This window comes from Pristis pectinata, chromosome 6, assembly GCF_009764475.1.
Source record: "Pristis pectinata isolate sPriPec2 chromosome 6, sPriPec2.1.pri, whole genome shotgun sequence".
In the NCBI taxonomy this organism is placed as follows: Eukaryota; Metazoa; Chordata; class Chondrichthyes; order Rhinopristiformes; family Pristidae; genus Pristis; species Pristis pectinata.
Genome location: NC_067410.1, coordinates 77,442,146 through 77,563,855, shown reverse-complemented (window position 1 = coordinate 77,563,855; position 121,710 = coordinate 77,442,146). Strand labels below are relative to the sequence as shown.

Sequence of the window (121,710 nt, the reverse complement as noted above, 5' to 3'; positions counted from 1 at the left end):
GGAGATTTACAAAGGACAATTGTACCTATTAGGAAAGAATGGATAAATTAGGGTTGTCTTCCTTAGAGGCTGAGCAGATACTTAATCAAGGTGTATAAAATTTTGAGGGAGCAAGATACAGTAAATAGGAAGGATCTTTTTCCCATAGCAGAGGGCTCAAAAGAAGGAGCCATTGACTTAAAATAATTGTAGAAGGATTAGAAAATGGATGAAAATATTTTATCACCCAAGGGTGGTGCAGGTCTGAAACTCACTGCCTGAAGAGTGGTAGAGGCAGAAACCCTCATTAAACAGTCTTTGGATTTGTACTTGAAGCACAATGACCTGAAAGGCTACAGACCTGGTACTGAGTGGAATTAGGCTGGGTTGCTCTTTTTTGACCAGCACAAACATAATATGTTGAATGGCCACCTTCTGTGTCATATATTTTCTCTGATTCCTTTATTTCTATGAATCTAGCATCAGCTCAGTGTCTGAAGGTTACTGGAAGATTCTGGTCTACTGGAAGAAACCTCCCCAGTTTCTACAGCACTTCCCTCCGCAGTATAGCATGCATCCCATCTCGACCCCATGATTAAGTGTGGCCAGCTTCGTTTCTTACCTCCTCTTTCTACTTTAATTTGTTCCTGTACCCTGGCAACCTCTTTGTTTATCATAGCTTTGGCAAATTTCTCTCCCATTGTAAACACTCATGCAGAGTCCTCATTTAGTACCGCACACATGGCTTCTTCATTCACAATGAATCTCAATGTTGACCCTAATGCATATCACCATTTTTTTATTCAATATGCCCACATAAGATATTTAGGTCTTCTTTAAGTTAGCTGCCAATCTTAGTTCATCCTATCTCTCGACTCCTCATTTCTTTTTTTCACGTCTTCCATAGTTTTTTAACATGTAGCCTGTTTTTTTCATGTATTATGAAGCTGACATTGGTCATATATCAATTGGTTCTGCTTAATCCTACTCTTTAACTCCTTTATCATCCCGGGAACTCTACTTTTGTTTGCCCTTCCTTTTTCTTTTCAATGAAAGTACCCAGAATGTAGACAGATCATCTCTTTAAAAGGCTGCCCATTGATCTACTCCTTAGCTGGTGTTTGACTCTGATTTATCTGGATCAGATGTTTAGTCAATTTGCTGAAATTAGCTCTGCTCCAGTTAGCAATTTTTATTCTAGATCACACTTTATCCTTGCGGTTAATCAATCTATATCATATGATGCTGCAATCAGTATTTCTGAGATCCTCCCCACTCTGATATTCTCCACTTGGCCTACTTAATTTCTCAGGACTAGATCCAACAATGTCTTCTTCCTCATTTGGCAGAAAGCACATTGATATAGAAAGTTCTCCTGAACACACTTCTTTCTCTGCCCTTTAACTATAACTACTGCCCTTTTTAATATAAAGATAGTATAAAATATTGAGGTTACCTCCTATTATGATTATTCTGCAACCCACACACCGTCCAATAACCACTCTGTGAATCTCTTTCATATAGAATAAGGCATAATAGTTCCACTACTATTTCTTAATTCCATCCAAGTGGATTCCATTTTTGAACAGCTCAAGGGCATTGTGTTCTTCCAGCTGAGTATTTTTCACTACCACTCCTCCTACTTCCCTTTCCGTTTCTTTCCTGAATACTTTGTACCACAAATATTAACCATCCAAACTCTTTTTGAGCCAAATTTCCATTACCACCATTGCTAACATTTTCTGATGTAACTGTTTTCAGTTGTGGCTTACCAGCCTTATTAAACAAACAAATGCATCATTAATTAAACAAACTATGCATTTACACAGATACATTCCAAACTTGACTAAGAACTCTGTATTCTCTACGGTCACATGTAGCACTGCATTATTCTAAATTGAATTCTCTCTACTAAACCTCTATGCACCTTGTTGATGTCCAGTGCCCAACTCTCTGCCAGTCTGAACTTTTCCCCTCTGCACAATGCTCCCAGCTCACCAGTGCAATGTTTCCAACTTTCTTAAGGTACAACACACACAATTTGTACAGGCCTCTTCGACCAAAGAATCGGCCCCAATGTCACAGCATTCCGAATCCCCTCCTTCAGCACCATGTCTTTTATCACATATTAACCTGATGTTCTCCTTTTAAAGTTCTTGCTAGCTCACGACACTGGGACTCATCTGGAAATTATGATGGCCCCTTTAATCCTCCCTATCTCCTTGAACTCAGATTGCAGAAATACAACTTGATTCTCTTTGGCACTGGACCATGAATCTATCTTTTCTCCTCCAATGCCCTGAACCCTGCACCTTCCCCAGAAGGTTCTGCACTTTATCCTGGCACTTTGAAACGTTGTTACTTTCACCGCTTGTAACTGAATAAAGAGGGCTGTTTTTCCAGAGGAATCCTGTCCTGTCAACATCTTTCAACACCGTTGCTATTGTGAACTCTATCCGGATGTGGGAAACCCACCCTCTGGAATTCGTGATCTAGGTAGTCCTGTGTAAACCGTGCACTAAATCCAGCTTCCCTCAAGTTCAAAAACCTACAGCTTGAACTCAAGCAGTTGGTGGTGCTTCTCACATATTTGGGACACATAAGCATCCCGAGCTTTCGACAATGGTGCAAGAATTGCAGGCTAACATTTCACTGATGTCCCTCCGTTCTAATTAGAAATTTCCAAAAAGCTTCCTTAAATATACTTCCTATGAACTAGATCTACACTTTAAATCACTAAACAAAAGGAACTATATATTAGTTATCTACTCAAAAGGAACTATGTCTTAGTTATCTACTTATTTAGAAACATCGGGTTCAGACTGCTGCTTGTGAGTTGGACGTGAAACCGCGGGCACTTCTCCAGCGAATTGTCACTCTCGCCAAATTCTCAGCTTCCGATCCACTGGCGATCAATCCAGCTGCACCCGTGGTGACATAAAAAAATCCACACGACTCAAGTTAAATGAATAAATGCTTTTAATAATTATAATTACATACAAACAATTTAGTAATTCGATGTTCTTGGTAAACATTTTCCAATGGGACTAAAATGTTTTAATACATCCTCCGTTCGTGGTGGCAACTGAACACAGTTCAAGAACAGTTGTTTCCAAAAACAGTTATTGTTCTCCCCGCTGCTGGTTCTTCCTCCAGATAAAATGCAGAGGGAGCGTGGAAGTGCTTGGAAATAGGAAATGGATGTTGCCAATAAACAGCGCGTCGATGAGCCAGCATGAAGCGCACCTCCGGACACATGAGCGAAGACAGAGAGCGTTTCGGCAGCGGTCGAGTTTTGATCCTTCCGGCCTTTCGTTCGAATGCTCCAGCCGGCCGAGGGCGGAATCTACCAAACGCGAGAGGGGGGGGGGGAGAGACGCGAATGGAAACCAACTTCAATCACAACCCAGAGGGTTCGTCTCCTGCGCCGCTCTCCCTTTCCCCAACAGGGGAGGCAAGTGGAGGCAGGACGGCGAGGGGGGGCGGAAGGCGCGGGAAGGGCGGGAGTGGGCGGGGGAAGGGCGGGAGCCGCCCCGCGGCCGGCGGTGGGCCGGTCCCGCGGAGGGAATGCGGCAGATCGCTGTTGTCGGGGGGAGGGGGGGGGTGGCGGGGGGAGGGGAGGAGCGGAGGGACACGGTCGGCAGGCAGGCAGGCAGGCGGGCGGGCGGAGGGACCCGGGGGAAGCGGCGCTGCCGGCCTGGCTTGGCGGGCCCACCTTCCAACCTCGGCGCAGGGAGCCCCAGCCCACTGTCCCATCGCCGCCACCGCCGCTCGCAGGGGTTCGGCCGTCAGCATCTTGCAGGGGGCGGGGGGTCGGAGCGCCGGAGACGCTGCCTTTCCGTTTTTGCGCAGGTCCCTGTTGTAGAGGATGGTGAATTGATGGTGTGATTCTCCTCAAGTTTGTAGAATAAATGATAGAAGACACAATGACTCTGTTGTCTCTTTTAGGCCGCATCATGCGTTATTTTCTTCTGAGACCGGAAACTTTGTTTCTATTGTGCATCAGCTTGGCTCTTTGGAGTTATTTCTTCCACACGGATGAAGTGAAGACCATAGTGAAATCGAGCCAGAATGCGGTGAAGATGATGAAAGGGAAAGTGGTGGAAATAATTCAGAACGATCGGTTCGGGGGGCTGGACGTCCTGGAAGCAGAGTTTTCCAAAACCTGGGAATACAAGAGCAACAATGTGGCCGTTTATTCCATCCAAGGCAGACGAGATCACATGGAGGATCGATTCGAAGTCCTTACTGATCTGGTCAACAAAAGTCATCCTTCTATTTTCGGGATTTTTGATGGGCACGGGGGAGAGGTGAGTCCAAAAATATTCACAGAGACGTGTTATTTGTTTGGTTGGCTCATTTACCAATGTCAAAGACAAACTAGGATGAACTGAGCATTAGGGAGAACGGTGCACTGAAGTATTAGACCCCGATGAAAAAGTGACATGTTAAAGCAGCATCAACAGGATCATGGATATGAAGTTTATGCATTCGCGGGGTTGTGACATCCCATTTCAAGTAACATTTCTGTTGCCTTAAGAACCAAGATCGCCAGGTGATTGATCTTACAGGTACAGAGGAAATCGATAATGTTTGAAATGGGATTTGGGCTCGATCACAGTTTGGAAGAACATGAGATGAGCTTTGTTTAAATTAGTTGTCATTGTCATTGCATTATTGCTGTGGCGCAATTTACTTTCCTCACTTCCGATTAATAGATACGCATCATTGTGTCTTTTTTAATGCGATAAATGTGAACACACACACGCACAAAGTAAACAGCTTTTGGGCTGCCGGTGTAGTATCTATGATGCATCTCTTAGATAATCCTGTGTTGTGAGCGTGTGGTGATACATTATGGTCAAAATAAGTAAACGTGATTATTTGAATGGAAGAAGGTTGTATGGTGAGAAAGAGCAAGGGGATTTGGGCATTCGGTTTCACACGAGATTAAAATAGCTCCAATGCACAAGTGCACAAAAACTACCGGGATACTTCAGCATAAACAGACAAGAATGCCGGGTCTATTCCCGAGAGTTATAGAAACAAAAGGTCGTTGAGCAATTGGAATATGTCGGGATATGTTGGGATATCACCTGGCAAGGGGAAAACAAAAACGAAGAAAGCTGTAATTCTAAAAAGGCAAAGTGCTGAAAATCTGAAACAAAAACAGAAAATGTTGGAAACAATCGGCATGTCGTGCAGCGATTGTGGAGGAAGAAAGGATTTAACTTTTCAAGAGGATGACCTTTCACCTAATCTGGAGAAGATTGGAAATAAAACAAGTTTTAAATTCCAGAGAGAAGAACGGGGTAGGGTGCTGCTGCCGTGTGGATGGGATGGAGAGAACAAAAGGGAAGGTCTGTGATAGAATGGCGATCAAGAGAGATAAAATATTGCATTCACTGCTCACAGTGCAGTTTCCACTACAGAAATGCAGATTGGGTGGTCTAAATAAAAACGCGTTCAATCCACAAGGATGACGCACACCTTCCAGTTGCCTGCCCCTTAAATCATCAGCCCGCTGTCTCTGTTTTGGTCCTCCTAACCTGTCCTTCATAAATTCAAGTACAGCACCACATCTTCCTGGCTCAATATTGAATTCCCCAATCTCAGATAATCAACCTTTTCAACTTTAAGTCATTCATTCAGCATTCTATTCTTGTCCTTCTCTCCTGGTAATTTAGGGTTTCAATGTCCCCTACACCACCTCCACACACGCCTTATACTATTCACCAGCCTTTACCACCCTCTTTCAACTGGCACCATCACCACTTGTGTAATCTCTCCTGGTCTCACAGATTTGCCCTTTCGTACTCTCTGCCCTTCTCCCCTTTGTCCGCAATTAAAATTTATTTTATTTCTAATATTTCCTAGTTCTAGTGAAAGGTCACCGACTTAAATTATGTTTCTTTCTCCGCAGATGCTGCCTAAAATATTGAGTATTTACAACATTTTCTGTTTTTCATATACATGAAAATGTTGTTTTATTCGAAGATTACGGATGTGTTAATAGGTATTTAAAATTGTGGATTAAACAGCGTGAAAGGAAGCAATCCGCTTCAGGCGTTTACGTGGTGTTAAATAGGGCAAAGAGCAGGGAAGTCTTATTCCATAAAGGATTGTTAGTGATAATGGCTGAGACTTTGTCGACGTTTAAAAAGAGATTAGAAAGGCTGTTGAAGGAAAGATGATCTGTCTGGTTACATGGGATTAAGTACTCAATCGAAAAGGGGAATGAACCTGAAAATGCTGGAAATCTGAAATAGAAACGAAAAATGCTATCCAGCGGGTCAGGCAAAAATCAGTTAACGTTTCGGGTCGATTATCTTTCATCAGAATTTCTTCGTGTTGCCTGAAGTTGGCCACTTTTCTCCATTTTGACGTTTTTAGAGGTTGGCATTTGAAGCTACAGAAAAGGAAAATGCACTAGATTGAAATGTTTCATAGATAAGGTGAGCTGTTAATTTGCTTTTTGACGATAGAATTTGTATCACTAGAGCCTAATATTAATTTCGCGAAGACGCAATGGGTGGGTGACTCTTAAAAACGATTGCAACCCTCCTTCCCCCCCCCCCCCCATTGAAGTTGCTGTTTTTTAAAAAAATAAAAGTTCACTTTCTCTGAAGAAATATTTCCTTATTTTTCTTTGGGTTTGTTTAGTAACTTTTTTTCTTGAGCAGAAACGATTTGTGCCTAGTGATAATATCGTTTTAATTCAAGGTCTTCAAACACACGAACTACATTTGCTGTACTAAATTCCAAATGTAAGGACAAAGACAATCAGAAAATGTACCACCATAAAGTGAACTTTCAGTTGAAATAATGTTAGATGTTTGCCGTGGATCGAAACTTTAAAAGACCACACGTTGTCCCTGTGCGCCTTATGCCACTGTTTAATTACATCAGTTCGAAGACCCTGTGCAGGGTCAACATGCTCAGACCAGGTCATAGCAACCAACGATCATGCTCCTGACAAAAGAACATTGTGTTACCATGATTTTGAGGGCTGTTATCTATGCTGCAGAATGTTTCTATTTGTATATGGGCGAAGTAAATAAATATTACCCCCCTGCAATAGCCAAGGTGACTTTTTAGCTCAATCTGGAGTTGTGTTTATTGTAATTGTTTTATCGTTTTGTTTCCTGCAGCGTTGTTAGGTCATCAATTGCGATTGCCTTCTGCCGCAACTATTTTAATGGATGGTATTATTGTCCCATTTGATTTTCTGTCTTGAAGTTGGATTATTTTATTTTTAGAGATTGTGAAACAAATTCCGTAACTCTCGTCAACCTTGAAATGAGCTCGTGTGTTGCAAGGAGTGAAATTGGAAAACGTGCCAATCTTGATCTCGACCTTCAGTAGTGTTCCATTGTGAATGTTTAACCACATCAGTTGAGAGAGTACACATATGTAACCTTAATGGAGGGTTCGTCGTCATGATTTTGTGAAGATGACAGTGACGGGAGAACTGGTCACATTGGTCGGGGATTTGGGGGGTAGGATAGCAGCGTGCAGATCCAGCCGTGTGTGCGGTGGGCTGTTGTGGAAGTCTTTAGGGAAGATCGCCGTTTTGGATAGGTGGTGCACTTCTGTTCTGACTTCAGCGATTGAGCTCATCATATGCGACCTTGCATTTCACAGTTCTGCGAGCAGCTGTGCCCTACAACCAGACTAAAACGTGTTCGGATTACTAAATAACATTCCACATTATCAATCACCTATGCCCTGCTCCTGCCTTTGGCAGTGAGCTTTAATTTAACTTCCTTTTAGATAACCCAGTAAAATGCCCCTTAGGGTGCAAGTGCGCTTTCTGATAACTCCTTCACCATTAAGCGAATTCCTTTGTTAACCTTAATCTTCATGCACGCTACGTATTTCGTTTTACTAGCTCCATTAAAATGAAATAGCAGTTGATGCTTTTGCAACTAACATTGATAGCCTGTGATGTGACAAGGAGCAAGCATTTATTGAAAGATGATGCCTCGACTACAAGGATTACCACCCTCATGTAACATCTACAGACGGATACCTGAGATGATAGGATTTAATTATAATTACTATTAGAGCCCTTGGGTGTTTCAATTTTGCATTTACTAATATGTAGCCAAAGGGATATGGATAAAACAATTTCATCAACAGAACGGGACACCTTAAATATTAATCAAACAAGAAAAAAATTGTTACTGACAAAGGTAGAGCCTTTGTACTCATCCCAACATGGTAAAAATGTGACGGAATTCAGCTTGGAATCAAAGCTTCATGAAAGTATATCAATTTGTATTGCAACCAGTATGACATTTCTTTTAAAATAACATTAAAAACTGAGCATCTTAGTAAGATTAGAATCCTAACTTTTTATATACATTTCTAATCTATATTAATGACTTTGATGACAGAACCCAGTGCAAGGTGTCCAAGTTTGCTGACAGCACAAGCATAGGTAGGAAAGTATGTTGAGAGGACCCAAAGAGTCAGCAATGGATAGGTTAAGTGGCAGCAAAATAAATCTGATGAAGGGAAGTATGAGGTTATGCACTTTGGTAGGAAAATTAGAAAGGCAAAATATTATTTAAATAGTATGTAAATGGAGTGAAATATTAAATGCTGGTGTTTGCAGATACCTGACATATACAGCAGGTTAGCATGCAGGGTCAGCAAGTAACTAAGAAGGCAAATGTAATGTTGTCATATTGCATGTGGAATAAATTACACGTGAGAAAGTGCAGAATGATTGGACAGTGAGACCACACCTGCAGTGTGTGGTTTTGGTCTCCTTGTGTAACAAAGGATGTACATTCTAGGGGGTGGTGCAATGATGGTTGACTTGTTTGATTCCTGGGATGTGGAGGTTGATCTGTGAGGATACGAGAGACCAGAATAGATCTTTGCTCTGTGGAGTGTGGAAGAATGAGAGGTGATCTCATTGAAACATACAAGATTCTGAGAGAGTTTAACAGGGTAGATGCTATGAGGTTGTTTTCCCTGGGGCAGGGTCTCAGAGAGAGGGATTGGCAATTTAAGATTGAGAGGAGGAGGAATTTCTTTGTAGAATGTGTTGTGAATTTTTGGAATTCTGTACCTGGAGAGCTGTGAGTGATGGGTTATTATTACATATGTTCAAGGCTGAGATGGATAGACTTTCAGACCACAGGAGAATTGATGGTTATAGAGGTCTGACTGGAAAATGGAGTTACCTTATGAATAGTGAAGTAGGCTCAGTAGTGGAATAGATGGGAATTATTCCAGACTTCAGAGAGTCTTTGTTTTTAACTATTAGTGAATTTTGGAACATTCCCATGTTATTTGCACCTAAGACCCATGAGTCGGTTTGGGGGTGGGGGGGCGGCGGGTGGGCAGGGGAGGATGTAGCCAACTGAAATTTGTTGAGGCCAGGAACATGGAAATTCAGCAGGACCACAACGTAATTATTGCTGTGACTCCATGTCCAGCTGTCAGCTGCACTAACAGGCCGGCGGTTGTTAAGCAGGAGAACAGCAAAAAGAGGTCCCAGTAATTAGGAAGGGTGGAGGGGTGGGGTGCCATGGAAAGCCAGAAAATCAGGGCTGGGGGTAATGAGACAATAGTGAAAGTGCATTGCAGAAAGTTGAGCTTATTTTTGTTTGGGTAGGATAGGGCCTGGAAAAAAAGTTACATTACCACAGTTGTGAGAGAGAGAGAGAGAGAGAGATAGATGATCAGCAGAGTGGAGTTTATTGGGTTGGGGTTGCTCTTTTGTCCTCCTGGCCTACAAGCAATGCTTTATAGGCATTTATCCTTCAGCCAGTTATATCTGCTTCCTTTTATAGAGATTCCTGAGGTTTGGGAAGTGTACACAGCTACTGTTGAATTTTAAATCAGGTCCTCATAATTTAAGTAATTGAAATATCCCATCTTTCCAATGTTAAGATACTTGCTTGATTTAAAACTGTAATAATGGGTTGGGAATATGTTCCTTATTTTTACTTTTTTGACCTTCCCGATGCTTTCCCACCTATTATGATGGTTAATATTAAGGTTAAGTATTGTACCTAAAGGAAATGTTCTCCTGTTGAAAATTAATAAATGACATATCGGATTGTTCAGTACCTCTTTGCAAAGTTCTGTAAAAGTGAACCACATACCTTATAAGCATTCCTACGTATTGTTGGCAATGTGTTCAATTATTTGTTTTGCAGTACATCAGAAAGTGAAAATGCTGTTACTAAACAGGTGTTCTTTTTATTTTGCTGTAAGACAAGATGTACATACTAGGGAAAAATGCCAATTAGTCTGTCCTGTAATAATTTTATTTTCAATTAGCCCAACATAAAACATAAGACTGATTAAAGTTTCTTTGCATATCCTATGTAAGGCTCTGTTGCTATGACATTTAAAGCAATCAATTAAAAATGCATCGACCATAAAGGAACATTATTTATCTGCCATAAAACTATTGCATCCAGTGTTTAAATATTTTTTATATGCTCTGCCTGACTAAATTCATTGCTTGCATAAAGGCAGTGTATGATTAGGGAGCATTATATCTTACAGCTGTGACATTGATTTGTGCTCCAACATGGACCTACACATCACCAAGGAACCAAGTGATTTGAATTCACACGTTTTTTTTAATGACTTTTTTGCATTCTTATAATGTCCCCTGCATAAAAGAACAAAGTGAAATGTGAAATAACAAAATGAGGAAACGAGGTTTTCAATATGTTTTTGAAGAAAGCTGATGAATGGAGCACATTGTGAAAAGATCATTGGCTTTGGGCTAAAGAAAGGTAGATCACATTATTTGTTAAATGGCAAAAGTCAAGAAACTGGAAGAGCGACCTTCAGTCCCAACCCTAAATCAGCCTGCAAATATTAATAGCCCAATTCATTGTAACACCATCCCCATCATCAAAAAAGATACAAAAAAAGAAAACCAGAGATAAGTGTAAATCTGAAGAGTTGTGAAGAATGAAGTAGAACCTGTCAGAGAAAAGGAAATTTAAAAACATCAGACACACACAAGAGAGGGATATCCTTCCTTGTATGGAATGTCCATTGGGGAATGTATATATTATGTTATACCTTATTTCATTCTTGTCTAGAAATTCTAATGCACAGAAGTCCTCAGGCACTAGTGAAAGCATGTTGCTTTTTTCCTCGATGGAAAATACTGTAATCTGGGACTGAATCTGGATCTGGGGATTTTGGGGTGGTAGGGCAGAACAAGGGGACTCAGGCAGAAGAGCAAGCTGGTGGCCAAAGCCCAAGGTTAGGGTCTGGGATTGAGTTCCTCAGAAAGTAAGTGGCCAGTAGGGAATGGGGTAGAGTTGCCTTCAAGGATGGCAAGGATCGTGGGTGGGAGGGAGTCTACAAAGATGATCAGGGCTGGGAAAGGGGTCTTCAAATAAGGTTCTGGCCACCAGTGGCCTAGAACATTAGAATGTCAGAGGCTTTGAACATCACAGGGTTAGGGAATGGGAAGCTCTTGAACATCTGGAAGTTGGGGAGCTGTGTTGCAGGGAGTCAGGAGTGAAATTGGGAAAGGGGTTTCCTGGTGCCATATGGGAAGGTTTAGACTTACCTGACAGGGTCCCAATCCTGCATTGCGGTAGAATAAAATATGGTTGACCCAGCAGTAACAATGATGGTGGTTCACAGAAGAACTTGGGTTAAGTTCAGTAACCTTAAAAATTAGACCTGTGGCACTTCACTGCAAAAGGAACATTGCCCACTAAATAATGGCAACATGTGTGAATAACAGGGGTAAAGTCAAATTTCAATTGCATAAACGTTCAAAAGAATCTGATATTTGCATGAATTTCTGTGTCTCTACCTCTTTGTCCATGCCATCTACTGAGCAAAACAAATTCAGATACATTGTATGCAAGTATAATTAACAGTTAAGGTACTGTATGAAGGATTCAAAGTTGTTACTAAAAACATACTTTAGTAGGAAACATAAGCTCTTGGAATAAAATCAGAAAATGCTGGAAATACTTGGCAGCCCAGGCAATATCAGTGGAAAGAGAAGCAGAGTTAATAGTTCAGGTTGCCAATCTTTCATCAACATAGTCCCTTGGAATTCTGCCCTGCTACTTGCTCAGTTTATCTTTCAAAATACATTCCAAGTCTGCTTACATGATTTTTTCCAGTTTGGATACTCCAGAAAGAAAGCAATTTCCTAATTTGTACTTTCCAGCGCTTTTTGGTTGTTATCATCTATTTAAAACAGTAATGCTGTAGGATTGCTGGCTGCCAGCTTCTCGTGTCTGTAAATAAATATGATCTGCTTGCTAAGAGACTCAATAGAAGCATTCAGTTATTAACATTTAGGCTGGTAAACATAGCAGAATATAAGATCACGTAGTACACAGGGAAACTGCCTGAAAATAGTTTTGGTGTTTAGCATAGTGCTGCTTTCAGGAATTTAGTTAGTTATTCTCCAGTGCAGTAAACTAATTTTCTTTAGAATGCTGTTGATTTGCAAAGCTGTGCCCATTTTTTCTACAGCTCCATTTTTGAATTTATTTGATTCTATTTCTGCCCTTGCCAAAGCAATGGAATTACTCTAATAAAAGTGTCAAGTGACATCCCCTATCATTAATACTTAAGTGTATTATCCCTTCATACTTCTGGAAAACTGAAATGATCAAACACAACATTCACTTCCAGATCCTTTCTTGTCTGGCTGAGTGGGATTGACCTGATCACCATAGATATTCAATCAGAGGTAGACCATCAACAGCAATGCCTTCTATCTGGGCATACACTGGTACACTGCAGTCTATGTCTTCCTCTTGTCCCTTATCTACACATCACTATTAAGAAACAACACCCAAGAACATGCATTGTGTTCCACAGGTACTCTAATGCAGACACTCGCCCCAATCTCTCGTGCCCTTTCTGCTGCCTTTGTTAATGTGAAGGGGAACTATTTCATTGTTTTCTGAACTGCCTTTCATCTTCTACCCTCAATATTCAGCCCTTCCAATATTCTGCAGCCCCAGTGCCTCCATTTTAATCTTCAAATGTCTTCATGGCTTCACCAACCACCACCGCCCCCTTCATTTTCACTGTAACTTCCTCTGACTCTGCAATTTTCTGAGAATTCTGAAATTTCTGGTCTGTGATGCCCTGCATCAGCTCTCTCTGCCCTGTCATTTTTAAGTATTCGTTTAGCAGTATGGACCACTGGGTCCAGAATTATATTCTTAAATCTCTGAGTTTGTCCTTTAAATCTGTTTCTGATGGTGTCCTAATATCTCCTTCTTTGGCTTGATATTATTTGTTTCAGTATGCATCAATGGGATGTTTTTCTGTGTTAAAGATAAGGTAAGATATAAGATATCTTCATTAGTCACATGTACATCAAAACACACAGTGAAATACATCTTCTGCATAGAGTTTTCTGGAGGCAGCCTGCAAGTGCTTTTATAAAAGTGCTTTTTAAAGATGCTTTATAAAGGGAAAGTGTTGCTCTATTTGCCATTCGGATGAAACATTAAACCAATCTGGTCCCATGAGAAATTGTATGGCATTACTTTGAAGAACAGTGGAGTTATCCTCATTGTTTTAGCTAATTGACTCTGAATAGCTTTGGAATGTTCTAAAAAGGATGTAAAAAATACATGCAAGTTTTCCTTTCAACAGAAATCCTGTCGACCCTGTTTGATTCAAATTCAAGCCCAAGAAACAACAGAATAACATATTGGTGCGGAGCTCTCTGTGCCCCAGGATTGCTGGCTGCCAACTCATGGACCACAAAGTTTCTCCCAGTATGATCATGGGGTGTTGTTCCTAGCTCATCAGTGTAGACGAGTGCAGTACAAGGCCTCCCTCAGTATAAGTGGCAGGCTACATTGAAAGAATGATCTTGATAGCCAGTGAGTCTCTATCCCTGATTTCACCAGCTGTCAAACCTCCCACTATTATTGATTGTTTACAAGTGTCCTTGATGTTCACAGACATTCAAAATCACTCAGATTCTGTTAAAAATAATACTTAAGAATTTAAAATTACATTTTTTAAATTAACAGACTGAAAACCACAGGCTTGCACTCACACACAAACTTAAGAATAATTAAACACGCAATCAAATCAAATAAAAAAAACTGCAGTCACTTTTCTTCTGGCAACCAATTTCTTCCATTCATTGAAATGGATCCACTGTGTTTGTACCAGGTCTAACTTGGTGTAGGCTCCACAGGCATTTTTCCTACTTTGAGAAGTGAGAAGTCTGTGGAAGTTAGCACTGCTTCTTTGGAATCCATAAGGTATCCAATGGTGCAGCCCAGGTATCCAAGGGCCAGAACCCTGCTGATGAAAGGCTGCTCTTCATCCTGTGCTTGAGAATAGCATGGTTACTGGTTTATTTAGTGATAGATCTGGATAGCAGAAAATCTTCCCCAAAAATTCACTGTTCCATAAATAGAGTTTTTACATGGAAACACAAGAGACTGCAGATGCTGGAATTTGGAGCAACATCTGGAGCACAAGAGTTTTTACATGTTACTTTATTATCTGAGAGAATATGTGGAAAAATTAGGCAATTTCTGAAGAAAAACTAGTCATCTGTGAGCCATAAAATAAATGCCACCATTGATATGGTTAAAAATGAGAATAAATTCTGATAACACTTGACACAGGGCTTTGTGCTATTTTATAGGTAACGACTATAACGCATCTATAAAAGACCCAGCTGAAAATGCATTATAATAACTGAAGCATAAATTGCAGCACATTGTGTTGGAACATGGAAATACACTCAACAAAAATTTAGTTTTGAAATGCCTGGTAGTCTTCTGGTAAGAAGATATGAAAAATGTTTATTGTGAAAAATTTCTGCTCTTGTCCAGAAGAATCAAACAGAAAGCAGTGTGTCCTTTAACAAATAAAACTATTATGTAATTAGATAATTATCTACTTACACTTACTAAATATTCTGAATTTTTGTGTTAATTATCAGTAATCGATTATCATAAATACCTATCTGGCAACTTAAGTTGAAATCAATGCCGAGAAATAAGATTCTACCTTGTTTGTTTGCTGAAACATTGTTGCATGTAGCACTATTGCCAATTTAAATACCCCTCAAAAGTTGAGAAATTGGCCAAAAACATGTGCAAGAGCATTAGTATATTTTCCACCCAGAAATAATTGCTAAAATGTGACCTGATAATTTCCTAATGGACCACCCTAAATCTGCCAACTTAAAGGCACTGTCCTCATCACAATCAGACAACAGCAAAGCATACTACCATGGAAGAGAGAGAGAGACTGCACATAGGGGCAGAGAACTCCAACATTTACTGTAAGTGACATAAAGTTACTCATCAATGAGATCTTGTATACCGTTGGGGGAGTTGGGGAGGAGGAGTGAAGGATGTGGTAAGAGATCCTGCCAGCTTCACCACCAGCTTGGCAGAAGATGGCTCTAGTTGTTTCTTCCAGGGGTGAAAATACCCAGACATCAGAGTAATGTCAGAAGAAATGTAAGAGCTCACAAAATACTGCTCTCTCTCTCACACAGAAACCCTTATCCAGAGACACTCACACAAATTGTTACTCACCCAACACAACCTGCCAACATGTCAACAATGATATTTTAACCCCTCAACTCCCCTGTACGGAGGTATAGGTTCCAAATGTAGGATTATGAAAAGGTTATTTAGCTTCCTTCATTTGCTCCATTTAGCTAAACAACGAGGAGTAGGAGAGAGGCCACCTGGATAGGTGAGATGCTCTCTCAAGTGCACTGTCCCACCAGGCTGGAGGAGCTGATTCACCTCCTCATGTGAAGCCTCATGGAGAGGCAATATGAACTCTGTTGGGTATGTAAACTAACTCTGATTCATTGTGATCAGTACATCACCTTTGTAAACATCAATAGCATATATCTTTATTACCATGCGTACACTTCTGCATCAACGAAGTGTTTAGTGCGCTGTTTATGTATGCAACTCTGTTTTGTTTTGCCTGTGCAGGGTATGAGGAATTCCCCCCTGTTTCCCCCTGACCACAACATCAGGACTCCAAGTGGAAACACAAGGAGATGAAGGAGCAGGAAGGAAAAGAGAGGAGGAGCATGATGATGATGATGATGATGAGCACAGTGCGTCATTGCACCTGACCACACAGCACCACCTCAGAAACTGGCACTGCGGGGGATGAGAAAAGTAGGTTAGAGGGGTATTTCATTGGGAGAAACACTAGGCATAAGCAAGGCTACTGTCATTCAAAAGAGGCATAGGGAGTGTGATGTGGGTGCTCCCTTGGTTGAAGGGGAAGTGGGGGAGGGGGAGGTTTACACATCCATAATATCCCAGAAGACTCAGATGGAAACCCCAATTGGGATACTTTAATGACAAAGCTGACGCAGATGAACAGTGAGATAGTGGGGATGTTGTTAGGTTTGCCTATTCAGATTTAGGGTACAACAAGGAGCTTGTGCTCACAGGAGAGATTTAGGTACATTCTTTCCCATCATTTATCTTGGAGTACTCAATTGTTTCAGTGCTTTAAAGTGAACTTTTTGACTCCAGTTGAATGAGTCTGGACCTTACTATCAAGAAATGCATCTCCTTACTCATTGCATGGCAGTCTGCTCAATATATTGTGATGTACATTACTGTCAGTTGCATTGCCAACAGTATCTACCATTGGCACTGATCAGCTTGTCAAAGCATGAAATATTTTGTTCATTGTTAGCAGCTGCAGATTGGAGTTGCTCCAAGAAATTTTTGTTTCATCTGGAGGTTGGAGTGGTTTAAACAGTGTGCCATTCATCAAGATACACAGAGATGTTATGTCAAGACATTTAAGTAACAACAGCAGGGATTGTAAATTGTCGAGGTAGACTCACAAAGCAGCAAATATGCAAAATCGTGCATCTTCTGGATTCGCCCTCATGCTTTTTGGTGTTCTATGATTATGTTTATGAAAGGTACATGGAGAGGGTCACTTGTTTGGCAGGGAGAGACATTGATTACCATAAGAATCATCATTCAAAAGTGAACCAGTTATGGGATATTGCCTCCCTTCTTTGTTCAGCAGGATGCTGAAGCACATAATATTGAGCATACATTGAGTGGAAACATCGCCGAGAGCTTTATTAATCTTCCTTGGCCTCCTGCTCCTGTTGGTCTTCTGATTGTGGTTTTTGACCTCAGGATCTAGGGTTCCTGGCTGCTTTTCCCAGTGAATCAGTTACTGTTTCCTGTTGGTCAGGTTATGCAGCCTGCACCACACCACAGTGAAGTCTCTACATAAGTTGTGCATGTGCACCCCAGGACTGATGAAGACACTGGAGTCTCATTTTCAGGATACTGATCGCAGTCTCCACCACTAGACTTATTCTGTTGTATTGGCGCTCAACTGGAGTGGTGGGAGAGCAAACTGATGTCTAAAGCAATAGAAGACGACAACCTTTGTTCCCCTTCCAAGGCAGTGTTGTGCATTAAGGCGGCTGGCAAAATGACTTCCTTAAGATCAAATAAGTTGAGGGAGCTGCCATGAAAAATGGCAGTGACATGAGAAAATTCTTCCTATGATACATGGCAATTTGCACATTAGGAGGAAACCCTTTCTATTAATAGTAGAAAATTGGATTCTTCGTAGAACATGAGTGCAGTAGATGGCTACTTGCACCTTGGGAATGACAACAATGCTGGAAAATCCCAGTGCATGAGATGCTGCCGCTGTTCTTCAAAGAAGCCAAAGGGCAAAAAATTGTTCCTCCATATATACAGAGCCTGGATGACCTCTCTCCTGCTCTGATGAGTAATAAACTGAGAGATATACCAAAGCTCTAAAACAGCCACCAGGTGGCAGGAGGTTGAAAGCGACCAACCTCCACAGTTAAGGGTGTTCTGTACCCAAAGGTCACCCTGCTAAATGTCACAGATCTCAGTTTTTACATCGTGACAACCTGAGCTGATGAACATATTGCTCATGAGAGAGGTCCAGGCATGATCCCCTGTCTGTAAAGACCCTCTGGGAACAGTATCTTTGGACTTAGGCATTTCTGTGACCTTCCTGGCGCTCTGTGACCCTCCTTGAGTTGCCTGCAATGCTTAGCCCAAACCTTACAGTAATAAAAGTGCTGCCAGCACTGAGGTATCAATTGAAGAGCTGCTCAGCTGTTAAATATTGCATGAAGCACTCCCGACTAGTTTGAGTACACTCTGAGGGCTCTGGGAGATGTTTCAGCTGTCTGCAGTCAGTTCTGGTGTCATCTTGTGACGTGTTCCAATGACAGTAGAATAGTCCATTAAATTACAAATAAATGAAGAATGCTGCAGGTTTTACTCATTCTTCAATGTCACGTCCAGGAGCTTTGAACACCAATTTATGTCAGAACCAGTTGTAATGGGTTCTGTGCAATGATTGACATCTCAGAGTTTGCAAAAGATGCTGGGAAAATGTCAAGTGCATTAACATGGATCATGACGGAAGGTGCCCAGTACAATTTTACAATGAGTACAATTTCACTTAGAACTGATTGCTAATACAATTTACTCTCAGCAAAACTGATTTGGATCACATGCTGAAAGAAACATCACCAAATAATCTAATTCCTTGGTTCAAGTCTCTGGAACCTTAGCTTACACTATGTCCAAAGTTGATTGCAAGGAGCAATGGGAATGAGAACAGCAGTGCATCAATTTTGAAATTCACATTGTTTAAATTAAAGGCATTATAAAAATTATTTTAATATGTTTTTATTCTGATGATAGAGGGTTTAAATCTGTTGTCAGCTTTTATAGTTTCAGAGCTTATTTAAGATTTACAGTCATCATTTCTATAGCTTGTGACTTGATTATCAAAAGTGAGCACAATGAGACACTGTGGCTTACTTAAAAGACTTTATCACAAAAATATTGGTCAGCACTCTTGAGGCATTTACAACTTTGTGATTTGTGCTAAGGGAGCTTTGTTGTATCCTGTGAAGGATAAGAAATATTTGCTTCAGATCTCATCCAAAGGATGCTACTTCCAACAGTGCATTGCCATGTTAGCACTGCAAGGAAAATTACTGCTGATTACCACATGAGCTTAACTATTCTAGCATCATGAGCTTTTGATCAATTGACAAGGGTACATTCAATTGAATTAATCATATTTTCTCTTGGTGTTTTTCAAAGCAAGGGAAGAACAGGCATTTATATAATACTTTTCTTGATATCTGGAACCAAAGCACTTTATAACCAATTAAGCATTTTTTGAAGTGGAGTCATCGTTGTATGTCAGGAAATATGTCAGGCAGTTTTCTCTTTCCAGCACTTCTTCTCGGAACTCTGGTCTTCCCACCCAGAGCAATGATAGAGTTCTCTTTGTCATTCACCTTCTGGTTCACATATCCCTGTTCAACAGATCATCCTCCATAATTTCCACTTCCTTCATTCCACCTCCTTCACCAGATACATTTTCTCTTGGCTGAACTTTCAACATGTTAAAGGGATCATTTCCTCCATATTTCTCTGGTTCACTTTTCCATCTCCTCCAACATCTACTCTATCTCGCATATCACCTTACCATGCATTTGCAGGACATGCAAAGTGTGCCCTTTTGAGTCTTTCCTTTCCAAACATTCCTTCCCTCAGGTTAAGCAGCAATTCAGGTAGATACCTTTCAGTCAAGTATACTGTTTTTGGTTCTCACAGTGAGGTCTCCTCTACATTGCAGAAACCATCCAAATGTGGATGACCACTTTCCAGAACAGCTCTATTCAACCTGCAAGAATGAACCTGAGCTGCCAGCAGCCAGTCACTTAAATTTTCCATCCCAGTCCCACTCTGACTTCTGTGTCTTTGCTCTCTTATACTTTTCCAACATAACCCAATGTAAGCTAGAAGAACAACTTCTCATCTTCTAACTGAGCATGTTAGACCCCTCCGAAGAACACTGAATTCAAAAAATTGAAATAACCAGCTTTTCCAGTTTGTATCAGAACTGGCCAGACACAGGGTATTTACAGCATTCTCTTTTTATGTAAGATTTCCAGCAACTGTAGCCTTCTCTACTGCACAGTATTTTTCACCAGCACATTTGTATTATTCAGTCTTTATTGGTCTCCAGCTTGCAGTCTCACATACATTCCCTTTATTGTCTCCAGCCTTTCTCCTTTACAATTTAAAACATGTTTGCTTTTCAACGTTCCCTAATTCTGATGCAGGAGCACTGACAGATGCTGCCCAAGTGTCTCTCTGCACATTCTGCCTGATTGCTGAGTATATCCAGCACTTTCTGTTTTTGTTTCCGCTTTCCAGGTGTTTGATTTTTTTTATTGATGTTGTTTGGAAGATAAATATTTGTCAGTTCACTAAGGGGTCCTCTGTGTTCAAATTGTTATATGGAATCTATGATGTTTTACATGAGAAGGCTGATGATGGAAAAGTTGTTTTTATATCAACTGCCTCTAGGATTAGATAAAAGCAAGTTAATTTATTGTACTAACTTTTTTTCTTAGATATCTATTATAGATGGATTTTTATTGCTTTTACATTTATTTACAAATGTGTATCGCATAGATAAGCTATAGTAATAAAATCATATACAAGCCTGGGGGTAGATTATCTTACATCATGTGAAAACAACAAGTTTGATGTTTGTAAGACATGATGAGAAGTTTATAGATTAAAGAAAGCTTGTATCTATAAAGTGTCTTTCAATTCGCAGACAAATAAATTCTTTTGAAATATATTTTCACTGTTATCAAAATGCTTTTTCAGTTTAAGTCATATCTACTAATTGATTGCAGTCTCTGAAACTTCTTGAGAAAAACAATAGCCTGGATTTTTTTTGAGTTGGGTGCACTGCCTGAACTCACTACTTACATCATCCACTGCACTGAACTTGGCCAGTTGTGCTTACCAAGACCAGCCTACTGCTGAGCAGTGAAAATGTGTGAGTCTGATGGGCCTGGCACATCGTAAATGGGCAAGAGAAAGCCCTGCCCATGAACCTCCTCTAGAAATCTTTGACAGCAGTAAAGCTCCATCCATAGCTTTTCTGTGTGTCAAAACTGTCATGTCTTCAATGCTTCTGTATGTCTCTCATACTCAGACACATTTAAAAGCAATTAAAAATGAAATAAGCAGTTGCACTTTTCTTTAAATTATAAAAATAAATCTTTAAAAATAAATTAAGTCACCTGGAAGACACTTAGAATGCATTTAAAATTATTAAAGCAAAATCAAGTGATTTTTTTAAAAAAAGTAGTTTACCTTATTCTTAATTCTTTTCAAACTGTATGATTGCTATTCTACTGAATGGGCTCGCTGATGCAGCGTCAGGTCAGCACGGGGTCCTCAGCAGATTACCTGGCTTAAGTGTTTGAGTTTTCCGGCAAGTTCTCTCCATCATTGGACTGCATGTGGAGTCCAGTGGAGAAGCACAGATGGGAATTCACCAGGATGCCAAATTTGCACAAAAGTCCTGAAATTTTCAGGCACTTGTGGAACCGGCAGCAAAACCTTCAAAATCTGGGCCGTTCTTATAGAGAATGTTCTTCTGAGAATGTAATTACAATGGAAATTAAGTATAAACTTAAAAAATAGTAATATACTTAGGGAAGAAACAAGGATTCAGTGTGGTGCAGTGGGTTAAGAGGTTTCTAAGCAAATGCCAAATGAAAGATACAACTGTGTTTCCTCACACAGTTGGTAGAGATTTTTGGTAAAGCCATTGGATTAGCACTGAATGAAAGCAACATGCTTTGAAGGAGGAAAGGCAGTTGCAAATTTTCATTCAAATGCACATGGGAGTGTTTGGTTGTAAGGTGGAAATGTGGGTTGTGGAACATTGTATGCTCTTCTATCTTGGTATAGCCCATGGCATAGAGAGATCTTAAAAAGGAAGGGGAGTCAATAACTTACACAGGTCCTCCCCAATTTATGAACGCCCAACTTATGTATACCCTGTTCATACCAAGAGGCATGTTGGAGACCAGCGGCGTGGGTCTTCTGGCTGCTGCGGGGCTGCAGGCACATGCTGCTGCCTGGGAACTCAGTTCACAGCCATATTTACGACTTGCAAACTCTCCAAGTTAAGAACTGTTCAAGGGAACAGGACCCTGCCATAATCTGGGATGACCTGTAACAGACTGTACAAAAAAAGGAAGACGCAAGGTGTATTTACAGTTCAGGAAGAACTTAATATTAACTGAGACATTGCATGAATGACAGTGGGAGCTGCTGCATAAGAACATTTTTTTCATGGAAATCTTCCTAAAGCTACTAGATTTTTCCTTAAAATTAATACTCACTGTTTGAGATAGAGTTGATTTATAACCATCTACTTTCATAAACATAAGTATATAACTTTCTGCTCATTTATTTGGTTTTAATTAATATCCAGAATTCTTACTCATCATCATTATTGCATCTTATTGAAAAATAGTCATGAACAGTGTATCTGATGAACATGTAAAGAATATTGTCTCATGTTTAATACTTCAAATTATTTGTGTGCAAAACTATGTCAATTGCACATAATTTTTGGCATGATTTAATTCTGCAAAAATATCGAATGTACTAGGGTAGTGCAGACATAAAAATATAGATCAAGAGAATACTGGTCTGTTACCAATATCATTCTTTTCGTATTATTCATACATGATTGTGCAGAATAATACTGTAGTAAACCACCTGTTTCGGCAGCATCAAATCTAGAAGAGTTTGAAGTGTAAGATGATAATTGCCCAGATTTTGTTGTAGCAGGGGATCTGCATCAGTTAGAATAGCACATTTAGTTTTTAGTCTTTTTGCTTATCAAGTGCCTGAAGGTGTGAACTGATTAAGTGCAGCAAGAAAAAGCCAGTGTTTATCTCTTTAATCAGGCTTTGCAGCATGATATTTTCATTGGTAAGTGCCAATAAGTATTGATTTCACTTCACACTTGGAAATTGGTGCAAAATATTTTCATTGTTAATAATCAGAATTCGTTAATGTTGACCTTCAAGCAAAGATTTTAAAATGTAACAGACAGTCCTGGGAGATCAGGTTTCCCTGATCCAGCAAACTGCACTCCAGTGACTGTTACCAAAGACTTGAGACTTCCTTTATATTTTTCATTTTGTGCACAAGCACACCTGCCAAATGATGACAATGATTTAAGCGTGTAAAATTATATGTATTGATTTACCATGATTACTGCTCATGTTTTACAATGGGTGATTATATTAGCTTTCAATGTCACATGGTCGTTGATGAATTGTGCATCCCACACTGCTAATTTTGTGTAATCAGGAACATTACAATGAGCAAAAATCAAAATGACTGACTAAAAATAAACATCAATTTTATCTGTTAAAGTTATTAAAAGTGAAAATTGAATTTTGACAAGCTTTAACCAATCAGATTGATAGTTTATGAAATAACATGAGTACCATGAAGGAAATGTAAATGAAAGTGGGTAAATTTAATAATAAATTCAATTATGTAAGAGAAAATAAAAAGGATAAATCAATTAAGTGAGAGAATACAGGAAGCAGAAAGGAAAAGTAAAATCAAATTTAAATTTTGCATTTTTAAGTTCTCAAACATTAAATAATACCTGAAGGAATGAGACCTTTAGAGGGCTGGATAGAGTGGATGTGGAGAAGATGTTTCCATTAGTAAGAGAGTCTAGGATCCAAGGGCATAACCTCAGAATAAAGGGATGTCCCTGTAAAACTGAGATGAGGAGGAATTTCTTCAACCAGAGGGTGGTGAATCTGTGGAATTCATTGTCACGGATGGCTGTGAAGGCCAAATCATTGAGTGTATTTAAGGCAGAGATTGATAGGTTCTTGATTGGTAAGGAGTTAAGTGTTACAGGGAGAAGGTGGGAGAATGGGGTTGATTTAAAAAAAAATCAGCCATGATTGAATGGTGGAGCAAACTCAATGGGCTGAATGGCCTAATTCTGCTCCTATATCTTATGGTCTTGACACATACAAGACAGAATGTTTGGAAGTGATTAATATTTATCATTATTAAAAAGGTACTGAGAAATTGAAATGACCAAACATGGCTTTCTTGGAATTTAGTTTGTATCCACTGTTCAAATACAGCAACTTAAGTGCAGGTGAGGCCCTCACTAGTGAGAAGAATTGGGAGCAAAATATCAAGTAAAATACTTAAAAGAGGACGTGACTGCAAGATGATGAACACTGTAGATTTCAAGGCAGTGGAGCTTTGTCCCCTTTAACTAACACTCATACAGGCCACCCATCTCCACTTGCAGCTTGATTCGGTATGAGTTGACTACACTAAATAGGTTATGAAGTTCAGACCATATTGATGCTCCAGTGTGCTGAGTAATAATGCTGCATAGCCAGAAGTTTTTAGAAACGGTTAGAATCAAGTAGATAAAACTCAAATAAGTTAGCACTTAAATCTGCCATCTACCAATGTGTAATGTAAAAACAGACACCAGAATTTGAGGTAACAATTCTCATTTTCATTGTAAACTAAAGCAGGATTGTTATTGGGTATTGTTCACATGTTGTTCAAACGCGTTTGACGTGATAATTTTAATTTTGGTGTATGGATTCAATTAAATAGGTTTGTGTTCAATAGAGATACCATCACTCCATGGGACTATTACTATTTCATATAGTAGTGGAATTTCTAGAACCTGGTCAAGAAAAACAATATATTTTTACTACCCTTTCAAAATGAACAATATTAAGATAGGATTTGGAAAAATTACATCGATTGAATAAAACTGAGATGATCAATATCACTTTTAAAAGTATTGATTGTAATTGTTTGCAAACAAAATAATTTATTTTGGAAAGCAGAGGAGGCTTAATAAAGTTGTGCACTTTTATAATTGATCACAAATGCATACGATTGTTCTGGGATAGCTTTTCTCAGTAAAATGTCATTGCACCTGATCTGGAACCTGATTAGCCATCTGAGTCCTACAGGACCCCCACCATGTGTATCAGATTTGGGCCAGGTGTACATTCTAATCAAACATACCATCCAAACTTCATCCAGGTCAGGATGATTTGTCCAGCATTACTGCATGCATTCTCTGCTTTTGATCAACTGCAATGTCATTCTTCTTAGACAGACCATCAGGGTCCATGGTGACCTACTTTCACTCCAGTATTTTGAGCAGTGGAAGGTTAGCATGATTTTTCTTCTGTTATGGCTATTGCACACTCACTGCCTTATGGACTTGACCGAGCATGGATCATAGTCCAGTGGCAGCAAGTTTCAAGACAATTAGAAAAGGGATTCTGCTACATGAACTTACCACATATACAAATGCACACACTCACTTGCCTTGATACACTGACTCAGCCTCAGCCCCCATTCTTACACCTCTGTCCTAATCTCCCCTCTCAGTCTACCTTCCTCTCTCTCTCCCCCTTCCCTCAGTGCCTCCTCACTCTTATAGGTTCCTACAACAGTGCCATAGATTTTCTCTGAGGAGTTGACAGGGCCTTGTGAATGCTAGGACAAAAGCTTCCTCCTTGCTTACTTGTGTTTGCTAAAGAATTTTCTTTGGGACAAAGCGTGACAATATTTCTAAGGGCTCCTTCATGTAAACAGAATGAAAGTCACTACCTCGCACCTTACTGTCTACCTGCACTGCAGTTTCTCTGTAACTTTAACACCATATTCTGCATTCTGTTATTGCTTTTCCCTTGTACTACCTCAATGTTGTGAAATTATCCCTATGGATGGCATGCAAAACAAAGTTTTTCCCTGTATATCAGTACATGTGACAATAATAAACCAATTACCAATAATCCTTGACTCCTCTGCACACCAAAACCCTGACTATCTGGCTTTGAACATTCATTGGTTAAACCATCACAATTACCTGGGACAGAGAAATCCAAAGATTCACAGTCCCCTGATAGAGGAAATTTCTCCTCAATTCCATTTATTAAAGCAGGACAGTTAAGCATTCCAGCTAGATACCAAAAGCAAACAGTGTGTAACATAGCACATCTTTTCTGTTTTTCTGTAAATGCTTCAGGGTCAGGTCAGGTAAGGTATGTACTGGAAAATAAAATAAGACTTGGGTGGAATTTACCTTGATCCTGCTTGGGTTGGGTTCAGATTAGGTTTTAATTTTATACCCAACCAGTCCTATAATCTGAGAGTGTTCCAATGATTGCTATATTTCATTTTCCTTAACAAACTATCTAATGAAATAAGCACAAGGAGAATTTATACAATTACAAATGCTGTGAAAATGAACATTGGTTTGCAAATAGCAATAGGATCTATAAGCTGTGATTGGTGGGGATTGAAGGTGCCAAAATTGTATGTATTTTTAAACTAGCTATTGTTCTTTTTAAGAAACAGTTCTGGTATATTGACACAGGATACTTTATCTATATTGTAAGTGGAAGTTACAATAGGAATGTGAAAAAATGAGGTGAATGAGATGAAATCAAGCACATCTCTTCCAAAGTTTGTGAGCAATTTGTCGTTTGATCCCATGCAACATAATTATCTTCCAATATAAGGTTCTGTGAATATATTTCTCTTCTCTTTCCAAAGATAATTGAGAGAAAGCTAGGTTATTTCACCTTAAAAGTTGCACTATTGAACATTGACCACTTGTTTTACAATGGCATTTTTAAGATCCGAGCAATACAGGAAATGTTATTGGTCCAAAGAATTGTTGGTACTCATTTTTATGTTTTTCATTAAGTTCTTATTAGGGAGTTAACTTCACTGTCATTTCCTATAAGACTGTTAATATACAAAAAGAAAAACTTGATAAAAGCATTTGACTCCATAGCCAGATGCATATCAGGTGAGGAATTCATATGGCAACAGCAAAAGGAACCACTTACTGCTCACTTGCAAAATCCACTGGTGCAAAAATACAAAAGTTACAACACTCAGCAGATTATTTATTAGAATCAAATCTTGCTTACTCAGCTTTCTATTCCATCTTCAAAAGTAAATGTACAGAAAAGCAGAAGAGCATAGTCTGCACTTTGTTGATAAATTAAATATCAATACCTTTAATTCTATTTAAATCAACAGTTATTTGAAATCTTGTCTCTCCTGAAAGTCCTCTCAGGCTATTATCTGCTTCTGTTCAGCATTTCTACAAACTATTAATAATTGATAGTGCTGCAGCCAACAAAATGCTTTTGAAAATTCAGTTTAAACATTAAACTTAACACAACTGAAAAAGCATTTGGCAAAATACTTTTCACATCAAAAATGAGCCAGGAAAACCATGGGAAAATTCTGTGTTACGTGCAGACAATTGTAAATACTTTTTTTCTGAATAATTCCTATGGAAGAGTTATCTTGCATGTACTCCATTAGAGATCCTTTTACTGTTTTAGAGTGTCAAGAACAGTTTATAGGGCACTGATTTATTAACCCAACTAGAATATGGCACTTCAGGTGTTTTGCTCCCTCAGGATTGCACAAAAATTAGAATTTATATTGCAATGTTTTGATTTTGTTTCACTGGTCAATTTAGAAGGAATTTGCTGTCATCCCCACCCTATTCATAATAATACTTGGTACTGGCAGTTATAATCCCAGATCACCATCTCAATTAGATTTCCCCTTGCAAGAGCTGATCTAGAATGGTGGAAAACTGGAGGTACCAAAAATCAATGAATGGGCATTGATTAACATGTTCAGAATGGAGGAGGTGTAGCAGGCTGGATATCAGGGGCTCTTGGATGAGTGAGAGGGCACAAAAATGTAGATGAGTATGTTACTTGCCTTGAAGGCCTCCCATTTGAGCACTGTGATATGAAAACAACAAGTGCCCCCAGATTAACATGGTCCAAGTTCTCCTGCGATGGTCCATGAGCAGTGATGTATGAAGAACAATGTCACGCCATGTGTCCCTGACATGGAAATCATGTTGAATGATTGACAAGCAAAATTTACAACTTGGAAATGGTGGTTTTTGTGTATCACACTGGAAAAAAAAATTATGCAATTCAATTTTCAGGCAAAGTAATTTTATGCAGATTCATTTCAAATTAATGTTCATTGAGATTTGATGTATCATAAATGATGTGGAAAAAATGGAACTCATTCAAATTTATTTTTCCCTATCGAGATCTAACTTTACCTTAATTTTAACTTCATTATAAGAAATCTATAATTGCAGAGCTACAATCAAGACACCAGGGAGTCTTGGAAATACTTTATCCATGATTAATGGTATTTCCTAGTCTCTCAACTCTGCCATAAAGGATACAGAATCCTTTTGAAATACAACTCCTACCTCTCTGTGTTAGACAGTTCCAAAGAAATCTGCTGGCATTCAGCCAATTGAAATGAAGCAAGTTCCAGATTTCTGTGCACTTAATGTGAATATGGGAATTTCTGAGCGGCAGAATTTCCTTTGAAGAGAATAGAATTCCACAATTGATCATTTTATAGCTCACTTAAGAATTTACTATTCAAAGGATGCAAATTAATGCATTTTTTAAAAAAAGTCTTCACTGCAACACTTTCACATCATGTGTATAATATTTTTCGATGAGGGACCCTATGATTATCAATCTATTTGAAAAGGGCACTTTCACAGTGTCATAGAGTTATACAGCACAGAAACAGGCTCTTTGGCCCAACCAGTCCATGCCAACCAAGATGCCCATCCAAGCTAGTCCCATTTGCCCGCGTATGGCCCATAAACTTCTAAACCTTTCCTATCTGTGTACCTGTCCAACTGTCTTTTAAAAATTGTTATTATACCTGCCCTCAACCACTTCCTCTGGCAGCTCATTCAATACACTCTCTGTGTAAAAACAGTTGCCCCTCAGGTTCCTATTAAATCTTTCCCCCTCACCTTAAACCTAGTTCTTGATTCCCCAACCCTGGGAAAAAGACTGAGTGCATTCACCTTATTTGTGCCCATCATGACTTTATACACCTCTATAAGATCACCCCTCAGTCTCCTACGCTTTAAGGAAAAAACTCCTAGCCTGTCCAACCTTTCTCTATAACTCAGTCCCTCAAATCCTGGCAACATCCTTGCAAATCTTTTCTGCGCTCTTTCCAGTTTAATAACATCCTTTCCTATTCTTTCAACAAAAAGAGTTTGAATCCCCATTTTCTTCGAACAGTGCCCGATTGAGAAACCATGTTACAAATCAAGTACAATCCTGGTCCACAAAATTCCTCTCTGACGATGGCTGGAAAAAAATGAATGTGTCCTTCCACAGATTTGGAGATCCAGAACATAGTCCTAGGACGTTAGCAGAGAAAGAAATTCGCATATTCTGGAATCTGCAAATTTGCAATTCAAAAAGCAAAAAGAGCTGTAAGCACTCAGCAGGTCAGGCAGTTTCAGTCAAGAGGGAAACTTTATTAATGCTGTAGACGCTTAATCAGAACTAAAATAAAGAGAAAAACTGCAAAGAGAGGGAGGGGTGGAAAGAACAGAGGAAATATCCTTGATTGGGTGGAGCCCAAGGCTGTCAAGATTATAATTACCTTGAAAACCAGCAGTTAGAAAGGAAAAAGAAACAAATTGAAACAGAAAGGTACAGCCATATCTGTGGAGAGAAGAAAAAAGTTGGTTACTTGAAATTAAGTTCAATGTTAAGTCCAAAGGCCGTATTGTGCCCAGGTGGAAGATGAGGTGGTGTTCCTTGAGGCTACATTGCACATTGTTGGACCAATATAGAAAGCCAAAGATAGTGGGAGGAGCACCGAGAATTAAAGTGACAGGTGACTAGAAGCTTAAGATTGCCCTTGCAGACTGAACAGAGACGTTCTAAAAGCAGTAACTGAATATGTGTTTGGTTTCTTCCTATGTAGAGGATTTCAAGTCATGAGCACTGAATACAGGTTAGTAAATTGGAAGAGTTAAATTGAGTTTAATACTAGTCCATCATTCTTAGATAGCCTTTTTTCTCTGGAGATGTAGTTGTATCTTTCTGTCAAGTTATTTCATTTTTTGTTCTCTTTTGTCATTAACTGCTGATTTTTAAAGTAATTGTTACCTTGACAACCTTGGTCTGCACTACATCACAGACATTACCTCTATTCTCTCCACTTCTTTCCCTCTCTGCAACCTAAAGCATGCTTGTTTTCTCATTTATATCAATTTTGCTGAAGGGTCCTTGACCTAGAACATCAATTCTTTCTCCCTACAGATACTACTTGAGATGCTGCATTTTCTCTTTTAACTTATTAACAGAGCTATGCATGTACACCTAATAATAAAAACAGTAGATGCCATTACTGTTGAGTGGATCAGGTAGAAGTTATGAAGTTGTCAATGATCACTTTGACTAAAAATATTAACTCGGTTTCCCCCTCAATAGAAGCTGTCAGACCTGCTGTTTGTTTCCAACATTTTCTCTTTTTATTTCAACACAAAGTTGTTGCTGGCTGCAGGTAGAAATCACATAATGAGCAGGTGATATGACGTGGACACAATGACTACGAGCATCAAGCAACAGTTTCTGTTAATTCCCTATCAGTATTCCCAAACCCATATTCAAAGCTTATCCAGTTTATCTCCCTGTGTGTTATGACACATCAGATGCATTGGACTCAACAATTATTTGGGGACTCACAGAGAACAGTGGAAGACATGGGATCTCATAGCACACAAACAAATCTTTCATAGAACCAGTCAAGAAAGAACGTTTTGACAAATTTCTCTGTTAATTCTTGCTGGATGGATCCCAAAGCACATTGGTGGGTTTTAGCAAATGTAACAAGGGGACATACAGTTAAACACAAAAATCCATGTTTGAATAATTCTAATTGAGGCATTAATGTTTTGAAATCCACTGAGATGACTGTTGGCACAGAGTAATACGTTTAAGTTGAAAATGGAAAAGTTGCTGGATTGAGTCAGCCTGCCAACATGTTTCCAATACATTTAGCTTACACCTGCTTAAAATACAATTCAAAATATATTCTCAGCTATTACAAGCAACAAACAATCTTCTGGAGAAACTCAGCAGGTCGAGCACCATCTGTGGGAGGAAAGGAATTGTCAAAGTTTCGGGTTAAAACCCTGCATCAGGACGGAGAGTGGAGATGGGAGATGACCAATATAAAGAGGAGAGGGGAGTGGTGAGACAGGAGCACAAGATGATTGGTGATTTGAGGAGGGGTGAAGGATAACAGGCAGGTTGAGCCAGGTAGGGGAGGGGAGTCGGGGTGGAGTTGGGAGACAGTGGGAGGTGAATGATAGATGGAGGCAGGCAAAGAGAATAAAAAAGAGGCCGATGGAGCAAGGTGGAGGGAGGGGAGTGTGAAGGTTGCAGACAGCTGCTGGAGTGAGATAAGCAGGAACACAGAGGGCTACCGGAGCTGGAGTCTGACAAGTAAAGGAGGCGATAATGCAAACTATTATGGGAGAGGTGAATGGCAGATGGAACTAGAACCAGATAGAGGTCAAGAGGGAAGCTTATGTGTGTAGTGGATGGATGGAACCAGGAGGGGGAGGGGGATGAAGATGGGTGAGGTGGGTATGGGGGTGTCAAGGGAAAGGGGACTAAAATGGGAGGACCGGAAGAGGATTGGAAGGAGAGAAAGAGTGGGGGAAGGGTGGAAAGCAGGAAAGAACCTACCAGAGGGGAGGGTCACCTGAAACTGGAAAACTCAATTGTAACAAGCAATCTGCTGTAGGAACTCAGTGGGTCAAGCAGCATCTATGGACAAAGGAAAAGATTCAAGGATGTGCTCAAAACTTTCTTGAAGAAATACAGAAAGTAAACCAACTTTCTCTGGCAAACTGATGCTGATTCAATCAATACAATATACAGATGAAAGGTGTTTCCAAAATCCAGAAAGGCATGTTTTAAAATACCACCCTGCCACCCCCTTACCCCCATGCCCCCATGCATTCCAACTATGACAAAGATAGAAGCATCTAATTTGTGTTAGACAGCAAACTATTTTGAAATAGCTGGAATTCAGATGGAAGCTTTTTCTCTCACTGAGTCCAACGAAGATGGAAGATTAATTCCCTAGGAAAATAGCAAAAAAAAGACCATAGAAATAAAGTAGTTTTATCTAAAGTGCACTTATCCCTCATCAATCCCTTCAGGGATATTTGGGGCTCAGAACTTTTTCTTCAATATCCTTAAATTCAGGGGCAAATTGCACTCCATGGCACAAATGGAAGATTATGACCTAGTGATGACATTAGGTTCCCTACACTTCTTTCTATTGGTACTTCAATTGCCACCTTGGATTGGATCCTAAAATGGGCAGCTGGAGTTTCATGCAGGACCTACTCAGAAAATAATGTCCTAATATGTACATAGGATCCAGAAAGTATTTTGAGTTATCGCTATTTCAAATAGGTTTTGCCTGCACACATTGATTTAATAGCATGATATTATCTGCTTTGGAACAGACAGGACAACTTAATATGTTGTTTTTGTCAGGTTTTTCTCAGGTAATCAGCATACAATGACTATAAGCTAATTTTTGAGCTTGGATTTGCATACCTGTCCAAAGGACACTATCCTTTTGTTTATAGAGGTGTGTTCTGCTTACGGAACGCTGACTTCTATCAATAGATGCAACAGAAATGCCAAGAATCAGCGCAAATTAAAATAGAACATTCTATGGATGGCCAAATGCCTTCAATAAAGCAGAACTGTGTAATTGCCTTCTTGAATGCATACAGAATAAAAACTTAAACTCATGGTATAAACTAAGGACATTGTAAGCCATTCAAAAATATCTAAGTCTAATTCCTGCACAGTTCTAATGTTTATTGGTTCTGCTATGTTTTCTCTTCCCATTGCTACATTATCATCTCCAGATTATCAAGAATGTAGCCTTGGCTCACTTATCTACTTGCTGCTCCTCATGGATATCCTTGGAAAACTCTATCCAGTTCTATATCCTACTGCTTAGTTTTACCAAAGCATTATCTTGCTCAACCCCATCTACCGTATCTAGTTTGTCACTCAGTTTCTCTAACATCTAGTAGGGAAGTGGTCAGAAATTTCTTCCAGTGAAGTATTGGATAAGTGAAACCATTGTCTTTGATCCCTAAATGCTAATTTCATCACCGTTATGCAGCCACGCCCTGAGAATTGTTTGCAGTCCAGACACCACACCTGATATCTAAACCTGTGTCTCATCTATTAGAAAGGCTGCATACATCTGCATCTGGAATAATGCCTGTCAGCTCATCTTTGGTATAATTGAGCATATTTAAAACTTTGCTGTCCATAGTTAAAGTCCAAAGGCAAGTTTATTGTCATATGCACAAGTACATGTATGCACAGATACAATGAAATACTTACTTGGAGCAGCATCACAGGCACAGCATCAATATAAACAGCATTCACAAGAAAAACATAAATTATAAATTACACACAATTTTTACAAGAAATAACAAAATTAGAACAAAAATCAAAGTCCATTTTAGTACAAAGTGATTAAAGTGGTCATGGTGTTGCTATACCGTAGTGATTAGGGTTTTGCCGGTTGATTCAAGAACCGTACGGTTGAAGTGAAGTAGCTATCCTTGTACCTGGTGGTGTGGGACTTTAGGCTTCTGTACCTCCTGCCCAGTGGTAGCTGGGAGAAGATGGCATGGCCTCGGGTGGTGGGGATCTTTGATGATGGACGTTGCCTTCTTGAGGCAACACCTCCTGTAGATACCACCGATAGTGGGGAGGAGTGTGCCCATGATGTTTTGCACAGAGTCCACTACCCTGCAGCTTCTTACGTTCCTGCACATTCAAATTGCCATACCAGACCATGATGCAACCAGTCAGGATACTTTCAACAGTACATCTGTAGAAGTTTGTTAGAGCATTCAGTGACAAGATGAACCTCCTTAAACTCCTAAGAAAGTAAAGATGCTGGTGCACTTTCCTTATGATTGCATCTATGTGCTGGGCTCAGGCCAGGTCATCCGATATGTTAACACCCAGGAATTTAAAGCTGCTGACTCTCTCCACCGCTGATCCCCCAATGTAGACTGGCGCATGTTCACCCTCCTTCCCCTTCCTGAAGTCAACAATCAGCTCTTTAGTTTTGCTGACATCAAGCAAGAGGTTGTTGTTGTGGCACCACTCAACCAGATGCCCTATCTCGCTCCACTAAGCTGACTTATCACCACCTGTGATTTGTCCAACAACAGCAGTGTCTTCAGTGAAATTTGTATATGGTATTGAAGTTGTGCTTAGCCACATGTGCATAAAGAGTAGAGCAGGGGACTAAGCATGCAGCTTTGAGGTACACCTGTGTTGATGATCAACGAGGAGGAGATGTTGTTACCAATCCTCACTGACTGAGGTCTGCGGATGAGGAAATCAAGTATCCAGTTGCAGAGGGAGCTACAGAGGCCCAGGTCTTGAAGCTTGATGATGAGTTTGGATGGGATGATTGTGTTGAATGCTGAGCTGTAGTTGATGAACAGCAGCCTGACGTGTGAGTTTATGTTGTCCAGGTGATCCAGAGTAGAGTGAAGAGCCAGAGAAATCACATCTGCTGTTGACCTGTTGTGGCAGTTGGCAAATTGAAGCGGATCCAGGTCATCTCTGAGGCAGGAGTTGATTCGTGCCATAACCAACCTCTCCAAACACTTCATTATGGTTGATGTAAGCAAAACCAGACCGTAATCATTGAGGCAGGTCACCACGCTCTTCTTGGGCACCGGTACAATAGATGCCTTTTTGAAGCAGGTGGGAACCTCAGACCGCAGAATCCAGAGGTTGAATATGTCCGTAAATACTCCAGGCAGTTTTAATGCACAGATCTTTAGTACACAGCCAGGTACACCATCTAGACCAGACGCCTTTTGTGGATTCACCCTTTAACCTAACGTCAATTCCCCATACTTGCTGATTAACACTGATGCCCCTGTTGAGTACTGCATTGACATTAAAATTCACATACTTGTTTACAAACTGCACCCCAGCCACACTTCTCAACATCTCTGTAATTTCTTCCAACTGTACAATCCTTTGAATCTTCTGTGCTCTTCCAAAACCTCTGTTTTCCATTGTCAAAAGTGTTTGCACATTGAGTACAAGAGTAAGGAAGTAATGTTGCAGCTATATAAAATGTTGGTTAGGCTACACTTTTGGAGTATTTTGTGCGGTTCTGGTCACCCCATTACAGGAAGGATGTGGAGGCTTTGGAAAGGATGCAGGAGAGGTTTACCAGGATGCTGCCTGGATATAAGGAGAAGTTGGACAAACTTGAGTTGTTTTCTTTGGAGCGTCAGAACCTCAGGGTAGACCTGATAAAAGCTTATAAAATTATAAGGGGCATAGATAATCTTTTTCCAAGGTAGAAATGTCAAGTACTAGAGGATTTAAGGTGAGAGGGGAAAAGTTTAAAGGAGATGTGCACACACATGGTTGGTGCCTGGAATGGGCTGCCAGGGATAGTGGTGGAATCAAATATGATAGTGGTGTTTAAGAGGCTGTTAGATAGACATGAATTTGCAGGGAATAGAGGGATATGGATCATGTGCAGGCAGAAGAGATTTAGTTTAATTCAGCATCATGTTCAGTGCAGACATCATGGGCCGAAGGGCCTGCTCCCATGCTGTACTGTTCTATATTCTATGTATTGGCATTCATGGTTAGCTATGAAACTTTATCAACTGCATTCAAAAATCCATCTACATCATAATTAGATTAGCTTTTTTTCTACGAAGTATTACGATCAATTTGGTAAAGTGCTATAAGCACGAAACAAAATGTCTAATTCTTTTTGTATTCTATTGTACACAGGGATTTAAAAATAGACTGTGAATGAGTTAAAATTGCACATCAACATCTTTGTTAAAAGTATTACACTGAGAACTTAACTTCAGCCCACAAATGCCATTGAAATATTTAAATATTTAACTCCTTGGGTGTGCAAAGCAAATCTTTGACAGAAGCCTAGAAAATTTAATAAAAGATCTGATTTAGCGGTCAGCAATTCAGACCATAAATCCTTAGAAACTTTGCATCATTTGGTCTAGGTTTATTATTGCTTTGCTTAACTGTCAATTTGGTCCAGGTTGCCTTGCTTATCTTAAATCGATCAGTTTCACAAATTTGAAGAAGAAAGAGCAGCCGTGGGAAAAGCCTATGAGTAAGTGCAGGTGGTGGGCTGGTTAAACACAATCCACCCCAATGTGAACACATGTCAAACAAAATATTTCTCTGCTAATTACCAATATACAGTAAGAAAATATAAATAATTTCAGAGAACAATAAACTTATGAAAGAACAAGAACATCCCCTTTTCCCACACACTCGGTTGCTGCCTGACCTGCTGAGTGTTTTCGCCATTTTCTCCTTTTATTTCAGATTTTCAGCAGCAAATTGTACAAATTTATATAATTTGGTTTTGGAATTTAACAATTACACTATAAATGGCAGGGGTCTATGCATATACAATGAATGGTAGGTCTTAATGTAGTGCTGAAGAACAGAGGGACCTTGGTATAAAAGTTCAAAGCTCCCCAAAGGTGGAAGCACAGGTGAAGAAGGCATACGGGATACGTGCCATCATTAGCCAGGACATGGAATATAGGCACAGGGAGGCTGTAGTGCAACATTATAAAACACTGGTTAGGCCACAGCTGAAGTACTGTGTACAGTTCTGTTGCCACACCAAAGGAAATTCACTACGATGTTGGCTGGGATGGAGCATTTCAGGTGAGGGAGAACTGATAGCCCGGGCTTGTTTTCCTTGGAGCAGAGGAAGCTGAGGGGGGACCTGATAGATGTATTCAAAATTATGTAGGGCATAAGTAGGGGGATAGATAGGAGACTTTTCTCCATGGCAAAGGTGTCTAAATCTAGAGGGTATATGTTTATTATAAAAGGCAAGAGGTTTAGAGGGAATCTGAGGAAGAACTTTTTCACCCAGAGGGTGATTGGTATCAGGAATGCACTGGCTGAATGGGTGATGGAGGCAGGCACTCTCATAACACTTAAGAACTATCTCAATGAGCACTTGAATTTCCAAGACATAGAAGGCTGTGAACCAAGTGCTGGTAATTGGGATTAGTATGGATATGATGGAATTAGGTCAGAGTAGAGATGTTGGGATGAAAGGACTGTTTCGCTGCTCTGTAACTGAGTTTGTCCCTGTTTCATAGCTAAAAACTATTTTTTGCACTTTAAGTAGAATAACTGAAACACTTTAATAAATTTTCAATAAGAATGACAAGCCCATTTTTCTGATACTAATGTTGCTTTTATGCAAATTAACATTTTCAAAAGATTGAACTGGAGACTGCTTCATGATCTTATATCTCCATCACATGTCTCTTTCGAGCTAAATAAAAAAAACTAAACATTTTGAAAAACAAAATAAATGTCAATTGCAGCTTTTCAGAATTCTAACTGTGCATATTGCAGAATACCACTGAGATACTGAATTAATTTCATAAGTGAGGTTAGGCTCAGTGCAATTTTAATTAAGTTCTGTGTTTGTACAAACTGCTGTGGAGTCTATTTTTTCCTCAATGGCTCAGTTTCTGTGGTCAGCAACAATGGCTCAGGACTTGCCACTGCATGTCAATTGGCTTTGTCCTGTCGTGACTTTGAACCTGCTGCTGCCCTTTGGGTCTCTAAGTTGTACAGCAGCACAAATTCATCAGTCAGGATGACTACCAATCAAATTAAAGAATTCTCACAAAGAGCCAATAAGGAAATGCAATTATTATTTACTTCTAATAATTCCAAGGAAACGAAAAACATGAGGAAGCTCTAAAGGCTAGGGCAGATGATGAAAAAATTTACACAATCTTTGAAAAAGCTTAGAGACACAAGAGACTGCGGACACTGGAATCTGGAGCAAAAACACAAGCTGCCAGAGGAACTCAGCAAGGCAGGCAGCATCTATGGAGGCAAGGGGATAGCTGACATTTCGAGTCAAGACCCTGCATTAGGACTGAGAACGTAAAGGGGAGATAGCCAGGACAAAGAGGTGAGGGGCAGGAGCTAGCAAGCGATAAGTGGATCCAGGTGAGGAGGGGTTGATGGGCAGATGGAGACAGGTAGGGGAGGGAAGGGTGGAAATAGAGTCAGAGAGCTGATAAGTGGAGACAACAAAGGGTTGCAGATTATGAAATCTGATAGAAAGGAAGGTGATGAGTGGAACCAGATAAGAGAGAGATGGTGGGTAGATGGGAACAGTAGCGGGAGGGGATGGGGAATCAGTGGGTAAACTGTATGGGTGATAGGCAGATGGAAGCTGCTTGTTTTTTCCTTTAAAAAACATAGTTCCTATTCTTTTAAAAACCATAGAACATAAGGTATAAGAGTGACTGTGTTATTCAGCCCTTCTACCCATTCTAACCTGCTTTGTATTTTTTTGCATGCATTTATTTCAGTCGCTCAGAATCAGATTTATTATCACTGACGTACATTGTGAAATTTGTTGTTTTGCGGCAACAGTTCAGTGCAAGGCATAAAGACATACAAATTACTCTTAAGTTGTAAAAATAAATAAGTAGTGCAAAATACTGTCAATAACATTGCTTGCATACATCTGGAGTATGCTCAAAGTCTAAGTGTACCGCCTTTAATAGACTGTACTTCTATGACCCTAGGATGCCTGGTGTACTCCTTTTCATTTACGATTTTATTTGAGTTTGTCACCCAGTACTATTCACAACATTACTTTTGAGTTTAGCAGCCTAATACCTCATTCAAAGAATGATACTTACAACACTGAGTGCTCCTTCCATAATCCATTAGAGAAGCTGCCTCTTATGTATATTCCACTTTCTGAAGTGGGACTGGAACCCACAGAGATCGATCTTTATTCATTCATGGAAACATGCATTTAAATGGCATTTTGTGCAAATCCTTTGCCAGAGTGTTCAGCTTCCATTGAATAAAGATTTTCATTGACAAGATATGTAAATGGATTGATTCATTAATGTTTTTGCAGTTGCTACAGTAAATATCAATAATTTTTTGGGATACAAGCTTTACAATAATACAACCTACTTTGGTTGACTGAATGCTTAACTCTTAAAGTGATGATGCCCGACTGCAATTGGACAACTTGGGAGACTTGCTAGAAATAGACACCAGAGCAGGTACCCCAGTTCTCTAACATAGAATATAGAATAGTACAGCACAGGAACAGGCCCTTCAGCCCACAATATGCCAGTCCAATTACATTAGTAATAAAATGCCCAACTTAACTAATCCCTTCTGCCTGCACAATGTTCATATCCTACCATTTCCCCCACATTCATGTGCCTATCTAAGAGCTTCTTGAATGCCCCTATCGTATTTGCCTCCACCACCACCCCAGGCAGCGCATTCCAGGTACCCACCACTCTGTGTAAAAAAAAACTTGCCCTGCACATCTCCTTTGAACTTACTCCCATCACCTTAAATGTATGCCCTCTGGTATTAGACATTTCAACTCTGGGGAAAAGATGCTGGCTGTCTACTCTATTCCTCTCATAATCTTATAAACCTCTATCAGATCTCCCCTCAGCCTTCACCGCTCCAGCAAGAACAACCCAAGTTTGTCCAACCTCTCCTCATAGCACATGCCCTCTAATCCAGGCAGCATTTTAGTAAACCTCTTCTGCACCCTCTCCAAAGCCTTCACATCCTTCCTGTAAAGGGATGACCAGAACTGAATGCAGCCTAACTAAAGTTTTATAAAGCTGCAGCATAACTTTGAGACTCTTGATCTCAGTGCCTTGACTAATGAAGGCAAGCATGCCATATGCCTTCTTTACCACCCTATCAACCTATGTAGCCATTTTCAGAGAGCTAAGAACTTTGACCCCAAGATCCCTCTGCACATCAACACTGTTAAGGATCTTGCCATTAACAGTGTACTGTCTCTTCACATTTGATCTCCCAAGGTGCAACACTTCACATTTGGCTGGGTTGAATTCCATCTGCCATTTCTCCCCCCATATCTGCAACTGATCTATATCCTGCTATATACTTTGCCAGTCTTCTATGCTATCCACAACACCACCAATCTTCGTATCATCTGCAAATTTACTAACCCACCCATCTACATTTTCATCCAGGTCATTTATATACATCTCAAACAGCAGAGGTCCCAGTATGGATCCCTGAGAAACACCACTAGTCACAGACATCCAGCTAGAATAAGTCCCCTCGACCACTACCCTCTGTCTTCTACGGGCAAGCCATTTCTGAATCCAAATGGCCAATTCACCGTGGATTCCTTGCATCTTAATTTTGGCCTCCCATGAGAGACCTTGTCAAATGTCTTACTAAAATCCATGTAAACAACATCCACAGCTCTACCTTCATCAATCACCCTCGTCACCTCGTCAAAAAATTCAATCAAGTTAGTAAGGCACAACTTGCCCTGCACAAAACCATGCTGACTGCCCCTAATTAGGCTATGGTTTTCCAAATGCTCATAAAACCTATCCCTAAGAATCCTCTCCAGTAACTTCCCTTCCACTAACATGAGACTCACTAGTCTATAGTTACCAGGATTATTCCTGTTTTCCTTTTTGAATAATGAAACAACATTAGCTCCTCGCCAGTCCTCCAGGACCTCGCCTGCAGCTAGAGAGGACACAAAAATATTGGTCAAGGACCCAGCTATCTCATCTCTTGCCTCCCTCAATAACCTGAGATATATCCCATCAGGCCCCAGGGACTGATCCACCTTAATGCTCTTTAAGAGACCCAACACTACCTCCTCCTTTATCTCAAAATGCTCCACCCTGATCTCCCTATTCTCCATGTCCTTCTCCATGGTAAGTACTGATGCAAAATACTCATTAAGGACCTCACCCACATCCTCTGCTTCCAAGGACATGTTCCCTCCTTGATCCTTGAATGGTCCTACCCTCTCCCTAGGTATCCTCTTGCTCTTGATGTATTTATAGAATGCCTCAGGATGCTCTTTAATCCTACTTGCCAAGGACTTTTCATGGCCCCTCCTGACTTTCCTAATTCCCTTCTTGAGTTCCCTTCTGGCTTCTTTATAATCCTCAAGTGCTCTGTTTGATCCTAGCTTCCGAAGCTTTACATACTTTTCCTTTTTCTTCTTGACTAAATTCACCACTTCTCTAGACATCCAAGGTTCTCTTACCTTGCCGTCCTTGTCCTTCCTTCTTACTGGAACATACCTGTCCTGTATTCTGTGCAGTTGGTCTTCAAACACTCTCCACATGTTAGATGTGGACTTGCCCAAAAACAGTTGTTCCCAATTAATTCTCCCTAGTAACTGCCTAATGCTCTCATAATTTGCCCTGCTCCAATTTAATACTCTCCCACAAGGTCCATACTTGTCCTTATCTATAGCTATCTCAAGACTTAAGGGGTTGTGGTCACTGTTCCCTAACTGTTCTCCCCCTGAAAGATCGGTCACCTGGCCAGACTCGTTACTCAACACCAGGTCCAGTATGGCCCCTCCTCTCGTTGGACTATCTACATATTGATTTAAGAAGCCCTCCTGGAAGCACCTAACAAATTCTGCCCCGTCTAAACCTCTTACACTAAGGAGGTCCCAGTTTATGTTAGGAAAGTTGAAGTCCCCCACGACAACAACCATATTAATTTTACACCTTTCCCTAATCTGCCTGCATATCTGTTCCTCAATGCCCGGTGGCTATTAAGGGGTCTGTAGTATAATCCCATCAGAGTGATTGGACCTTTCTTATTTTTGAGTTCTATCCATATAAACTCAGTGGACGAGCCCTCCATTATGTCCCCTGAGTACAACTGTGATATTGTCCCTCATTAGTCGTGCAATTCCCCCCCGCACCACCCCCCCCCCCACCTCTTTTACCTCCCTCTCTATCCTTTCTAAAACATTGAAACCCTAGAACATTAAGCACCCATTCCTGGCCCTCTCTCAACGAATTCTCTGTTATGGCCACAATATCATAGTTCCATATATTGATTCATGCTGTAAATTCATCACCCTTACCCATAATACTCCTAGCATTCAAATACACACACTTCAAACTGTCCGTCCCATTGTGTCTATTACTTTGCTCCCGCCTGTTTTTACTGGCCCTGACATCTGCCTTCCTCTCAATCCCTCCACTTTCTGACCCGGTGCTCTGGTTCCCATCCTTGAACTTCAAGTTCCAGCATTGAACTTGAGACCACAGTGTTAGAAGTGGACACCTGAAAGGGGATCAGAATGCCACTTGGTGCCACTCCACCCCCCACTCCAAAAAAAGGCTTCACCTTTTGAGTGATAGGAATCCATTTCATCATCACAGTTCAGTTGATCCCATCAAAATATGCTGTACTGACTCCCCAGCAAAGTTGTAAGTAAAAGTGTTGCAAGTACAGTAAGTATTGACCAAACAGGTTTGATTTCTTCTTTCAGAGCCTATTTCTCTTTGCGTAGCCTATACTTTGTTGCACATGCTTGGACCAATGTATTGACAAAAGTACCAAATGCATGTTGCACAGTGATTGACATGACCACAGTTTATCCAGTGTGCTTCAGGCTTTTGTGCATTACATGCCAGGAACTATGCAATCTAAAGTCCATAATCCAGTGTGCAGGAAATATGGTATTGATCACAATAAGCAATCGATCTTTTACACTATAATTTAATCCTAAACACTGAAAGATCATTCACTAGATTAAATTTTTAAGCCAAAACCTTCTAAAAATATCCTACCACCAGCGACCATGATCTCCTGGGATAGGCAAGATCAATAGGATCTGGAAGTCGATATATTAATCCCTTGATATATTTTATCCTTTCCAGATTGAATTAATATTGAAATGGCCTTGGTGTAGTGGTATTTATCCCTCAAACAGTATCACCACAACATGTCATCTGGGTCATGGTTACCTACAAACTAAATCAAAGGATCCCCCAGAGACCTATGATTTATTAATTTCAGTTATGTTATGAAACAATGCATATTGAATCAAAGAGTACCTGCAAAGAACACAGAGACAGGCAAAAGGAATTCTAAAGTTATTAAAATTGTGCAGAAAATCTACTGCTAACTGACCAACAAAGTTCCAAATTGAGGCAAAAAAGTGAAGTCTAAGTGGCAGGGACACAAAGCCCACTGTTACTGTAAAGTGTTGTCTCCACTTTGTATGGTTTGGGGTGAGTGTGAGCATTAGATTGTAAGAGCAGAATCAGGAGTAAAGGTGAAAGGTCAGATTCTCTGATTTTAGCTTGATTAAGTCATTGTAGTTTTCTCATCTGACTTTCATCTCCAAGTTATGCAGCATGTGTGATGCACATCTGTGTGATATGATTCTGAAGTCCACCATTTAAAGAGCCAATGGAATTTGAAACATCAAGTAGGTGATTGAAATGGATTCAAAAACCAAGGGTCGGCATCTGTATTAATGATGCTACTCTTGAATAATTGCTGGGTGCAGGCAGAATCAGAGAGGAGGAAGAAATATGTTCCCATCACCAGGAAGATATGGTTGATATCGTTGTGGAGTTAAGAAATAGATGCATTGTGCAGGACTTTGGATGCATTGCAGGAGGCAGTTTAATGATCCAACAATGTCAGGGAGAGTGAGTACTTTTGCTGATTCAACATCATCTTGTGGTGTAAACTTGCCCCTCTCAAATCATTCTTTCTGGATCACTCCAAGCATTGTCTATGTTTCAATTCCATTTATCTTTCATTTTCTGTGTACTTCCTGATGTTGCTTCTGTCCATCCAACATTGCCACTTAGCCAGTCTTTATGCAACATGATGCACATGTCAGATTGTTACCCTCACTGAATGCACTGCATTCACTGGATGAATGGGCAATCTCCTTCCACTCATAGATCTGTTTTCCTGCCATGCAAGAGAAGAGAGCACAAATGGCAAGAGAAGAAGGAGATGGCTAGCTAAAAATTGTTCAGCTACAAATGCAGAGTGTGATGCAATGACAATAATTGACATATTGGTATACTCAGTCAGAAGACTGGAAACATCCTAGTGCCTGATGACAGAATTAAAAATATCTGTTACACACTAACTGACTTTACTTCATTGGTGATTGTCAAGATTCTCATTTTGTCACAAGTCTTTCATATCTCTGTTTTGTGTCATTCAGAATCTTCACATGTTAAGCAATTGTCACAGAAGGAACATTCCTTCAGATGAAACAACCACAATATACATCTGTATTTTACTGGGTCTGTATGGAGAATTCATTGGGTTTTCACTTGGTGATTCACAAGTTACATGCAAGCACAGGCAGAGACTAAGAGCAGGGACAGTGAGAGAGGAGCAGTAGTCCCCTTTGGCTCAGAAGGTCACAAATGCTGAATGCTTGGCCCCAAAGGCATTTGACAAGGTGCCAGGTCAGAGGCTGGTGCATAAATGAAAAGCCTGAGGTGCTAGAGGGAGTGTGTTAACATGGATTGAAACTGAGGGTTGTGAATCTCTGGAATTCTCTGTTCCCCAGGTGGAAGAGGCCAGATCATTAGATATATGTCGGGTGGAGATAGATAAATATTTGAAAGATTGTGGAATTGAGGATTATGGGGAACTGGCACAGAAGAGGAGTTGAGGCCAGCACAGGTCAGCCATAATCATATTGAATGATGGGGCCAGGATTGAGGGGCCTACTCATGTTCCTATTTTCTTGTGTTCATTGGTGAGATGGAGAATGAGAAGTGCATCCTGTCCACAATAGTAGAGTGAGTGCTGCCTCTATGGTGCTTCAATCACTGCTGTTAAATGAACTCATATAAGCTATGACCATAGCTTTGCAGACTTTTGTTGGCAACATGTCCGCCACCTTAGCAACAGTGACAGATATTTATGGCTATACAGCCGACTGCTCTGCATAGCATTGTTGTAATGCTGGTGACAGTGAAAGATGATGACAAGAGGAGATGTGAAGGTAGGGACTCCATTCAAAGTACCTAACATCTACCCTTTTCCCCCTTGCATTCCACCACCCCCAAAACCCCCACATCTCAACAAATACCAGCATGTTAACATGAATAAGTCCTAGTCACATTACAACACAACGCTGAGCTTGCTTCCTATAACCCTTATTGATGTTAGCATTGATTTGTTCCTTTTGTAATCATATTATGACCTCTTGGTGTGGTAATATATTTCTAATTTGCATTGCTCTTTGTATTTCTTGACTTCTGAAAATATACTAACTTTGACACCAAACTAATTATTATTGAGAACACAGATAAAAAGATAATTGGGCAACTGAATCATCGTATTACAGCAAAGTACTAAGAGGCAGCATTCTCAACTAATACAGGAAAGCAATTTATTTCTAAAGAAAGGCTGACACAAAAATACATTGTGATTTATTTCTACTAAATTGCAGATCATCCTCCATTAAAGGTAAATGTTTCTCGCATTCTGAAGACATTATTGGGAATAGTCTAAAATCATATTCTTAAAGCAAGGAGGAAGGCTTTTGCTTTCAAAAATGACTTGAGCAATACATCATGTCCTTAAAAAAGCTCCAGTTTTGTTAAGCAATTCCTTCCTTTGAATATCTCAGGTTTCCTTGCTTTGCTTTGCATTTGTCCTCTTTTAAAATCAATTAATTATGATCCAAAGACATTTGATTAAACGTTTAGAAAGCTCTTCTTAATTTTCTGAAACTGTTTCTCAGTTGTTGGTCGAAAATAAATTACCACTTGCTTCCTTCATACTACATTTCATAATCTCTCTACTTTCTGTGTAAATGGAGGGCAAAACAGATGGAGACAGGAGAATAGATTTGTGCATCCCAGTGTGTATAGGATTTTCTAGAAATACTAAGGTTCACAGGTCAGATGTCATTAAAAGTGAAATAAAGAACCAGATTTTATTTCTTTCAATAATGTTTGAAGTGCTCTTCAGACTATTGATTTTAGTCCCCAAAATAAACTCCATTTATGAACCACCACAGAGTCATACAGCACGGAAACAGACCAATTGGCCCATATCCTTCTAAACCTTTCCTATCCACGTACCTATCCAACTGTCTTTTAGAAGTTGTTATTGTTCCTAACTCAACCACTTCCTCTGGCAGCATATTCAATATACATACCATCCTCTGTGTAAAAACAATTACCCCTCAAGTTCCTATTAAATCTTTCCCCTCTCACTTTAAACCTGTGCCCTCTAGTGCTTGATACCCCAACCCTGTGAAAAAGGCTGAGTGCATTCATCCTGTCTATGCCCCTCATGATTTTAGTCACCAACTTTACTCTTTGGATCACAGTCAGAGGCTGAACCAGGTAGTTTGCAGTCTTGGTATTCTGGTTAACGCTGCCACGGGCTTCTGATCACATACCTGCACCATTATCAAGACCATCTACATCCGCTTGGGTTAAAGTATCCATCTCTGTCCCTGCCTGGATTTAACTGCTGTTAAACCCCTTATCCATGCTTTTATTTCTCTAGGTGTTGACTGTTTTACTTTCCACATTGCTGGCCTCCCATCTTCTGCATTCCAAAAACATTAACCTATCCAAAACTCCTTTGTCTCTTAAAATGCACTCATACATATTCTCCAATCACCCTATGCTTGCTGGACTATATCATTTCCTGGTTTGGCAATGATTTGTGTTTGAAATTCTCATACACATTTCCTAATCCCTCCATCTTCTTGCATCCTACCTCTATCACCTTCCAGCCCTTCAATTCTGCCAAATTTCAATGCCACCCCTCTTACACAGCACCCATTTTATCCATTATCAGTGATTTCTCTTCAGTTATTTAATGTATAAATGCTCTTCGACAGCATTGACTGGTTAATTTTTTCAGAATAATAAATGCTGCCTGCAGTCCAGCAAAATAAGGAAATCACTGTAACGCTTCAGTAGCTCAAGTTGTTATTGTACCACCAGGAGTGCTCAGTTAGCAGTAATACATTCTAAAAGTAGCCAGCTGTAATATAAGACTAAGAATGCTTTGAGAACTCGTAACCAAAAATAAATCAAATAAATATAATTTGTGATCTGAAATGAGCCCTTGTTTCCATTTCAATGTTTTCTTTTTTGGTAGTATATTAACAATATGAAAAACAGTTTTTAAGAAGTGCTACAACCATTTTATTTTCTAACTTTCAAACAAATTTATTTTTATTTAACTTTCTATCTCTGCTTAAATTCCTTCTCCTCTGGCAGCCTGTAAGGGAAAAACTTATTTGTAGCTGACCTTGAATCGTGTAGTTGCAATTAAGGACAATTTAATTTTATACAGTACAAGTTTGATGGAGACACAGAAATTGGTTTAATCAGCAGTTAAAGGCATTTTTCAACTTTTTTTCATGGCTGGTTAACGTAGGTAGCTTGTTCTATTTTCGGCAAGCTGCATGTTGTTATGGAGAAGAGCCAACATCATTGAAAACTAATGCTCCTGCCATGGTAAGTACTCAGAAATATAAAACATTACTGCTTCTGCTTTAGAATCCTTTCCCAATTAAATCAGCTGAGCATATCTGCAATTATTTACGGAAGAGTGATAAGTAGCAGGTGGTGTCTACATATCTGGCTTTCTACATTTCTTAGGACTGAGAAAACAGGACCAATAACACTTACAATTGCTGCAATCATTATTATTCTTTCCAATGTCAAAGTGACATAAATGTTTCTCTTGCAATACCTCTCAATGTAACACTGACCTTTGACTCATGTTCTTTTCCTATGTGCTACCATTAAGCCAGATTTAACCCAAGCTTCTTTCAAGCAGCATATTAACACACTCTTCTTAACCCCAGACATAGCTTTCAATTAAAGCTACAACACAAGGAAATAAATGGTCCAGAATATTTGGAAAATTAGAGGGCTTAATCTGTGCCAAATACTTAGAATTGCCCACTGGATGAATTGCATTCCTGTATATAATGTTAACAATCAAACTATTCACTACAGATATCTGAGTCATCCTTCAAAGGACAAATATTTGGCAGATTGTAATGTAACTTCTATCCCATTTGAAAAATATTCTGACTACCTAACTCCAACTCTGTGTATTGTGGTCAGCAATAAAGAGTTCTATGATTAAATTAACAAAGGCAAAATACGTAATTCGACAACCGCCTCAGTGCTTCATTTCTAGCCTCTCTGATATGGCAACTTGATGGAAGTGCCTCGAAAGTGGATCCAATCGTATCCCTTTTTTTAAATGCAAATGACTATAAAAGCAATTTAATTACTAATCTTCTCTGGGTAAAATTGCATCCATTGGGAACTTGGTTCAAATAATTTCATGAACAATTCATTTTAGCAACCTGACAATTTTCTGTTGTTATAGAATATATAGAAAGTAGAGGCTATACTTTTTTATTCATAATCTGGTCTGTGCTTAAAATGGCTGCTGATCTCCTTAAGATGGCCACTGGGCCTCCTTCTTCTTCAGCTCAAGCGCGGGAAACTCTTAGTGTGGGAAACATATAGCTCATTAAAGAAATAGCACATTCCTAGGAAGACACTCTTGATCTATTGTGTGGCTAAGGGTCGTTAGGGTTAGTGCGACTAATGATTTTGCAGCAGTTCTGAAGCTGATAGTTTTTTAACTGATAAGCCAGATGCCAGCAAGTCTCAGAAGTCATAGGTTATAGGGGCACATTGTAATGTTTTATAACCATTAGCCTTGTAGCGAATAAGCCTAGTATTGTTTTATAACTGATAATTCTGCAGCCTAGTACCAGGATTCCCAATGCCCGTAAATATTTGGGGCACCCTGTGATTGAGTCATAGATCTGTAGCCTCGTACCAATACTCCCAATATCCATAAATAATTGGGGCACCCTGCGATTGAGTCAGGAAATGACTGTGTCGAAAGACAAATGGTTGTGAGCTAGGAGACAACTGTGAAAGAAGGCAAATGATGAAGGATGAAACTGTGAAGATAAGAGAGAACATGATGGATTGTAACAATGAAATTGAGCTAAGAAAAAAGGTATAAAAAAAGGCCCTCGAGCTTTGCTCGGGGGCAGTCAGAGAGGGCAGTAGTCAGAGCGTGACTAGTCATGGTCCTCTATTTATTGCGGGTAACCACGACATTGTCAGTCACAAGTCACACATCTTATGTTTCCTCCCTTGCCAGCTACTTTTGTGTGCAATCTATGACCATTGACAGTCAGAACAATTAGAAGTATATTATATTGCTTGGCTGTATTTTGTCTGTTTTAAAGGACACACTGCTGACATCTGCCAACATGGCTGGGCAGTTCCAAAACTGAGTGCAGGCTTCCAAAGTTCAGACTGTGCTGAATGTAACAAAGTGTGTTTTTCTCGGCATTTAGCTACTGATATACTTATCTGGTGAATGCCTCAATGTTGATACTCTTAGTAGCACTTCATTAACAACCTTTCTGATTGAGACGTGGCAGGATTGCAACAAAGCCAGCAAGTGTTGCACTAGAGAAATAAAGGACTGCAGATGCTGGAATCTAGATGAAAAACACAATGATTCAAGAACCTGATGACACAAAACTCCAGAGGGCATCTCATCAAGGCCCTGTACAGCTGCAGCGAGACATGCCTGCTCCAGTATTCAAGTTTTGCAGTGAAGGCCAAGTACTGTTTGATTTCCTAACTACTTACTGCACCTACATGTTTGCTTCATGCTGGTTTACAAGAACACCCAGGCCTCATTGTACTAGAGATCAAAGGACTACAGATGCTGGAATCTAGATGAAAAACACTATGATGCTGGAGGAACTCAGCAGGCCAGGCAGCATCCATGGAGAAAAGCAGGCAGTCAACGTTTCAGGTCAGGACCCTTCTTCAGGACCTGTTGACCACCTGCTTTTCTCCATGGATGCTACCTCGCCTGCTGAGTTCCTCCAGCATCATAGTGTTTTTCAAGTGTTGCACTGGTGTGACTAATCTATCTGCATTATTAAAGTTGTTATTGATACTAAGTGAGAATTCTTTTCCCAGTGCTATTGTCCTGAAAATTTTTTATAGCACTTGTAAATCAAATGATACATTAATGCACACCGTAACATGTTCCAGTAAAATAAACAACCTAGTGACTTTCCTGGTTCACATCTTGTAAGCAGGTTTTGATATCCTAGGGTTATGTTTCCTTGGCTCCTCTGTGGCTGCAGCCCAGTTGCAGAAGTCTACTTTCTTTCACTTGGATTCCACACAGATGTCCTGCATCAAATCTGTCCACTCCTGTTCAAATTTTGTAACTTCTGCAAGACCTCCTCTCATTCTTCTAAACTCTAGCATATACAAGCCTAAATGACCCAATGTCTCTTGATACTTCAGTTCTGGCCAACTCTAGGTTTACCAACAGTCTGGTAAACTGAAGCCATACTTCCTCCATAATTAGGACATCTTTCCTCAGATAAGGAAATCAAAACTGCACACATACCTGAGGCATGGTCTAACCAAGGCTCTATATAATTGCAGCAAGCATCCTTGTTACTAACTCGAATCCTCCCACCATGAAGGCCAACATACTATCATCAGCTGCACCTGCATGCTTATATCCAACAACACCCAGGACAGATCCCCATGGTACCCTATTGGTTGCTGCCTGCCACTCACAACATGACCCATTTATTCCTGCTCTGTTCCCTGTCAACCAACCACTTCGGTATCCATGTCATTACCCTACTCCCAATCCCATTTGCTTTAATTTTGCATAGTAATCTCTTATCGAAACCCTTCTGTAAGTCCAAATACCCACATCCGCTAGTTCTCCTGATCTATTCTACTAGTTATAAACTCAAAAGATTCTAGTCAATTTGTCAGGCATGATATCCTTTTCATAAAACCACATTGCTTTGTCTAACCCTATCACTCTTCCCCAAGTGCTCTGGTATTAGATCTTTTAAATGGACTCCAGGATTTTCCCAACAACGTCAGGCTTTTTGCTCTCTAATTCCCTGTGTTTTCTCTACCTCCTTTTTTAAAATGGCAGGGTTACATTTGCCACCATTGGAACTGTTCCTCAGTGTGAAGAATATTGGAAAATGACCATCAATGGATTCATTATTTTTAGGGCCACTTCTTTAAGTCCTCTGGAATATACAGTAGACTATCAGAACCAATGGATGTTATTAGTCTTTAGTCCCTTCAATGTCCCTAATATCCTTTCTCTATTAATATTGATTTCATTCTGTTCCTCCCACTCTCCAGACCCTGTGTTCTCCAACAGTTCTGGTGAGTTTTTTGTCCTCCTTTATGAAGACAGAACCAAAGTATGCATTTAATTGTCCTGCTATTCTTTGTTCCCTATTATAAATTCCCTCCTTTCCGTCTGTCAGGGACCTACAGTTGTTTTCACTAATCTTTCTTTCTTCTTCACATAGAAGCCTTCACAGTCAGTCTTTATGTTCTCTGCAAGCCTACCTCATACTCTATTTTCCCTTTAATCGATGCCTTTGTCCTTCTTTGCTGCATTCTAAATTTCTCCCAATCCTCAGGCCATTTTATATATCTCTTCCTTGGATCTAACACTACACCTTTTAGACCTTTTGTAAGGTCTCATTAGCAGAGTGCTGAAATCGGTCAGTTTAATCTAAATTGGATTTGAATTATGAACTTGAAACTACCAGTACAAACCATACAAATAGGCATTTATGCAGAATACAGAAGTACTTCAGTACAGCAATATGACTTAATTTGTATAGGAATAACCTTATATTTGACGAAAAGAACATTCATGGTTTCTGTCAGCAACTGAGACAAATTGTCTCCACAGGAATTGATTTTGCAAAGCATAGCCATTAGCCTTCCATTCCTCAGCAAAAACCATCAGATGAAGATGATGTACATAGAAAACATAGAACATAGAACAGTACAGCACGGGACAGGCCATTCGGTTCACGATGTTGAGCCAATCTTGATGCTGATTTATACTAAATGTCCTCCTCCTGTGTATCATCCATATCCCTCCATTCTCTTCATATTCATGTGTCTATCTAAAAGCCTCTTAAACTCCACCAAACTGCTTGATTCCACTCCTACCCCTGGTAACTCATTCCAGGCACCTACCACTCTCTGCGTAAAAAAACTTGCCCCTCACGTAACCTTCAAACTTCACCCCTCTAATCTTAAAAGCATGTGCTCTGGTGTTTGACATTTCTACCCTGGGAAACAGTTCTGACTCTCTACCCTATCTGTGCCTCTCATAATTTTAAAAACCTCTGCCAGGTCTCCCCTCACCCTTTGAGAACAACCCAAGTTTGTCCAACTTGCCCTTCTAGCTCATGCCTTCTAATACAGGCAGCATGCTGGTAAACCTCTCCTGCACCTTTTCCACAGTCTCCACATCCTTCCTATAATGGGGTGACCAGAACTGCACACAATACTTTTGTGTGGTTTGACTAACGTTTTATATAACTGCAGCATGACTTCCTTACTCTTATACTCCTACCAACTGAATGCAAGCATTCCATAAGCCTTCTTTACCACCTTATCCAATTGTGTAGCCACTTCCAGTGAACTATGGACCTGGACCCCAAGATCCCTCTGTACCTCAGTGCTATTGAGGGGTCTACCATTAACTGTATTCTTTCTCCTTCCACTTGACCTCCCAAAGTGCAAAACCTCACACTTGCCCAATTTAAACTCCATCTGCCACTTCTCTGCCCATATCTGTAACTGATCTACATCCCGCTGTATTCTTTGATAGTCCTTTACACTGTCCACAACTCCACCAATCTTGGTGTCATCCACGAACTTGCTAATCCACCCATCTACATTTTCATCCAAATCATTGATATACAGTATATCACAAACAACAGAGGTCCCAGCACCGATCCTTGCAGAACACCACCGGTCACGGACCTCCAGCCAGAAATAACAGCCTTCCACCCCTACTCTCCGTCTTCTATGGGAAAGCCAGTTCAGAATCCAAACTTCCAATTTACCCTGGATCCCACGCATCTTTATCTTCTGAATCAACCTACCATGAGGGACCTTGTCGAATGCCTTACTAAAGTTCATGTACTGGGGGAAAATCCCTCAGTTTAAAATCTTTAAAAATACAAACTAGTAAACTGGAGTACAGTATCATGGAAGAACTTTACTAATGGCTGTTAAACATAGTTTTTTGGCAATTTTGGCAATTTATTTTATTGGGAGAGAAGTAGAAATTTAGTAGGTCTGTAAGAAAATGGCTCATTCAAAGAATTGGCACAAATGCATATAATTATACAGAACATAGAGTGCAGTATTAGGGCAGGCTGCCCATCTGGTCTTTGCCAGTATTTCTACTCCAGGAATCTCCCTTCATTCTACCCACCTTATCTCAGCCTTGCAGCATATCATTCTATTCCCATTTATCTCATGTTCTGTTTCCAATTGAAAACATCTAAGCTATTTGCCTCAACCACTTCCTTTGGGAGCGAATTCTAGATTGTAACTACTCACTGAGGAAAGAAATTTATCCTTTTTGATGGCTCCATAAGTAGAAACATTTGCCAAGTAACTGGAGCACAGAGCATAACACATTATACCCAATTCAGTTCCAATGTAAAACAAAATATACTGCAAAATCAAAGGTTTCATGAAATGCACAATTTTCCTTTCAGGTGAAAAAACAACAAGGTGCTGGAGGAACTCATCAGGCCAAGCAGATGGTCAATATTTTGGGTCAGGCGGGGTGGGCACAAGCTGGTGATAGGTAGATGCAGGTAAGAGATAGTGCTAGGCAGGTGTGGGGGAGGGGGGGAGAAAGGATCCACCAGGAGATGGGTCAAAGTTATGGAGGCAGGGGCCCTATGGGGGAGGGGAGGGGAAAAAATTTAAATGGGCAAGGAGAAAAAAGATAGGCTAGTAAAGGGAAGAAAAGAAGAAGCATGGTGGGGGGGAGTGGTGGTGGGTGTTTGGTTTACTTAAAGTGGGCTATAGTGTCTCAAGACGGAAAATGAGGCGCTGTTCCTCCAGTTTGTGTTTGGACTTCTCCCGGCAGTGGGGGAGGCCGAGGACTGACATATCAGTGATGGAGTGGGAGGGGGAGTTGAAGTGACTGGCAATGGGGAGATGCAGATCACGGTTACGGACGGAGCGCAGGTGCTCTACGAAATGGTCACCTAGTCTGCGTTTGGCCTCACCAATGTAGAGGAGGCCACACTTGGAGCACCAAATACAGTAGATGATATGAAGGGAGATGCATAAATCTAAGCCTCACCTGAAAGGACTGTTTGGGTCCCTGGATGAAGGTGATGGAGGTGGTGTAAGGGCAGGTGTTACACCTATGGCGGGGCCAGTGGAAAGTCCCCAGGGTGGGAGTGGGATGGATGGTGAAGGGAGGAGTGAACTAGGGAGTCGTGGAGGGAGTGGTCCCTGCGAAAGGCAGGAGAGGGTGGGAAGGGAAAGATATGATTGGTGGTGGGGTCCTTTGGAGATGGCGGAAGTGGCGGAGAATAATGTGTTGGCTACATTGAACAGTCTCTGTTCCAAGCCCACTCTGGCCCCATTCCTCAACTCTTTCTCCACTATGTCGACGACTGCATTGGTGCCACCTCTTGCACCCATGTGGAACTCAACAGTTTCATGAACTTCACCACTAATTTTCACCGGCTCTCCAATTCACTTGGATTATCTCCGATTCTTCTCTCTCCTTTCTCGATATTTCCATCTCCACTTGATATCAGGAGATGCTTTATCCACTGAAATCTTCTATAAACCCACTGACGCCCGCAGTAACCTTGATTACAGCTCCTCTCACACTGTCTCTTGCAAGGATGCTATCCCTCTCTCTCCATTTCTCCACCTTCGCTGCATCTGCTCCCATGATGAGGCTTTCCACTCCAGGACATCTGAGATATCCAACTTTTTTACTAACCGTGGGTTCCCCCTAACTGTGGTCAAGAGAGCTCACACCCGCATCTCTGCCATTTCCCGCACTTCTGCTTTCACTCCCACCCCTCCCAGACCCAACAGGGACAGGGTCCCCCTTGTCCTCACATTTCATCCCACCAGGCTATGTATCCAACACATCATTCTCCGCCACTTCCGCCATCTCCAATGGGACCCCACCACCAAACATAAATTCCCCTCCCCACCCCTCTCTGCCTTTTGCAGGGACCCCTGTCTCTGCACTCCCACCTCGGGGACTTTCCACTGCCCCCGCTATAGGTGTAACACCTGCCCCTACATCACCTCCATCACCTCCATCCAGGGACGCAAACAGTCCTTTCAGGTGAGACAGGGATTTACCTGCACCTCCCTGAATATCATCTACTGCATTCGGTTCTTCAAGTGTGGCCTCCTCTGCATTAGCGAGACCAAACGCAGACTGGGTTTCGTAGAGCACCTGCACTCCATCCGTAACTGCGATCTGCATCTCCTCAATGCCAGTTACTTCAACTCCCCCTCCCAATCAATCATTGATATGTCAGTCATCGGCCTCCTCCACTGCTGGGAGAAGTCCAAACGCAAACTGGAGGAACAGCACCTCATTTTCCGTCTTGGGACCTTACAGCCTAACAGCATTGACTTCTCCCACTTTAAGTAAACCAAAACCCTCTCTCCACTAACCCCCCCGCCCCCACCATGCCTCTTTTCTTCCTTATCCTATCCTATCTCTTTTATCTCCTCACCTGTTTTAATATTTTTTTCCTCCCCTTCCCTCATGGGGTGTCTGTCTCCATACCTTTGACCACCCCCTGGTGGATCTGCTCTCCCCCTCCTCCATTGCATCTGACTATCACTATCTCTTACCTGCAACTACCTATCACCACCTTGTGCCCACCCCGCCTCCCCTCTTATGTCCACCTACCACTGCTCTGTTTTTCCATAACACAACGTTTTTGCAGACTACATGATTCAAATTCAATATTAAAAAAAACACCCTTGAAGTAATACCAAAGACTTACTGCTTGGGTTCACAAAGTCAACAATTTTCTTTCAGAGTCCTCCTTGACACTGTACTGCATGGAAGTGGTCTGCTATGGCAAGCAATAAACTTTTGGATGTCACATCTTGATTTTAGTTGGCTCATACAAGGCCCCCAGGTGTGGGGACACTCATGCAGAATCATGCCCCACAGCACATAGCAGGCATTCTCGCCAACTGGAGGGTTTCTCACAGGGAATCCCCTTGGAGTATGTTCTCTTTAAGTTAAATATAGCCCATCCCTCTGGGGACGCCCCTCCCCCCCCCCCATGTTCCCCACTACTACCATTCCCCTGCTTGCAACATTCACCCCTGTAAGCTGATTGCACCTTCCCACCTTCAAAAGGTCATCTAGGGATGAACAATAAATGCTGGACTTCCCAGTGATTCATACAACTCACGAACAAATTAATGACTAAAAAGACTTTGGGGGAGTTACATTGTGTACAGTGTTGATGAAAAAGGTAGTAGCAATCTGGTACCCAACTTATCTAATATTCTTTTCTATTACATTCAATGATAACTTGTCGACAAGCTAAAATTTGGACCTGGTTAAAGTTGAACTTTACCCCAAAACGCCCAAAGCTTGTACAAATAAAAAGCAAAACATGTAATATATTTTAAGCACCAAGTTATGGAATTCTAGTCCCATACATTTATGTTAACACATATTGACCACACAAAGTCAAGTAAAATATATTGGCCTGGTTATTTTGAATTGACAGTGAAACTGTCTGTTACCATGATTATTATGAAAAATTGAGAGAAATTTCTGGTGTCAGCTTTTTTTATATCATACCCACAATGTGGACATCACTGGCCAAGCCAGTACTTATTGCTCATCCCTAAATGCCCCTGACTGCTTCATCATCTCAGATGGTTAATTAAGAGTAACCACATTGTTCGGGAAAGCAGCCAACATAATCAAAGACCCCTCCCATCCCGGACGTTCTCACTTCTCCCCCCTTCCATTGGGCAGAAGATACAAAAGCTTGAAAACACACACCACCAAGCTTCTATCCCACTGTTATAGGACTCTTGTATGGACTCTTGACTGCACAGTCAACCTCGTCATGGCCCTTGCACCTTATTGTCTACCTGCACTGCATTTTCTCTGTAACTATAACACTATATTCTGCACTCTGTTATTGCTTTTCCCTTTATACTACCTCTGTGTGCTTATGTTTTGAAATGATCTGTATGGATAGCATGCAAAACAAAGTTTTTCACTGTATCTTGGTACATGTGATAGTAATAAACCAATTAAATCAATTGGGTCTATGGTCACATAATGACTCGACTGGATAAGGAAAACAAATTACCTTCCCTGTAAACCATGAATGAACCAAATGGGTCAAGCAGCATCTGTGACCTGCTGAATTCCCCCAGCAGTTTATTTTTTGCTCCAGATCGCAGCATCTGAAGTCTCTTATGCCTCAGATGGGTCCTTATGACTATCTAGGGGCTTCACAGTCACCATTGCTGATAATAGCTTATGTACAATTAAATGTAGAAATCCAGATGTTGCCATTCTTCGTGTAACACAACTGAATATGGTAAGCATTCCTCTCTGTTGCAACTGAGCTTTGACAACACAGTCAGAGAACACTGGAAGTACTCAGTAGGTCAGACAACATCAGTGTAAAGAGAAACACAGTTAGCATTTCAGTTCTGCTGAAGGGGCTTCAGTCTGAAATATTATATCTTTTCTCCTCAACAGGTGCTGCCTAACCCACTGAATGTTTTTTTGAGCATTTTCAGTTTTTATTTCAGATTTCTAGTATCAGCAATATCTTGATTTTCACAATCATGGAATGTAATTCTCTACCTTCCATAATTAAATTTCTACAGACTTTTTTAAACAATAAAAAGAGTATTTTTGTTTGTAACATTTGTCTTATTGCATATATAGGTTGTAGTCTTTATCATGCTCCTTGTAAAATAACTAAAAATAATTAGTATCTGTGCTTTCCACTTCCTGGGTTTGAACTTTGCGATAGTTCTTCAATTTGCTTGACAATTTCACTGTTGCTGAACACCTCAGATTCCCAATAGACAGAACAGGGGAAATAAAAGCCACAGTGGCCATCAAATTTTTATGGGGAAATTTTCTTCAAAGTCAGTGGCAAGTGACCCTTTGGTGCTCACCTTAAAATCCAGGCCACTGACTGGAAAACTGTCTCTTGGATATTTTAATTATTAAGACTTTCTGAATTTGCTTTTCAAGGATTATTCATTAGTGTTTGATGGTTTAATTGAAAAATGCAGAATTGTTATTATAAATATAGTAGAGAGATAGCCTCATCATTCACAGCAGACTCCTCACTGACTAAGTTTCTACCTGCCTTATTCAGCCACTGTGTGCATCGTTGATTGATTGGTTTAAGGGAGAACTCTTGAGCACTCTCTTCCACAGAGGTGATGATGTCTGGTAATGAATAATGTGATCTTTGAATTGCTGACAAGGTTTCCTTATAGTGCTGAGAAAGACTTTATGCAAGGCTGCTAGCTGAACTGATGAGTAGCTGGTTCTTTTGTTTATCTTCATGTATTTGCATTGATTTTTCTGCATTTGTGGAGTAAGTGTAATACTGCAGTAGCTAAAAATGTACATGACACTATTTTAAACTTGCTTGACAACAAATATATTATACATCCTTAAAGTAGAAATCCATGTAGTAACTGCAGTGTACAGTTTATGATGGCAAAGTATTAGATGGAATTATACTTTCTTATCCAGTTTTCCCTTTTTGTATAAAGTTGCTGATGTTTAAATAACTTTCCATCTCCTAATCCTGCAGTCATACAATATCCACTATTACAATTGTCACGAGTTTAAAGATCAGGAGCAAAACAAGAGGCTACTTTTTCCTGTCTCACCTGAGTGTACTGCATTCAACTGTGCACCCTTCTCATTATCCTGGTTAAGACTAACAAACTGAGCAATTGAACCTGAGCGGGCGTTATTCATATGACTCAATGAAAGAAAAAGAGCTAATGAAAAGACCCTGACCTAAAACATCAATTCTCTTTCTGTCTTCTCAAATCCTGCCTAACTTGCTGAGTATTTCTGACATTTTCTCCTTTTATTTCAGATTTTCAGCATCTGAAGTTTTTTTGCTTTTTACTAAGGTGTTTGGCCAAAACATCAAGAGAAAAGATACAAAAGAGTCTGCAAGTTAAAGTATCTTTTCTCTTTTGTCCTTTGCTGTTTGATGTGCCACATATTATATTGTATATCTGTTGTATATTTTGGCTGAGAAATTCATCTGCATATCTAATGGCATGGTAAAGGATAGCTGGTTGCACAATCAAATGGATTTGATTGTGGGCACACCACAGCAAAATTCAATAGTGCTAGAAGCACAAGGCACATATAGATCCCTTTTTAATAATCTTTGAACTTAGAGGAGCGGAGTTGACGACATAATAATGCTCTTTGTTCATCGACAAATATCAGTCCAGTTTTTTTTTCTTTTGAAATTGTTTTTAGTTTGTTTCGATTTATTACTCACAATTTTTTTTTGATTTGGGGGTTCTTTTTTTATACAATAAATCTTTTTCTTTCCCTTTTTTTTGTAATATATTCGCTTACTAAGAAACGGTGGGGCCTAGAATTTATTTTTTATTCTTTATGATTATATATGTCATGATTGTCCTCCCGATCTCTTTGTATCATGTGTATAATCCCCGTTGTTATATGTATTAATCTGTATTAATTTGAAAATTAATAAAAAGATTAAAAAAGAAAGAAGCACAAGGCACAAATGTTGCAGTTTGTCCAAAGTGCTTTTTTTCTTCACGCTCTGCAGCATGGGATGAATCTAGGATCTCAGATTGGTTGGGGAGTTCAAGACAGAAATAGTGTTGTTTCAGAAACTCTATACGCAGCTGACTAGGAGATTACGCCAGACACGCAAGAGAAATTCATGACTATAAAGTAGTTGAACGAATTTTAATATTTCAACTGGCATTTGAATTTGACTCACAACAGGCAAAATGCTAGAATGTATATCTTGTCTAAGGGATTCCAGTCAATTTGAACCATGAGATTCCAGAGCATCTGTATAGTCATCAGTCTGGCTGAGAATATGATGACCCAAGTCTTTCACTGACCAGCAAATTGTTGACCATTTCTCAGGCCAGTTCCTACCTGCACATTACTGGGCCTTGCAAGTCTCACCCACAGAAATATTTTGGTAACTGGTTAAATCAAAAGCTTATCAGTGGTTAAAGTGATTGAAAATTTAACTCTTTTTCTCTTGCCATTAATGCTACCTGACCTGCTGAATATTTCCAGCATTTTCTGTTTTATTTCAAATTTCCAGCAGTATTTTGCTTTCAAAAATGTAACTTGCCATATACTTCGCAGTTGTACTCCATCTTAATGAATGGGCTTACTGGACCTGAACCAAGTCTAACCTGGGGCACAAGTTCAGCAAGCAGAATTGCTACTTGTTGGAGATCAGCTGCACAAACATTTGGGTTTTCTTCACTCCTGTAAAGTTATGGAAGTAAATGCTAGAAGCTCTACAAAAGATTTGGGCCATTAATTCTGCTCCCCATGCAGAATGTAAAGCATTTCTTATTTCACCAGGACCAATGCACAGTGTAGATTATTGTCCATCATTTAGACAAGTTCAGCTGACAGTGAGATCAAACAATTCTCACTTTCCTATCAGCAAGGAGAATAAAAAAAATACAGATGCTGTAAATGTGAACCAAAAAGAGAAAATATTTGGAAATAATTAGTACATCAGGAGTCACTGGGAAAGAATAGATATTTCTGTTCTATATACTGAGTTATTAAATATTTCCAGCAATTTCTGTTCTTATCCTCTCTTGTTGATTGGTTGACACAAATTTAGCCTCCATGTGAAGTCATTTACATAATATTTAATTTAATTCAATTAACAAATTTCACATCTCTTAAATATTGGCTGTGCTTTATCTCAGAAACCACTATTTTACGCCTGTTTTTATTCTATTTTCCTTTATTGCCTGCTTCCATATCCTGTTGTTGACAGACATCTACTCCAAAGAGTTAACAATATTAGTTTTTCTCTGATTTTAGACCCTCTATTCAAAAACTGGGGTAAAATTCTATTTCAACGGGTATACAAAACAGCAAAGTAGCAGATTGGCCACTTGTTAGGCTTACTGCCTGATTTTTATTTCCATTGCCTTTACTGGGTACAGTGTTTAATGTGCAACCAGCATTTGTTTTTATGCCTAGTATTTCCTGCCTTCACTTAACATCCCACTGTTGAACGTCATGTTGTACTGCTATAAGTGTGGGTAGAGTCTGACTTTGTTCTCTGTTCAAGTGTTGACGTTCTATTCAGCCTGAGATGTTCTTGACAAAAATAATCCGTTTGATTCACTGAAGTGCTAACTCCATATACAAACATAGCACACAAGTTTCCTTGAGAATATCAGAAAAAAAACTTTTGATATATTCTAATATTTATCACATATGTAACATCCTAGATAACCAAGTATGAGACCATAAAGAATAATACTTTAATTGAACATGCTATATAATCTCAAATCTATTAATTAATGCTGTTTGTTTTCATAAGGAGGTCACATCAAGTTAAGAATAATTAAGTGGACGGCTGTGCTTCTTGCTTGCTGTGATGTTTCTGCATGAAAAGATTTCATGTGACTGTGTGCTGAAAGTGTGTTGGGAATGAAAAGAAATGAGCATTAACATATTTCACAGAGAAGCAAAGTTGAATGGTACTGAGTCTCCATATTGGTGGTAAAGTTAAGAAATTTATGTCTAAGAAGTCAATTGTGTAATACTCTTTTTCAGTGTAATACAATTGAAAATTGATTTTTTTCCATGGGTGAAGTATGATAATGGCCCTCTTCATATATATCATTTGGAGAATTTAACTGGGCATCTCTTACCATTGTCATCCTTGTGGTTTCCCCATCAGTGGTTCAAGAAATGATGTTCTTCTCTGTGAAACACTCTGTTTGAAGCATTGAATCAGAAATTTAACTATGTTATCCTGCGGACACCTTTCATTAGCAACTTCCAGCAGAAATTGGTCATTCCTGCAGTAACAGTCCCAAAGGACTGCAAGTAAAATACTTCCCTACATCCTTGCACCCACCACTCTGCATTAAGGTTAATGTCCACCCACAGCACAGCACAATCTCCAAGTAGCACTCCAATCAGTGACATCTCCCAAGTATCCCCCACTAACACCTCAAACACACCCCACCCTCTTGATCTCCAATCCTTGGCTTCATCCTGACCTCTGATTTGCCAATCCTTCTCCAGTTCACACCATACCACCACCTCTTCACTCCTTCCCAGACCCAAGTCATGAACTCTCAGCCCCCAATCATGAACCCCAGCCCATGGCTCATCCCACACTTCATCACCTACATTCCAGACCCCCTTCCTGCCAGCCAAGCAACTGTTGCCCCTACCCACTTCAGCCACAATCCTCAGCCCAATCATTCAACCCAACCCCACAATCACCAGATGACTGCATTCTGTGTTTGATTCCTTCCTGGGCCTTGCATCAGCATCCCAGCACCACCACCATAGCCAACACTAGTGTCACTTACCTCGATGCCAATGCTGTTTGGCATCATTGGTCATAGGAGCACCAGCACTCCTTCACAGTGAAGGCACCAATTTTCAACAATACCTTCTGATGCAGTTGAAGTCCCATGAACTTCAGCACTACACAATATTACAATAATGTGCCCACAACCTAAAAGGGCATTGACCTGTTGTGTTAGTCTATATGCCATTATAATTACATTCTCCAGCACCCAGGCCTCAGTTGTCACACAATGTGCTTCCTGGATTTCAAGAATTATCCCTAACCTCAATGACAAGGTCCTGTGCAGGAACAGAGTTCTGCAGATGTAAATGCAGTCATGCCCGAGCCAGAACATGTCCCATCCATGAAATATCTGAAAACGTCTTTGACAGCCAGCTGAGCCATGCAGTTAGCTGACCTGATTGTCAACCCTGTCATAAGTAAGAAATGTTTCTACATCTGTTAGATATTTAAAAAATTATAGGTAGTGGTGAAGTGATAATGTTCTCTGCTGACCAGGAAGAAAGATGCTCACAAAGATCGTGTAATGCCTGATATGTGGATTTCACGTTTCCTGTTGTCGGCTACTTTTGAGCACCAATTCTGGAGTATGCTCTGCAGCCTATCACATTTCAGAATTCTCACAGAGAACAAACCAGGTAATAAAAAGCACAATTTTGAAATAACTTTTAAATGAAAAATAAAGATTAGAAGATATGTGTAATAAAGATAGAAGCTAAAATATTATAAACAAACTTCTTAAAACAAGCCATTTAAAAAATATAATATGCTCAAAATACAGTATTTGAAATAATTATCCATGGAATTGATGAACATGCATTCAAAATTAGTTTCTTGGGGGCCAGAGAGGTTTCTAAGCAGTAATAATGGATTAGTAAACCTCTGAAAACTGATTCAGAACTCATGAAATATATATTTTTTTAAAAAATCAGGGCTTTTTGCAGTGTGAAAAGGTCATAACCATCTTAAGTTGTTTTTAGTTCACTTGCTTTCCAAAGATTACACTGGAGAACAGTGCACACTGCGCAATAGCATAGAATCCCTGACAGCAATGACTAGATTTTGTTGCTTACAATGCATGTGCATTCCCAGACATTGCTGTCAAATATTCTCTATTAGGACAGTGAGTATTATAGTCTCTGTGTCATTTTTCATCTAAATTTCTGAGCCATTTTAGTAATGTGCTTATAAATTATGCAGCAAATGAAATAATCCAACAGTCTGCTGCAAATCATTTTGTTGTAGACCTGCTGAAATGATGTTACAAACAGCTGCCATAACCAATAAATGCTAGAATTGCAAAGAGACTGATATTTGGCCAATAGAAAAGCAACCTGTAACACTCCCATGGTTTTGAAAACATTATGGCTTGGACACAGTTGTTGAAAAATCTGCTAACAATGTTCTCTACTGTTAAAGTGTAAGTCAGGCAGCGACTTACAGCAGCAGCAAGCTGCCCTGGTCCTCCAGAAGCTTTGCTTTAATAGTATCACAACAGGAAAAGCAGCAGTGAATATTAGGGATACTTTGAAGTTGCTGCATTCACATTACATATGCCCATTAAACTCTCCTAAAAAAGCAATTGCCTGTCCATTCATTTATACCACTTTTTACAGCCTGATAAATCTTCTCTCCAATGGCAACATGTAACATCAACTAAAATGGGCTCTCATTTGTTCATAGCAGAATTTGTGTTGAAGACTTTTCTAAAAGATATATAGCCTTACTTTTTTGTTTGTCTCTTTATGCCTTCTTATTAATCTGTCTTCCTTTCCCTTCAAAGTGAATTACAGTTTCTAATCCATGTACCTTGGTTTAGATTTTCCAGCATGAAATTTGGCATGCTTTTGCACATTCTTAAACTCTAAAATAACAGTTGAAATGCACATGTGGATTTGTATAGCAAATTATGCTGGATGCTATATTCGTGAGGACATTAGTGGATGCCTATGAGAAATACAAAGAGGAGGCAGGTTTTGGCACTTATCAACATGTGATGTTAATTTGACATAAATACTGATGTTTTGCAGCTTAACAATTCAGCTACTGTCCTCCCTTAACCTTGCACAGCTGAACATGCAGGAGGAAGGAAACTCCACCAATGCTATTTAAAAGAGCTCATTAATTATTTATTTCCTCTAGATGTTCCTTCAACTAATAAAATAGCTGTTTTCTGTAGTTGTTTACAGTTACAGAAATTTACAGAGAGCAAAAGGGCAAGAGGTGAGGAATTTTTTTGACTGCCAACAATATAATCTAATGTATGTATAAAGAAGGGAAGTTGTGAATCATTAATTTAGTGGAAATTTAAAGAGTAGAAGCCAGGCCTTCTGGACAAAGTTAGTTCATTCAGAACGTGAAGGAAGACCAGAGGGAAGCTAGAGGAAGATAAGGGTATGGAGGGAGAGGTTTAGAAGTTTGAGCTGGTGAGCTAGTGAAAGGAAGGAAAACAGCAGAGGTGGCAGACTAGCTAGTCTCAATCTTATGACAACCGGGTTTTCTGTACTTGTTATTGGAAGGAAGGGCGGAGGAAAGGAAGTTAAGAGTGCTATTTGCAGTAGAGAATAGAAGCTGGATGATATCTTTGCAATCCTATAAAATTCTGGAAAGTAAGTAATTTTGGCAGATGAGAGCTTTATGTGGTCCAGCCAAAATGATGAATAGGTTAAACCACTTGCCCTATCAAATTACACAATTTAGTCTGAAGAACTGGAGAGCAGAATTTTTAAAAAATGATTAACAAATATATGTTGGCATTCCAGATGGTTTTGGATATCCTGTACACAAAGTTTTCACGTGGTACAGCAAACGATTAGGGGATCCATGGATTGGACACTATTGGAATTGTAAAATATGGGGATTAGAAAAGTACAGATAAATGTACCGAGGGATCTTGGGGTGCAAATTCATAACTTCTGAAAATGGCAACACAGTGGCTGGGTGGTAAAGAAGGCATATGCATGCTTGCCTTCATCGGTTAGGGCATTGAGTATAAAAGTTGGGAACTCATGTTGCAGCTGTGTAAAACTTTGGTTAAGCCACTTTTGGAGAATCATGTACAGTTCTGGTTGCCACACTATAGAAAGGATAGAGTCATAGAGCAATCCAGCATGGATACAGGCCCTTCAGCCCAACCAGTCCATGCTGACCACAGTGCTCACCCAGCTAGTCCCAATTTCCTGCATTCGGCCCAAATCCCCCTAAGCTCCGCCCCTCCATGTACTTATCCAAGTGCTTCTTAAATGATACTATTGTACCTGCCTCAACCACTTCCTCTGGCAGCTCATTCCATATACTCACCACCCTCTGCGTGAAAAGTGCCTCTCAGGTCCCTTTTAAATCTTTCCCCTCTCACCCTAAACCTATGCCCCCTAGTTTCGGACTCCCCAACCCTGGGGAAAAGACTGTCACCACCCACCTTATCTATGCCTCTCATAATTTTAAACTCTTCTGTAAGGTCACCCCTCATTCTCCTTCATTCCAAGGAATAAAGACCTAGCCTGGCCAACCTTTCCCTAGAAGTCAGGCCCTCTAGTCCTGGCAACATCCTCATAAATTTTTTCTGCGCTCTTTCCAGTTTAACCACGTCTTTCCCATAACAGGGTGACCAAAACTGTACACAGTGCGGTCTCACTAATGATTTATACAATTGCAACTTAATGTCCCAACTCCTATAATCAGTGCCCTGACTGATAAAGGCCAGTGTGCTAAACGCCATTTTCACCACCCTGTCTACCTGTGATGCTGTTTTCAATGAACTTGTACTTGTACTCCTAGGTCCCTCTGTTCCATTACGTTCCTTAGTGCCCTAACATTCATAGTGTAAGTCCTATGTTTGTTTGACTTTCCAAAATGCATCACCTCACACTTATCTGTATTGAAATCCATTTGCCACTCCACGGCCCACTTCCCAAACAGATCAAGATCCCCCTGTAATCTATGCTAACCTTCCTCACTATCAACAACACTTCCTAATTTCATGCCACCTGAAAACTTATTGATCAAGCCTTGTGTATTTGCATCCAAATATTTATATAAGTAATGAATAACAAGGGTCCCAACACCAACCCCTGCAGCACACTGCCAGTCACTGGCGTCCATTCCAAGAAACAACCTTCAACCACCACCCTCTGATTCCTACCTCCAAGCCAACTTTGAATCCACCTAACTAGCTCTCCCTGGTATCCATGGAACCTAACCTTCCAGACCAGCCTATTATGTGGGGCCTTGTCAAAGGCCTTGCTAAAATCTTAATAGACAACATTCACTGCCCTATCCTCATCTACCCTTTTGGTTACCTCTTCAAAAAACTCAAAAAGATTCATCGAGCACAACTTCCCATGCACAAAGCCATGCTGACTCCTCCTAATCAGATTTTGTCTATCCAAATGCTATTAGATCTTGTCTCAAAATTCCCTCCAGTAACATCCCCCCCTTACTGATGTCAGGCTGACTGGCCTGTAGTTCCCTGGCTTGTCCTTGCTACCCTTCTTAAACAACAGAATGGCATTAGCCACCATCCAATCTTCGGGAATTTCGCCAATGGCTAATGATGAAGCAAATATCTCCAGATGTGAAGGCTTTGGAGAGGGTGCAGAAAAGGTGCACCAGGATGTTGCCTGGATTGGAATGTATTAACTATAAGGAGAGGTTGGATAACTCTGGAGTGTTGGAGGCTGAGGGGTAACCCAATAGAATTATATAAAATTATGACAGGCATAGATAGTGTAGATAGTCTTTTTCACAGGATGGAAATGTCAAATACTAAAGGGCATAGGTTTAAGATGAGAGGGGAAAAGTTTAAAGGAGATTTGCAAAGCAAGTCTTTTACACAGAGAGCAGTAGGAGCCTGGAATGCGCTGCCCAGGGAGGTGGTAGAAGCAGTGATGATGGCAATGTTTAAGAGACATTAAGATAGACATATGACAGGCAGGGAACAGAGGGACACGGACCATATGCAGGCAGATGGGGATTAGCTTAGATTGGCATCATGGTCGACGCAGATGGGCTGAAGGACCTATACTGTTCTAGGAGGTGGGAAAGTGGTATTGATGTAGATCATCAACCGTGAACTTAGTGAATGGTGAGAAGCCGCATGCTCTTAAATGTTATGTTTTTAAACTCTTAAATAATATTATTGTTGGTACAACAGAATAATATAGTCAACATTATGCAAAATATTATGTATAATGTACATGTGTGGTTGAAATATAAAAGAGATATAGAGATCATAAAATATTTATATGTATTATTTATATGCAAGCATGTAAATGTTCAAAATCTGCAAGTAAGTTATAAAAGTCATCCTCACAAGTGGAATCTGGAATGAACAATGCCAAGAGCAACAGGACAAAAATAGTGAAAATACCTCATTGTGTTACCATTTTTTAAAAAATCTTGCAACATTTAATATTTTTCATTGCAATGAGTGGGTACTATCAGTGAGAATCTAAGCTGGAAATATTGCTGATGAATGGCATGGCTAACAGTAAATTACTTTGCAAGAAAGTAATAAATACTACTAAATTTAAGCAATACATCTTCAACAATGGACACCCATAATAAATAATTTATTCTACATGGAATATCAATGACAAAAAGATAAAGGCTGCCATTCAATTTGAAATTCAACTGATATTCACAAATTAGTTTGCCTTCTCATGGACATGATCCCACAGTTGTGTTTTGTCCTACCTTCAGTGTGTTTTTTTTGTACAATGTGGTATATTTAGACAATCCAGAATGCTGTAACATGATGAAGACTCCATAAATGGCAACCTCAGCAGTTGCTAAAATTGTCCACGTTCTCCATTTCCTTTCTAAATACATGTGGCTGCCTTTAAAAGAAATCTCAATGTCATTCTCTCAGACTAATTCCATTAATTTATAGTACCTTTCAGTTTTTCTCATCATGAATTATCTATTGCCTTGATGCCTCTATGAATAACTTTTCATGCTTCAAGGAAATAAATGTTCCCTCTCTATCTTGTTTGCCTTTTGCTGGAATTCTTACTGTAATGGAAAGTAAAAATCAAATGAATCACGCTGACCTTTTTTTGAACAGAGAAAGGGGTTCAAATATTGAACCAGATCCTGTAGAATAAAGAACAATTAATCCAATGTCATATTTCTGACTACTTCTTAAAAATTTTTTAAAGAATTTTTTTATATTTTATTTACAGCGTGGTAACAGGCCCTTCTGGCCCAACAAGTCCGCGCCGCCCATTTTAAACCCATATTAACTTACCTGGACGTCTTTGGACGTCTTAAAATGAAACTCTTTCAGTTTACCTTATTGGCTACATTTGGTGGTCAGCACCTACCACTGATCTACAAAAAATGTCAGAAATCATCTTATACAGATTTTTCAAGAATAATATTTTGATTTATTCATCATAAGGGGGCCAGTAGTAAGACCAGCATTTATTGCTCATCCTCTGTCCCCTTGAAAAGCTTGTAGTGGTGAGCCACCTCAAATTTTTGCAGTCCTTCTAATGAAGGTACTTGCACAGTCTTGTATGTTCCAGGATTGGTTACATGCTTCCAAGACAGGATGATATGTGGTTTGATGGGGAATCTGCAGGTGGTGGTGTTTCCCTGTGGTTGCTGTTCTTGTCCTTCTAGCGATCACAGATTTTGAAGATGTGCCAAAGTAGCCTCTATGAGTTACAACTGTGAATTTTATAGATGGTTCACACTGCAGCCAGGATGAGCCAGTGGTGGAGAGAGTGAATGTTTAGAGTGGTTCCATTCAAGTAGGCTGCTTTGTCCTGTAGTCAAGCTTCTCAAGTGTTATTGAAGCTGTAATCACCAAGGCAAGTGCTGATTACACACCTGACTTGTACCATATAGATAGTGGAATACCAGGATACCCAATGCCTGACCTGCTCTTGTAGCCAGTATTTATCTGGCTGGCCTCATTAAGATTCTGGTCAATTGTGACCCCTTGAATGCAGGTGGTGAAAGGACTGTGATGGCCATTGCCACTGAATGTCAAGAGTAGTCTGCTAGGTTCTATCTTGTTGAAGCTGTTCACTGTCTGACTGTGTGACACTGTCACTGTGTGACACAAATGTTACTTGCCACTTGTCAGCCTAGGCCTGAAGGTTATCTAGATTCTGTTATATTCAGGTCTGGCTAAGTAATTTTCTAAGGAGTTTCAGTTAGAATTGAATATCCCCACTTCTGACCTTACAATGGAAGGAAGGTCATTGATGAAGATAATAATATGATGAAGATAACATATGACAATAAACTCGACTTTAAACTTTAATTGGGCCTGAGGATCTCCTGCAGCTTTAGTTAACTGCTACACAAATGTAAGCTCACCAACAAATGACATTATATATTTACACCATTATCATAATGTCATTGAATAAAATTATTCACTTTTACTCCATCTTGTAATCTGTGATTTTCTGTACAGAAAGCATCAATTGTCAAATAGTTAATTAGGCCAAAACGTCTTGATGAAGAACAGGCTCTGATTGAGTCCAATTATTTGACTGGAATACATTTTTTTAAAGAAATTGAAGTTTCTGTAATTTTCAACATTTAATTCCTGGTGCTATGTTAAATTTGTTGGTTGATTAAATTATTTTTTTCTTGTGCCTTTTAAATTGCATGTTGTTGGAACTAAATTTATTAAAACATTAAATGTTAAACATTTCAGTTCATGCACCTATTATTTGCAATAATGTAAAATGCAAAGAAGCCCAGATGTACCTGGAGCATTATATTTAAGAAAAAATGTTCATCTCTTCTGGCTTGTTGAGTTTTCAATCTTTTTTTCTCAAGTTCCAAAGCTACAGATCCCGGGTTACCATTGCAACATATAATGAGCTTCACGCAATGTTAGCAATGGTATTTGGGGTGAAAAATTGACATGTAAAAAGTTACAGACAAATGTGTCTTGCTTCATTTACCCAGCATAATAATTCACAAAGACTGTATTTTCAAAGGCTAAATTTAGTAGCTTATCTGTTTTTTGTCTGGAATTGTAACACAATTTGAGTTGCAGTAATATAAGACTTCCATTGCTTGGGTGTTATATGATCAGAGAAATTATTTCAGTGTCCATAATAGTATACTATAAATAAGATGACTTTATATTTGGCTTTGTTGCCATGTTAATCTTGTTTTTAGACTGAATGGATACAACAAATGGAGACTACTCAAAACTTGAATGCTGCTATCATATTCAATAATCATGTGTATATTTTCTTGTGTAAAATAAACTAGGTATGGGAAACTTAGTTTGTGGGTTTTGTCACACACAACACAATTATTAATTTACTCTAGTTTAATAAGCTTTCAATGATTATTAGTAAATACGTGAGGAAGATTTTAAATAAGTCTCCCTGCATCATATATATCTATATGTATCAACAGTAAAAAGAATATTACCTACTAAGTGCTAGCTGTTATTAAAATCAGGGCAAAATAACCACTCTGTCCCCATTCAGAAACTATTTTAAAATATCCATTGTTAGATGGGAGCCTCGAACATTTATGCAAATTGGGGTCCTATTGAATCTCAACAAAGATAATTCACTCAGCACTGTGGGAGTACCTTCACCACAAGGAATACAGTGCATCTAGAAAACATTACATTCCCACCGCTTGAAAGGCAATTATAGGTGGGCAATAAACACACCCATCCAGAGATGCCCATGTTCCATAAATGAATTTTAAAAATCCCAACACAATCCAGCTAAAGGAAGGTGAAAAAAAACAGTTGATCCTTCTTAAAGGCACAAGCTAATTCTGAGCCATACTTAATCCAAAATATGTTTTACAATTTTAAAAGTTCTTACATATCCTATTTCTTACATTCTGGTTCCCTTTTTTGTTATTTCCACTAACTTGCAGGGTTGAATAAGTTGGGTTGCATGCCAATTATTGTATTTCTATGATTAGAAATATCTGAAAGTCATAAATAAAAGGGATGAGAATTTCAAGGTTCTGCATTTTCCATTTGGTCAGCAAGAGCCCAGTGGGATAAATGGGCTCTTCCTGTGCCCTAAGTTTCAATGATTCTGTGAAATAATCTTGATCATAGTTTGCACTGTTGAATTGATGCAAAATATAGCACTACATTCTACCATGCAACTCTGATAAATATTTGGATAACATTCCTTTCAACGTATATCTTTTTTCTATCTAGTCTGCTGCAGAATATGTGAAGATACACTTGCCTGAGGCTCTGAAACAACATTTGCAAGACTATGAAAAAGATAAGGAGAATAGTGTGTTATCACACCAAACGATTCTGGAACAGCAGATTCTCGCAATTGACCGCAAAGTGCTTGAAAAACTTTCTGCAGCCTATGATGAGGCAGGTAAGTGTCAGTGGAAAGTTTCAACAAACTTTCAGGCCAGTTTTAATTATTCTGAATATCTGAAATGGATTTTTTTGCAAGAATTGACATTAAAAGTTTCACTATATTTACAATATTTACATCTGGGAGTTATAACCATAAATTTAATGTTCATCACAATGGATCAGTTTTCACTCAAGTTACTGTTGGCCTGAACAACTCTCAGCTAACTGTTTTGTCCTCATTCTTCTCTGTCAAATCACTCACTACTCTAGGCTCTTAAAAGTTGCAAGGCAGGAAATGCCCCAAACTCTTTGTCTACATGCCTAGTACTGGAGAATTGGAAGACTGCTAATTGTGGTACCATTGTTTACAAAAAGGAATAATGTGTAGACCTAGTACTAATAACTACCTGCCAAGTCAGTTTGACATAAGTGATGAACATATTAATCAAAAAAATTCTGAGGGACAGCATGCATAGCATTTAGAGGGGCCTGGGTTAATCAAAGGCAGCAGCACAGATTTGTCAAATCTGACCAGCTGGATTAAATTTTTTGAGGTGTAACAGGGAGGGTCCATGATGGTAGCATATTTAATGTTGCATACATTGATTTCAACAGGGCCTTTCATAAAGTCCCCAGTGGTGGACTGATCAGGAATGCAAAAGTCCATGAGATTCAAAGGAAAGTGACAAATTGGATTAAAAATTGACTTACTGGGAGAAAGCTTTAAGTAATGTCAACATGGGTTTTAATGACTGGAGGGCTATGTGCAGTGGCATCTGAAAGGCCCAGTCCTAGATCCCTTTCTCCTTATGATATATATTAATGGTTTGGACTTAAACATACTTAAATGTAGGGAGCATGATGAAGAATTTTGCTGATGAAACCAAAATTGTTGTGTTGTTGATCGTGCAAAATGAAGCTCTAGGCTACAGGTAGACATCAAATGGACTGATTAGATGGGCACAGAAATGACAAATAGAATCCTTTCCAATGATAACATATTCGTAGAATGCAAAAAAGGTGAGATAATACATAAGTGGTAGGGTTCTAGAAGTGTAGAGGACCAGAGTGATCTTGGAGTGCATATCAACTAGTGTATTGTGCACAATTCCAATCAGCCCACTGCAGAAGGAGATGACAGAAACAGAGAGGCGGTGGAAGAAACTAAGAAGGATGCTGACAGGGCTGGAGAATTCTAATCATGAGATGACTGACAGGACTGAGGTGCTTCGTCTTTGGAGCAAAGGAGACAAAGGTGAGATTTAACTGAGGTGTAGAAAATTATGACAGGCCTTGACAGGGGGAACTGCCTATTTCACTCAAAGGTAGCTTGGATCTGAAGAGTGGTTGGGGTGAAGTCCCTCATCACATTTAAAAGATATTTCATGATAAGGTGGCCAGAAAGAAAGTTTGAAAAACAGCGATGTGTGCTTTTTGCATTGTGTGATTTTGTTGGGGATGAGATGCACATATATAGTAAGAAATGAACCTGGGCTTGCCTTCTAAACTAGTCCTCAACTTTCAGCATCAATAGTCACCTACTTCTTGAATGACTTGTCCTATTAAAGATGTCCCTTCCTCTGATCACAAACGTTGCAGCTCATGTTCACTCCACTTTTGGACTGCATAGACTCAACACTGCCATGATTTCTCACCTTAGTTCATGCATTATATTGTCTGAAAATATACACTCTGGTTAAGTCTTGCAGACTGATATACCAAGTCTGTAAAATTTGGTAAAGCCCTAATGAAAGGTTCCTGATGATAAATGCATCATTCCCGTGGACGCACTCTCAAATTAAGATCAAATAACTGGTCACTTTTGTTTTATTGCTACAGTTGCATTTGCAGATCATTCAGTATGGCATATATTTCACACACAGTCAAACTAGCATTCTCCAACTAAGATGAAGCATTGCTGAATAGTTTAAATATATTCTGTAAAAAAAAACACTGTTGATCCTCTGCAGTGCTCTTCTGGCATTCAGCCTGGCATTCAACCTGGCACCAAAATGGTTAAAATCAATTAATTTTATTTGTTCACTCAAAATTAATGCACGTTAGTAGGGAAACAATATTTATCGATACTGAAGGAGCAGTTAGGCCATATTACCTACTTTAGTGGTGGGTGGACAGCATATATGCTAACTATATTTATCAGGATCAAATTTTCCAAAGCTAGCTGAGCTCCTTCAAGACTCACATCCTTTCTGTATACCTAAAGAGAAGTTATGCTTCAGCTCACGTCAAGCCCTCTTGAAGGTTACAGATTGCTGTTGAATTCTCAATTACACTGAAGCTATATTCCAACTGTATTTTTGTATTAAAATGTCACCCTGATATATCCATATAAGTGAAAACCATGTTTTTTTCCCCCATTGGAGCTACTACTTTATCCTGATGACATCTGTCAACAACTTAATTCTCCCCAGTGTTCCGTGCTGCCCTACTGTCTGTGAAAGCAAATCTTAGCTGTTAGTCATCAAACATCCAACTGCCATTAGAATGAAGTTCAAATATATCAACATTTCAATCTAGTTTCACTCTGTTGGCCTTTTTCCCACCAATCTATTTTTAACAGCCTCCATTTTATGCTTACAAGATTTTCCTCTACTTGGATGTTCCTTCATGCAGTCACACCAGCACTCTACAAGAATGGCAAAGTATTGCCAAATATTTTAAGTTAATTCTATAGGAGTCACAGCTGAACCAGCTCTCTTAACCACGTTCCCTCTCAGCAAAAGGGACCCAAACTTTGTGTACATCCATCCCTCACAGAGAGAAATAGCTCTTGACAGCTTTCCAAGTGTTTACTTGACTGTTCACAGCTCGGGGAGAAAACTCAACTAACTTGGAGGAGTGGCATTGCTGAGCAGCACACTGAATATTCACTAAATCATATTCGACTTTAAGCAAGGCCACTCTCAGTAGAACTGCTAATGTGATTAAGTGCCTTACTCACCAGAGATTCATTATCTACTTTTACATTGTAGCTAACATGCTTTACTGCATTGTACACAATATGCACTGCACAATTGGTAAGCAAAGTATTTTAAAACTCCTTTGTCTGATTCTGACACACAGCTGCAAGCTTGCCATAATTAACATTTGCTTCATCAGCTCAAATAGAAGAGATTTTGATAAAGTGTGGTCTGTGAGTTCAACATTTTTCAAGGAGAGCCTTGTTTGTTGACTCTGCATTTTCTTCACTTTCTCCACAAAAGTCCAGCAGTTTTAATCCGGTTTTGGCTTTTGTTAGACCTCACCTAATGTTCTTCCCAACCATTGATCTGGATACTATATATGTGTAAGTCTCAGTTCACAATGACAGGACTGATGTGATTGCTGGTGTGCTATTGTGTTATATAATTAGGTAATCTGCAGCAAGAACATGTGCATCCAACATTTGGTTGGATTTGCTAAGGAAGAGGAAAGTATAGTCCTTACACTCCAGAACCAAGATTACCCAGAGTTCAGAAGTTGAGCGACAGTATGAAAACAATGCACTCTGAGGTTGAGTTCCTCGTCATCATCAATGCATTCACTGAAGCATACAAGTGAGTGCGCTATACAGTCAACATCCCAGGACATAGGTCTTCTCCCAATCTGCATTTGCTGCACCACATTGACCTTCGGCAACAAAGGTTGATGGCAAGACCATGGAAAAAATGGATCACTTCCCATATCTCAGGAGCCACTACTGCACATCCTTTTGTCAATTAAGGAGAAAGGTATTTGAAGATTAAGACCTCAGACTTGGCACAAAACTCATGGTCTGCAGGGCAGCAGTGATCCGTATCCTCCTATATGCTTCTGAAACTTGGGCTACCTACAGCATTCAGCTGAAGGCACTGGGAAAATACCACTTACACTGTCCCCCAAATTGACTGGAAGGATACGTGAACCAACATCACTGTCCTCTCCTGGGCAACTTCCCCAATATTGAGCCCCTAATTAAACTCAATCAGCTTCATTGGGCAGCCCACTTGTTTGCTTGCCTGACTCCAGACTCCCAAAATAGATACTCTGTTCTGAGCTCTGACATGGAAGAGATTACCAGGCAGGCAGAGAAAAACATTCAAGAATGTGCCCAAAGGCTCCTTGAAAAATTGTAACAACTCTGTCGACTCCTGGGAATCTCTGGCCCATGACTACTCAAAGTGGATGAGGAGCATTTGAATGATTTTGACAACCTCAAATCCATGCTTTGGGCACACACAGAGACCTTGAGGGAATGAGCGTAGCACCTCACACCCACTGGCGCTAACCATGGAAGATTTTGTGGTTCTCACATTGTCCTCATTAGCCACTTCAGGACCTCTGCTCCAATATTCAGTTCCAGTGAAGTTAATGAAAGTAACAGAAATTTTAATGAAGCATGTAAATTTTGAACTTTTTCTTGGAAGTGACTTTGACATTAACAGCTAGAGAAACCTTTGATAAAACACAAGAAAAGCTCGCTGTTTATAAATTACCACCATATCTCAGGGGATGAATTATGCAGGCAGAACAAAGACTAGAAATCATTCAAAACTTTGATGGTACATGTACCCTTTCCTTATGCAAAAAGATGAAAACAGCAGAAATTTTTAAACAGAAAATCTTATTTCTTTGTATAGTTTTCTTTATTAAAGTAACCAAATTATCTGCTGAACCAGAGAAAGAGCTATCTTTATATTTTGTTAATGGTTTTAAACATTAAGATAAGATATCTTTATTAGTCACATAAACATCGAAACACACAGTGAAGTGCATCTCTTGCGTAGAGTGTTCTGGGGGCAGCCCATAAGTGTCACCAAGCTTCCGGCACCAACATAGCATGCCCACAACTTCTTAACCCGTACGTCTTTGGAATGTGGGAGGAAACCAGAGCACCCAAAGGAAACCCACACAGACACGGGGAGAACATACAAACTCCTTACAGACAGCGACTGGAATTGAACCTAGGTTGCTGGCACTGTAATAGCGTTACACTAACCGCTACACTATATGAAAACAGCAATTGTTCATGTAATTGTTATGTGACTCTACTACTATTTATTTGTCTGATTCAGCAGCAGAGAGAGAATAAATTTTTTTATTGAGTTCATGTCAAAAACAAAAGGCTTTTGCTTTGCAGTTTTAAAAGAGATGTTGCTAATGTACAGGATTCTGGACTTCCTTGGAAAATCTCACTGTTCTTTCAGTTGTCATAACCCCTCTGTAAGCACTTATTGGCTACTGCCCATTCCTGAGTGATCAGTGGTGCTGTTGTCAACTCTTCTCTATCCACCATAGCTGCCCATCATTTACTCATGCTTTGCATCTCTAGTATTGCTTCCTGTACCTAATCTAAGTTTACTGCTTGGTTTAGATGTAAATATTGAAGCAGAGGAATTTCAACTCCAAAGGACTTAGTTGCAGCATGTGACTCTTCAGGAGTCAAGGACAGTGATGTAGAGACTGACCTGTGCACATCCAATTTGCTCGTTAGTTGGGGGAAAGGATCGAGCCTGATTTATACTGCCTGGAAAATCACTGCTGGAAAAGGTGTTAATAATTCATCCAGGGTAGAAGACGTGAGATGGTGGTGGAAAGCCAAGGAGGAGAATTAAAGAGACTACCTGGTCAGGTGACTATCAAGAATTTAAATGTGAGTTCCAGGACAAAGTGCTTAAAATTAGAACAATGCTCATATTATCAAGATATCTGATCACCTGATTGAATGAGCATTTGAAGAGGCCTAACCTACAAAGCTGTGGACTGAGAGCTGGGAGGGCAAGTAACCCAAGTCGCTTCATCTTTGACCAGCCTGAACACAATGGGTCTCTTTGTGTGTTGCAAGTTTCTATGGTTCTACAATCATTGTTAAGGGCAAGGACAAATGCCACCCCCTTTTGAGTAACTGTGTTTGCTTCTATATCAATTTCATTTTCCAGTGATGTAGTCCTTTCCTTCTTTAAAACAGCCATCATCACCACCTCTGCAAAATACCCATCCTAAAATCCTCTTACTTTTAACGATTGCTCTACCTATCCTGCATTCATTGCCAAACATACTGAACATGTTGTTACCCCTCAAGCACATATAACATGTTTCCTGCAATCCATCTTCAATATATCTAATCAGGTTTCTTTTCGCAGCAGTTCAAACCTAAGCTACAAATGATCATCCTTGTGATAGTGTGCCTTCGTGAATTATCTCTCCGTTCCAAAGACACTGACAAGGTATCCCTCCCAGCCTCTTCCGCTCCAAGGAAAATAAACTGAGCTTGCCCAGTCTCTCCTTATAACTGAAACATTCCACCACAAGGTACATGGACCAGATGGGCTGAAGGTCCTGTTTCCCACTGTATTACTCTATGACCTTCCAAAATCAATGCCCTCCTCCTGTATCAGTAAGGTGACTCTCATGTGTTTCCACTTCTACTAATTCGGTCTTTGTCAAGTAATCTAATCCCTACTCCACACTGTTACCTCCAGTGAGCTGCAGGGACTGATTCACCTGCTGCCCAGGATCAACTTTTACCTGTATGCTAATGACACACAAAAATGCTTTATTAGCATTTATTCATTTTCAGAGTCATAGAATCTATAGTGCAGGAACAGGCCTTTGAGCCCACTGTGTCCATGTCAACTGTCAAGTACCTATCCCACTTACTGTAGTCTTCTAATACTTTGGCAATTCAGGTGCTCGCCTAGATACTCCTTAAATATTGTGAGAGCATCTGCCTCCACCACCTACTCAGACAGCAGACTCCATCCACCCTCTGGGTGAAAAAGTTCTTCCTCAGATCCACTCCAAACCTCTTACCCTTGTATTAAACTTATGCCTTCTAGTTTTAGACTCTTCTGTTATGAGGAAAAGTTTCCTACTATCTACCCCATGTAAGCCTCTCATTTTTTTTATATACTCTATCAGGTTCCTCTTTTGCTCCAAGGAAAACAAACACAGCCTTCTCAGTCTCTCCTTATAACTGAAGGATTCCATCACAAGTAACATCCTGGTGAATCTCTTCTGCACCCTCTCCAGTGTAATCATGTTCTTTCTGTAGTGCAGCAACCAGAACTATAAACAATATTCCAGCTGTGGCCTAACCAATGTTTTATAAAGTTGTACCATAATCTCCTTGTTCTTATATTCTTTATCCCAGCTGATGAGGCAGGTACCTCGGATGCTTTCTTCATCTTACCTACCTGTGCTGCCACCTTCAGGGATTCTTGGACTTGTACGCCAAGGTCCCTCTGTTCATTAATACTCACTAGGGCCCTCCCATTCATTGTGCAAGTCCTATCCTTATTGGTCTCCTAACGTGCATCACTGTGCACTTATCAGGACTAAATTCATCTGCCATTGCTCTTCTCATCTTACCAACTGATCAGTGTTACCCTGTAGCCTAGAACTACCCTCCTCATTACAGGCAACTTCCTTGTAATGGCCATTCAGGTTATGGAAATTCACCCTTACAGAATTCACAAATCACTATCCAGAAATTTGAGATACAGAATAAATTTGGCTCTCTCGGAATTTATGCGACAAAAGTCATCTCACAGTTTATTCACATTACAGAAAATCATGATACGGCTCATTTTCTAGGAACACAAACCCGCTGTAATGCAGGGGTCACCTGCATCAGCAACACCCTTTCCGTAGCTACTTTGAAACCTACAGAATTATGGTCGCTATCTCTAAAATGATCTCTCTCTGACACTTCAACCACTTGGCCAGCTACATTCGCTCTGACTAGGTTCAGCACTGTCCCTTCTCTAGTAAGACTATCAACATATGGGCTCAAAAAGATCTCCTGGATGCACTTTAAAAGTTCCACCCGCTCTACGTCTTTCACTAAAGCGATCCCAGTTAATGTTGGGCAAGTTGAAATTTTTTTACAACTATAACCCTATTGCTCTTACATCCCTCACAATTTATCTACATATCTGCTGCTTTATCCCTGTTGACTGTTATGAGGTCTGTAGTATACCTCCAGCAAAGTGATTGTCTCCTGGTACCTTCCAAGGCCAACATTTATTGCCTGTCCCTAAGTACCTTTGAAAAGATTGTGATGAACTACCTTTTTGAACCACTGCCATCCTTTTCATGAAGGTATTCCCATACTACTGTTTGGTAGAATTTAAGCATTTAGACCCAGCGATGATGAAAGACTGATGCCTTTCCAAGTAAGATGATATGAGCACTTGTAGGTTCTCATGCACCTCAAGCCATTGTCCTTCTTGGTAGTAGAGGATACAGGCTTGGTGAATAAGTGCAGTACATTTTGTAGATGGTACTCAATGCAGCTACTCTGCACTAGTAGCAGAGGTAATGAACATTTAGAATGGTGGATGGAGTGTTAAATAAGATGGCTACTTTGTACTAGATGGTGTATATCTCCTTAAGAGTTATGGGGCCTCCACTTATCCAGGCAAGGGGGAATATTCCATCAAGCTCCAAGTAGTTTTTTGTAGATGGTGGGAAGACTTTGGGTGCCAAGGGAGGATCACTCACCACTGGACACCTAGTGTCTGACCTGCTCGCTTAGTCACACTATATATCTGACCGGTCCAGTATAGTTTCTGGTCAGTGATGACCCCCAACATGTTAATGGTAGAGCAGTCAGTGGTGATAATGTCATTGAATGTCATAGATAGGCAGTCAGACTCTCTCTTATCAAAGGTGCTCATAGCCTGACACTTGTGGAATGAATGTTACTTACCACTTATGAGCTTCTGCCTGAAAGTAGTCTGCACTGCATGCAGGCATGGACTTGTTCATTCGCTGAGGAGTTGTGAATGGAACTGAACATTGTAAAGTCATTAGTGAGCGTACCCACTTCTGGCCTTATGATGAAGAAGCTGAAGATGGTTGGACTTAGGACACAGACCTGAGGAGCTCCTGCAGTGATTTCCTGGGGCTGGAATGATTGACCTCCAACAACCACAGCCAGCTTTCTTTTTGCAAAGTATGACCCCCAACCATTGGAGTGTTTTCCACTTGATGCCCTTGACTTCACTTTTACCAGGGCTCCTTGAATGCCACAATCAGTTAACTGTTGCCTTGATGTCTAGTGCAGTCACTCTCATTGCATCTCTGGAATTCAACCCTTTGATCCTTGTTTGGACCAAGGCTGTGATGAGGTCTGGAGCCAAGTGGTCCTGGTGAAACCCAGACTCGATGTCAATGAGCAGGTTATTGACAGAAATTGCTGCTTGATAGCACTGTCAACCACATTTTCCATCACAGATGAAGGAGAGTAGATGAATTGAGTGGTAATTAGCTGGATTAACTTTGCCCTGCTATTTGTGAACTGGACATATCTAGGCAATTTTCCACATGGCTGGGTTGATGCCAGTGATGTAACTGGATTGGAATAGCATGGCTAGAGGTACAGCTAGTTCAAGAGCACAAATCTTCAATTCACAGCTGGAATGTTGTCTATACCATGGCCTTGCTGTATCCAGTGCTTTTAGCCATTTCATGATATGACGTGGCATGAATCAAAATGGCTGAAAACTGGATGACGTGACTATGGGGACCTCAGGAGGAAGCAGAGATGGATTATCCACAAGGCATTTCTGGCTGAATGTCATTGCAAATGCTTTAACTTTGCCTTTAGCACTCAAGTACTTGTCAAATACTATCTCAACTCATCGACAACATTTATATCAGCAGACTTATTGGCTGATATCCGGAAGTAGATGAACTACAATTTCAGCCAAATAAATATTGGAAAGAATCCATTATTTTTGTCCCCTTTGCAAATTCCATTGTTTAATCATGCACTAATTCTTAAGTAAACAATGAACTGTGATGAACATTGGCCATTGCCAACAAGACCATTATTAGACAAATAATATACTAATAAGAAGAACCAGGATTTTGCTGTTCCAAAAGTCCAATGTCTTGATTTCAAAGTGAGACCAGCCAAAATCATACAGCCAGATATTGTGAAGACAGCTACTCAAATTTCAAATCCATTACAGAGATGACAGAGAAATAAAATTGAAGTAATAGCATTTATAAACTTCAGAATTTCGGTGAAGATTTTATGCTTTTTAATCAAATTTAAGTGATGACTCATTCAAAGAAGAAATTGATCTTCATTTCCATACCATTTCCTTCATTTATTCACATGCTGTTTTGCCTACTTTTACATTTCTTCATTTAGTTGAGTACAGGATTCATGCAAGGGCTATAAAATTTATCTTCAGCTCCTTTCAGTGTACCTCAGTATTCTTCACAATAAGGTGCAGTTCCACTAGGTCTGGCATATCTAGTCTTTCCTCTCCTTCATATAATGCATTTCACACCATTGGCTGAGAGCTGATTCAGTTCAAGCAGAACACAAATTAGGTAAAAATATTATTCAAAGCTATGTTAGAATTAATAATCCTACAATTAGAAATCCAATCTATTAACACTAGTACTAGATTTAGTTGAACTAAATTTATTTGAGATAAATACTTTAGTTGCAGGCTGGGATTAATGCTCTAATTTTAATGCAGGATGATGTGAGGTATGTGGGAGCCAGAATACAAGGGAAGTGCTCAAAACCACTAGGGACGTTGCTGAGGCTGGCAGACAGATGGCGGCTCAAAAGCAGGGAATCACGTTGGAAGCTGGCACTGCAAACCCACAGAAATGATCCCCTCTGTAATTAATGAGACAAAGCCAACCTTTCCAACTATCATGATCAGGTGAGAAGATGGCAGGAAGGTTGCAGGGTTTCCATATGGGACCAGGAAGAATGGTTTTATGCCTCAAAATCCATAATGAATCCAAATGAAATATATTGAACCTACTTATTTAATTTATGCACCCAATCAGTTTGTACCTTTCACTGACACATTCATCTCTGGGTCTGAATTACATCCTCAATATTCAAGTATTTGTGAGGTTGTTTTGGTACTGTCAAAAATCTGGGAATTAAACTGGCAGTCAGTTGCTGTGGGAAGGTCGTATGTAACACTTGAATATCATTTAAGCCTTCGAGCCACAAAGTCCACATAGGCAGGAGTAAAGCCAGGTCTGAAGTCTCCAAGGAAGGACATAGAGATGAATGAATTAGCATAGTATTTTAGAATTTAGAAACTTTTATGAGATAGATTTATAAATGAATGTATTTACCAATTAATCTGGAAAACTTTTAAAACTGAATCTGCTCATCATATTTCTTCAATGTTGGCTACTTTGTCATTTCCTTATATTTTGAGGTAGACATAAAGCAGAAACCTGATCTCCTTTCCCCTGACAAGTGCAATCCAATCCCCTGTGGAGGTGAGTCATAAGAATTGCATCAAATCAAAAACATGTGACCACTGGAATATACCACAGAGAATTAAAATGCCTCTGTACCAGAGGAAGTGTTTCTAAAAGTAGGTATTGCATTTGGAAGCAACAATAATGAGCAGAGACATCTATCTCTGGGACCACAGCGAATTTGTGCAAGTTCAACAATCTCACCTTGGTGAAAATGACTGAGTTCAAATTTCAATTTCTATCTTTATAGTGGAAAATTGGGACACTAGAAAGAGTTCCATTGGCAGGAGTAACGGTTTAGAGATGTATGAGTAACTGGGACTGGTCCTGAACCAAAAGAAATCAAATATTATCTCCATTTTAAAGTCAGGCAAATAATTTGTAGAACTGCCAGTTACTGCATTCTGTGCCAAATGATAATTATCGTGTGATTGTTCGTAACATCTGAGGAAGTACATCTGTGATTTACAAGTGTGTTAGAGTTTGGAAAATATTATTAATTTGTAGTGCCACTGGTAACTTTATGGCTTGTAAAATAAAAAAAATTTGTTTTCAATTCTGTGGTTAAGGACTCTTTAACAAATGATAAGGCTCTATAAAATAGTGGACTAAAACCTTATCTAAATGCCTTTGTATTGGGAAGCAGTCTGTCCTTTTGCATTTATCTCATCCTTAGAATATTCCTTCACATTTTATTCTAAAGATGAATGAGAGCCTTATTTTAACAGAACCATTCTAATGTAAAATCTGTTTTACAGATCGTTAGTCATTGTTCAATTTTAGTGTTAGTTTTATGAGAACACTGTCAATATAGTCCTTTATAATTCTATTTATATATTGTGTCAATAATAAACATATGTGTTTGAAATTTGCTTCAGGCTGTAAACCAGAGTAGGAATTTTCCATCGCTGGTAACAGCTCCACAAGATTATTGAAGATTTACTAAGAAAACAGTGAATTATTTATATTTGGCATAATAGAAGTGTACTCCATCATCCAAGGCTTGGCAGCCTGCCCTTTCTCTTTGTGGGAAAATGTTTACCCAGAATACCTTGAATCTCCTTTAAAGCTTGTGGATAATGCACACCCACAATAGTGTTGGGTAAGGAGTTCCAGAACTTAGACCCAATGACAATGAAGGAACAACAACATAATCCCATATCAGGATGGTGTACAAAATGGAGGAGGACCTGTTCCCCTATGCCTTTTGCCCTTGTCGGTCTTTGTGGTGGAGGTGGCACGTTTGGAAGGTGCTGTCGGAGGAGCCTAGGCGAATAACTGCAGTGCATTTTGTAGATGGTACATAATAAGTGAGGGTACACTGGTGATGGAGGGAGTTAACACTCAAGATGGGGAATGGGAATGCCAATCAAGTGGCTGCTTTGTCCTGACAGGTGTTGAATTTTGGGCTGTCAAGAGGTAAGTTACTTCTTGCAGGATATCCAGCTTTCAACTTGTTCCTCTGACCACAACATATATGTGGCTGGTCTATGTGAGTTTTGCATCGGTGTTGACCACCACTCCACTAACCCAGGGTGTTGATGGTGGGAGGCTCAGCGACCATAAAGCCACTGAATATAAAGTGTAGGTGGTTAGTCTCTCTCTTGTTAGAGATGGTTATTGCCTAGCACTTTTGCGACATGAATGTTACTTGCCACTCAGCCCATATAAACATGAACTGTTTCATTTGTTGGAGAGTTGAAAGTGTAATTGAACATTGAGTAGTCAGCAGTGAACATCCCCACTTCTGAACTCATAATGAAGGAAGGTTATTGATGGAGCATGCAAAGATGATTGGACCCAGGACACTGCCCTGATGAGTTCCTGAGGATATAAAGATTGACCTCCAACAACCACAAACATCCTTATTTTTGTGGGGTATGACTCGCCAAGTTCTTTAATACCACATTCAGTTAAATGCTGCCTCGATACCAAGGGCAGTCATTGCAGTTCACATCAGTTCTCTAATCCATGTTTAAACTAAGGCTGTGATGCAGTCTGGATTGCTCCTGCAATACAGAAACTGGGCAGTGGTGAACAGGTTATTAATGAATAAATCCTACTTGATAGCACTGTCAACCACACCTTTTACCACTTTGCTCCTGATTGAGAGTAGACTGATTAGACAGTAATTAGCCAGATTGAATGTATCCTGCTTTTTGTGATCAGAACATAACTGGGCAATTTTCCACAGTGTTGGATAACTGCCAACTACACTTGGCTAGATGCACTGCTGGTTCTGGGGTGCAAATCTTCTGTAACACTACCCAGGATGCTGTCTGGTCCTATAGCCTTTACAGTGTAAAGTGCTCTCAGCCATTTCTTGATCCCATGTGGAATGAATTGAATTGGCTGAAAAACACCTTCTGTGACAGTGGGGAATGGATTCCTCCACTCAGCACTTCTGCTTGAACAAGACTGAATGCTCAGCCTTGTCTTTGGCACTCATATATTCACCCTAACCATTGCTGAGGATGGGGATGTTCTTGAATCATTTCACGTCATGTATCAGTGATTCTTTGTTGTTTTGCGGCAGCCTCCTCCTGCTATTAACTGCTTAATTGTCACTATCTTTCATGATTAGATGTGGCAGAACAGTAGAGCTTGCAGTGAGACACCGTGTCATACAGCACGGGAACAGGCACTTCAGCCCACCGTCTCCATACTGGCTATCAAGTACCTTTTCATACCAGTCAGCACTCAGCCTGAAGTCTTTTATGCCATGGTGATGCTCACTGAAATACTTCTTAAATGTTGTGAGAGTACCTGCCTCCACCACCCCCTTAGGTAGTGCTTTCTAGATTTTAACCACCTTCTGGGTGAAAAATATTCTTCCTCAAATTCACTCTAATCTCGCAACCATCATCTTAAACCCATGCCCTCTGGTTACAGGCACCTCTGTGAAGGGGAAGTGTTTCTCGCTATCTACCCCATGTATACCCCTCATAATTTTATTTATCTCAGTCAGCTCCCCAGCCACCCCACCCCCCCCCCCCAACCATCCTCCACTCCAAGATAACAAATACAGCCTGTGCAAGGTTTCTAAGAATGATCCCAGTATGAAAGGGTTAATGTACCAGGAGCGTTTGATGGTTCTGGTCCTGTACTCGCTGGAGTTTAGAAGGATGAGGTGGGATCTCATTGAAACCTACCGAGTATTGAAAGGCCTGGATAGAGTGGATGTGGAGAGGATGTTTCCAGTAGTGGGAGAGTCTAGGACCAGAGGGCACAGCCTCAGAATAAAAGGACGTCCCTTTAGAACAGAAACGAGGAGGAATTTCTTTAGTCAGAGGGTGGTGAATCTGTGGAATTCATTGCCACAGACAGCTGTGGAGGCCAAGTCATTGGGTATATTTAAAGCAGCGGTTGATAAGTTCTTGATTAGTAAGGTCATCAAAGGTCGTGGAGAGAAGGAAGGAGATGGGGTTGAGAGGGAAAAATAGATCAGCCATGATAGAATGGCAGAGCAGACTTGATGGGCCAAATGGCCTAATTCTGCTCCAATTGTTTTATGGTCTCAATCTCTCCTGATCGCTGAAATGCGCCATACCAGGCAACATGAATATCTTCTGCACAACCTCAGTGGAATTACATCCTTTCCATAGTGTGGCAACCAGTACTCTAGCTATGGCCTAACTAATCTTTGTATTGTGTGTAATAACATACCTAGCTAATGAAGGCAACCACTCTGTACATTTACTCAACATCTTATCTGTGTGTGCCACCACCTTCAGGGTTCCTTGATCTGTTTCCCAATACTTCCTAGGTCCTACTATTCATTGTGTATATACTAGCTTTATTCATTCTCCCAAAATGTGTCAGCTCACATTTTTCAGGATTAAATTCCATCTACCATTGCTCTGCTCAACACATCATTCTGTAGTGAATAATATTACTCTTCTCAGCTCTTCAACAACCACCAATTTTCATGTCACCTGTGAACATACTAATCATATCCACATTGTTAACATATATAAGACATTGTAAGGATATCATTACCAGTCCCTATGGTACACCATTTGTCACAGGCTTCCAATTGCAAAAATAACCCTGGATTATCACCCTTGCCTCTGAACACCAAGCCAATTTTAATTCAAATTTGCCAAATTCCTCTGGGCCTCATGGGATCTTATCATTTGGATCTTGACAAAGCCCTTAGTGAAGTCCATGTAGACTACATCAACCTCACTACCCTCATGAACACACTTAGTTACCTCTTTGAAAAATTCAATCAAATTAAATCCTTCTTGGCAAAGCCACGCTAACTGTCCTTGATTAATCCCTACCTCTCAGTGTAGAATAATCCTGTCCATCAGAACTTTTTCCAATAACTTCTCTGCCACTCATGTTGGATTCACCCATCAATAATTATCTGTTTTATCTATTTTGTCATTCTTTAATAAAGGTATCACATTTACTGTGCTCCAGTCATCTGACACCTCTTCTGTGGCCAGAGAAAATTTGAAAATTTCTGTGCCTTTGCTACTTTCAGGGCTTCTTCCAAAGAAGGTTCCTTGCCCATGTTTGATCTTATGCTGTGAGACTTCATAGGGTCCTGAATTATTGTCAAAATCTCCCAGAGGTGCTCCCTTCTGCCCGTATATAACTATGCCACCCCTCATTCATGGGTCTGTATTGCTGGTGATACAGAAAGTATCCTGTTATTGTGATGGAGGAGTCTGACATTTTACCTGTGAGATATGATAATTGTTTGATTAGTCAGTAGGACAGTTCTCCCAATTCAGACAACAATTTCAAATATTTGTAAGGAGGAGTTTGCAAGGTTGACTGGACTGGGAGTAATTTTGGGTGTCCGAGTACAGTCCCGAGCTTGATGCTAGGTGCTTTGTCCAGTTTTATTCCTTTCCTGTTTTCACACATCAGTTGTAGTACAAGGGAATAGTTTGCTCGGCCACTTCAAAGAAGGCATTTCAAAGTCAGCCACATTGCTACACATCTGGAGTCACATGTTGGCAAGACAAAGGATGGCAGATTCACTCCCCTGATATTAAAGAATTATGCTATAATTATGGTTTTTCAATTATGCTGCCCTTTTCAAATCATTTATTATTCTATTCTATTTCCCAGAGCCATATCATACCATATTCTTTTTTTTTGGAAACCATACTGTTTTAGCCAATCACCTTGACGCATCAATCCTTTACTTTCACCATATGCAATCTCTCTATTTGGGTTAGTTAAAATCACCCAACAAACTACTCTATTACTTTTATATATACTTCTAAACTGCTTGAAAATATTTGTTGTTGTTTTAAAATGGCACATTAAATATAACACCAAGTATGTTACATTGCTGTGACTGATGCTATTGCTATTACACTTACACTGTATTGTGGACAGGATTTTGCTGCAGATTACCATTATGACTATGCATGTTCACTATTATTACAGAACAAAACTGGCAACAATTCCTCTCATCAGCATCTGGGGTTAAACATGTAAATCAGAAGCTAATTTCAGAGATAACCTGCTCCTCCATATGGTGCAGTTCTGTAATACTTACTGATATACTCACATTGAAAAGGCAATAAAAAATATGATGTACACCCAGTAGTTCTGCACTACAAGTGGCTAAAAAGGTTAGGGCTGGTGCATTCAGGAGTAAACATAAGCACCTTCTATTTCTAAGCAATCTCTAATCCTGATAAATTCATTTTGCAAGTCTGAAGTTTAATTTTACTCAGGATAGTGGAGTCTAAAACTAGAGGGAATACGTTTAAGGTGAGAGGGGAAAAGATTTAAGAGAGACCTGAGGGGCAAGTTTTTCCCCCACAGAGGGTGGTGGGTATATGGAAGGTGCTGCCAGAGGAAGTGGTACAGGCAGGTACAATTACAATATTTAAAATCAACTTGGACAGGTTCATGGATAGGAAAGGTTTAGAGGGATTTGGGCCAAATGCAGACAAATGGGACTAGCTCAGTGAGGCACCTTGCTCAGCACGGACGTGTCAAGGTACGACTCTGTGATGAGAAGCTCTGAAAATCTTTAAGGGTGATGATCGTAACACCTCAGAGCAAATTCTGCCTCATTATTTAAGCAAAGAAAGTAACTTAAGGATTTTTATAGCCAGCTTACTTTAATCAAAAGTAATAAATCGTATTTATAAAATTTCTTTCATGTTATTAGGACATGCCAAAATGCTTCACAAGAAATTAATTGCTTTTGAAATGTAATTACTGCTATTATGTGAGCAGACAACATCCAGTTCTTGCACAGCAAAGCCCCACAAGTCAATTAAGCTTGTTTTTGTGCTCTTGGTTAAGTAATACACCTTGCCTGGAACTGAAGGGGGATTGCCTAATTTCAAAAACCAGAGAGATCTGGCTGAACTGTCAATAGTCCAAGATCATAGCTAAAGAAAATCACTGATACTACAGGTTTAAAGCCTTGCATTCTCGTTTACTCTCTGCTGTCAGACCATGTCCACCGGAAAATGGCTGCACTTTTAGAGAAGCTCCACATGATTTCTCCTCCCTTATACCCTATTCCATTCACAGCTTTCAAACCATTGGTTTATGGGATACTGGCTTCAGTATTGGAGAAAGAGAACTGTTCCTTTAGAATGGACTATCCCTGAACCATAATGGGATCAGAGTTCTGGTGAATCAAATAACCAAGAAGCTAGCTAGGGCTTTAACCTAGATAATTTTGGGGGAGGGTCACAGTGGAGAGAAATCTAAAATCCTAAGGAAAAAAAAACAAGGAAACAGTGCAGGAAAATGATTGGGTCAATTATAACCAAATTGTTTTTGGAAGGGACAGAATGTAAAAATGAAAGAGTGCACTAACAAGTAGGAGTTGAGGAAGATAAAATGGTAATAAGACAAATTGGGCCACGGTACAAAAAAATGCCATGATGTCTAAAGATGTAGGTATTTCAATTCCAAAGTAGAGATGGTGCATCTGAATGCATGAAGTATTCATAGCAAGTTAGGTAAATTAACAGTGCAAACAGATGTAAACAGATACAATACAATTCCCAAAATGGAAACGGCTGCAGGGCAACCAAGGCTGGGAGCTGAATATCCAATATTCAATATTTAGAAAGGGCGGACAGGCAGTTAAGAGAAGGAGATGGGGTTGTTAGTAGAGGATGAAATCAGAGCAACAATGGGGAAGTATATTTGCTCAGAAAATCAAAATGTAGAATCAGGCCAGGAGGAGCTAAGAAGCACCAAGGGGCAGGAAACATTGGTGGGAGCTGTTGTTCAGCTTCCAAACAGTGGTGATAATATAGGGGTTGCTATCAAACAGAAAATTGGAGATTCATGTAACAGGGGTACTACAGTTATAATGGGGGCACTTTAATATAGATGTAGACTGGTCAAACCAAATTACCAATAGTACCTCAGAGATGTGTATGGGATGTCTTGTTTAGACCAGCATAGTAGGGAGGCCATGATTGTGTTTGTAAAATATAATATTGAAGACATTAGCTTTCAGTCCCACTAATAAATCCCCTGGGCCTGATAATCTGCATCCCAGAGTAATAAATGAGCCTGCCATGAAAATAACGAATGTATTGGTTGTCATTTTCCAACATTCTATGGATTTTGAAACAGTTCCTGCAAATTGGCAGGTGGGAAATCATCCCACTAGTTAAAGAAGAGAGAGAAAAATCACGGAATGCAGACGGGTTAGCCCTACACTAGAAAGAGGAATATGTTGGAGTCTATTATTAAAGATGTGATAACAGAACACTTAGAAAATATTAACAGGATTAGACAGAGTCAACATTGATTTATGAAAGGGAAATCATGTTTGACAAACCTACTGGAGTTTTTGAGGATAACTAATTTAGGGAGACCCAATGGATGTGATGTATTTGGATTTTCAGAAGGCCTTTGATGAAGTCCCACTTTAAGAGGATAGCATGCAAAATTAAAGCACATAGGATTGGGGGTAAAACACAGGCATGCACTGAAGATTGATTGACAGACAGGAAACAGAGTTGGAATAAAAGGAGACAAGAGATTCTGCAGATGCTGGAATCTGGAGCAACACACACAGAAGGGTCTCAACCTGAAACGGCGACTGTTTATTTCTCTCCATAGATGCTGCCTGACCTGCTGAGTTCCTCCAGCATTTTGTGTGTGTTGTTATTGGAAATGAAAGGGTCTTTTACAGAGTGGCAGGTGCTAAGCAGTATGGTACCACAGGGATCAGTGCCTGTGTCCCATATTTAACAACAATTTGGATAAGGAACCAAATGCAACATTTCTTATTCTGCTATCGACACAAACCTGGGAGGGACTGTGAATTGTGAGGACACAAAGGCTTCAAAGCAGACAAATTGAGTTGTTGGGCAAATATAGTTTGAAGTCATCCACCTTGGAAGGTAAAGCAGAATGACAAAGTATTCTTTAAATAGTAAGAGATTAGGAAATGAAGTACAGAAAGATCTAGGTGTCCTTGTCCACCAGTCACTGAAAGCAGACATGTTGGTTCAACAAGCCATAAAGAAGGCAAGCGATACATTGGCTTTCATTGTTTTGAGTACAGGAGCAAGGGTGTCTTACTATAATTCTACCAGGCCTTAGTAAGATCATATCTACAGTATTGTGTGCAATTTTGATTTCCTTACCCAAGAAAGCATAGGAACCAGATTAATGCCTGGGACTGCAGGACTATCGTACAAAGAGAGATTGGGCATACATGATTTTAGAAGAATGAGAGAGGATATATGCTTCTGTCAAGGCTAAACAGACTGGTTGCAGGGAGAATGTTTCCCCTGAATGGAGATCTGAAATGAGGGGTCAGTCTCAGGAACGCAGGTAAAACATCTAGGACTGAGATTAGGAGAAATTTCTTCACAGGGTGGTGAACTTGTGAAATTCTCTATCGCAGAAGGCCGTGAAGGCAAAGTGGCTGAGTATATTTAAGAACAAGATAGATAGATTTCTAGATACAAAAGGAATTATGAGGAGGGAGCATGAATATAATATAGAATTGAGGATGAGCCATGATCTTACTGAGTGGCTGAACAGGCTCGAAGGGGCAAATGCCCTAGTCTTGCATCTGTTTTCTATGTTTCTCTAAAATCTCAAGGGTGAAATACCAAAAAATTAAGGATTAGAGAAAGTAACTAACAATACTTTTGAAGGAAAGGAGAGAGCTGACAGTCTGCTGTAGTTTATATTGAGTGTTCCCAGAGCAGCAGTCAAGATGGTTAGAGGATCTGCCATTGATGATGATGAGATAGAGAGTGACATAGAGGCGGCCAGAGTTAGAGAATGCACATGGCAAAGAACAGTGCTAAAAGAGGTTCAGGGAATGGAGCAAAATCATGGAGGGACCACTAGACAAAAATTTTGTCAGTTGTTCCTTGGAGAATAGAGAGCCAGTAATCATTGTCATGAAGAATGGACACAGATGAGCAGGACTGGCTTCAGTGGATAAGTCATAACTGTTGAAAGTTAGATGATCATTGACAATAATTTAAGAACTAGTGAAGCTAAAGGCGAAGGAGGATTAACCCTTGTGCTGTCTGCACCAACAGCTTGAAGATGGAACATTGTGCAACAGGAAATGTCCGAGTAAATCAAAATAAATGCTGTGCCCTGGTTAGAACAAAGACCAATAAAATACCTATGTACAGTGGCATGCAAAAGTTTGGGCACCCCTGGTCAAAATTTCTGTTACTGTGAATAGCTAAGCGAGTAGAAGATGACCTGATTTCCAAAAGGCATAGAGTTAAAGATGACACATTTCTTTAATATTTTAAGCAGGATTACTTTTTTATTTCCATCTTTTACAGTTTCAAAATAACAAAAAAGGAAAAGGGCCTGAAGCAAAATTTTGGGCACCCTGCATGGTCAGTACTTAGTAACACCCCCTTTGGCAAGTATCACAGCTTGTAAACACTTTCTGTAGCCAGCTAAGAGTCTTTCAATTCTTGTTTGGGGGATTTTCGCCCATTCTTCCTTGCAAAAGGCTTCTAGTTCTGTGAGATTCTTGCGCTGTCTTGCATGCACTGCTCTTTTGGAGGTCTATCCACAGATTTTTGATGATGTTTAGGTCAGGGGACTGTGAGGGCCATGGCAAAACCTTCAGCTTGTGCCTCTTGAGGTAGTCCATTGTGGATTTTGAGGTGTGTTTAGGATCATTATCCTGTTGTAGAAGCCATCCTCTTTTCATCTTCAGTTTTTTTTTTACAGATGATGTGATGTTTGCTTCCAGAATTTGCTGGTATTTAATTGAATTCATTCTTCCCTCTACCAGTGAAATGTTCCCCGTGCCACTGGCTGCAACACAAGCACAAAGCATCATCGATCCACTCCTGTGCTTAACAGTTGGAGAGGTGTTCTTTTCATGAAATTCTGCACCCTTTTTTCTCCAAACTTTCCTGCGTCCTCACCACAAAATTCAGCGTCAGACGTTTGCAAAGGAACATCTAAACAAGCCTGATGCATTTTGGAAACAAGTCCTGTGGACTGATGAAGTTAAAATACAACCTTCTGGCCTCAATAAGCAAAGGTATGTTTGGAGAAAAAAGGGTGCAGAATTTCATGAAAAGAACACCTCTCCAACTGTTAAGCACAGGGGTGGATCGATGATGCTTTGGGCTTGTGTTGCAGCCAGTGGCACGGGGAACATTTCACTGGTAGGGGGAAGCATGAATTCAATTAAATACCAGCAAATTCTGGAAGCAAACATCACACCGTCTGTAAAAAAAGCTGAAGATGAAAAGAGGATAGCTTCTAAAACAGGATAACAGTGCTAAACACACCTCAAAATCCACAATGGACTACCTCAAGAGGCGCAAGCTGAAGGTTTTGCCATGGCCCTCACTGTCCCCCGACCTAAACATCATCGAAGATCTGTGGATAGACCTCAAAAGAGCAGTGCATGCAAGATGGCCCAAGAATCTCACAGAAATAGAAGCCTTTTGCAAGGAAGAGTGGGTGAAAATCCCCCAAACAAGAATTGAAAGACTCTTAGCTGGCTACAGAAAGCGTTTATAAGCTGTGCTACTTGCCAAAGGGGGTGTTACTAAGTACTGACCATGCAGGGTGCCCAGACTTTTGTTTCGGGCCCTTTTCCTTTTTTGTTATTTTGAAACTGTAAAAGATGGAAATAAAAAAGTAATCTTGCTTAAAATATTAAAGAAATGTGTCATCTTTATCTTTATGCCTTTTGGAAATCAGGTCATCTTTTACTCGCTTAGCTATTCACAGTAACAGAGATTTTGCCAGGGTGCCCAAACTTTTGCATGCCATTATAGACAATTTTTCTTACAATGAGACTCATTATCTAAATATCATTGGAACCCTGCCCAAAAAGTGCCTCTAAATCAATGATTATAAAATAAGCCCTTTATTTTTAACAATGATATTACCACAGTTTCCTTACTCACACTAGATGTTACTGTAATCACATACCTCTGAAGGATCCTGTCCTGGTCTCATGAGGAATGGCTCTGGAACAGCTTTTGACCTGGATTTCCTTAATCCCCAACTGACATCCCTTAGGAGAACCTGGCCTGTCCAGGGACTCATGGATGCTGTCATGGGCAGCTAAGTACAGTACCGAGTTCCACCTGAACTCAATTGCAGAGAAGCTCTGGGTTTCACCTGATCGAAACGTAGCAAACAAAAGAGCAGAGTAGACCATTAGGCCCCTCGAGCCTTCTCTGCCATTCAGTACAATCATGGCTTGTCGTCCATCTCACTACCAGATTCCCACTCCCCTTGATGCTTTTGTGTGCTGCACTCAACATGTAGCCAATTCATCAAGCCCATTTCAGACTACTGGTAAGGTCCTGCCTACTTATTCAGCTGGCAGCAGGGAAACAAATGGGTAAACTCCATGGTGAAACGAAACAGAAAATGTCAGAAGCACTCAGCGGACCAAACAGCATCTGCAGAGAGAGAAACAGTCAATGACTTAACGACGACCCATTCTGAAAAATCATCGACTTTGTTCCTGTCCCCACAGATGTTGCCTGACCGACTGAGTACTTCTGGCAGTTTGTTTTTGTTACCAATTTCCAGCATTTGCAGTTTTTTTGCTCGAACTACACGGTGATGTTGGTGGCACCAACAGGTGCAGTGGCTGCAGCGACAGATGTTGCCAGGACCTGCTTACACCAGCTGTGCAAAATGGGTACACACTCCAATCCCAGCATCTTTAAACATTGACAGGAGAGGTTTAGAAAATAACTTCCATTTCAACGTTGCCTAATCCTTGTTGCAAGGGCTTTGTGTATCATAGGACCTCAGTGGCATGAAAACATCAAAAATATTGTTATATTCTCCTTGTTTAATAGTGCAATCAAAACTGTAATTAACTTGTTCCTTTTACTATCACTATTGATCACAATTGTTTTTTTTCCAATTGTTTACAGGCACAACATGTCTGGTTGCACTGCTATCAGACAAGGAGCTAACCGTTGCAAATGTTGGTGATTCTCGTGGTGTCTTGTGCGATAAAGATGGAAATGCTGTTCCTCTTTCACACGACCACAAACCTTATCAGTTAAAGGAAAGAAAGAGGATAAAGCGAGCAGGTAATGTGGAAAAAAAAATCAAAATAGTAATGTTATGTTTCTGAGAAACCTGAAAAAATTAATGTTAAATATTCAAGTCTACTCTCACTGTTGTCCTTGATGTTGTTTGGTGGTGAGTAAAAGCCATTGTATATCAGTATTGTTGACAGTGTGAAGGTGCCCTAGTTCCATCCCTGAACCAAATGCAAATGCCTAAACTCATTCAATATTGGCCCTTGGAGCTCATTGCCATGAGGCTACAGTCACTAAGTTAACAATAAAACATAATTGAAGATCAGGCCACTGCAATGGTCCTCAAGTAAGTGATCAAGGTGGGTGACTGGGGTAGAGGACCAGTCAAGTTGTGGATGTAGCTGCTGGCAATAATTGAAGGAGGTAGTTGTGGCAACAATGGGTGGGAGGGAGTGCAATGACTGACAATACCACAAATTCAAGTGAAGTTTATTTTCATACCTTGCCTTTGTTTAATGTACACAAACCTTTGAAAATGGTAAGACATCAAAAAAGCATGCAACATCCTCAGTTCAATGAGCAGAATATAAATACAAAGATATGTTTGGCAAAATCTTTATATCCAGTTACCCAAGAATTGGAAGATTGTGCCCAATTCTAGGCACCATTCTTTAAAAAGAACTCCAAATCCTTACACAGGGAAAAAAAAGGATTTATGTAGCAGAGACTTTAGCTATGTGGAGAGGCTAAATAATGCAGGGTTGTGTTTCTTGGAGCAGGTTGTTGGAAGATTTAATACTGATGTATTGTAATTAGGTAAAAAAGAAAAAGCTAAATCCAGTGGCTAATGGATTGCAACCAAAGGACATAATTGACAAAAGGAGTGGTGAACCAAAAAGTTCTTTCACAAACCAAGCTGTTATGTTCTGAGAAGGTGAAGAAAGCAGTCGGTAATAACTTTCAAAAGGGAATTGGTTGGATACTTAGAAAAAGAATGCAGAGTGGTGAGGAAAGAGCAATGAAATTTGACTAAATAGTTCACTCTTTCATGGAGCTGAATCATGGAGCTGATGGGCAAAATGGCCTCCTGTGGTCACACTGTATAAGATGGCTCCTATAAAATTCCTTTACAGCTACATGTACATTTGAACAATCCTTGGGGCCTGAAACATGCAGGCGTGCACAAAGAGCCTAATGCAGGTTAATGTGAGGTCAATTGTATCAGGCAACCTAATCTTGGTCCATGATGTTATGTAGGCATCATGGAACAATATAGTTTTGGACACAGCTAATTTAACACCATGTTCTAATGAGAAGGTTCCCCAGCACATTGCTATGTTTACAATGGCATAATAGTAATACTGACAGGATTATTAATTCATTTTATAATTTATTTTGTTATAGGTGGATTCATAAGTTTCAACGGTTCATGGAGGGTCCAAGGAATCTTGGCTATGTCTCGCTCCCTGGGAGATTACCCTCTTAAAAATCTCAATGTTGTAATTTCTGACCCTGACATCCTGTCCTTTGACCTGGATAAACTACAGCCACAATTCATGATCCTGGCTTCAGATGGACTCTGGGATGCTTTCAGCAATGAAGAAGCAGTAAGATTCATTAAAGAACGTCTTGATGAGCCTCACTTTGGTGCAAAGAGTATTGTTCTGCAGTCTTTCTACAGAGGATGTCCTGATAACATAACCGTAATGGTGGTGAAATTCAGGAACAACAATAAGATTGAAGACCAATGAATGACATTGAGCACATGAGGACAAGGTTCTTAAAATAATGCTGTGCAAATCTTAGCAATGTGTGTGATAGTAATAGTAATGGTCATGATATTCCCATCTGAATGGTCAATGCTAGACAGCTTGTAGAAGTGGACAAACCAAGTAGCTGCACATTCATTTTAACCAGTTGAGGTCAAAAAGCACTCTTTTTATCTCTGATCATTTTCAAGTCTCTTATAATATTTCTAATATAAATAATACAATGCACAGTGCAAAACTTATGCTACAATGCTAAACTAATTGTGATCAGTTTTATAAAGAATAATCAACATAAGCAATAAAGCAAAAATCAATTAACATTCAGGAACCCTGTTACTGATTCAATGATTTATGTAATCAATAGAACAACTTCTGAACAACCATGGATTAAAAAGCTGAATAAAAATAATCATGACAGTAAGGGAATTCTTTTAACACACTAAGAAAAAAATAAATCTGGCTCCATACTTATTTTAGAATAGCAGCATAAATTCATAGCACATAAAGTTTAGGGAATAAGCATTGATAAATATTCAGTTGATACACCTGCCCCTCTTTTTAGCTCTCTCCTGCCATACACCATAGTTCCAGACTTCTTTTTCTAGATAGGATGATAAGGGTGTACAACTTAAAAGCTTGATGTGGCCTTCCATATTACTGATTTGTGAGCAGCTGACAAAGCTCGGTTGCTGCAGAATAGGGTGGTGTATGCACATTTTCCCAGCTAATCTTTCAGTTATATAGGGCTCCCATAGGCTATGTTTTAAAGGCCGTAGGAATCATACTGACTTGAAGTCAACATAATCAAGAATCAGGAGAAGGGTTGCAGCATGCAGCAAATCTGATATTATCCAAAGACAAAATTAGCTACCTTATGTGCCCTGGTTCAATTCACAATATAAACATTTTTAAGTGGCACTCTCTGTTGCAAAGCCTGCCTAGTCTATCACACTGCAATCACGGTTTAATATAAAGACATACTTCTCAGGATAACTCAAGAATATTTCATGACTCTGCTTGTAATTGACATGGCTGGTGAAATATCAAGATTTTTCAAAATGGTTGTGCAAACCAGATTGCTGATTGAGTGGTCAGTCAAATGCTTTTCAACTCGTCTTGATATCACATAAACCTTGCTCCCCGTAAACTCTTCCCAATGTCTTAATAGGGCTGTTGTTACAACAAACTCTTCCCAGCACCAATACAATGCAGATGAAGCACCTTGCTTCTGTGAAGTACACCACTTGACAGCCCATTTATTGTAAATGACAAAACAGACAGCGATTTAGACTTGCATCCACTATTTTACTGTTGGGGCTAATGCGATCTTCTAATTTGCAACATATCTAATTGTAAATGTGTAAGATACAGGCCATTCATTGTGACTAAATACTTATCAAGGTCCAAGGGACAATCCCCCAAAAAGGATTTGCATTCCACACGTGTCAAATGCAGTACTCCAAAGACTGGAAATCTGAAATAAACATGGAAAATGCTGGCAAAACTCAAATTAGACAGAGAACATCAAAGAGAAATACACAATTCAGGCCAGTGGCTTTTCGGTAGAATGAGCAAAAGTTTGAAATGAAACAAGTTTAAGACACACTGAAGGAGGGCAAGGACAGAGAGAATAATGGGCAAGGTCTGTGATAGGGTGGAGACCATGAGAGATTGAATTACATAAATGATAGTGGTGCTACTTGAAAGAGGGTGTGTGTGGATATACAAAAAAAAGGGTGTGTGTGGAGGGGGCAAAATGACAAATGACATACCAGAAGAATAGAAATGACAGGCCACTGGAAACTTAGGGTCTCCCTTGCAGATTGAATGGAAGTGGTCTCCAATCTGATGACACCACCACACACATCTTCCCCTCCCCAATCCCTTCAGTTTTATAAAGAGACTTATGTCTGCATCACTGTGCTTCTGTTCCACCTCCACAGCACCCAGACCCTTCTCACAGCACTTCCCATGCAATCACACAACTTGAGAAACCTTTCCATTTTCCCTTCTCATAGTACAGGGACCAAAGACCAAAACACTCCTTCCAGGGGAAGCAGCAATTTACTTGAAATTTTCCAATATAACCTGCTGTATGCAGTGCTCACAATGTGATCTCCTCTACAATGGTGCACTGAGACTCAGATTGGACGATTGCCTTGCAAAATACCTGTGTTCAGTCCACAAGGGTGACCCTGAGCTTTCAGTTGCCTGTACGATTAATTCTCCATCTCACTCTGACTGTGTTGTCCTTGGTCTACTGCAATATACCATCCAAGTTTAATGTACGTTCATGGAACAGCACCTCATCTTCTGACCTGACACATTACAATCTTCTGGGCCTAATATTGAATTCAACAATTTCAGCTTTTCAGCCATTCCAGTCTTGTATCTTCTATTTCCAGCATGTTTCTTCCCCACTCTCTATTCTGACTTTTCAAACTTCATTCATCTCCTCCAGGTGCAACTTACCACTCCCTTCAAATCAGCACCACTTATGATAAGGATTCTCCACTAGTCACCAACCCATTGCCCTTTTGTTCTCACTGCCCCCCCCCCACTTTCTGTGCAACTTAGAACTTGTTTCATTCCTAACTTTTCCCTCTGTAAAGACTATCAAGCTGAAATGTTAGCTCCGTTTCTCCCTCTGCAGATGCTGCCAGACCCTCTGAGCATTTCTAACATTTTCTATTTTTACGTCAAGTGAAGTGCTGGAAAAAAATCTTTCAGATACTGAACAAATTTAGATCTGACATTTTGAATTTTACTCAAAGATATTTTCGAATGCAACAAGAACAGTGATTAAATTATAAATTTTATCACGGCATGGTAGCGTAGCAGTTAGCGCAACGCTATTACAGCGCCAGTGATCGGGGTTCGATTCCCGTCGCTGTCTGTAAGGAGTTTGTACGTTCTCCCCTGTCTGCGTGGGTTTCCTCCGGGTGCTCCAGTTTCCTCCCACATTGCAAAGACGTACGGGTAGGTTAATTTGGGTTTAAAATGGGCGGCGCGGACTCGTTGGGCCAGAAGGGCCTGTTACCACGCTGTAAATAAAACTTTAAAAACAATACTATACCCATTTTTCCCAAATTCTTTATTTTATATAGAATGCTAATCATTGCATATGAACCATGGGCACTTAGCAAAGAAGGCATGTGGCATCTAGAGTTAGTTACCATAAAGTGTATATATGTTATTAAGTATTATACTGATTAATAATAATGAGGGGACTGCACAGTTTTCTGCTATCTCAAAACAACATGAATTCTGTTAGTTAAATGATCATCACCTTTTGGGAGCTTATATTTATAGATCCATTGACAGAAGAGAAAGATTGAAATTGTTCCATCTGAAAATGTAACAACAACCATTACGAAAAATTACAAAATGCCATATGAAATTTTATAGTGGAGTCATAATCTAATCAGCTGATTTATCAGAAAAATATTCTTAATAGATATTTAATGTGATCAAAGAAAAGTATAAATAGTTCAGAATAAGTATAAATTGTATTAGTAATACAGTGCAAGTGAATTCAGAATCAGAACCCAGTCATGTTATTAATAGTGATAATTTTAATTAAGTTTAAAACACAGTTGGATTAAATGTCAAAATATTAGGAATAGTAAGATCATATTTTCATCTATTTCCTAACTTCAACTAAGTCGATGTGTATTCAATGCTTTCAGTTATCAATGATATGGAAGTAAACAAATAAACACACTCAATTTAGACATTAATCATTTCAGATCCAAAATTGTTATTTTTATCTCAACAAAGATAATCCAGAATAGCTTCATACATTAACGTGCAAAATGTACAAGTTTTGAAAGAGTTCTCTGACAAGAGTATTTCTCCACCTGAACCCATCTGAAATGAATGGATAGCTACTGGACTTGCCCACAGACTCAGATTAATAAAAATAAATGTTTGGCAGTGTAAACTGAGGCAATATGTCGGCCTTGGTGCACTATTGCCCAGATTAGATCGATTTGCATGTGTGATTTCCAAATCTTCATATATAATGTGTTGATAATTCTTAAATTAGCACAAACTTTCATCTTATAAATCAGAACTCCTTTAAAAATATAAGAAGTGTTGTTAATTATGAAAACCTTGGGAATAACATTCCTTCCTTGATAAAGAGATGTGAAAAAGTAGACATGCTTAAAAAGCAGCAAAAAATTTCATTGTCCATGATCTCTGTTTTACCACTCTTCCGAGTTTCAAAAGTGCTTGCAAAATTGTTAACAATGCCAGCTGAATTTATTACAGACTCAATAATAATGAAAATGCTACATCCTGTGCCCAAAAATACCATTGTAAAGGTGACTGTTTCACTAAGGATCAGATCTGGTTTCAGTGAGGATCATGAATAAAGGCCAAGAATTTCCTGGGAAATTCATGGAGCCAAACGGGCAAGCACTCTCGCCCAAAGCCAGAGACATTTTCCTAAATCTGGGACTTGAATAACTTGTGAGACTAGGCTGAGCCACCAGTATCTGCAAGGCAGATTTGCAACAGGAACCTCACCTGAGTTCCTATCGAGGCTCAAACTGATCAAACCATTTATTTTGACTCTTTGGCTTTCACTGGAGCAAAATTGATAGGACCACCTGTTTGATCCCTCCAGGATCAATTATATTTAGTAAAGTTTTGAGGCTCTCAGAAAATCTTAAGGGCCTTCACAAGAGGTACAAAACTCAGGTGTGTTGTGTTATGGCCATGCATTCTGACCCACCTGCCTTTTCTTTCAGTACTCCTCCCCAGGTAGTGTCAGCAGTAAATATCTAAGCTTATTTCTGTGCTTTTTTTCATCTTTTCTGAGCCAACAGTATTTAATTAACAACTCATACTGTGCATTTCTCAATGATGTGATGGGATTTGGGCTTCACATAAACTGGTGCCATATTGTGTCCATTAGTATAAAGGACATAAGAATGAGGCAAATTTAAAATAGTTGCAATAGATTGCAATTTTCCTCATTTATTCAACTGTGAAATATGATGCCAGCATAACAATTTTTAAAAGTTCTCTCTTAATTCAAAACACTTTGTAATCTTATAAATTAGCTCAATGTGGGGAAGGAAAAATTGCACCATATAACAAATGTGTTCAATGTCAACAAGAATACATCAGTGTAATTCCATGAAACGATGGTATCCAAATTCTGGACTGGCACAGATCAAGTCTTCATTTATTTCAACTGGCTAGTTCTGTATTTATTGCTGCCTTATTTTGAATCCTATTTTATTCACTGTCTAATACTTATTTGTATTTACTGACTCCAGCTATAGGGCATATTTGGTTAAAGTGTAATGACAATTTCACGTTTGAGGTTCTGAAGACCTGCATGGCTCTATATTTGTCTCTAGGAGACAGTACAGACTGCAAGTAATGAATCTGACAAGGTGTTTTGGATGTAAATAAACCATACTGTCTTAGTTATACAATGGGCATCAAAGTATCATCCTTTGTATGCCGAGACTGTACAGTTCATAATTCCAGGACATTAATTATATTACTAAAGCTAGTGGCTAGATAGAGCTGGTGAACTAAGTATGTATATATACTAACTATATGTAAATCACTGTGATGATCAGCATCAGAAAGTGTCAAACTACTGAAAATGTGGGCAAGCAGCTGTGTTGTGCAAACAATAAAATAAAAATATGAATTTGTAGTTGTGAGCTGAATGAATTTTTATTGCATAGAAAATAAATTTGGGACAAAGAATGAGCACAATATTGTAGCTTGGTCTACATAATAATTGCCAAAATTCCTATCATTTTGCACAGTAAACCAGATATTCATGGGATTACTTTCCATGGGCAGATTTTGTATCAGATCCCCAAATGGATAAATAGGACATTTCACTCTCCCTTCTCTGCAACAACATTGCTGTCTCTGGTTAATTGTACCCTTGGAGGTTCCATCACATCACCTCCCTGCTTCCCTACTCCCCAACCAACTACCTGACATACCACAACACCAAGAGCAACAACAGAAGTAAGTGAACAAAATTGTTAGCCAGTTTGCTCATTTTTTCTTAGGGTCAGTCAGTCTTGTTCAATATTTGTACAACTAATAAACATAATTTGTCAAAGAAAATTTTTAAAAATCTTAATGCCCTGATTTTTCTCCTGGAAATAGTGCAACAGCATCTGGGAAATTATATTTTACTTCATGGAAAATCCAGGACAATTGGGAAGGTGATTAACCCAAATCTCTGCATTTATCTTTATCCTTTCCCTTTATCTTCCCTCACTCACCCGATCCCAATAAAGTTTCCCAATCTGCATTAGTAACAATGGCTACTCTAAGTCTTTGACAAGTTCCTTACCTCCAAATCCCTGGGATTTATATTAGTGATGTAGCTGAGGCACCTGCTCAGCAGGAGCAGGGCATAACTAGGCAACGTTGTAATAGTTACAGTAGCAGCTGAAAGAGTAAAGTCCATTTCTAAATAATCTGGTTATCCTAGAGCAATATCGCCAGAAAGAGCTTTTAAAATTTAGTGCCCCCCCCCCCCCCCCTTTACTAGGCAACCAAAGCAGAGGACAATGGAGGTAAATACGCTGGAAATTCTGAGGGATTAAGTGATTCTGCCTGCCTTACCTTTCACTAACAGTCACACAGTTCTAAAAGAATACACCGTTCTATTTACTAGTATCCTTGATATAGCATCCCTGATACACCTCATTGGAGGTGGAGCTTCCTTTACAGTTTAGCAGGTTTGTGATTGTAATTATTTTGCTGTTTGATTCATGTAGAATTGAGGGGAGTAAAATGTTAAGCTTGGTTATTTGAAAATATTGGCCAATTTTACTCCAATTTATAACTTTTTTGTCCTTCAGAACCTTGTGCAATTGTAATTGATTAATCTCAACACAAAACATGTCCCATGTTTATATCTTCTTTTCCCGGCAAGTTGTACAATAAATAAAACACAAGCTTTGCCTCTTATGTAGGATAGGCAAGTGGGGCAGATTGAGACTATATTCTCATTCTGGAACATATATTTTAGTTTAAATTTTTTTTTAAAGTGCAAGTTTGAACACATCCAGGCAGGTTCAGCTTAGTTCATATATAGTTTCTGGGTCCCTACTGTGTTTCACATTCCACGCAAACAACACAAATTTATTCAACAGAAGCAATCTGCAAAATGTCCATTCAGTCACATCATATGCCTTACCTTGTCTTTGCTCAAAAAAATTTGGAGATGGAAGCTTTGTTTAGTTCTGAAGACAAAGGAGACCACAGGTGTTGGCATATGGAACAGTGCTGTCTGGCTATATTCATTTTTTAAAGATTCAAAGTCATTGTAGAAATTTGAACAGTTTAGGTCCACACTACTTAGGAGGACTCCTATTGCAAAGCATCAACTGCAGCCCAGAAAATATTACTTTTGGGTGCAGGTGTCAGTTTGCTTTTGTAAACAATTAAAAGCTAGCCTCAGATTGAAATCTGTCCTCATCAGGTACAAAGGTATCAGGATCAACTGAGTTGCAGAAAAGGCTTATGAAATATTCAAAATCAGAAAACAGAAGTTGCAATTCTCAAAGGAGAACAGGAGCAGGTTAATACCACTAAATTCATGAAACAAAACAGGGCCCATGTGTAATGATATCACAAATTTCTTTGTCATGCATTTGAAATGTAAACTGGAGTGAAGTATGGTATTGTGTGCACAAAATGTGAGCAATTAGCTCCAGGATGCTTATCAAATTGCTTTGATAAAGAGATAGGGCTGTTCGTTTATGCACAGTATTTCCAGCAAGGCTTCCTGGAGATATCCGAAGTGGACATACACTTCAACAAGCAGCTCACATAGAGAGGTAACTGCTTGACCAATACAGACTCATGATCATTGGCCAAAAGGCAGTCTGCACATTACTTGTAACATAACTTGTAACTCAGCAAATATCATGCTGTTTCACAGCTTCAAGGCTGTAGAACCCAAGTCTTTTCCAACCCCCAGTCAGCAATGTATAACAAGGCAGACAACTAGCAGCTTTAATTTTATAGATTTAATCAGGATTTTGTGCTGTACTTTCTACAAACATCATTGCTCTTCCCACTATTATAAATCATTTAAGAAAACATCAATTCAGATACACACAGCACCAAGTAGTTGCAAATCATCAAATAGTTGCAGTGTACAAGTATTTCTCAGATAGTTAATCTAAGATGAATGTTTCTCAAATTGATTGACTAAATAGAATCCTCCTCTCTCCATCGTTTGTCTGTCAACAGCAGTTCTAATAGCAGTCCTGATTATTGATAACTATTTATTTGGATTGTCCACTGCTGTAGACACACAATCAGTTACTGATTATGAGATGTACCAACTGTGCTTTCTTGGTGGTAATCTCCACATGTCGACCTGCATTGCTGGCTTCTGTGGAAAGTTTTCTCTTTGTTACAAGCACAAGACCTCAGTTTATCAGTTTGTACTCTCCTTCTCAATGTGGGAGCTGCTTCTTGCTATGACAGACTTACATAATTCAAGGTTCTTGCTCACTAATTTTAGCTGTACTTATTTGTACTTTTCCTCAGTTTTAACCATTTATATCCAGGTGGATAAATCTATGTTTGCTAACATTCAAGCTTTTCATTGTAATCCCAATGTCCTTCTGGTTTAATTTCAGTGGCAAACCTGCATTTCTCCAGCGCAAACAAATATGTGAGAGTAACAACTCCAGAGCTTGGGAAGGTCAAGATACTTTCCTCACCAAGGATGGATCAGAACTTGGCCTTTTCATTCAAACAAAAATGGAATGCCTCACACAAGCCCTTATTCCAATTACTGAAATGCTTATCAAAGGAGTTTTAACACTGTGGGTGAAAGTGTTGAGAAATCCGCTCCCAGCATGTAACATTGATGGACTCAACACCAACATTTCACCTGGTGCCATTTAAAGTGACCAAAAGGCATAAAAGGATGATTTGAAACAAAGTTATCAATGAGTCCCACAAAATTAACTTAGTTTGTTAAACTCTTGATGCAAACAAATTGCTTTGATTCCTCAATACTAGTTGATTTCAGTGTGCATTCAAGTTTTTACTAGATTTTACTGGATTGTCTGCCTTGTTCTACAAAGGAGGAAACACAGCCTAATTTGACCTTGGTTGTGTTTTGTGAATTCAAGGATAAACAAATTATGCTTGAATTGTAAATATTTCAGTGCTCCAGCTTTTCTGTGCCCAGAAATCAATATTTAAAGCTTTTGAAAAGCAACTATGAAAACATTTTTTTGTGCATGCACTGTACCAAATGTAAATTTTAAACACATGTATTCACCACTTGTCTTAATGTGATCTACTTTATTTGTTCACCATTTGGTTACACAGGGAAGTATAGATCGTTTTTAAAGTAATTGAAAATTACTTTAAAAATGAAGTTCAGTCATACATTTGCTTCAATGATCTACACAGGTTTCTTAGAAAATTAAATATTGAAATATTTAAATACTCAAAACAAGTTCCCTGGTCCCTGTAATTTACATATGGGTGTAATCCATAAAAATATTGATATCCTCAATATTTCAATCTAGTTGTGTACAGGCAACTCCCACATTATGGGGGGGTTGGGGTGGGGTGGAATTGCATTTCTAGAAAATGGTCCACATCATGATTTTCTGTAATGTGAAGCCATGTCATTTGCACATGCTTCAGGAAACACATGCTGAAAAGAACTGTTTATTTATTTACATTTTTTTCCCACAAATTCCATAAGAGTGAATATTATTCTGTATCTCAAATTTTTGGGTAGTGATTCGTGAATTCTGCAAGGATTAATTTTCGTTTCCCAAACAACTGTAATGCAGGGGTCGCCTGTACTCAGTTTTGCACACAAAGCCAGGTTTGGGTAAAGTGATCATTAGAACCATATCAAAAGGATTATGGAAAATTGATTCATACTTTGCTTTACTCAAGTTTTAAATTGCAAAACCCTTTGTACTCAGCTGATTTCACACAGTATGCAAAAAAAACAAGGATCAACTAGAAATTTCACCATGGATTAATTTAGTCTATTTCTCTTGGTAGATGCAATAATTTTAGTGATCAGTGCAAAAATGTTATTCCAAGAGGCTAGTACAAGCTAGCATTATGAAAACTTGGATTCATTTAGCCTACAGGATAAGAGTTTTCACACTAGGTACACTGCACAACCATCTCAGTCAAGTTACACCCAAAAAAAAGTGCAATCTTGCATCACTTTCATGCTTTTATATTTTCTGCACCTCATTCAACAGGTGCTTATCTCCAATCCTTGGAGATCCTCCCAGTAACTGTTCAACTGCTGTGGAGTGACATCATGTACCGCAATCAACCTGCTGAACAGACACTTGTCAAACTTCACTTGTTTTAGGAAGAACAACCCTTCTTCTGGAATATGTAGATTTACACCTAATATCTTCAAACAAATTCCAACATATACATCCTCAAATCTAATTGGTTTAACATGGCTCATCATGTTATATATCTTTAAACCCAATTCCCCAGAGAAAACATAACCAAGGCCACTACAATATGGAGGATATATACTGAAAGGATAGTCAGTTTTTGAAATGTATGCCTTTTTAACAAAACCTCTGTGTGGTTTAGTGTTGATAAAGGGATAGCCTGTAAAAAAGTCACTGGAAACATTTTTATTAATTTTTAGCAAATACGTAACTAAATACTTTACATTTATAAATACATCAGAATCTACTTTCATCACATATTCAGCCTTGGGACAAAATTCTGAAATCCACTGAAATGCCATCATTGTCTTCAAGGTCAGGTTATTGTAAGATTCTATAAAATTCTGGCTAATTATGTCTCCATACTGAGCAAATTCTTCCTCCACCGATTGCTTCCCATGACTCTGATGTTCAGCATCTTTTCCGATCAAAAACAGAGTCAAGACTTTTTTGCTCAACCACATCCGTTCCTGTCCCCATGTTACTCTGATTGCCTGTCGTGCCTCTATTTCATTCGGTCTTGTAGCAACTAGTATAACTAGAAAATGATCGTCACCTTCACATTTCAGATATGGAGTCAAAGTAAAACTAGAGTTCCTCTTATAGATTGGCTTTTGCTTGTAGAACCACCACCAACTGATGTTTTCCTTTGTGTTATATGTGCAAAATATCAACCAAAAGACAACACTGAACAGAAGGAGTAAAAAAAGCCACTTCCTCTGGGAAATCAGTCTCATGATCATTGAATGAATGAAATGGCATTGCAAATTTTAGTTTCCACCAATACAGTCAGTCTTGTTTTCCCTCACAATCTGTAAAAACAAAGAAGAAACATTCAGTTGTCTGTACAGGACCTTCAATTTTCCGGTTCAGATGATTAGTGATACACTGTTTCACCTTATTCTGTCAGTTTTTGTTACAGACAGCTTTCTTTTAGGAAATATTTTGTTGTACCTCCCTGCAAAGTAAGTGATTTTAATTGTACGTTTTGGGTTTTGCATCAGGTCAGAGCCAGCTTCCTGAAGGAATTTTCATGCTAAGGGACACTTTCTAGGTAACAGTGGATGTCATGGGCAGGTGGGCAGCAAACTACTTGGGAGAAGATTTCATCATCATTACCAATTTTACTTCATGGCCCATTTCCAACACTGTCAGCTTTTATTTGAGTAATTTGTTTTTATTTTAAACAAATGCAAAGCCTTATACATTCTTATTTTCTTACAACAGAGGAGGAAGCTCACAGAGCAATCCCATATTTTCCCTATAACATATTCTCCTCACATTCCCATCAACTACCACACAAACTCATTAGGAACAATTTATACTGGCCAATTAATCTACCAACCCACACATCTACGCTATGTAAGAGGAAACAGAGCACCCAGGGGAAATCCATGCAGCCACGAGGAGAATGTAAAAGTTCAGAAACAGAATCAAGTTTATTATCACTGACATATGTCATGAAATTTGTTGTTCTGCAGCAGCAGTACAGTGCAAGACAAATACTTAAAAATTACGACAGGTTACAAAAATAAATAAACAGTGCAAAAGAGGAATAATGAGGTAATGTTCATGGAATCACAGACTTCAGAAATATGGCACCAAAGATCAGCACTGAGTCACTGGAGCAGTGAGGCGACAGTTCAAGTAGCTGTGCCAATGTCAGACATTTAAATTATTATGAATAAAATGCTTGCAACAGTCACTCCCTACATTTACAGTCATAGATCACTACAGCACAGAACCAAGCCCTTCAGCCTGGTTTTCTGCCTAGTCCCGTCTACCTGCACCTGGACCATAGCTCTCCATTTCTCTCTCATCCATGCACCTATCCAAACTTCTCTTCAATGTTACAATTGAACCCAGTTCCACCACTTCTGCTGGCAGCTCATTCCACACTCACACCAACCTGAGTGAAGTTGTTCCCCCTCAGATTCCCCTTAAATATTTCACCCTAAACTTATGACCTCTAGTTCTAGTCTCACCTAACCTGGGGGTGGGGGTGGGGGGGGGGGGGGGGTGGAGCCTGCATGCATTCACTCTATCTACACCCCTCATAATTTATTATACCTCTACGAGATCTCCCCTCATTCTCCTGCACTCCGGGGAATAAAGTCCTAACCTATTCAACCTTTCCCGATAACTCAAGCTCTCAAGTCCCAGCAACATCTGTGTAAATTTTCTCTGCACTCTTTCAAGCTTATTGATATCTTTCCCGTAGAGAAGTGACCAGAACTGCACATAATACTCAAGCTTGGCCTCACCAACATCTTATACAACTTCAACATAACATCCCAACTCTTGTACTCAATGCCCTGATTTATGAAGGCCAATGTGCCAAAAGCTCTCTTTACGACCCTATCTACCTGTGATGCCATTTTCAAGGAATTATGGATCTGTATTCCCAGGTCCCTTATGTTCTACAGCACACCTCAGTGCCCCACCATTCACTGTGTAAGTCTTACCCTGGTTTGTCCTCCCAAAGTGCATCACCTCACACTTGTCTGCATTAAATTCCATCTGCCATTTTTCAACCCATTTTCCCAGCTGGCCCAGATCACTTTGCAAGCTTTGGTAGCTTTCCTCGCTGTCCACCATGCCTCCAGTCTTGGTGTCATCCACAAATTTGCTGATCCAGTTTACCACATTATCATCTATATTAATGATTTGGGTGATAAACAACAACAGACCCAGCACCACTCCCTGCATCACACCACTAGTCACAAGCCTCCAATCAGAAAGACAAGCATCTATTGCCACTCTCTGGCTTCTCCCACTAAGCCAATATTGAATCCAACTGACCACTTCATCCTGAATGCCAAGCGACTTAACCTTCTGGACCAGCCTCCCATGCGAGACTTTGTCCAAGGCCTTGCTAAAGTCCATGTAGACAACATCTAACACCCTCCCTTGATCAACCTTCCTAGTAACCTCCTCGAAAAACTATTAGATTGGTTAGACATGACCTGCCATGCACAAAGCCATGTTGACTAATCAGGCCCTGTCTATCCAAATACTTATATATCCTGTTCCTCAGAATACCTTCCAATAATTTACCCACAACTGACATCAGGCTCATCAACCTACAGTTTCCCAGCTTATTCTTTCAGCCTTTCTTAAACAACTGAACAACCTCCAGTCCTCCAGCACCTCACCTGTGGCTAAGGATGTTTTAAATATCTCTGCCAGGGCCCCTGCAACTTCTGCACTAGCCTTCCACAAAGTCCGAATGGACACCTCATCAGGCCCTGGGATTTTATCCATCCTACTTCGCCTCAAGACAGCCAGCACTTCCTCTTCCATAATCCAGATATGGTCCATGACCTCACTTCTCTTTTTCCCCAGTTCCATAGACTCAGAGTCTGTCTCTCAAGTAAATGCAGATGCAAAAAACTCATTTGAGATCTCCCCCATCTCTTTTGGCTCCACGTAAAGATGACCACACTGATCTCCAAGAGGACCAATTTTGTCTCTTCCTATCCTTTTGCTCTTAATATAGCTATAGAAACTGTTCCTGCTCTTATGCCTGCCTGTACAACCTGTATTTGCGAAGACACCAAGATGGCAAATTTTACAGAGTAGGTAACAATTGGAGCAGGATGCATATAAAACAATTAGGTGTGCTATTTAGTACAGGTGAATTAGTATAGAAATCAGTAGGGGGAACTGGGACTGATTGCTCTACAAGGAGTTGACATAGACTCAAAAGGCCAAATGGCCTCTTTCTCTGCTATAATAATTCAATGACTCTGTGAAAGTAGTTCACCATAGAGCTTTTGCATTTTCAACTGTAATTTCTATTGTAAAATTCACCACACTTAATTTTGCATTTCTGGTATAACTCCAGACACAGCAGGTGAATGAACAGAACATAGCAAAAAGCAGACAACATGCTATACATGAAGGCTATGAAAAGTGATAGAAAAATATCCATGTATGGAGGCTAATAAACTACTTTGGTCAAGTGCATTGAAACATATAATAAAATACATTTGAGACATCTCATGTGGTCTTGCTGAGATATCCTAGTCTTTGCTGTTGCTCCAGGTTCTTCATTTCAAAAATAATAAATGACATACAACCTCTGGTTCCTGAGAAGCACATTTACTATAGAATGCCAAAACTTCTTTTGTTTTTGCTTCTTTCCCATCCAATACCCAAAGCCTCTTCTGAAAAGTAAGGCATTCTGTACAAGCATCATTCCTGTAAAAATTACATTTCTTACTGCATCACATTCAATGACTTAAGAATTGGCTGTACTCTGTGGCAAATTACACTTGGGTTCTCAATCACTGTGGAAGTAATTGGCTAATCATAAACTAATGTAAAATGTCTAATAAACCCGACTAAAAACAAAAGTAAATAAGACAAGAACTTGGTGCTGATTTGTTCTGCAGTGTCTGTTGTCAATCTTGTATGTTTTCATAACCTAATAACAGAAGCCTTCAGCTATCAACAGTCTGACCACACCTTCCAAACCCGGGAGGTAACGATGTGAGAATTTTAAAATAGTTCGTGTGCTTGGATTGAAAATGATCACTTTTAGAAGTAATTTAATCTGCCTATCCGCTAACTCAGTCCATTTCTAGCCTTTTTCAAAAAAAATTCCAGATTTAAGTGATTCCTTTTTAAGATAATATATTCTTAATTAACTAAAATGTATTTTTACAAAATTAAAGGCAATCTGCATAGCAAAAAAATCACACAATATGCAGGATGCCTTATCTGCTCAAGGGTATTATTTTGGAATTTCTGACCTTTTTTAAAAAACAGTAAAGCGAGATAAAACTAGGATCACAAGTTACATATTTTAAGCCAGTAAAGATAAACTATTTTCAATTTTAAAAACCTACAGAAGACATTTATTTTTAAGATGCTCAAGTTAAAAGGCATATGCAATTATAAAATTCCAGAGATGACAACTTATAAAACTATTTCTGGATTTAAAGTGAAATACACCAATCTCCATATATAACTGCGACTCCAGCCTCTTAGCAGGGTGAAGATCAACACACAGCAACATTTATACAATTACATATGGTGAATCATTATCTACCCGCCTCTTTAGAACTTAAATTGTTCCTTCCTTCACTTGCCTTACAAGAATGAAAACCCAAAATCCAACGGAGTGAGCTTTACAACGCAGCTTGAGCACTCCCAATAGCGTCGCAGATTCGTTAAATCAGGTGGAAAGGTGGAAGAACTCAGACTCGTGTGAAAATTACTTCTCACCAGTTCACCATTCTCCAGCAGCAACCCATACCGCCAAAGGAAATTTCAAAATTTACGCGGTAGCAATTGGGTAAAATATGTTATATGCACTTTTAATTATTAAGTAGATAAACAGGGAACTGAAATTGCATGCAACCCCCTCTTCATAGGTATCACAATTCGAGGCCACCTAAGCTGCCTACCAGGGCAGATCTTTCAGCTAAATGTCCCCACTACGGGCGAGGTTCAACGTTTTACACGTTGAAGTGTTCAGTTATAGTTTGAGCTCAGCGGGGTGCTTACTATGGCATATTTAAGACAATTTGACCCGCAGCGACAACTAAGCACTTCCATCCTCAAATTTCTACGCATCTGGACTCCGCGAACTGAAGACGGGGCTGTTTTGTTTACAACCTCGCCTCTGATGAAAATGTTTAAAAGAGAATAGCTGGGCTGAATAAATCAGGGCAGATCAAACGGCTGAGTCTGGTAACCAAATCGCAATCCCAATTTTGCATCAGTTCCTCTTAAAAACTAGCAGCCCATCCGGTGGGACTGGTTGCGACCCGAAAGCCACACCTACCTGACTGGACAAGGGAAGTTCGGCGGGTAGTGCACGGTCCCGAACTGTCCTTGAGCACTGCGGCCCTCCAGCACACTGGTCGGGTCGACATTAGACCAGCAGACGTCACTGGAAGAAGGGGCATAACGTATTCAGAAAGAAACCAACCAACTGTGATTGCTGACAAATCACAGACCGTTATCCTAGAGAAGGAATTGGCTATTGAGACAGGAAAATACTTCCACAAGGTTCCCCCTTAAAGAGATAGCACACATAGGCATTTGCAAAAAAAATCTGACAATGGGCCAAACTCCTGGTGGAAAAAAACAGAGCACAAAATAGCTAAACAAACAACACTGCCGAGTGGAATGAGGTGATGTTGCAGCATCATTGGTATTTACTTTTAAAACATCACTACAAGTGGACTGCTATTTCTAATAATGAGATGGATTCAGTACATGAGCTGAATATATAAAAGGCAACAATTAAAACGAAAAAATGATGAAAATACTGGAAATATATCTCCAAAGAGAGAAACAGAGTTGATGTTATAAGTTGATGACCTTTCATCAGAACAGATGAAAGTCCTGATGATTACCATCAATCTAAACTGTTAACTGTTTCTCTCTTCACAAATACTGCCTGACCCAGTGAGGGTCTCCAACATTTTCTGATTTTATTTTCAGATTTCCAGCATGTTGTGTGAAATTGTTCTTTTTATGTCTTAAGGATCAAGGACTCTGGACACGAGCTTTGTAGACCAAAACTAGTTTAATTACAAGGGCAAACACAGGACAGAATGGATGGGAACAGACACGCGCTCACTCACGCACAGGATACCACGGACACAAGAGGGGAATCGCAACAGGGGTAAAATACACACACACACAGTAATACACACAAGCACACAATAACAATGTACAACTTCAGGATATAACACTTCAATGCCTGTCCCACACTAGCATTGGCCCTTAACGCTCCCTGAGTCTGAGTGAAACGCTCCCTGACCATGTGGTGATGCACTCTTACCAATGATCTCTGCAGCATTGTCTCACTACTCCTGGGGTCGTCAAAGAGGAAGGGCTAGTGGACACAGCCCTTTTTATGGTGCTAGGAGGCTGGGTGAAGCCTCACTGTTGTGATTTAAACAAACCAATGGTGTGGGAGTCAAAGACAAAGGTTCCTGCTACAGCCAATGGTCAGGCAGGTTCAGAGACAAAGGGTACTGGTCAGGCAAGTTCAGAGGCAAAAGATACTCTCACACCTGAGGGGTGGGTGGAGCCGCACCTTGATTGACAGTAGTATCACTTCCGACCAGAGGAGCAATGCTGTCCTCCAGTCAGTGGGGTTCATTGTCGTTGATGTCACGTGACATCCATGTGGATTTCTCACAACATTCCACCCCTCAGAAGTTAGACAACTTGCCAATCAAGGGAGGAGCTATCAGAGTACACAGAAACCATAGTCAACAAAAGGAGGGCAGTGGCCAGTGGGTGACAGTAGCCCAACATCCCCCAGTGACCCAAATGGCCACTTGTTTCCCATAAGGTGTCATGCTGAAGGAGCTGGTCCATTGGGTCTGAGTTTTGGCCACCGAGTCCCTGAAGTGAGCAGCCAGGTTGGAGGGGTTGCTGGATTTATCAGAGATAAAGGTGCAGCACTCCTCTGTAATCACCGCCATGTACCACCATTCGCAGCGAGTGGACCATCCAGGGCCGTCTGATTCCATCAGGTTACCAGCCTGGCTGCAGCCAGCTCCGCTGCTGTCGTCGTTTCTCATGGGACAGTCTGGCCGTGCAATACGGGGGGCAGGCTATCCTCTCGAGCCTCTCCACCTCCGTGATGGCCCTGCTGTCCCTGTACCCGCTGTGTGCTGGGTGCTCCCCCTGTTCATTGAGTGTGGATTCAGGGCACCGTCAAACACCGGAAGACAGCAACTGTACCAGCCCGTGGGGAGCCACGGGTAGGTACTGGAGCTGGAGATCCAGTGGATCCCATTCGGAGTTTAGGGAGCCCCAGCTTAGCGGCACCATCAGCAGTAGTCATGGGGCACCTGGACACCAGTCTCGCTCAAACTCACAACGGCCAACTGAAAAGGTGGAACTGTACTCATCCTGGAGTCTACACCAGCATTCCCTTGGCGTGCTCAGTAACTGTGCTCTGAGGGTCGGGACTCGCGTGGAGGTCAAATTGTATGAAGAGAAATACCAACTCCTAAAACACCCACCCCATTCGGAATCTCTAGAAAGAATGTGCAATAGTGGGGGAAATGATGAGGAACTGCCATCCAGCCCTCCAGAACATGGATATAACAAGCCTGATAGGCACAACAGGGAGACCGAACCGCGCAACACCAACGCAACAGAGATAAAAGGAAAACTAATAAAAACAAGAGAGTCCATGTAAACAGTCCATTCTGACAAGTAGCCAAAGGAATCATCGTCAATGGCAAGGCTTCAATGGCATGTGCCGGGATTCAGGGGTAGATTCAACCGTTCCACATGCTCCACGGTTCCGTCTTTGGAGGTGCTGGCGGATCCGTGAGTAACTTCAAGGGAAGGTTGAGCAGACATCTCGGTCAGCAGAAGGAGATGGAGGGTGGACTGAGCAGTGCCATCGTCCTGTAGCGGGGAAACAAACTCATTCCCGGCGGGTCAGGTGTCGGGTATGGAGACAGGACAGGTTAGTTCGACCCGGAATCGCGACCCACCGAGTGTCCCCTGGACCGCGCGCAACGACTTCCCCCTTCTGAGGGGGACTTTGTGCCTGCCGGACCCAGACCCTCCCGGACTCCTCAGTCTCGGGGGATTCGGGGTCTTGCAAGTCAGATGGTGGGGAGTAAACCAGATGGCGGGATAATGGAGAACCCCCTTGGCCAGTGGGCCATGTGTTCAGCTGATTGACGACCTACTGTAGCACGCCCGACCACCCCTGCAGTGTGCGGGAGGGTGTCAGCATGCATGTCGTCTCCTTCAGCAAGCCATTCATCCTCTCGATCAGGCCCAATGCCTGGGGATGGTAGGGGATGTGAAACAGCCACGAGATCCCCTCCTCTGCCGCCCAGTTTTGTACCTTGGCCCCTGCAAAATGGGAGCCCTGATCGGACTGTACCTCCCACGGTACTTCATAGATGGAGGAGAGGTACTGCAATCCCTTGATGGTGCTGTTCTGGTCAGCCCTTTCACAGGGCACCGCCACCAGGACACCTGAGTACGTGTCCACCATCGTTAGGGCGTATTGCTTTCTGTTATGGCGTGGGAGCGGTCCGATATAATCTGTCTGCCACACGCGACCCGCTCCCGTGCCACGGCAAATATGGCCCGGTGGTCCCATCGGCCAACCTCGTGGTTTTACCTGCTGGCAGATGGGGCAATTCATGACCATGGTCTTACACTGGTCCATTGTAAGGGTGACCCCAAACCATTCTGCCCAGCGACGTATACCGTCGGCCCCTAGGTGGCCGCTCTTGCCGTGCGCCCATGCAGCTAGGGTGCTGAAGTCAGGTTCATCAGGGGGAAGGGTAGCGCAACATATCTGGGCAGCCTGGTCCACCGTGGCATTATGGATGGCCTCCTGGGTCTTTCTGTGTGTATAGGCATTCACGTGGTGGACCGATATGTGTCCCTGGGCCGCTTGGTCCCAGATATAGTGCCAATGTTCCTGGCCCCAGAGGGGGCATCCGTGAATTTCCCACCCCGTTTCGTGCCACCGCGCCATCCACACCGCCATACAGTTGGCCACTGCCCAAGACTCAGTATAGACGTGGACTGGCCCGGTGGAGTTGTGTAGCGTGAGTGCCACTGCTGCTAGCTCGGCCAATTGACTGGACCCTCCCGCTCCCTCTTTTGTCACTGTTTTCCCCATGGCGGGATGAAGTGCCGCTGCCTTCCAACGTTGCTTCCCATTTTTCCAGCAGCTGGAGCTGTCTGTGAACCAGGCATGCCGCTTCTGCTCGGGATCGAGGGAATCGAAAGGTTGGCCCCAGGACACGGGGGAGGGCGCGATCTCGGGAATGTCTGGGAGTGATTCCTGGAATTGGGGAAAGGACATGACCTCTTCGTGGAGGCGGCTGACCCCTTCCGGACCGGCAATGTACCACTTCCACTTCACCACCGAGGACCTCTGGGCTCAGCCCTCTTTGTGAGTGGAGTCGGGGGACTTGACCCATTGCATGATGGGCAGATGGGGGCGAAGGATGACGAGGTCAGTGCCAGTTTGGTGCTCTGTGGCGAGGAGCGCCAGGTAACAGGCCAGCAGCTGGCACTCAAAAGGGCTGTAGCAGGCGGCGGCCTCTGGCAAGGACTTGGTCCAGAAGCCGAGCAGGACTCGGCGCCCCTGGGTCCTTTGCCAGAGGCTCCATTCAGTGACTGACTCACTACTGGAGACTTGTAATTCAAAGGGGACCCCGTCCTGGCGGGGGGCAAGAAGCAGGGCTTGCTTCACTGTCTCAAAGGCAGCCTGCTGTTCAGGCACCCAGGAAAAGGTGGCCTTTTTTTGGGAAACCCTATGGAGGGGTCTCAGGATCATAGTAAGGTGTGGGATATGCTGTCTCCAGTAACCAAGGAGTCCCACGAACCTCTGTGTGTCGGTTTTGTTCTTGGGGACGGCAAAATTCAAAATTTTGTTCCGTGTGGGCTCAGGGATCTCTTTCCCGCCTTCGTGCCATCGGATTCCCAAGAACAATACATCCTGGGCTGGGCCTTGCACCTTTTCCATATTAATAGCCCAGCCCCACTCTCTGAGAGAGGAAATTACCATGTCAAGGGCTTCTGCAACAGTGGCCTCGGAATGGCCTTGCAGCAAGACATCATCGATGTAATGGGTGGCTACCACCCCCGGGGGGAGTTCAATGGTCTGCAAATCCCGTGCAATTAACGCATGGCATATGGTGGGACTGTGGATGTACCCTTGGGGGGAGGCATCTAAATGTATATTGCCTCCTGTCCCAGGTAAAGGCAAACTAATCCTGGGAGGTGTCGTGGAGGGGGATGGAGAAGAAAGCATTGGCCAGATCTATAACGGCGTATCATGACTTGTCTGGGCGCCCTGACACATCCTCCACGAAGGTGACTATATCGGATACTGCGGAAGTGAGGGGGGGGCAGCCTTGTTCGACTGCCGGCAGTCCACCATCATGCGCCAGGTCCCATTCTTTTTCCAGACGGGCCAGACAGGGCTATTGAAAGGGGAGGCTGCGGGCCTAATAACTCCGTCCCGCAGCAAGGCTTGCACAGCCTCTGTGATATCCTGGTGTCCCCCCGGTACCCTATACTGTCAACCGTAGACTACCTGCGAAGGAGGGGGGACGACAACTGGCTCCCATTTAGCCGCCCCGACTACCACCGTGGCTCGGGCGACTCCGAAAGTAAACTTGTCCCGACTAGTGTGTAGGGACTGTCCCTTTAGGACATTTATCCCCAGTATACACTCGGGCGAGTCCGCAATTAAAATGGCCACCGCTCGGGTGGGTTGGTTCCTGACATCCTTGCAGACCTTGACTTCCTTTGCTGGCAAAAGGAAACCCCCCAACCCCTGAATTTGCATCTGTGGCCCCTTCCAACTCACGGGGTTGCCTGGTACAATGGTGTGCTGGGCACCCATGTCGACAAGTGCCATCCACCTCTGTATGTTCCCTTTTCCCCAGTGTATTGCTACAGGTATGTGTGGCCTCAGATCCCCCGGGTGCGGAAGGGTGACAGAGCAGACACGGTGGGGACCCTGGCCTTCATCCTATGGGAGGGGACTGGGGGTCTGCCATTCTGTGGGTGAGGGCTCCTGTGGGCGGAAACGGGCCATCTCCTGCCGCAACAGGTCCCGTAACTGAGCTATGAGTGCAGGAGAGGCCGTTTCAGATAAGGGAGGAGCAGAGGCAATGTCAGCCTCCGTGGGGGCATCCCACGTGGTCCGGCGGTTGGGGGCACCCCCTGAGTCAGGCTTGGAGCCAGGGTGGCCCCGGGTCTTTCTGCGGCCAGGCTTCCCCCCACAAAGCTCCTTCCAGCGCGCGTGGAGAGCGGAGGTCGGAGCTCCATCTATACTCGCACCATCCACCCCTGTGCGCAACAGATCTAAGTACAGCAGCCTGCGTGTGGGGCAGGGGGAGGTGTCCCCGGCCCTCGTCTCCACTCTGCGGACCTGGGTGGGCACCCCACCCCGCTTCATGTACTCCAATCCCTCCAGGAGGGTGATGGCATCCCATACGGTCCTCCCCCCGATCGGTCCCATGAGGGGCAGGACGACTGGTCTCAATTCGGGGTGCGCGGTGGCGACTAGAGAAACCTGCTAGCGCGCTGGTCGCCATGGTATTTTGTGAAAGCTCCAGGTCACCTGCCCTCTCGTAAATACCTGTCACCAGCGCCTACTCTCTAATGACCCCTGTGCCCTCGCTGACCGTACTCCACTGGGGTCTCCCAAATAGGTCCCATTCTAGGAGGGTAGGGTACCGGGTCCTTACTGCGGTCACTACCTGGTTCCACAGCGTGGCATCATTCCCAGCCCTCCCCGGTGGCACACGTAGGGCGTTGTTGATGCTTTGCTGGTCGGACAGGCTCCCCAGGGCACACGCCTCCTGGTGGGAGAGGCTCACGTTGGAGACCCCCCCATCCCACAGTCAGAGCAACCACGCAGCCTGGTGCTCGCCTGGCTGCTGGCGGTACCGGTCCGCCAGCTGTGTTAACTCCTTGATGGAGAAGTCCCGGGTCTCTGTGACCTCAGGGGGACTCTGTGCATTCTCCCCCAGGGCTGCGTCATCCCTATTCCCCTCCCTTGTGGAGCGGACCTGGGACCGTGTTCGGACGGGTTGAGCCTACAAGGGCTCAGGGGCACAGAGTGGTGGTCGGGCTTGGAGGGGCTCCTGCTCTTCAAGCACCCCTTCCTCGTCCATGTCCATCCATATGTCCCTGTCCCCAAGCCACGTGTCTAGCCGGTCGCCGCGCCGGACCAGGGCTCGGATTTTAAAGGGATCTGTCTGCCAGCCGGCTCTGTGGGCAGCTTGCGCCTGCTGCACCTGGACCAGCCGGCAGGTGACCTCGGTACCCCGGACCTCAAGGTCATTGGCCCGGGTCTGGGCAGTTTGGACCGCCTCCTGAAGTGTGCAACACCTTTGTCGGAGGGTCTCTATCTCTCTTTCCCTTACTGAGCAGGTATCCTGCAACTGGCCAGTAATCTCGACCTGGCACCTCAGGAGGGATGCTAGGAGCCAGAGGGCACCCCTCAGGCTCCCTCTGGCACTGGGGAACCCTGACTGCTGGAGGAGGGCCACCACATAGTGTCCCAGTTTCTCACCACATGGATCTAACTGCTCAGCCCAGTCCATGGGCTTGCCGTGGTTTGCCAGCAGGCTGGCCAAGGTCCCAAATCCCTCACTCTTGTCTGTCCACCCCGGGATCCTCTCCTCTGTATCTGCGCTAGCCTTGTATCCCCAGTTCCAAAACATTCTCCCCGCGTTTGTGTCCAGCCAAAATCCTCAAGACGCTGCTCGCAGTGCCAAATGTTGTCTGAAATCGTTCTTTTAACTGTCTTAAAGATCAAGGACTCTAGACACGAGCTTTGTAGACCAAAACTAGTTTAATCACAAAGGCAAACGCGGGACAGAATGGATGGGAACAGACACACGCTCACTCACACACAGGATACCACGAACACGAGAGGGAAATCACAACTGGGGTAAAATACACTCACACACACACAGTAATACACACACACACACACACACACACACACACACACACACACACACACACACACACACACACACACACACTGTTACAAACAAGCACACAGTAACAATGTACAACTTCAGGATATAACACTTCAATGCCTGTCTCACACTAGCATTGGCCCTTAACGCTCCCTGAGTCTGAGTGAAACGCTCCCTGACCATGTGGTGATGCACTCTTACCAATGATCTCTGCAGTGTTGTCTCACTACTCCTGGGGTCGTCAAAGAGGAAGGGCTAGTGGACACAGCCCTTTTTATGGTGCTAGGAGGCTGGGTGGAGCCTCACTGTTGTGATTTAAACAAGCCAATGGTGTGGGAGTCAAAGACAAAGGTTCCTGCCACAGCCAATGGTCAGACAGGTTCAGAGACAGAGGGTACTGGTCAGGCAAGTTCAGAGTGGTCAGGCAAGTTCAGAGGCAAAAGGTACTCTCACACCTAAGGGGTGGGTGGAGCTGCACCTTGATTGACAGTAGTATCACTGCCGATCAGAGGAGCAATGCTGTCCTCCAGTCAGCGGGGGTCATTGTCGTTAATGTCACGTGAAGCCATGTGGATTTCTCACAACACAGCATTTGCAGTAATTTGATTTAGACCCAACCATCTCTTCTAATGCCAAGAGCAGATAGCATTCATGTTTTTGTTCTCTGACATAATAGACAAAATAAAAGAAGTACTTTGAACTGCAGAATAAATGGAGTTTGATGTTTAGG

The 121,710-nt window shown here is 40.7% G+C and overlaps 2 protein-coding genes across 4 annotated transcripts; one reads left to right on the top strand and one right to left on the bottom strand.

Annotated features, from left to right (window-relative positions):
- The first annotated feature begins 3,180 nt into the window (after positions 1-3,180).
- On the top strand, positions 3,181-102,725 carry ppm1lb (protein phosphatase, Mg2+/Mn2+ dependent, 1Lb). The gene is made up of 5 exons (XM_052017242.1): positions 3,181-3,433; positions 3,928-4,289; positions 71,398-71,572; positions 95,160-95,321; positions 96,678-102,725. Exons 1-5 carry the CDS (start codon positions 3,181-3,183, stop codon positions 97,022-97,024), a joined length of 1,299 nt encoding a protein of 432 aa, XP_051873202.1. The 3' UTR covers positions 97,025-102,725.
- Positions 102,726-105,146: 2,421 nt separating this feature from the next.
- Positions 105,147-114,336, bottom strand: LOC127571155 (UDP-GalNAc:beta-1,3-N-acetylgalactosaminyltransferase 1-like). 3 transcript variants are annotated; one of them, XM_052017244.1, is made up of 3 exons: positions 114,314-114,336; positions 113,306-113,413; positions 105,147-108,323 (listed from the first exon to the last, which is right to left on the bottom strand). In XM_052017244.1, the coding sequence occupies exon 3, from the start codon at positions 108,252-108,254 to the stop codon at positions 107,295-107,297; it is 960 nt and encodes a 319-aa protein (XP_051873204.1). In that variant the 5' UTR covers positions 108,255-108,323; positions 113,306-113,413; positions 114,314-114,336; the 3' UTR covers positions 105,147-107,294. The 3 variants fall into 3 exon arrangements, with proteins under 3 accessions (XP_051873204.1, XP_051873203.1, XP_051873205.1); XM_052017243.1 differs by lacking the exon at positions 114,314-114,336 and having other exon boundaries at positions 113,306-113,452; XM_052017245.1 differs by lacking the exons at positions 113,306-113,413; positions 114,314-114,336 and adding an exon at positions 113,026-113,154.
- Positions 114,337-121,710: the final 7,374 nt, after the last annotated feature.

Excerpts from the sequence above, each read along its gene's own strand:
- ppm1lb (XM_052017242.1), top strand. The coding sequence starts at position 3,181 with ATGTTGCCAATAAACAGCGCGTCGATGAGCCAGCATGAAGCGCACCTC. Across the intron at positions 3,434-3,927 it reads CCCTTTCCCCAACAGGGGAG|GCCGCATCATGCGTTATTTT; the intron begins GCAAGTGGAGGC and ends TGTCTCTTTTAG. Across the intron at positions 4,290-71,397 it reads TTGATGGGCACGGGGGAGAG|TCTGCTGCAGAATATGTGAA; the intron begins GTGAGTCCAAAA and ends TTTTCTATCTAG.
- LOC127571155 (XM_052017244.1), bottom strand. The coding sequence starts at position 108,254 with ATGATCATGAGACTGATTTCCCAGAGGAAGTGGCTTTTTTTACTCCTT.